This window comes from Felis catus, chromosome D2, assembly GCF_018350175.1.
Source record: "Felis catus isolate Fca126 chromosome D2, F.catus_Fca126_mat1.0, whole genome shotgun sequence".
NCBI classification, from domain to species: Eukaryota; Metazoa; Chordata; class Mammalia; order Carnivora; family Felidae; genus Felis; species Felis catus.
In genome coordinates this window covers 17,115,455-17,257,603 of record NC_058378.1, presented here as the reverse complement: position 1 = coordinate 17,257,603, position 142,149 = coordinate 17,115,455, and the positions used below count along the sequence as shown (strand labels likewise).

General features: G+C 46.5%; 3 protein-coding genes and 1 long non-coding RNA gene across 9 annotated transcripts in view; 3 read left to right on the top strand and 1 right to left on the bottom strand.

The window, feature by feature from the left end:
- The window catches only part of LOC123380757, a 2,390-nt gene extending 1,131 nt beyond the window's left edge, over positions 1-1,259 (top strand). Inside the window, exon 2 of the long non-coding RNA XR_006586911.1 lies at positions 1-1,259. This exon is cut by the window's left edge and continues 221 nt beyond it. This is a non-coding gene — a long non-coding RNA (uncharacterized LOC123380757).
- A 26,841-nt stretch (positions 1,260-28,100) lies between these two features.
- TRIM67 (tripartite motif containing 67) lies at positions 28,101-84,648 on the top strand. Of its 3 annotated transcripts, none has more exons than XM_019813092.3 (11): positions 28,101-30,023; positions 64,115-64,210; positions 65,282-65,404; positions 66,480-66,590; positions 67,936-68,089; positions 70,348-70,493; positions 73,020-73,158; positions 74,495-74,798; positions 77,457-77,619; positions 78,761-80,838; positions 81,151-84,648. In XM_019813092.3, exons 1-10 carry the CDS (start codon positions 28,980-28,982, stop codon positions 78,824-78,826), a joined length of 2,346 nt encoding a protein of 781 aa, XP_019668651.2. In that variant the 5' UTR covers positions 28,101-28,979; the 3' UTR covers positions 78,827-80,838; positions 81,151-84,648. The 3 variants fall into 3 exon arrangements, with proteins under 3 accessions (XP_019668651.2, XP_044895885.1, XP_019668650.2); XM_045039950.1 differs by having other exon boundaries at positions 67,936-68,095; positions 81,221-84,648; XM_019813091.3 differs by having other exon boundaries at positions 67,936-68,095.
- A 2,488-nt stretch (positions 84,649-87,136) lies between these two features.
- On the bottom strand, positions 87,137-102,893 carry CD2H1orf131 (chromosome D2 C1orf131 homolog). The gene is made up of 7 exons (XM_011287221.4): positions 102,761-102,893; positions 100,786-101,132; positions 90,730-90,786; positions 89,943-90,038; positions 89,715-89,801; positions 89,101-89,153; positions 87,137-87,992 (listed from the first exon to the last, which is right to left on the bottom strand). The coding sequence occupies exons 1-7, from the start codon at positions 102,846-102,848 to the stop codon at positions 87,854-87,856; spliced, it is 867 nt and encodes a 288-aa protein (XP_011285523.2). The 5' UTR covers positions 102,849-102,893; the 3' UTR covers positions 87,137-87,853.
- On the top strand, positions 102,307-136,451 carry GNPAT (glyceronephosphate O-acyltransferase). 4 transcript variants are annotated; one of them, XM_019813088.2, is made up of 16 exons: positions 102,307-102,342; positions 111,296-111,478; positions 118,270-118,446; positions 121,045-121,174; positions 122,304-122,431; positions 122,918-122,993; positions 123,253-123,404; positions 123,542-123,672; positions 125,217-125,440; positions 129,190-129,432; positions 130,770-130,849; positions 131,910-132,050; positions 133,140-133,239; positions 133,319-133,412; positions 134,054-134,115; positions 136,153-136,451. In XM_019813088.2, the coding sequence occupies exons 1-16, from the start codon at positions 102,322-102,324 to the stop codon at positions 136,194-136,196; spliced, it is 1,986 nt and encodes a 661-aa protein (XP_019668647.1). In that variant the 5' UTR covers positions 102,307-102,321; the 3' UTR covers positions 136,197-136,451. The 4 variants fall into 4 exon arrangements, with proteins under 4 accessions (XP_019668647.1, XP_011285524.1, XP_019668648.1 ...); XM_011287222.4 differs by lacking the exon at positions 102,307-102,342 and adding an exon at positions 103,067-103,200; XM_019813089.3 differs by lacking the exon at positions 102,307-102,342 and adding an exon at positions 103,875-104,031.
- Positions 136,452-142,149: the final 5,698 nt, after the last annotated feature.

Below are 142,149 nucleotides of genomic sequence, written 5' to 3'. Positions count from 1 at the left end.
TCATGGAATAGGAGGACCACACAGCCGTTGGAAAGAATGGAAGATGGACCATCAGGCAAAAAAGTGTGTCATCTCAGCCTGCACAGCCAAGCAGTGGTTTTCAAGAACTCACCCCAAAATCATTAAGAATCTCAAGATCTTTGGGGTTACCCACCCATTTATCTCTATCCACAACGGGGAGATTCTCAAGAAGTTTGCCAAGGAGATGCTTCTACAATCAAGAACCTTCTGGAAGCTCCCACTCCATGTTAGCCTGCAGCACAGATGAGTGATTCACAGAAGTGGCTGCAAGCTCTCTCAGCTGCCTGTATCCCCAAAACGGTGGTTGGCAGGAACTTGCCCAGACACTGCTGTGAACCCTGGGTCTGCCTACAGATGCTTCCAGACAATAATTATTTCTTCTCTTCTGTCTGCTAAGTCTCATGAGCACCTCTTACTAGAAAACTCTGACCAGAACCCTATGTGGAGGGGGATTCTGGAAAATGCTGTTCTAAGCTTCTCCTGTGTGATATGGAGGAGATGGGGGGAGGGGATGGTGGTAAGCTGAGCGTGGGGGCGTGCACATGTGAGTGTGTGTGCATGTGTACATGCCTGTATGTGCGCATATCCAGTGAGAAAACAGACAGGTCTTGGGAACTGGGGCATGGTCTAGCCATCACTTAATACCAGAAAAAGCAGATTTCCCAGACTTTCCTTTCTTGCCCTTTCCTACATAATCTGACAACAGTTCGTCTCAGCTTGCTTAAGAAAGCTCACCACAACAGATCCAAAGAACTCGTCTGTAGCTAACATTTGATGTTCTCATCTCCTCTGCATTCCCTCCTCCTTCTGCTTGGCCTAGGCCCTTGCTTTAATGTGCGCAGCCATATTCTCTGTGAGAATGACTTAGCTGCACAGGCATGGGAGTCAGGACTATCTAGTCAACCCACTGCTCCAGCCTGGGGGCCCAGCGTTTGACAGAATCGGGAGGGCAGCCAGGCCCAGCCAGTCAAGTCATCCCTGGATGGGAATTGGGGGAGGATTACAAAAGTATCCATGATTACAAAATGTGAGGCCAGGATTCACAAGAGATGTAGACAGCACAGAGACTTGATCATCTCTTTTATATCCCCAGATTCAGCAACCAACATCTGAGGTCAGTTCTTCTAGCATTTTCATTACACATGCCAATAAATCTCTCATTTTATTTAAGTCTATTTGAGTTAAATGTCTCTGTCAAACATCTTAACTAGTAAATAAACGTAACTAAATCTGGTCTAGACTTTTCCTCTGCTCGCATGTTCTTTGTGCCGTTTCCCTGCCCCACCTCTACCTGTTGAAATCCCAATTACCCTTTCCCACCAGGCCAAATGTCACCTTCTTCCAAATGGAGCCTACCCTGTTCTCCTGGTCTTCCCTTACCCCCTACGGTGGGAGGGCCATATTTACTCCACGCTCTCTGTCCTGAGTAAGTTGTTCACACACATTCTCCCCACAGTGTGAATACTGTAACACTACAGTGTTAAGCGTTAAGTTCTAGGGAGCCAGTGTCTTATTCATCTTTGTATTTATCCCTGAACTGAGGGCTTGCATGGTAAATACTAACTAAACAGTTATTGAATTTAAAAAATGTCCCAAACCAACAACCACCGAAACAACCAGCCCCAAAATGGACTTGAGTAGACGTTTCTCCAAAGATGATGCATGAGGGATCAGTAAACACAGGGAAAAATGCCCAACACTATCAGACATTAATTAGGGAAATGCAAACAAAACCATGAGATACCATCTCACACCCATTATCGACAAACCAAACAAACAAACAAGCAAACAAACAAACAAGAAAAACAGAAAATAGTGAGCGTTGGTGAGGATGTGGAGGAAATTTGAACCCTTGTAAATTGCTGGTGGTAATGTAAAAATAGGGCAGCCTCTGTGGAAAAGAGTATGGCAGTTGCTTAAAATTTAAACATAGAGTTATCATATGATCCAGCAATTCCACTCCTAGATATATGCCCCAAAGAATTAAAAGCAGGAACTGAAACAAATATTTGTACATTCGTGTTCATAGGGGCATTAGTCACAACATAGCCAAAAGGTGGAAACAGCCCATGTGTCCACTGACAGATACATAGATAAATGAAACATGGCGTAGCCTTACAATGGAATATCATTCAGCTGTAAGAAGGAAAGAAATTCTGACACAGGCTACAACCATGGAAGAAATTTGAAGACATTATGCTAAGTGGTATAAGCCAGTCATAAAAAGACAAATGCTGAGCGATTCCACTTATGAAGTGTCTACAGTAGTGTTTAGCATGGAGACAATGTAGTATGGTTGCTTCAAGAGTCTGGGAGGAAGGGGGAAGAGGGTGTTGTGCTGAAGACGGACAGAGTTTCAGTCTGGGATGACGAAAAAGATCTGTGCCCAGCTAGCAGTGAAGGTTACGACAGCGGAACGGAATATGGACGTATTTAATGCCGCTGAATTCCACACTTTCAAATGGTTAAAATGGTTAATTTCATGTCATGTGTACCATACCACGATCATGATTGCCTGCAAGGTTGTTTTTTTTTTTTTTCACTTTTCTTTTAATGTTTGTTTATTTTTAGAGAGAGAAAGACAGAGTGTGAGTGGGGGAGGGGCACAGGGAGAGGGAGACATAGAATCCAAAGCAATTGCCTGAAATTTGGGACCAGTTGTTAAACTTAGGGAGCCTTTCGTGGTGCTGACATCTCATCCCATTCCCAACAACCAAATACAGGGCAGATATAATTTTCCCCCTTCTAGAGATGAGGATGCTGAGGTTCTGAAGACTTATGTTGTGTCCAGAGTTATTACATTTTGGATTAGGTCTCCGGACTCTTGAATTCCAGGCTTTTTCTGCTACTACTTTCAGCATTAATTACCTTCTGCTTAGTGCAAAGGGAGTTCCTAAGCCAGAGCCTCACATACATCATTTGCCAGAAGGGCTACTGTGGGTCTGCATGGGCCTCCTAATGTCATGAGGACATTATGTTCACCTCCCTGGAGCAGTGGCTTTGCTACGTGTTCCTGGGGTTGCCAGTGTCATGGACTGAATGTCTGTGCCCCCCTCCCCCCCGCCAAATTTGTATGTTGAAGCTTTAACCCCCAGTGTAGTTGTATTTGGAATTGGAACCTCTAAGGAAGTCGTCAAGGTTAAATGAGGTCAGAAGGGCAGGGCCCTGATCCAATGGAATTTGTATCCTTCATTTTTTTTTTTAATTTTTTTTCAACGTTTTTATTTATTTATTTATTTTGGGGGGACAGAGAGAGACAGAGCATGAACGGGGGAGGGGCAGAGAGAGAGGGAGACACAGAATCGGAAACAGGCTCCAGGCTCTGAGCTGTCAGCCCAGAGCCCAGCACGGGGCTCGAACTCACGGACCGCGAGATCGTGACCTGGCTGAAGTCGGACGCTTAACTGACTGCACCACCCAGGCTCCCGAATTTGTATCCTTCTAAGAAGATAACACCAGAGGCCTTGCTCCCCCACCCTCCCCACTTGAGCACAAAGAAGAGGTCATGTGATCTCACACAGTGAGATAGCAGCCACCTCCAAACCTAGAGAGGAGGCCGCAGATGAACCAACCTTGATCTTGGACTTCCCAGACTCTAGAACAGTGAGAAATTAGTTCTGTTGATTAAGCCCCTCAGTCTGTGTGGGATTTTGTTATAGCTGCCCAGGCTAATACACCAAATCAAGAAAGCAATGTGATCAAATGTGTGTAGCACGTTTGTGTACAGCAATGTGTGTGTAGTATTCCTAGAAAACATACCCAAGAAAACCTCATAGGAAAATGATTTCTAGTGGCCTCCCTCTTGGTAGCCTCCCCCTCAGAGAAAGTGGCTGTACGTGCTGGTTGAGACATCAGTCTCAGGTATTCCAACATCACCGGCTTCTCCAGGAAAAAGGCAGACAATCAAATCCCTGGACCTTGATCTAGGCAGCTCTGCCTCCCACGGTGTGTTCACCTCAGTTCCCTCTGAGGATTTTTAGAATCCCAGCCCATCTTTGGCTGAGAAGCCCGGGACTAAGCAGCTGTCAGCTTGGCTCTCATTCTGGTGGCAGATTTTCTAGTCCAATGGGTACCACTCAACACCCATGCAGTATGAGCAGAATCTGAGCAGCTTGGCTGTCATCTGCACATTCTGGTGCTCCTTGAATGTGGGGTACTCCCTTGAGACACAGACTGGGCCTCATGGGAAGACTACCGATAAAAATAACAAAGAAAACAGTTAGTTTTCTTAAATCATGTCATGGAGAGCTCCAGATGAGGGCTATGTTCACTGTTAAAAGAAAGGAATGAGGGGCGCCTGGGTGGCTCCAACAGTTGAGCGTCCAACTCTTGATTTCAGCTCAGGTCATGATCCCAAGGTCGTGGGATCAAGCCCCACATCAGGCTCTACGCTGAGCATGGAACCTGCTTAGATTTTCTCTCTCTCTCTCTCTCTCTCTCTCTCTCTCTCTCTCTCTCTCTCTCTTTCTCTCTTTCTCTCTGTCTCTTCCTCTGCCCCTCCCCTGCTCACATACACTCTATCCCTCTCTTTCAAAACTAAAAAAAAAATTGTGTGTGTATACACACACACACACACACACACACACACACACACACAATTTAAAAAAAAAAAAAAAGAAAGGAGGGGCACCTGGGTGGCTCAGTTGGTTGAGCCTCCGACTTCAGCTCAGATCATGATCTCGCGGTCCGTGAGTTCAAGCCCCACGTCGGGCTCTGTGCTAACAGCTCAGAGCCTGAAGCCTGTTTCAGATTCTGTGTCTCCTTCTCTCTCTGACCCTCCCCCATTCATGCTCTGTCTCTCTCTGTCTCAAAAATTAAAAATAAAACGTTAAAAAAAAAAGAAAGGAAAGAAATTTAGCACATACTGAACACCTATCATGTGCCAGGGAATGAGGAAAGACTTTCCCACAGAATTCAAAACAACACTGCAAATTACAGGTTACTATCCCAATTCTTTAATTGTGGTAAAATAACACGTAACCATCTTAATCACTTTTCAGCCTATAGCTCTGTGTCATTTAGTACATTAACACTGTTGTGCAACCATCCAGCTAGAACTCTTCTCATCTTCCCAAACTGAAACTCTGCATCCATTAAACACTAACTTCCATTGCCCACTTCCCCCAGACCCTGGCGACAGCTATTCTATTTTTTGCCTCTGTGAATTTGACTTCTCAGGATACCTGAATCACACAGTATTTGTCTTTTAGTGACTGGCTTATTTCGCTTAGCATGAAGTCCTTGAGGTCCATCCATGTGGTAGCCTGTGTCAGAATTCCCTAGTCTTAAAGGCTGAATAATATTCTATTGTGTGTATATATCACGTTTTGTTTATACATTCATCCATGGATGGACTCCAGAGGGTTTAACTTTCTGTTTAATTTTTTGATGTACCACTGCACTGTTTTCCATTGTGGCTATAATATAGTATTTTATATTCCCACCAACAGTACACAAAGGTTCCAATTTCTTCACATCCTTGCCAAAGCTTGTTATTTCCTTATTACCTTTTTTAAAATGGGAGTATGGTGCTATCTCATTATGGTTTTGATTTTCATTTCCCTAATGTCTAATATTGAGCATCTTTGCGTGTGTTTATTGGCCGCTTGTATATTTTCTTTGGAGAAATGTCTGTTTGAGACCTTCACCCGTTCTTGAATAAAATTGTTTTTGTTGTGGAGTTTTAAGAATTCTTTACACATTCTGGCTCAGTCGGTTGAGGTCTGACTTCGGCTCAGGTCATGATCTCACGGTTTGTGAGTTTGAACCCCGTGTCGGGCTCTGTGCTGATGGCTCGGAGCCTGGAGCCTCCTTCAGATTCTATGTCTCCTCCTCTCTCTGTCCCTCCACCACTCACTTTCTGACTCTCTCAAAAATAAATTAGCATTTAAAAAAAGAATTCTTTATACATTCTGGATATTAACCTCTTATCAGATATGTGATATCTGATCATCTCCCATTCCACTGGCTGCGTTTTCACTCCATTAATTTTGTCATTTGATGATGTTTTTAATTTTGGTATAGTTCAACTTATCTATTTTTTTAATTTTGTTTCTTGTGCTTTTAATGTCAGATCAAAAAAAATCATTGTCAAATCCAATATCATGAAGCTTTTCTTCAGTTTTTTCTAAGAGTTTTACAGTTTTAGCCATTAAGTTTAAGTCTTTGATCAATTTTGAGTTAATTCTTATATATGGTATAAGGTAAGGGTCCAACTTCATTCTTTTTGCCTGTAGATATCCAGTTTTCCCAGTATCATTTAATGAAAAGATTGCTTTTTCTGCATTGAATGGTCTTGGCACCCTTGTTGAAGATCCTTTGACCATATTTGCAGGAGTTTCTTTCTGAATGCTTCAGTCTATTGCCTCGCTCATATGTCTGACTTTCTGCCATTACCACACTGTTTTGATTACTATAGCTTTGTAGTGAGTCTTGAAATCAGGAAATGTGACTCCTCCAACTTTGTTCTCTTTCAAGATTATTTTATCTATTTATGGTCCCTTAAGATTCCATACTGATTTTAAGGTGAATTTTTCTATTTCTTCAAAAACTGCCATTAAGCTTTTACTAGGGATGGCATTGAATCTTTGTTCAATGGCTTTGAGTAGTAGACATCTTAACAATAGTATTAAGTCTTCCAATCTATGGATATGGGATGTCTTTTCACTTATTTGTGTCTTCTTTAATTTCTTTCAGCTCCATTCTGTAGTTTTCAGCGCACAAGTCTTTCGCATCTTTGGTTAAGTTAATTCCTAAGTATTTTATTCATTTTGTTACAATTGTATGTAGAATTGTTCTTTTAAACTCCTTTTTGGATTATTCATTGTTAGTGCATAGAAATGGAATTGATTTTTGTGTGTTGATTTTGTATCCTGCAACTTTTCTGTATTCATTTGTTAGTTTAACAGTTTTGTATGTGTCCATGAGTGTGCGTAATCTTTATGGCTTTCTACATATAAGATCATGTCATCCGCAAACAGAGATCATTTTATTTCTTCTTTTCCAGTTTGTATGCTTTTTATTTATTTTTCTTGCCTAATTGCTCTGGCTAGGACTCCCAGTCCTGTTAAATAGAAGTGGTATAAGTGTACATCTTTGTCTTGTTCTTTATCTTGGAGGAAAAGCTTTCAGTCCTTCACTATTGAGTATGATGTTGTCTGTGGGTTTTTCATATATGACTTTTACTATACTGAGGTAAGGTAGTTTCCTTCTATTCCTAGTGTATTGACTGCTTTATCATAAAAGCGTGTTAGATTTTGTCAATTGCTTTTTTTGGCATCCATTGAGACAATGATATGCTTTTTTTCCTCCTTTATTCTGTGAACGTTGTGTTTGACATTGACGGATTTTTATATGTTGGACGATCCCGGCATTCCAAGACTAAATCCCATTTGGTAATGGCGTCTAATTCTTTCCGTGTGTTGTTGAATTTCATTTGTTACTGCTTTGTTGAGAAATGATCCCAATTTTTACAGATGAAGAAATTAAACCCCAAAGATGTGAGATAATTTAAGCCTGTCTGATTCCAGAATCCATGCCATTTTCACTACGCCAGGCTGCCTCTTATTACTCCACAGTGGGGTAGGGAAGGGAAACTGTGGGCTAGCAAATACCAGCTCTGTGACTTTATAAGAAGAAGAAAAATTCAATCATTTCTGAGCCTTAGTTTGTGCATCTATAAAATAGGGATGATGATACCTATTTTCCAGCACTGTTTGCAGTGTTTAGATAAGATAAGGACTGTAACACCCTAAAACATCCTGGGCTTTTAGTTAATGGAAGCATGTACGGCCCTCAGCCACCGAGGTGGACCCTTCCCATCTCAAAATGCAGCTTGTTCCCCAACTTGAGACGGAGGCTTCGTGTGTGGTTTTTTGGCCAAATTACTGATCTCTTCTCTTTACTATAAATATTCCAGAAGGCTTAAAACCTTCAACAAGTCGTCCTGTGACTTTATGTTCTGGCCAACAAGGGGGTTTCCTTTCCCCCGATGACTCATCTACTCCTTTTGGCAGCCTCCCCGCCCCCCCACCCCAATACCTTTGGCCATTGACATTTCAAATATCCTTTTCTTTTGGCTCTTCTTCAGCAGCCTCAACTCATGTCTTAAATTCTTTCCCTTCCTTCTCTTCTTTTTTCGCAAGCTTGGTGAACAGAGCATGGGTAGCGAAGATACCTAGCATTTTTAGGAGCGCTTCCCCCACATTCGTCACAATAATTTCATGCAGATCATTTCTGAGCCCAGCATGCAGACAGGGTGCCTGGGGCTCATAGTGGTGATGAGATTTTTCCAAAACATGCTAATGGGGAAAAGGAACAAGAGATGGCAAATCCAGAAATTTGACCTCTGGCTTTCGGGGCTACACACTCTTCCACTGAACGAGAATTTGTTCATTTCCTTGGAAATGAGAAGCGCAATGCGTGAATCCTGAGAACGACTTCACAGTGCAGCTTGAGAGGGATCTGCATGAGGACCACAGGGGTACACAGAGGAAGGAGCTGTGCGCTGGCCACAGGGAGGAAGTTACAACTTGAACTACAAGGGTTGCAGTGAGAAATGCTATTAAACTGCACTTTATATGCAGGAACATATAGACAACTGAGCTCCAAGAGCCGATGTTTACGATGTTTACGTAGTGTTTTCCACCCAAAGGGCCCAAAGCCCTCACTAAAGCTATAAATACCAGAATCCCTTTATCTTTGAAATACAGCCAGTTCCAGGCCCTGCTTAAATAGCCCGAAGCCCGTACATACAATGCATGTGTGTATGGTGAAAGAGGCCTTTATGAGTTTGCCGCTGCTGGAGGCCACAGAGAAGGGTGAGCAGAATGTTTTGGAATGTCTAGCAAATGACAGAGGTGGATTCTGGAGCCAAACTGCTTGGTGGGTACTGTGGGGCTGAGTTCTAATCTCTGGGGCTGCAGGCTGCCTGGCTGACCCAGCCTCTGTACTTGTCTCTACGGTACCCCTTGCCTGGTTCCTGCTCCAGAGACAACATGGGAGGGTGCCGTTCTCTGGCCCCATGGGAGGTGTGGGCATTCACAGCCCTAGCACTTGCCCTGGCACCCTCCCAAGCCTGAGAGAGGCCCTCCTTCCTCCCAGACTGTGCCCCCACCCCCTCCTTGGATTCAAGAACTAGGCTACTCACATGCCCTGAACAAGCCCCCAGGTCCAGCATTTCATCTAGCTCACTTCCCTTTCCTAATTCATGCATTCATTCCTTAACAAACATTGCTTAGGACCTGTTAAGAGCCGCACCATGTGCCAGGCTCTGAATAGAACTGAATTAGACCGGCATGATCTGTCCTCCAAACCATAGCATCTGGTCAGGGAGCAAACCACAGAAAAGTAAATAAATAGAAAGCAAAATAATTGCAGATTGTGAAACATTCTTTAAAAGGAAAAAAAAAAAAAAAAAGAACCCACACGGGATAAATAGCAGTTTGGTGGAGGGTCTGTGCTCCTTATATGGATAGCTGGAGAAAGCTCTCCAGGAACCAGGCGGGTGTAGGGGAGCCTCCAGTGCTGGGGTGGGAGATAAGATAAGGCTTCCTTGCAGTGCTCTGGGACAGCAAGAAGGAGGCCGGTAAGCAAAGGGTTGGGGGACAGGAGACGAAGTCTGAGCGCGCTGGCTGTGTCCTCCTAATACGTGTGGCCCTAAAGGGAAGTTGAAATATATTGGAAGAGCAGGGGAAGCCATAGAAGGATTTTAAGCAGTGATAAGAGTGATACAGGGTGTGAGTGTGTGAACATGTGTGTGTTTTAATCGCTGCAGCTGCCGAATAAAAGAATGGATTACGGAGGTGAGAACAAAGCGAGAAAGAGGAGTTAGGAAAGTCTGGGATAGTCCAGGGGAACAACAATAGTAGCCTGGACCAGAGGAGTGAGGATGGAATTAGGGGAGAGGGGGCAGCTGATGAGGGACTAACTTCACAAGTAGAGCCAACAGGACTTGGTGGTGAATTGGAAGGTAGAGGAAGGTGAGGAACCCAGGGTGAGTGCTGGGTTTTTTGCTTGAGCACCTGGGTGGTTGATGGTATGACTTTCTAAAATAGAAAAGCCTGGGGACAGGCAAAGCAGTGACTGATGTGGGAAACAAAAGCAGAAGGAAATGGCAGAAAAAAATTAAATTTCCCTATAACCTACAGCGCTTTGACAAATACTTTTTTTTTTTTATTGAATATAATTTATTGTCAAATTGGTTTTGGAAAAAAGACAGTCTGTTTAACAAATGGTGCTGGGAGAACTGGACAGCAACACACAGAGGAATGAAACTAGACCACTTTCTTACACCGTACACAAAAATAAACTCGAAACGGATGAAGGACCTGAATGTGAGACAGGAAACCATTGACAAATACTTGAGGCCGGCAGAGTGTAGCATTTCTCCAGGAACTCCCTACTGTCTCAATGCTAATGCTTTGCTAGAGGGAAGAACAATCTTAGCTTGACCACAACTGGGCCTCCAGTAACCTGGGAGTCTTCTCTAGCATATGAAAGTCCCTTTGGAAACTTCCCCTTGACTTTACCTCCCCCAACTCCATAGCAATATAACCAGTCTCTCTTCATGGTCCCAGGGCAGCTCTTCCGGTTCACGGGTCCCATTCCTGTGACACCTTTTGGCACCAAAGACATCACCAAGAATTCTTTCTTGGCCGTCAGCTCCGAACCGCGCCCCCCCCCCATGACCCCAAAACCCCATCAGTAACTAGGGACAGGGCAGCTTTGAGGGGTTGGTGGGAGGAGGAGATCCAAGTCATTGGTGGCTCTCTTGGATGGTGCCTTTCTATCCCCCCACCCCCACCCCATGCTTCCCTGCCCCCCAGCACACCTGGGCTGATTTGCTCCACCTGGAATGTACTTCCCCCCCCCCCCCGTCCACCCCTGGCAGCCTCTTCTCTCCTTCACCACCCAATGCCCCTTCCAGGGTGAATGGGGGACCTGCTGGTACTTAGATATTTTGGTGTCATCTTCATTTGCTTCTTGTAGTTGTAGTTGACAGACTAAACCAATTTGAGATCTGGCAAGGCAAGATAGAGGAGGAGGGAGAGAAACCAGGGCCAGGGGCGCTGATCCTGTATAGAAAAGACCTCCTAAATTACATCTACCAGCAGAGTACCAAGAGTCCCAACAGGTATGGAAACGTCCCCGCCGTGGAACTGAGGGATATAAATCAGCAATGGAGCGAGGTCAAGGTGCAGCAAGTGTCCTGATGGTTCTGAGTGATGGTCTTACTGAAAGGAGAACACTATTGAGCAGCCACAAGGACAGGGGATGGGGTCCCACCCCCAGGGAAGAGGAAAGAGGGCAGGCAAGGGCTGGGTAGGGAATAAGGTGCAGACATACAGATGAGCCAACCCAGCAGGAGACAGGTATATCATCTCCCATGTCTCCAAAGGGCGCCACACCCCCAGGCCACATGACTGTCAGAAATCTCCATCAGGTGTACCTAAGCTCTCCATTTACTGAGTGTCCACCACTTTCCGGGGTTGTGGCAGACAGCAACAGTGAGGTCCTGCTCACAACCACCTTAGGAGTGCCCTACCAGCAGTCCCAAAATACAGATGTGGACATAGACACAGAGAATTTTCATAGTTTGCCTAAGTGCTCAGAACTGGTAAGTAGTGGAGTCAGGAAGGGTTTTCCAGTGCATCTCATTCCAGAATTCCATCCATTCACCCTTTCCATCATGGCACCTCACCTTGGCTAGCTTACCTCAGGATGGACAGGGCTCATTGTGCAGGCTAATGCATTAGTAGTGACACCTGTAGAGGCCTTAGGAACAGTTGGGCCAGGCAGCAGCAGCAGCAGGAAGCTGACCATTAAACCTGCTTCCCATTCTGGAGTCCCTGGAGTCCTTCATAGTCCTTGTCAGGTTCCTTCCTCTCTGGCCTATGTGTCAATGGCTCTTGGTCCTCCAACAGCTAAATCCCAGATGTTTCTGTAGTTTTATAGCTTAGAAAAGATGCACCAAACACTTCTGAAGGATCGAAGGACAGACCCCACTCCAGAACCCTTCTTTGCGAGGCACGATTCTGTTCTGCCTAGCTCCTTGATACTGTTTCTTGCTTCTGCAGGAGCCTTGTCTTAACATCCAGACCAGTGTTTCTCAACCTTTTCCCCTGAGAGTGCACTTCAAAAATGAGGACATGGGTGTAGATTGTGGGGGTAGGCAGGGGAAGCTTCTCTGGCCTCCTCTGACCCCTGGTACCCTCAGCCCATTGAAGACACTCCATTGAGAAACTCTGCCACCCCTCCCCCAAGACACCTTGATGGGGGCTACCTACAGCTTTGTCTCTATCACCCCTTTATTCATGTTCCTTCTTTTTCTTGTTAGAAACAGAATCCCTGAATGACCCAGCTTTGTTTTCTGACATTTCTGCTCTCAAGTCCATGCAGTGGAAGTTGTGCCTGCCTTCCCTTCCCCTCTATCTCCACTCCTATCATTTCCTTTGAATCGGAGGCCCTTTGATGTTTTATTTATGTAAAATGTCTAGCATGTGTCTGGCACATGGTAGACACTCAAAATATGTTCTCTCAGTCCCCCTCTCTCCTATCCTAACATATGTACCAGGAAAATAACTAGATCATATGGCAACGATATATACCAGATTTTCTGGGGCAGTCCCAAATTTAAATAATTTTATCTTTTCAAAAAGGCAACATGTTAAATGTATAATTACATGAAATTTAATTTTTGAAGAAAGATTTATTCAAGTATGGTGCGGGCAGAATTCTATGATGGCCTCCAGGAATTCTTGCCCTGCATAATCCCCAGGACTGATATAATATGGATTTTACTCTCATACTCAGGATATGTTATATGACACAGTTGATCTTAAAATGGTGAAATTATCCACATTGGCCTGACCTTTTTATATGAGCCCTTGAAAGCAGGGCTGGTCACAGAGTAGGAAGTCAGAGATTCAACATTGTTGGCTTGAACATGTGGAGGGTCATGTGGCCAGGAGTATGGGTGGCCTCTAGGGACCAAGAGCTGACCCAGCTGACAGCCAGCAAGGAAATAGGGACCTCATGCTTATAGTTACAAGGAATGAAATTCTGTCACTAAGAAGAATAGGCTTGGAAGTGGATTCTTCTGCAGAGTGTCCAGACGAGAACTCAGCCTGGCTGATCTCATGTTTTCAGCCTTGGGATGCCCTGAACCGAGAACTCAGCCACAGATTACCAGACTTCTGACTCGCAGAACTGTGAGCCCAATGGGTGTTCTAAGCTGCTAGGATTGTGGTGATTTGCTACTGCAGTAGAAAACCAACACAGATATAACTTATATAAAATAAATTCATCACTTTGAAGTGTTCAGCTCCATGAGTTTTTCTAAAAGTTTATTTATTTTGAGAGAGAGAGAGGGAGAAAGACAGGGAGAGAGAGAGAGTGTGTGTGTGTGTGTGGGGGGGGGGGTGATTTGGGGAGGGGCAGGGAGAAAGAGAGAGAGAGAATCCCAAGCAGGTTCCACACTGTAAATGCAGAGCCCCATGCTGGGCTCTATCTCACAAACCATGAGATCATGACCTGAGCAGAAATCCAGAGCTGGTTACCTAACCGACCAAACCACCCAGGCGCCCCTCAGTGAGTTGTGTTTTTTTTAAGTGTATTTATTTTGAGAGAGAGAGAGAGAGAGAGAGAGAGAGAGAGAGAGAGAGAGAGAGAGCGCGCATTCATGCATGTGCATGAGGACGGGAGGGTCAGAGAGATGGAGAGAGAGAATCTTAAGCAGGCTCCTCATTGTCAGCACAGAACCCCACGTGGGGATCAATCTCACGAACTATGAGATCATGACCTGAGTCAAAATCAAGAATCAGAAGCTTGACAGACTGAGCCACCCAGATACCCCAGGTTTTGACAAATTTATTCAGTCTTAAAACCACCATCATAATCAACATACAGAACATTTCCATCCCTCCAGAATTTCCCTACTCATTTAATTCTCTCCTTCCATCCCCAGTCCCTGAACTACCTGTTTCCTATCATATTTTTGCCTTTCTAGAAGGTCAGGTGAATGAAACACAGAATCTATAACCTTTTGTGTCTGATTTATTTCACTGAACACAATGCTTTTGGGATTCCTCTGCTGTTTCATGCATCTGGGGCTCCTTCTTTATTGTTGAGTAATATTCCATCAGATGTGTGCATCATAATTTATTCACCTGATGGTGCCGGTTTGGATTGTTGTCAGTTGTTGGCAATATTCTTATTTCTTTCAGTAAATATGTAAGTGTGGATTGTATGATATATTTGTATGTAACTTAGGAGAAACTGCCACACTGTTTTCCAAAGTGGAATATTTTCACCAGAAATATATGAGGGTTTCAGTTGTTCCACATGCTCATTGACACTTCGTATTGTCAGACTTAAATTTTAGCCACTCATGTGAGTATGCAGTAATATCTCATGAGATTTTCATCTGTATTTCCCTAACGGCTAATGTTGTTGATCATCTTTTCCTGCGCTTACTTGCCATCTGCGTCTCTCCCCTGGTGAAGAGTCTATGTGCATTGTTCGTCCATTTTTTATTGGAATGCTCTAGATACAAGTCCTCTATCATCAGCCAGATATTTTGCAAACATTTTCTTCCAGTCTGTGACTTGTCTTTTCATTTTCTTGACAGTTTCATTTGAAGAACAGGAATTTTTAGTTTTGATAAAGCCCAATTTATGAATTTTTCTAATGGTTTGTGCTTTTTCTATGCCTAACTAAAGATCACAAAGCTTTTCTTCTAATAGTTTATTACAGTAGCTCTTATATTTTCTATGATCAATTTAAAATCAATTTATTATATATGATTCAAGGTAATTATAAGGGTTTGTTTTCTGCATATGAATATCCGATTGTTCGAGAACCACTTATAAAAGAGTATCCCTTCTCTATTGAATTGCCTTTGTATCTTTGAAAAAAAATCAGTTGACCACACATATGTGAGTCTATTCTGTTCCATTTATCTATATATCTATTTTTAAGCCATACGCATTCTCTCACTGTACTTTTATAGTAAGCTTTTAAGTTATGTAGTGTGAATCTCTCAACTTTGTTCTTTTTTTCAAAATCATTTCGGCTGTTTGAGATCTTTTGCATTTCTGCATACATTTTAGAATCAGCTTGTCAACTTTTTTTTTTTTTTTTCAAATTTTTTTTTTTTAACGTTTATTTATTTTTGGGACAGAGAGAGACAGAGCATGAACGGGGGAGGGGCAGAGAGAGAGGGAGACACAGAACCGGAAACAGGCTCCAGGCTCTGAGCCATCAGCCCAGAGCCTGACGCGGGGCTCGAACCCACAGACCGCGAGATCGTGACCTGAGCTGAAGTCGGACGCCTAACCGACTGCGCCACCCAGGCGCCCCAGCTTGTCAACTTTTATGAAAAAAACCTTCAGGGGTTTTTACTGAGATTGTGTTGAAACTATAAACTAATCTGGGAAGAAATTATATCTTAATAATATTGAGTTTTCTAATCTATGAACATAGTATATCCCTCTCTTATTTAGATCTTCTTTAATTTCTGTCAACAGTGTTATAGTTTTCAGTGTACAGGTCTTGCACATATTTTGCTAAAATTTTTCCTAAATATTTAATTTTTTGATGCTCATATAGTGGTTATTTCAGCTTTTTAATATCCAATCATTCATTGTTAACATATAGAAATATAATTTTTTTATAATATATATATAATATAATTATATAATATAATTATATATTATTTCAGTAGATGCCTTGGAATTTTCTGTCAATGATCATGTCATAAGCAAATAAAAAAATTATAACTATGGGGCACCTGCCTGGCTCAGTTGATTGAGCACCCAACTCTTGGTTTCAGCTCAGGTCATGATCCCAGGGCTGTGGGATTGAGTCCTGCTAAGCGTGGAGCCTGATTGAGATTCTCTCTCTCTCTCTCTCTCTCTCTCTCGCTCTCTCGCTCTCTCGCTCTCTCTCTCTCCCCCTCCCTCTCTCTCTCCCCCTCTGCCTTTTCCCCTCTACCCCCCCCCCAAAAAAAGTTTAACTTTTCCCTTTTCCTAATCTGTAGGCCTTTGATTTCATCTTCCTGGCTTATTGCATTGACTGAGACCACAAGTAAAATATTGAATAGAAGTGGCAAAAAGTATTCCTGGCCTTGTTCTTGAGGTTAAGGGGAAAGCATTCAGTTTTTCACCATTAAGTATGTTGTTAATTCTAGATTTTCCATAGATGTTCTCTGTCAGGTTAAGGAAGTTCCTGCCATTCTTAATTTGCCTAGAATTTTTTATTGTGTGTAAACCTTACCTTTCTTTCTTTTTTCATGCTATTTCTTCATTTATTGAGAGGATCATAGGTTTTTTTTTCTTTTTCGGTATTATTGATGGGTGATTTATATTAATTAATTTTCTAATGCTGAAACAGACTTGCATTCGGGGAAAAGCCCTTCTTGGTCATGAAGCACTTTTTATACATATTCCTTTTATATATGGAAGGATTTGAGTTGTTAAAATTTTGTTAAGGATTTTTGCTACCATGTTCATGAAGGATATTGGTCTGTAGCTTTCTCTTCTTATAAGATCTTTGCCTGTTTTTGGCATCAGGGTAATGCTGGTCTTACAGTATGAGTCGGAAAGTGTTGCCTTCTCTCATATTTTCTGAAAAGGCTTATATAAAATTGCTATTATTTACTCATTTTTTAAAAGTTTATTAAGAGAGAAAGAGAGTACAAGAAGGGGAGGGGCAGAGGGAGTGGGGAGAGAATCTTAAGAGAGCTCCACGGTCAGCTTGGAGCCTGACATAGGGCTCAAACTCAGGATTGTTAGATCACGACCTAAACTGAAATCAAGAGTCAGACGCTTAACCAAATAAGCCACCCAGCTTCCCCTTACTTCTTAATTTTTTGGTAAAATGCCTTACTTTTTTGGTAGAATTCACCAGTGAAGCCATCTGGACCTGGAGTGTTCTTTGTGAGAAGGTTTTCAACTATAAAGTCATTTTACTTATTTGATACAGGACCAATCATTATCTAGCTCTTCTTGAGTAGTTTGTGTCTTTTAAGAAGTTATCCATTTCATTTAAGTTATAAAATTTATTGGCATAAAATTGTTCATGATAACCCCTTTTTTTCTTTCATGACAAGGGATTTACAGTGATGGTGCCTCTCTCATTCCTGATACTGGTAATTTATTTCTTCTCTCTTTTGCAGATTAGTCTTTCCAAGAGCTTATCAATTTTACTGATCTTAAAGAACCAATGTTTGGTTTTTAATTTCCTCTATTATTTTTCAGTATCCCATTTCACTGATTTCTGCTCTGATCATCATTGTTTCCTATCTTCTGCTTACTTTTGTTGTAATTTGCTCTACCATTTCTAGTTTCTTAAGGTGTAAGTTTAGGTTGTTGATTAAGGTGTTTCTTCTTTTCTGATACAGCCATTTGGTGCTGTAAGTTTCTCTCTAGTCATTGCTTTCTCTCTAAGCTGCATCCTATACCTTTGATATGTTGTATTTTTGTTTCCATTCTGTTCAAAATATGAATTTCCCTTTTGATTTTTCTCTGATCCATGGGACTAGAAGTATGTTATTTAGTTTCCAAGTGTTTAAAAATTTTCCAAAGATTGGGGCACCTGACTGGCTCAGTGGGTAGAGTATTCAACTCTTGATCTCACATTTAAAATTTCTCTCTCCTCTACATGGCCTGGAAATTCTATGAAGATAGCAATCATATCTGTCTTCTTTGTTAAGGGTCCCTGATACATAATAGGACACAACTGCCTTCAAATGGATGATGATGTGAAATCAGAAAGTGTGGGTTAAATTTCAGCCCCACCACTTAATGGGCAAGCACACCTGAGCAGTAATGTATTCCATCCTTTACATTTTCTTCTAAAAAGTAGAGTCATCATAATCCTATTTTACAGGGACTTTGTGATGATTAAATTGGGGAATATACACGTCAGGTATGATTCTCATGCCAAACACTTAGGAAAACAAGAAATGTAACTTTTTTATTGTCTTTGTAAGTGAATTCAGTTTCTGTTTCAGCCACCAGTCTGCTGGATGATGGAAATATAATAACAATAATAATAATAGTCTGCCAATTAAGTGTTTTCTTAGTCATGTCCAGGCAAACACTCCCCACTTCTGTCCTCCCTGGGGTTAATGTGAGTTCTGGAGGGCTTTCCACTGTGAGAGCATGCGCCGTTGAAGAGACACTAAGCATCTAGTCTCATGTAACCATCATCTTCACGCACATCGGCATCAGCTGGCATATCCGGTTTCCATCTGGCTTCTAGTTATACGGTAGATTAACTAGTAGATTCTAGTAGATTCTAAATCTAGTAGATTTAATCTACTAGAATTTAAATCTAGAATCTAGTAGATTCTAAAAGGTTGCTTTAGGTTTGCCAGATTTCTGGAGATAGATCTGAGCCATTATAAGTCACACACAAAAAAACATTCTGGTGCTTCTGGAACACTTGTGGGGAGTGCAGGGACCCAGCTGGGCTGCCTTGGCCTGTCTGGACACAATGTGTAGCTATTTCAGCTCTCCTGCCTTTTCACCCATCTGGGCCCTCCATGAAGCTTGAGGCTTCTCAGGCTACTCCCAGAAATTAAAACTGATTCCCTCTGCTTTCAGATCCCCTGATCTACATGAAGTGTTTGCTCTCCCCATCCCTTTCTGCTGGGTCAGTATGGGATCAGGGGTCAGCAACACCCACCTAGTGACATGCCAACACTCAACTCTCCAGCTCTCTTTCTGATTCTGTATCATTTTCTCTGAAGGACACTTTTGTTTGTTTGGTAATTGTTTCTTCCTGAAGCAGGAGAAACTGATTCTAACTGATCTTGCAGTCTTTTAAAAACTATTATTTATGACATAAATTATGTGTGCTGAGTTATTTCAAGCTCAGAACTTTTTCTATACTCCAAATTTGAAAATTACTTTCTTTTTTCTTAAAATATTGTCTTTGCCATGAGTTCAAAACCTTATTTGGAAGTCACAAGCCAAGACTTGACTCTTTTTCTCTCTCTGGTTCTACTATGAACACCATCCCTTTGAGATGGGTATGGAGTTTCAATGAAAGGATCTTGATATAAAGAGAAATCCTTGAAAATAAATTATTAAAAAATATTGAGACTATTTGACTAATACATCAAAATATCATCCAGTTACGTGCACATAAAAGACGTGCAAGTATGAGTTGGTCACAATTTTTTAATTTAGCATTGTTTCGCTAAAAGCTTTCAAATCAATGCTGTTAAACTTTAATCAATGCATAGTGTAAGCACTTAAAAGTCTCTCTTTGCTTCCTTTGTTTAAAAAAAATCACTGTTCTCTATTTTTAGCAAGTTCATTACTTGCTGTTTTCTTTGTTCTGACTGTGATATTAAGCTCCTCTGGAGCAGAGATTGTTTTTCCTAAATACTATACCCATTTCCTGATAGATTGGTTCTGATAGCTCATCTGTCTTTCTTGCTCACACAAGACATGTGGCTCACTTTCCCTACTATCCTCCAATGCAGTCCTATATTTGAGCCCAAATAGTCTACTTTCAGTTCATTTATTACCAATATCCATTGAGAATATAACACAACATATGTTGGGGGTGGGAGGCAGAAAAGTAAAAAAGTATTTATACCTAATATTTGTTGAAGACTACACACTGTCCACTTTTCTTAATGTTATGTTTTCTTATACATGTTACTTCACTAAGCTGTCCCAGCCCAAGGTATATGCTGTTATTATCTCCACTTACAGCTGAAAAGTCCAACTCTGAGGGATTAAGCATCTTGCCAAAATTTTTCCAGCTAGATTCCAACCCATGTAGTCTAGCTCTAAAGTGCACACTTCTAATCTGTATACTGCCTCAGAACCCAGAAGGTTTGTCATATTTCTCTTAAAACCTGAAGAATCCTTAGGTAGAAATAAGTCAAATATGACTGATGTTAAGAAACTACAGTGCTGGGGTGCCTGGGTGGCTCAGTTGGTTTAGCGTCCGACTTTGACTTGGGTCATAACCTCACAGTTTGTGGGTTCAAGTCTCACATCTGGCTCTGTGCTGGCAGCTTGAAGCCCGGAGCCTGTTTCAGATTCTATGCATCCCTCTCTCTCTCTCTGCATCTCCCGAGGTCTCTCTCTCTCTCTCTCTCTCTCTCTCTCAAAAATAAGCAAACAGTTTTAAAAATTAAAAAAAAAAAAAAAGAAACTACAGTCTACCTAAGTTTGTAGTGACTTCCCTGTCATAAAGTAATGCTTTTGGATAGCGAATTGGATAGTGATGTGGTTTTGAGTGGTCTTCAGCACTTTGCCATAAAGAAGATGCCCTGTCTGGTGCCCTATGTGTTTTCTCTCCTTGGTGATATATCTTTACAGGGGAGATGGGTGAAAAGCTATCAGAGTTTGAAAGCACTTCTACACGATATTCCACTTCTTCTCTGATCTCTTTTTTTTTTTTAATTTTTTTTTCATTGTTTATTTATTTTTGGGACAGAGAGAGACAGAGCATGAACGGGGGAGGGGCAGAGAGAGAGGGAGACACAGAATCGGAAACAGGCTCCAGGCTCCGAGCCATCAGCCCAGAGCCTGATGCGGGGCTCGAACTCACGGACCGCGAGATCGTGACCTGGCTGAAGTCGGACGCTTAACCGACTGCGCCACCCAGGCGCCCCTCTGATCTCTTATTCCCACCGATTAGCCAACAGGTTTATAAGCTTTGGGGGTTGGCCCTTTGTTTTAATATAGGAGACTGTTGGACTCAGAGGCACTACCATCCCATTCTAACATCTCATTGATTTCTTGTCTAAGAGAATATTGAGTGGAGAAAATAAGGACATCATGGAGCCATGACTTCTGCTGTGGTCAGTGAGAAGCATGGAGCCCAACAAAGGGAAGTCAATGGCCCATTTGAGTTGGAGATTAGGGTAGGAGCAAAGGGTGAGGTGAAGTTTAAGAGACTGAAAAAGGACAAGCTATGGGTAGAAAACAGCACCTAAGAAGGAAAAGAGCAAAAACGAAGAAAAGTTAAGGCTATTATTCAATAAAAACAGGTTGAGAGCAGAAAAATATCAACATCCAGACACAGTTGACTAAAGTATTCAACTAATCAAGGGTGTTACCTTAATCATTTGAATAAGCAGATGGTCAACCCAATCTTGTCTTTCTGAACTCCTTTCTGAACCCCTATCTTTTCTGAAAGGAAAAGAAGGATATAAAAATATAAAAGCAGAGGGATATTTCATGAAACCTAAAGGTAGGAGTATAGCTCGGTGTCAGAACATGCAAGGTTGTAGGACCCTCAAAGGCCCTCTTTCTTCTCTGTCTCTGCATTTCTCCTTAATTCTTTACTGTTGCTTCTTTTGCTTTTTCTAAGATCACAACAGCTCATTAACTTTGGTGTAGAAGCCCATCCCATCCGGATTCTTTCTCTGGATTCCAATTCTACATTCTAGGAAGAGAAGATTCGAATTGACTCAGTCTGGTCAGATGACCACCATCGGACTAAACAATTGTGCCTAGGTTTGGGATCCAGTTATATTAGCATGGCTGGTGAGAAACTACCATGTAGGCCAGAGCCCATCCTTCAATTTCACCATCTCCCAGGCCAGTCTGTTTTGCTGTAAGGATCAGATTAGATAACATACAGGAAAGAGTGCCATGAAAATGTAAAGTACTATTACAACTTTCGTGGCTGAAATTTGTAACCATAGAGAAATATTTGAAGGCAAATTGCTTTTATGGTAACAGGTATTAGTTTCCATGCACCATAAAGATACTCTGGGTATATAAAGAGCCCTGTAAATTGGAGTCAATTTGTTTCATCTGATATTTTATTCTAGACCTTCTGCTCGCAAAGGATGCAGTGAGAGAAGAACAGGCTTTCCAAGACCGTGTTTCCTGATCTGCAGAGAAGAGTCTCAGCCTTAGAGGGTGAGGTAGTCATTATTTGGTACTCAGAAAGTTAAAATAGAAGGTCGTTAGGCATCGATCAAGGATGTCTGAAGGAGAAAGTGGCTGGGTTTTAAGATTCCTCTATAGAATCTGTCTTCTGGAAGAAAAACCAATTTTGTACCCTGGAGAGGATGTTTTATGTTGCTAGTGGTAATTGTTCCTCATCAACTTTGCCACAAAAAAGCTTTGGTGCACTGTGCATAGAGGGGGGGCGTGGCAGCTTTTTTCTAGTTAAATGCAAACTACTTTAGACCATATGGTTCCTGGGCTGTAGATTTTGATTAAATTTCCTGAATCCTCCTATAGCGTAAAAAATAAGCCAACGAAAACGTAAAAGAAAAATATCATAAGCTTTCATTTAAAAATTTCAGAGATTCTTATGCCTGAGAATACGACATCTATTTTTAGTGGGTAAAGCCTTAAATACCATTCCAATTCATACTTGTAATTTGAAGGACAAAGCAGATTGATTGTTTTACTTGTAACTTGCTGTGTTCATTGGAGTGAATTATTTAACTTATTTGTACTTTTTTGGGAGGAGAGGCAACATTATCCTGCCTCTTGAGTGTTTCTGGGACGCTTTAGCATAAAAAGTATCTGAAGCACAAATAAAAACTCATGGCAGAGTGTTTTTCTCTGCCTTGATGACAGTGCATTGTGGAGTTTAAATTACTAATGTGCTGTTCCAATGTGTCCAAATGCTTCCCTTTTAAAAGAAACAGGGCCATAGAAAACGGAGTGCTTAGTATGACAGTAGAGGGATTTATGTTCATAACCAGGAATTAAATATGGGGCCATCTTTCTGAGATTCATAAGCAGTTTAAAATAGAGATGGAGATGACCAAAGGAAAGAGAAGCAAGTAGAAATAATTAAACACTGAAGACCAAAGTAAGTAAAGGATGTTAAAAGAACATTCACACTGCCAAAAAAACAACAAGAATACATTTTAAAGGTCTTCTTAGTTTCATTCAATGATTCATGAATTGGGCAGCACCCATCTAGCAGATAGAAAGGAGCTCTTTGGAGCTATACAAAAATGAAAGCCTTTTATAGGCAGAAAAGAGCAGGAACAAGGAAGTCATACTAGACAAAAAAATGGGTTGGCTATTACCTAAAAATGACTTTCCTCAGGGGATGACAAGGGTCTTACTAGGCAGACTACCTAACAAGTGTTGATCAGGCAATTCCAGATTCACTGGTTTCAGATTCCATTTCTAGGAGAGCTGAAACTGTAATTAAATCTCAGTTTGTTGATGTGGGGCTTAGCGTGTGACTCTATTTTGAGCCTGTTGTCTTTAACAGCACATGTACACACACACACACACACACACACACACACACACACGCACACACTCATGCTAAAGAACAAAAAGAAAATAACCTATTTGAACCTGAGACTTAAAAGGAGAACATTTCCATGTGGATTTGTTGATACCTTCTACAGAAAAAAATGGTTTCCCCCAGAACTATGCTTTTCAGGGAAGGTTACAGGGATGGATAATATTTTTTTTAATATAATTTGCTATCAAGTGAGCTAACCTACAGCATATACAGTGTGCTGTTGGTTCCAGGAGTACATTCCCGTGATTCATCGCTTACATACAACCCCCAGTGCTCATCCCAGCAAGTGCCCTCCTCAATGCCCATCACCCATTTTCTCTTCTCCCCCACCGCCCAATCAAGCCTCAGTTTGTTCTCTGTATTTAAGAATCTCTTATGGTTTGCTTCCCTCTCCATTTGAAACTATTTTTTCCTCTTCCCTTCCCCCATGGTCTTCTGTTAAGTTTCTCAAATTCCACGTATGAGTGAAAATATATGACATCTGTCTTTCTCTGACTGACTTATTTCACTCAGCATAATTTAGGGATGGATAATCTTGAACACACAGCCAGTTGGTTGGTCCTCAAAGGTGGATACTTAGCAGGATCCAGGCAATGGTGGAAAAAACACAACATAGGGAACAAGACAGACACAATCCCATTCTTGAGGAGCTTCTTGTCTAGAGAAGACAGATACATAAACAAAATGGCAGATGATGATAGTGCTACAGAGGAATAATATAGGGTGCTTCCAGGAACATATGAGAGGCACACCTAACCTGGAGGTAGGGGTAGCCTAGACAGGCAGAGAGAATTGCATATCTAATGCATGTTCAACAGTGCTGAGTGAGAACAGATAACATGGCTTGTCTGCATGTTCTTGAGCTCCCTTCTACGAACCACCAGTTACTCAAAACTCAGAGGGAAGTTGACAGTTGTGGCTTAAAGGAAGATGCTTGAACTTGAAGTCAGACCAGTTCTAGGTCCATCATCTCAAGTTGCAAGACCTTGAGTTTCCTCACTTCAGTTTCCTTGCTTGTAATTGGAAATAATAAAATATTTCCATGATTCTAAGTGATTATAAGATGCACATTAATTTAATAAGAAATTTTCAAGGTAAGGGTAATGAGAGAGAGAAATATCTGTCAATTGTAGGATACTTCCTGATTTTAGCAGCATCAAAATGTAAAGATATGTACATCATAGGGGCACCTGAGGGGCTCAGTCAGTTAAGCATCCAACTTTGGCTCAGGTTATGATCTCATGGTTCATGACTTCGAGCCTGCATTGGGCTCTCTGCTGTCAGTACAGAGCCTGCTTCAGATCCTCTGTCTCCCTCTCTCTCTGCCTCTCCCACCCACTCTCAAAAATAAATCAACATTGAAAAAAATTTTTTTAAGTTGACACTAAAAAAAAGATATGTACATCATAAAGTTTAGGAAATGTGTTGACCTGTACTTCCCAAGGTTGTTTGTGAAGATTAAATGAGATTATATGTGAGAATATACTTTCACATTGTGCTATGCACTGAGTGTGTATCCCCTCAAAATTCATATATTGAAATCCTAACCCCCAATGTGATGGTATCAGAAGGCAGGACCTTTGGGAGGTAGTTTGGTGGTGAGGGTGGAGCCCTCATGAGTGGGATTAGAACCCCTATAAGAAAAGATGTGAGGGGTGCCTGGGTGGCTTAGTCGGTTAAGCATCTGACTTCGGCTCTGGTCATGATATCACAATCTGTGAGTTCGAGCCCACGTCAGGCGCTGTGCCGATAGCTCGGAGCCTGGAGCCTGCTTCGGATTCTGTGTCTCCCTCTCTCTCTCTCGGCCCCTCCCCCACTCGCACTCTGTCTCTCTCAAAAATAAAAACATAAAAAAAAGAAGTGATAGCTTGCTCTCCCCCACTTACATGTAAGGACGCAAAGAGAGAAGGTTGCAGTCTACACATGAGCATGGGAGCTATCACCAGATACCAAATCTGCCCGTGTCTTGATCTTGGACCTCCCAGCCCTACTTGCCTCACCCTCTACATGGCCCGAACTTTTTTTTAAGTTTATTAATTTATTTAGAGAGAGACAGAGATAGCACAAATAGCTAAGAGACAGAGAGAGAGAGGGAGAGAGAGAGAGAATCCCAAGCAGGCTCCAAGCTGCCAGCTATGGAGCCCGACATGGGGCTTGAACTCATGAACCATGAGATCATGACTTGAGCTGGAAACAAGAGTTGGTTGCCCAACCAATAGAGCCACCCAGGTGCCCCAGTGGCCCAGCCTTTGATAATATACTAGTGACTTGAAAAACTGGATAGGGCATTCAATCCTGGGATCAAATTTCTTCATGAGTCATTTTTATGAAATGGGACATATTGTTATTAATAACTAATACACAGAGCCTTTTAGAACCAAAAGGAAATTTAAAGTTCAATGAACCCTATCCTTAAATTTTATAATCGAAGTAGACCGAGGATCAGAGATACTAAAGACTTTTCTACACACCTATGCACATGGCACAGTTGGGGCTGAAAGAGGCCTTTTGATAGATAATTGTTGACAATTATTAGTAATTATGGTTCTATAGAGTGAAGTATTGGAACTGGTTGTATCACATGAGCTCATCTGAAGCAGCTATAGAATACCAATCTCCCAAGTGAGCAATGCCTTAGCAACACACAGTAGAAGGCTAGGCTGATTTAGGTCATGGAATTCAGACGGTGGGGCCTATGGTATACACTCACAGGCGTACATTCCTGATGTATTACATGAGCTTCCTTCCCAAGAGAAACAAATTCATGCTCAACCTGAGTGACAGAGTTATTGAAATGGTGGGTCCTCTGTAGGGTAAGATTTGCATGCCCCTCCAGCAGTCATCCTCACACCACCCCCAACCAGTTTACCTGGGTCTGAAAATAACAAAGTAGATTAGGTCTCAGGGTTATGACTGCTTGGTGGGGGAGGAGGGGCTGCTCACAAAAGAACCATAAGAGGTTATTACTTTCTTTGTAGTCACCAGGAAGCAGGGCTGGGCTGGGCTGGGCTGGACTGAGCAATGACAATGCTAAAATCACCAGAAATGCATCTTCAAGTGCATTCAGTCACAGATCTACCTATGCTCATGCCAACCATCCACGACCTGATACTGTAGCAACTTCCTTGAAGGCTTATCAAAGCGTTGCAGGCAGGATCCAGCTCATTGTGGCTTTATCTACAGAAGGCAGATGAGGACATACTTGTCACCATCTCCCGCCTGGGGAGACTGATACCTGGTTAAATAATCGTTCTAAGCTCCCTGTCGCTGAAGGGAAGTCAAGTCAGGTCTCTTACTTCTGGGGTGCTCTATCTGGCACTAGGTTGGACTGCTCTTCAACCTTAAGACAAACTGGAAGCAGGCTGCTCAATAGTGGACAAAACAGAACTGAAAAGTCCTAGGATTTCAAAGCAGAAGGAGGCTATGCAATTTGCATTTAGGATTACTTCATTTAGCTCGAATACATAATTTGACCCATCTGACAGAGGTGGGATCCGAGACTAGGAAAGCTTAAGCAAGCTGCTCAAGATAGGACGACTGATCAGTTAGTTAAAGGGCCAACAATCCCAAAGTTCCGGGCGGGGCCACAGGGAGTACTGCGGAGAGTGTATCGCCACCCCGCTGCCCCAGCGGTGTACCCGCGAGTAATCCCTGTCCCTAAGGCAGCAAGCCGCAGGGCTGCAGCCTTTTCCTGCTGTGACCCGTCAGCCAGCTCAGCCCCCTCACCCGGTGACCCGCAGGCGCTGAGCCTCCACGCCTTGCTCTGTGGCGCCTATCTTGTCTTTGTTTGGAGTCCTGGAAAATCTGAGACCGGGGGAGGCGTGACTTCACTATTCATATCGCTTTTAAACAAACGATTTCCCAATGTGTGTCTGTTTCAAGGCTGCTGACACTTCCGCAGGCAGAGCCTGCCGCGCGGCGAGCCCTACCTTCTGCCTATCCCCACCCACCAAGCCCTCGGCCTCCCCCCACCGCGCTTCCCTCGGTAGCTGAGAGAGAACAGCGGAGCAGTCGAAACAGCCAGGGCCGCGGGTGGGAGGCTGTTCGCGTAGCTCGTGGCTGGCGTGGAGATCTCCCCATTCATAAAACTACCATCCCTGCTCGCTGAATTCCCGCCGGCCCCGCACCGCCCCACGCGCAGCAGGGTAGGGCTGGGCCCCGGGTGCTCGGTTCCGAGGGCCACGGGGCCTAACGCGGCTCGTTTTCGCGCTTCGCCATGAAGTCCCAATTTACAAATCCCATCTCGTGTCCTCGCTCAGTCTGTATGGACGACTGACAACGACAGCGGATGAGCGCTCTCGGTTGAAAGCAAGAGAGAAAATGGCTTGGGGTTCAATGCATAAATAACACCTCACTCACCCTTTGACTTCAGGCTATCCGACATTTTGTGACTTGCAGTTTTTGCTCTATCCTAGATTTAGGAAGCGCCTGTCAAACTATGCTACCCATTCATTTGTAAACAACTGGCTTTTTAGGTCCCTTTCTACCCTTTTACGGTGGTGGGTGAGAGCGCGGTAGTGGGCAAGAGAGATGATGGCAGGGGCGGGGCGGGGCAGGGCGTTGTACTAATTTAAGATGCAATCTCCATCCAAATAATAGATTGTTATTAACAATGATCCTCTCCGCGAAACCCTTAAAATTGCCCCCTGACTCCCCTAGCAGCAAAAGGCGAGCCCTTATTCGCTGAGCTGACGCCTCCTCGGCTCCCCCCGCCCCCCACTACTCCTGCTCTGGAAATTACAACTCCTCAGCGCGCCGCGCGGGGAGGAGGAGGAGGCGGCGGCGGCGGCGGCGGCGGCGGCAGGAAGGCGGGGAGGGGATTCCCGAGCCAGCCGGGCGCTCGCCCTCCGCCCGCCGGCTGCAGCGTCGCGCGGCCAAGGTCAGAGGCTCCGCCGCAGCAGCAGCAGCAGCAGCAGCAGCAAACCAGATCAGCGGGTCAATCCTTGCCGCGGAGGGGAAAAGCCCCAGGGCGCATTTGGTTCGCACCAGCAGCCACCAGGGAGGGAGGCGAGAGGAGGTCTCCGAGCCTGCTGGGCCCCACCGAGACAGTCGCAGGCGCAGCGACCCGGCACGGCAGGTGGCCGCCTCTCAGTCTGCGCTCCAGGAGCTGGGGCGGCACTTTGAGCTCTGGGCGCTGTCCGTCGCCTCGTGGTGCTGAACCCAGCCCCACGGCCAAGGGGCCTGCTCACCCGCCTTCTCGCCTACTGATCGCTCCGATTGGGGCAGGACAGGGGCAAAAGGGAGCCCCTGGGCAGCTGCCCACTGGAGCCGAGGGGTTGAAACAGGACAGCCAGGAAACGGCAGCCTGGCCGCTGCTCCTGATGTGCATAGGAGACGCGCGCTGCAGCCGGCGGCGGCGCTAGTGCTGATTCATCACCTAGAGCTCCTTACAGGCCATCGCGAGGGCAGCGAACTGACTCTGGACTCTGGCCGCAGGTTGAAGCCGCTGGCGCAGGAGCCCCGCGGGCAGGAGGTGAGGACCCCTTCCCTTCTCTTGCCCCCAGTCGTCCTAGGGCGGTGGCGCCAGGACACAGAGAGGGGCGTGCCCCCCAGGCTGTGAAGTGGTCAATGCCTGTGTAATGCCCTCGCCTGCAGTCTCTCCGGTGCTGACCACGCTTGGTCCCCTCCTCCGCCTGTCTCTGGAGCTTGGGCCGTTCCATCTCCCACCCTGAGCACCTCGGTCTGTTCGCGCCGCGATGGAGGAGGAGCTGAAGTGCCCCGTGTGCGGCTCCCTGTTTCGGGAGCCCATCATCTTGCCCTGTTCCCACAACGTCTGCCTTCCTTGCGCTCGTACCATCGCCGTGCAGACCCCGGACGGTGAGCCGCACCTGCCCCAGCCGCTCCTGCACTCCCGGGGCTCGGGGCTACCCGCCGGCGCTGCCGCGGCACCCCCTCTGGACCACGACGCGGCGGCTGGCCCAGCCTGCAGCGGAGGAGGCGGGAGCGCAGCTGGCGGCCTGGGCGGCGGTGCGGGCGGTGGCGGGGACCACGCGGACAAGCTGAGCTTGTACAGCGAGACAGACAGCGGTTATGGTTCCTACACGCCGAGCCTCAAGTCCCCCAACGGGGTTCGCGTGCTGCCCATGGTGCCCGCGCCGCCAGGCTCCTCGGCCGCCGCGGCCCGGGGTGCCGCCTGCTCTTCGCTGTCCTCGTCCTCTTCAAGCTCCATCACGTGCCCGCAGTGCCACCGCAGCGCTTCCCTGGACCACCGAGGCCTGCGCGGCTTCCAGCGCAACCGGCTGCTCGAGGCCATCGTGCAGCGGTACCAGCAGGGCCGCGGGGCCGCGCAGGGAGCGTCCGCAGCCTCTGCAGTGGCCATCTGCCAGTTGTGTGACCGCACCCCGCCGGAGCCGGCTGCCACGCTATGCGAGCAGTGCGACGTCCTCTACTGCGCTGCTTGCCAGCTCAAATGCCATCCATCCCGGGGACCCTTCGCTAAGCATCGCCTGGTGCAGCCGCCGCCGCCACCCGCGCCGGCGGAGGCAGCCTCAGCATCCCCGGGCGCGGCCCAGGGCGCCCCCAGCGGAGGTGGCGGCTGCAAGAGTCCGGGGGGCGCGGGGGCTGGAGCGGCGGGGGGCAGCGCCGCCCGCAAGTTCCCTACGTGCCCCGAACACGAAATGGAGAACTACAGCATGTACTGCGTGAGCTGCAGAACCCCGGTGTGCTATCTGTGCCTGGAGGAGGGCCGTCATGGCAAGCACGAGGTGAAGCCGCTGGGAGCCATGTGGAAACAGCACAAGGTGAGTGCAGGGTGGGCTGGGCGTGGGAGCACGGGTGCAAAGAGGGTGGGAGGAGAAAGGCTCCTGGTCTCTTCCCTGGAGAGTTGGCAGAGGCAGGGATTACTTTGTTCATTCACTCATTCCCTCATCAGTCATTTGGCAAACACTTAAATGAATCCAAGTACTCTGAATTGGGTGTCGGAATGGGAAAGGCAGGGAAAGAGGACTTACTCAGTGCCCTTCCCCTGAGACTGTATGATTCTACACAAAGGGCACCCATAATGCAGAAACAGGGTTTTTTTCATTCCCAAAGTTGACTAATAAATTACCCTGACGGCCCCTTCGGTTTTATGGCATCCAGGTCCCTCTTCCTCCATGGAAAAAGATTTTTTAAGTACAGATGTTCCCACCTGCTTGCAGGAAATTGCAAGGCAGGGAGGATTCTTTCCGAGCCCTCAGTGAAGGGACACACTATTTCCTACAGAGCAGAACTCCCCTCTGCTACCAGAACAGAAATTTGCCTACTGTTTCAAGGAGTCTCTAGCACTTTCTACCCCCAGAATGCCTCTCAGCCAAGAGGGAAGATATAATTGCTCATGGGCTTTATTTGAGAATTTGGCGGTGTGCCCTCTTAAGAAAGGAGCATCATTTTCCCCCAGAGACTTTCTCTTCCTGGGACTCTGTCACTCATGCTGGTGGGAGTGTGGTGGCCCTGCAGAGCAAGCCACCCTTCCCTCTGCAAGCTGCTGCAAACCTTCTTCCCTTGCTACTGGCCTGGGGGTGCCACCCCTCAAGTGAAAATGGAACAGCCTCTAAGTGCCAGTTCACGGTTGCCAATGTGTCTTCCTGTCTGATACTGGGCAAGAGAATCCTCAAAATCAGGTCATGCCCTTGTTCAGGCCCCCAGGCAAGAGTGGGTTCAACTCTTCTAATGAACATTGACCTTAATTTTCTATCCAAAAGCCAAGCCAAGCAGCTGGACTCAGGGGCACTGAAGGTCAGTGATTCTGGTCTGGCAGAGTTAGAGTCCCTGCTGGATGACCCCAACTACACCTGCACATTTGGACACTTACCATTCAATATCCTCTTTCCAGTAAATTCTCACTCCACAAAGAGGCAGAAGGTCTTAAGGTCCCAACAGAATTATGTATTCTGCTTGAGGAGGAAAGACACAGGAAATTAATCAATTTGCCATGGTTACCTTGTATCATCCAACTGGAAATGGACAGAAAAGGTAGCATACATGAGAGAAGGGACTAACTATTCCTATTATAGATTTATTATAGTCACAATAAGTAACTATTAACTATATAATTTCATCTGCTGCAATGAGTGTGCTATTATTGTAATTTAACATTTTCAAATCAGAAAACTAGAAAAGGAATGTGGAAAACTTTAGAAATGCCCCTTGGAGATGGAAATTTGCAGAAGAGACATCATGTCACAAATAAAACTTTTGCAAAGAGGGTGTGATCAGTTACCAAGACAAGAAGTATAGGTTCACATTCAGATGTCACAAGCTGTTAAATTTTCAGTCTTGAAGGCTAGAACTAATTCTAGGTATTGCCACCCAAATCTTTAGACTTAGTGAAGAGTGGAAACCAACATGAATTGAGATCTTTTTTTTTTAATTAATCTTTAAAAAAAATTTTTAAATTTATTTTAAAAATCTTTTTTTAAAAATTTATTTATTTATTTTGACAGGGAGAAAGAGGGTGTGAGTGGGGGAGGGGCAGAGAGAGAGAGAGATGGAGAGAGAGAGAGAGAGAGAGAGAGAGAGAGAGAGAGAGAATCCCAAGCAGGTTCTGCACTATCCGTGTAGAGCCTAACATGGGCTCAAACCCACAGACCGTGAGATCATGACCTGAATTGACATCAAGAGTCGGATGCTTAACCGATCGAGCCACCCAGGCTCCCCCAGATGAATGTGCAGTCTTAAAAGAGATTAAGACTCTTGCCAGGAAAAGTGAGTTAGATAATGAGCTATGGTTTCCAGAACCTCTTGGTTCTTGCAGAAAAAATCTTTAGTCATCCTTCCGTTGATGTCCACAGCACTTTTATAACATTTCTAACCTCAACCAACAATGCACAGTTATGAGAAAATATGGAAAGCACACGTGAAATTTGCTCAACGGACTGGGAAAGTTATCTATGGAAAACACAACTATGCAGAATCTGGTGTGTCAGATTCACAGCTTCACAAATCCAGAAGGAATGGTGGGAGATACTTTTGTGAAACCCCATTTCCAAGAATGGATAGAAGTTCTCCTGTTCTCTTTCAGCAGGTACTGGTTTTCTAAAGAAAGGAAAATTATTGACTGCTTATGATGAGCAGCTCACTGAAGGGCATGGAATCAAAGGAAAAGATAAATGAGGAAGCACAGGTGGAACATTTGGTCTTGCTTTGTGGTCAGGCATGTAGACCTCCACTGTGAGAGTGGCTTTTTTTTTTAAGTTTATTTATTTATTTGGCGGGGGGGGGGGCAGAGAGAGAGGGAGAGAGAGAGAGACTCTCAGCAGGCTCCACACTGTCAACACAGAGCCCATCGCAGGGCTGGATCCCACATCCATCCTCAAGATCACGAACTGAGCTGATACCAAGAGTTGGGCGCTCAACTGACTAAGCCCTCTGGTAGCTACCTTTGAAAGAGAAACTGGAACACTCAATTTCACAGTCCCACTGGGGCAGTTTAAGTTCTTCAGTAAAACTTAAAGTCTCTGTTTTTGTTATCCAAAAATCCCAGCCGCCATGACAAAGGCTTGCTGCCCTACCAGAACTAGATTTGGGACGGAAACATTTCCCTAACACTCCTGTGACTGCAGAAGCCTTCATTTAAGCCCTGCTCTAATTCCTCCCAAGCATGACCAGAACTTGCCATCTAATTAGTGACTCTTTAGCAAAGAGAAATGTAAGTGACACTGAAATCTATTTTAAAACGAGATTGATTATCACCTTTTGAAAACAGTGTAAAAACTTTAGGTGTTGGCTCAACACATTTTTATGTATTGAAGTATACTTGACATACAATATTCTATTAGCTTCACACGTACAAGTTAGTGATTGGACATTTATATACATTGTGAAAACTGACCACCATAATAGGTCCAATCTCTACCTGTTCCCATAGAAACTTAATACAATGTTATTGACTGTATTCCCCATGCTGTACATTGCATCCCCATGACTTGGTTTTTGTATAACTGAAAGTTTGTGTGTCTTGATCTTCTTCACCCATTCACACCACCCCCCGTTTGAACCCCTTTCCCTCTGGCCACCACCACTCTATTCTCTGTATCTATCAGTGTGGGTGTTGTTTTATTTGTTTGTCTTTTTTTTTTTTTTTAGATTCCACTTATAAGTGAAATCATGTGGTATTTCTCTTTCTCTGACTTATTTCACTTAGCACAATAACCTCAAGGTCCATCCATGTTGTCACAGGTGGCAAGATATTGTTCTTTTTTATGGCTCAGTAATGAGAGAGAGAGAGAGAGAGAGAGAGAGAGAGAGAGAGACCGCCTCTTCTTTATCCATTCATCTATTGATGAATGTTTAGGTTGTTTCCATATCTTGGCTATTGTAGCACTTTTTAGATGATTCTTCCAGAAAAGTATTCATCCTTTGAAAGACACATTGATGTAAAGAAACAATGTGTGGGGAAAGATAGGACAAAGGAAGGGAAGCTTTCTAGGAGAGCTTTTGTCTTTCTGCGTATTGAATATGGAATTCTAATTTTCCTGAAGCCAGAGGAAAAGGATTGTTGAAAGCTGTGTCTCTTCCCTAGACAGACACGTCATGGACTATCAACAAGTCCATCTGTAACTCCTACTGGGTGCCAATGGTCAATGCTAAATTATTATCGGTAGAAGTTGATTCCTGAACTGAGGTATAAAATGCTAGATGAACCCTTCTTTAGAAGTCTTTGAAGATCCCGGGAAAATAAGAGAGTATTAAAACAAAATCTCGTTGAGACCCCAGGATTACTGTTCCTAATGAGTCAGCACTTTACAAGAGCAAAGGAAGGGATGACGAGGCCTAGAAATCTCAGGGAAAACAAGACTTCAGGTTACTCTCATGTCTTGAGGTTCTGCCAGAGGGCACTTGACTTCTCAGCACCCTGTTCCTACCTGATTTTATTTTTATAAAAGGGATAAGGAAAGGCTTTTAGCCTTTAAAGCCTGAGTGTAAAGGCTTCCTCCATTAAAAGAAATAACACATAAATAACAAAGGCAGAACATGTCATTGTAGCTGAACTATAATCATTAGTACACTTATTTGAATATCGGCAGAATTTTATAACACAAGTGATCAATGCTCATTGTTAAGACTTAGAATTACAAATCTACAATTGTAAGAAAAGAAATAGCCCTAAATCCCAATTTGGAGAGAAAAAAAAAATTCTAACGTTTTAGGTTTTCCTTATAGAATTCTATCATACATTTATTTTGTGTCCTTTTTTCATTAATCATACAATATAAATATCTTTTCTGTCAATTAATGTACATTGTTTTTGATACAGCACCCCATTGCTGCATAAAGATTTAGTATTTTACTTCAGCCACACCTTAGTGCTGGACTTTAGGTTGTTTTCAGTCTATGCCTATACTCTTAATTATTTAAATCTATGCCTATGCTCTTAATTATTTCCTTACGTTACATTTCTAAACATGGAGTTACTATGTGAAAACATACCTGGCTTTAAGATATTTGATTAATGTGGGGCGCCTGGGTGGCTCAGTCCGTTGAGTGTCTGACTTCAGCTCAGGTCATGACTGCACAGCTTGTGAGTTCAAGCCCCAAATCAGGCTCTCTGCTGACAGCTCAGAACCTGGAGCCTGCTTCACATTCTGTCTCCCTCTCTCTCTGCCCCTCCCTCACTCATGCTCTGTCTCTCTCAAAAATAAATAAACATTTAAAAAAATGTTATTAAAGAAACCCTATATATAAAAAAAGATATTTGATTAATGTTACCAAATTACCTTTCATAAAGGTTGTACTTATTTTATCCCAAGAGAAAAATTATGTAAATAATAAAAAAGTCATGTAGAGAGGGACCATGGTGGGGCAGGAAAAAGGTGGATTATTTTGTGTCTAGTAATTACTACTTGCTATTTTCATCACATTATTGATAGAATTATTTTTAAAAAGAAGATTACAAATACAGTAAAATCTTGGATTGCGAGTAACTTGTTCTGCGAGTGTTCCGCAAGATGAGCAAACATTTTTAATAAATTTTAACTTGATAAGAGAGCAACATCTTGCAATACGAGTTGTACATGATGCTGAATGTCACATGATCACAACTGAGCCAACGGCTCTTGAAATTCACATTGATATATGAGTGCTTTGGATTACAAGCAGATTTCTGGAACAAATTATGCTTGCAAACCAAGGTTTTACCATATGTAGAATTTTACATTTTTTTTTAAGGTTTATTCATTTTTCAGAGACAGAGAGAGAGCGTGAGCAGGGGAGGGGCAGAGAGAGAGGGAGACACAGAATCCAAAACAGGCTCCAGGCTCTGAGCTGTCAGCACAGAGACCGACGTGAGGCCAAACTCACAGACGGCGAGATCATGACCTGAGCTGAAGTTGGACACTCAACTGACTGAGCCACCCAGGCGCCCCCATATGTAGAATTTTAGATCCCTAACTACTAGTTGGGGATCTGCCTTCTCTCACAACTTGGTTTGATCTGCATGGCTGTTGTCCAAATAGCCCTCTTGATCTTGAAGGCCTATGAAAAGACCAGGCCTTGAGGGCCCACCTACAGCACTTTAGGGTGGGGTTGGGTGGGGAGAAAGAGTTCAGTAGAAAGAAGTGCTTGGCAAAATCCTTTGGGGAGGTCTGAGTTCTATTACTCTATAGCTGATTGCTGCACAAGAGCTGAGCTGCCTGTTCTAAGCCAACTGCTACTGAGTGAAAATGCATCAGTGTCATCAGAGCATGTGGCATGGAAACATGTGCAATCTGAGGGAAAGTCTGATTAAAAAAAAAAAAAAAGGAGCATGCACAAGCAGGGGAGGGGCAGAGAGAGAGGGGAGACACAGAATCTGAAGCAAGCTCCAGGTTCCCAGCTGTCAGCACACAGCCCCTCCCGGGGCTCAAACTCACGAACCATGAGCCAAAGTCAGACACTTAACCAACTGAGGCACCCAGGCACCCCAGAAAGTCTGGATTTTCGAGAAGCTGAATCTTTCACCAACTCTAAAGTTCTGAGAAATGTACTGTAGGCTGGCTTCTGTTCCATGTGCCCTAGGCCGGCTAAGAACCAATGGCTAATCTGTTTAGACTTCTGGAAACATGAGTTCACTCTCATAACTAGAGACCACCACATCCTCTCAAACCACCCTCCATGTTCACATCACCACTGTCTTCAAAGACACCTGGGCTATAGTCCTGCTCTTTTCTTGGATTTAATCCCAAGCAGGTTGGTGATTTCAGAACAATTACTCGAAAGAACCCTTATGTTAACAACCTTTGAAATATATGCTTTCCTCATCACTCCACACATTTGGAAAACAAAAGTGGGTTTCAGAGAAGAAGGCAAAAATCCATAAGCTTGAACTGCTTTCCTTGAAGGCTGTTTATAGAGATAGGAGTACTTAGAATTTAGGAAGACCTTAAAGAATGTGAAAGGACATTGCTAGTGATAAATAGATTTCACACTGTGTGCTATGGTAGTCATTCCATGGCTGAGGTGTTGTATTTTTAGCCTGCACTGGGAGGTATGGGTGGATATTCATGGACTTTAGCTGTGGATGTCAACAACGTGGAATATTCCAGAGGGGAGCTTATCTCTTCCTCTCTGAGGCAGACTAGGGAGAGGGTTGACAAACTGTAGCCCACCGTCTGTTTTTGTGAATAAACTTTTACTGGAACTGAGCCATGCTTGTTGGTTTACATATTGCCCATGGCTGCATTTGGCTACAGTTGCTGTTGGGGAGAGTTGAGTGTCTCCAACAGAGACCTGTGGCTTGCAGAGCCGAAACTATTTACCATCTGGTCCTTTGTGGAAAAAAGCGTGCTGACCTCTAGACAAGGACCTGCGACCACAGTGTGGTCTGCTGAGCAGCAAGCAGCAATGGCAATACCCAGGAGCTTGTTGGAAATGCCACAGTCTTAATGACTCCAGATTTGAATGTTAACAACATCCCGTGTTGATTTGTGTGTACTTCAAAGTTTGAAAAACCCTGATGGGAATGTTTCTGGGCTTCAGGGCACTGGGCCCATCATTCTAACTGTGCAAGTCGTTTGAGAAGTGGGGTGCCCCCTCAAGCCTGAAGCTGATACTCAGTAAGTGGACTCTAGGGAGTCTAAGCAGATTGAACCAGAGAGCCTTACTTAATTACTCTGGCACCAAACAGAATCTTTAGGTTCAGCAAATTCTGGGTGCTGGGAGACATTTCAGTGTTCGAAGAACACCTGGCCCGGAGGGGCAGGAATCTCTGAGGGGTGGAGGCATGTGCAAAGCTGAGCCTTCCTGGGCTCAAGCGTAGGTATCACAGGAGAAGGGAACGCTGGACAAATGCTCTTTGCTGCTTCCCTGGGATTGAACAGAAATGGGTTTACTGTTTGTATCTCTGGATTTCCTTTGGGTTGGTGACTTAGTTGTTCTGTAAAGAAGCAAAGAGAGTCTTTATCCACTCTTTAGCCAGGTTTGAAGGGCCTGCCCAGGGAATGGTGGAGTTTGGAAGTATCAAAACCATGGAACCTAAGGGGCAAGGGAAAATCCAGGCAGAGATGGGGGGAGGGGTATGAATTCACCCTTCCCTGCTTGCAATTTCCTCTTGCAAAGCAAGAGCTGTGCAGGATTTTAAGTTTTTCATTCCTAGAATAGACTGTTTCCAGCAGACGTGGTGAATTCCAGCCTCCTCATTTTGCAGATGAGGAACTTGAGGCCCAGGGGCTTGCTATTGTTGCACAGCAAGTTGTGAAATGATTTCGTAAAAAGATGATCCTTTCAATCTCTTCATTGTACCTTTTGATTAACTACAAAAATGTAACAGAATGCTGTGTATGTATCTGAACAAAAACATGTGTATGGCATCACTGAGAGAGTAATTGTGAATGGAAGAAATATTCTAAAAAGTAGGGACAGAGATTGGGCATGGCCTCTCTTCCATTCAACTGCAATGGGGCAGCATTAAATAAAATGGAAATAAAAGGATGTGGAGGAGACAAAGCATCCTGTTTAGAATAAATAGGATGAAAGAATTTGAGGGCTGGAGGGAATGTAACAGATCACCTAGCACCGCCTCTTTATTTTCCAGGTGGCTATAGAGGGGTTAAGTGGTTTGGAGGCGAGAGTAGGGAATGGTCCAGAAGGGACAGGAACGGTGAGGTGGGGCTAGTGAGCTCAAGAGTGTAGAAGAGGTCAAAGTGACAGAGATAGCAGAATGGAATACTGGCACCTGCCAGAAGACTGGGCCTTGGTCACATGTCATTTGAAAAATCTGTTCGGACAGGACATTGTATTTGTTTGTTTGTTTTTTTTAAGATATATATATTTTTTTCATTTTTTAGAGAGTGAGTGCAAGTGGGGGAGGGTCAGAGGGAGGGAAAGAGAGAGAGAGAGAGAGAGAGAGAGAGTGAGTGAGAGAGAGAAAGAGAGAATTTTAAGCAGGCTTCATGCTCAGTGCAGAGCCCAACTTGGGGCTTGATCCCACAACGCTGGGATCATGACCTGAGCTGAAATCAAGAGTCCGATGTTCAACCAACTGAGCCACCCAGGCACCCCAGACAATACATAGTTGTTGGTTTTTTTATGTTTGTTGTTTATTTATTTATTTATTTATTTATTTGGAGAGAGAGAAAGAGAGAGAGAATGAGAGAGGCAGAGAATCCCAAGAAGGCTCTGTGCTGACAGCACAGAGCCCAACAGGGGGTCTCCATCCCATGAACAGTAAAATCATGACCTGACCTGAAACAAAGAGTCAGATGCTTAACCTACTGAGCCACCCAGGCACCCACAGACAGTACATAGTTTTTAAAAATGAGGTCAAGGCTGTGTTAAGAAATGTAAGCAAATGTTGTCCAATCTCTTAATTCTTATTAATTGTTGGATTCTGGGTGGTAGTAATAAAGGCTGGAAACCAATAAAATATCAGAAATTATCTGATATCCACTAAGATGGAAGTAAAATAATGTGATAAAAAAAAAAAAACTTGGTGGACTTCTTTGGGGGAAAGATGGAAAAAGCAAGACTTGAAAACCGGATGAGATGTGGCCAGCCCTGCCCAGTTCTGAAAGTAGCATATTTCATAGGGAAAACAAGAACCAAGAACCAGAGGTGGAAGGTGCCCAGTGTGTTTGTAGGACAGAAATGGGCCCCTGTGTTTGGAGTATAAGAAAGATGAATAAGTGGCAGAAGCAGAAAGATAGGCAGGGTCTGGAGGACACAGGACCTGGCAGGCCACAGGAAACAGGTTGGATTTTATGGTAAATGAATGCAGTGGGAGACTGCCAGAGACCTTCAAGCTTGGAAGTGATTTTTTTTTTAAATATCATTTTTGACTGCTGTTTGCAAAATGCATAGTAGGGGGGACAAGAATAGAGGCAGGAAGACAAATTGGAGGTGATTGCAGTAGTCTGGGCTACTTTAATTGGGAGAGAGGCAGCAGTGATGGAGAGAAGTTTATATATTCATGTCCCGCTTGGAATTCTCTGAGCTTCTTGGATTGTGGTCTGATGTCTTTTATTATTTTGGGAAAATTCTCTTATATTGTCTCTTTAGATAATTTTTTTGCTCTGCTCTCTCTCTCTTGTCCTTTTTTTAAAAATTCTTTTTACTCTTTATTCATTTTTGAGAGACAAACAGAGTACAAGCAGGGGAGGGGCAGAGAGAGAAGGAGAACACAGAATCCAAAGCAGATTCCAAGCTCCGAGCTGTCAGCACAGAGCCTGACGTGGTGCTTGAACTCATGAGCTGTGAGATCATGACCTGAGCCAAAGTCAAATACCCATCCGACTGAGCCACCCAGGAGCCCCTCTCTTGTCCTTTTGGAATTCCAATAACATATATGTTAGATTCTTTGATATCATCCTACAGTTCTTGGATGCTCTGTTCTTTTTTCTTTAATCATTTTTCTTGTCTCTTTGTCTTATGGTTTCAATAATTTCTATTGACTCTTCTTCAAACTCGCTGATTCTTTCCTAGACCGTGTCCTGTCAACTGATTAGCTTATTTCCAGATTTCCTCTGCATTTTCTTAGTTGTCTTGTCCCTTCTCCAGCAATAGGAAGCTTCAAATAGTCTGGACCCATGACTGTTTTCTGCATATCCCCCAGAAACATAGGGTTTTTCTCTTTCCCTTTCTCCAGCCATAAGAGGTCTTCACCTTATTCAGAGCAATGAGGTAGAAGGACAGGAGTTGCTGTCTGTCCTCAGTGGCTTAGGATTTTGTTCTGGATGGAAGAAGGATCCCAGTGGAGCTTTGTACTTCCCTGTAGTGATTGTCACATTCCTCCTTCAATGCAACTTCCGGGGTGCAGAAGTTTCCCTTTTTTAATCTAATGATCACTTTAGATTATGTAACTAATCAGGTTCCCTTTTCTCTCCAGCTGTCAAAATGTCTAGAGCCAAATATTTGATACATACATAATAGATTTAATTATGTTACGGATTCCAAGCTTTATTTCTGGCTCCATTTATGTCCTCACCCTTCTTTTTCTCTCGTTTAAGTGATGCACTATTGAATTCTATAGCCCCTTGCAAACTGCCTTAAATACCTTTTGAAATAGATTAATAAAGAAGCAAACAGTGGCCTACTTGAATCAAACCAAAAAGAATAAGAAACCTCATTAAGATAGTACCCTACTTCTGAGCAGTGCTCAGTCACTGCTAAAGAAATGCTGCTTGAAAACATTCAGTTCAGGGAACAGGGATCTTCCCAGTCACTGGGACATGTGGCTGCTCCCTTTCAGTCCTATGTAATAAAGAGACTCCAAAATGACTGCCTGCTCTAGACAATAGATCATTCACCCTATTCCACATTCTTCATGGGAACAACACCATATACCATTGGTTTGTTTGGAGGGTGTGATTACTACCTCTCAAATTGGCTTCCTTTCCAAGTATTTGCAGCTTATCACTGATGAATGTGTGTCCTCCTTACAGTCCAATCTAGCAGGGGCCACACCTGTAGCTTTTAGTGAATACGAAGATGCACAAAGGGGCAAGCCAGGGCACATTAAAGTCAAGAAGATCCTGCTGGGAGTAGCAGTGTCAGGAACTGTGAGACATTTGAAATTTTAGCCTATGTACAAGCTCTCGAATCCAGTTACTACAATTTCATGCACGAAGGCAGAAGACATGAGACTCGAGGCAGAGATGAAGAACAATTTATCACTCCCAGCAATAGCAGTAGTCAGAGTATCAATCAGTACATCTGTGCCAATTCCCTGAGCCTCCATTCACCCTGGGTTGTATGCAGAGGGCCAGATCCACCTGCACACATAGTAGGTTGCATCACAAGACAGGAAGCGTGAACTTAGAGAGCCCACATCTTTTATAAAGGGCAGTTATCATGGGGCACTTTGCTCCAGAGAGAAACAGCTCTCTAGTTTCCAAGATTGTTGTCTCTACAAACATTCTTGGAAAGACTGTCCAGAAAAAAAGAGTAATCAGTACTTCATGGTCAGACTTGCAGAAATGTGTGAGACCCACAGAAAAATGTATTCCAACAGGATTAAAAAAAATTTAAATAGTTCCTCGAGTGATTTCCACCTCATGTGCTTCATGGGAAGTTACACAGGCCCCTCTGGTGCCCAAAGCTTCTTTTCAGTTCAGGTACGCAGGCCTCAGAGCCACCTGGGTAAAGCAGGAAGGATTCATGCTGTTATCTGTCACGTTTCTTGCTCCTTTAGGGTTTGCCGGGTGTCATGATGGTGGTGGTGAGGGAATCTGTGTAATGGAGCCCAAATAATGTTATGAGTTAACATTGCACAGTTAAGGTAGCTTTCGTTCCTGAGTCTATTCATGTTTCCTCTAGCATATGAATGACAACAAACATCATTTCATGGCTCTGTATTATCTAATCAAAACATTCCATTGGATAAGCATTTGTTGGGCACCTACTGTAATTCACAGGCTGTGCTGGGGACTGGGGATACACATAAAACAGGCCACAGGAGAGCTCAGCACCAACTGGAGAAGAAGGATCATTTGATAATGCTGTTCTATGTACAATCTTATGTGCATAGAATTAATATTAAACAGTAGAACAGATGGGGTGCCTGGGTGGCTCAGTGGGTTAAGCATCCAGCTCTTGATTTCAGCTCAGGTCATGCATGACCCCACGGTTGGTGAGATCTAGCCCCACATCAGGCTCTGCACTGACAGTGAGGAGCCTCCTTGGGATTCTCGGTCTCCCTCTCTCTGCCCCTCCCTCACCTGTGCTCTCTCGTGCTCTAAGTAAATAAATAATTTTTTTTTAAGTGGAGCAAGTGCCATATTTTAAATGTAAATAAGCCAGTGAGGGAACAGAGAGGAAAAGGCAGTTAATTCTGCCTAGAGTTTCAAATGGGGAGGGGGAAAAGAGTAGTAAGGGGGAGACTGAAGACAAGATGTTTGAGCTAATGTTATGAATGATGAGTGTGAGTTTTATCAGTCAAGAAAGAAAGAAGGAACTTACACGTACAGCAATGTGTGAGGTGTTAAGAAGAATGTTTTATGGTAGAGTAAGCCAGGGCTTAACATATATCCACTTGAAGCAAAGGGACATTGAGAAATATGACGCCATTCCTGATTTAAAAAAAACAAACAAACAAGGGATCCTCAGTTACCTATTTTTTTAGCACCTGAGACTTACTGAAAACATATTGGATCTGGAGTGGTAAAAGAATAATGAGGGTAATTGGATTCCAGCAGCTGCATTTAAGGGGACATCTAGCTTGAGAGGCTAAGAAAGGTTAAACATTAGCTTTATTTCAATTTCAATGGAGAACAGAAATAGCTTGGGCATAATCCTTTAGAAGATTCTTGTAATGTTTCATCATTTCCCCAGGTATTATATTTACCCTGTTTGCCAGTAAAACCTGGTAACAAAAATCTGTGAACATTTCAACTTGCTTTGCTCGGTTAATGGGTTAGGGGAGGGAAGAGAGGAAACAAAAGGAGAAGAAGAAGGAGAAAGAGAAGAAGGAGGAGGAGAAGGAAGAGAAGAAGGAGGAGAAGAAGAAGGAGAATAAGAAGGAGGAGAAGGAGAAAGAGAAGAAGAAGAACAAGAAGAAGAAAGAAGAAGAAAAGAAGGAGAAGGAAAAGAAGAAGGAAGAGGAGGAAGAGAAGAAGAAGTGAGAGAGCTGGATGAGAAAAGAGATTCACAGGACAAAGGAGGTGATAAAAGGGACTGGACCCAAGGGCTGATTAATAGGGTGATTTTGGATTGGTCATTAGATAGACAGGAGGGCTCATCTCTCCACTGAGGCACAAAAGATAAAGAACAACTCCAGAGCACGAGTAACTTGTGCTGAAAGTGCATGGAACCAACCTAAGAATGAACGGGCTCAGAGTAGGGAGTCATACCAGCAGAGACGTCAGGGAGGGCTGTGAGAAATGGGGGAGGTGCAGTTGAGTTTCAGAGAACTGGAAGAATTTGGAGGGGTGAAAAGGAAGGAGGTGTCCCAACAAAAAGGCAAATGGTATTTTCCGTAATTTGACCATGGAAAGAAAACTCTCAATTCTCATCAAACGTGATTGTCACAAAAACAATTCTATTATGGTTACCAGTGACGACAGTTGGCATGATCCTAACGAAGCAGTTTGGGTTACTGGGCCATAAAAAGGTCCCCTCGCCTTTGCTCAGCAAATGTTTTTTTTGTGCATTGGCAAAGTCAGGATTCTGGTCCTGTGGGGTCTGTGGGCCCTACATCCTATCCCAGGCTTGTTTGGTACCACCCACACATGATCTGAATTACTGTCTGCTCTCTGGCCGGTCTTCATGGTCATGGCTGTGCCCAATTTTACTTCTCTGCCAATAAGGTCCTCTCAGAGTCTTTATTACTCCGAGAAGTAGTTTATTACAGAGACGAGTCTTTATCATAACAAGTAATACTCATTGTAATACTCCAGACAGCTTTAAAAATAAAATCCCATCTTGATTAGACTTTCCTTATTTATACGTATCGATGGGGTCTTGCAGCTAACAGAGACTTACCAGGTGTCTGTCCTTATTTAACCAACTTTATACATCACATGCATAAATAACACTGTACTTTGAACATCTTGACAGCAAGAACTGTCTTATTTATCTTTGTATTCACAGTACCCAGCAGAGCGGCTGGCACCCAGTAGGCTATGAGAAACATTTATTTAATAAAGGAATAGTGACAATACCAAAATGTGTTTTAAGAGCAATGCCACAAATGACTATTCCAGTGGAATCCTTATGAATCCATGGTGAATCACGAAACAGAGTGTGATTCAGCCAACGGTACAGAAAATGAGGGGAGGAGGGATTTTGCATTTTTCTGGTCCCCCTATTGAAAAGAGCCATCCACACTTGCTGGCATGGCACTCCCTTCTCTCATTATATGTGGAAGTGGTATCAGAAACAGTGAGCTAATCTCATGGCATGACAGAAGCTAGCTGGAAATGTTGGTGGATTTTTCCTAGATGTTAGCATTGCTACATCGCTTTTGTCATTAAGTTTTAAAATTTTAATTCCAGTGTAATTAATATATAGTGTAATATTAGCTCCATCACTTGCCAGGGAATGACCTTGTACTAAATGAGATAATGCACTTTAAGAAACTAAGGCAGTGCACACGCCGTAGTAGGTGTTCAATAAGGAAAGCCACTATCATCATCATTGTCATGGTATTATTGTCAGGGTCAAGTGTGGTGTGAAAGGGCACTGGGTCCATCTTCCAGCGTTGGTCCTCTGGCGGGACCACTTCACACCATCGTGTAAAATGGATGTCTAGAGAGATCTATCCCAGGATCATCGGGACCGACCTTCTGGTCCTTCGCTGGCTGAAGTCATGGGAAGGATTTGAATTGAAATCAAAAGATCTAGGATCACTTCGGAGCTGTGTCTTTGGGTTAGTGTTTAATGGCTCTCCTGCCTCAGTTTCCCTCCACTTGAAAGACTGGTGTGGGATGAAATGAGATGGAGTAAAGGTCCCTATCATACCTTTGAGGCAATCATTCCTTGCGGTCCTCGACTTCTTTCCTGAAGGTACGAGGAACTTGTCCTGCCTTCCCTTTAACTCAGTACTTGTATTTATGATGTGGAGACTGAGGACGTGTGATATGATCCCATGCAGTGAATACATATGAAAGAATACATGGTTAGATAGATAGGTAAAAGGAGTATACATCATGGCCCCTTGTTAGGGCCGCTGAAACAAATTGTCACAAAGGGTGACTTAAAACCACAATTTATTCTCTCCCAGTACTGGAGGTCAGAAGTCAGAGATCAAGGTGCCAGCAGGGCCATGCCCCCTCTGAAAGCTCTAGGGAAGGATGCAGCCCAGGCCTCTTTCCTACTTCAGTGTGTTTCCTTGGCTTGTGGCCATGAACTCCCAGTTTCACATGGCATTTTCCGTTTGTGTGTGTGTGTGTGTGTGTGTGTGTGTGTGTGTGTGTCAGTATCCAAACTCCCCTCCCTCGCTTTTTAAGTTTATTTACTTATTTTGAAGTGGGGGGGGGGCGCTGCAGAGAGAGAGAAGGAGAGAGAGAATCCCAAACAGGCTCCACACTGTCAGCAAAGAGCCCTATATGGTGCTCGAACTCATGAACCGTTAAGATCATGACCTGAGCCAAAATCACAAGTTGGACGCTTAACCGACTGAGCCACCCAGACCTCCCCAAACTTCCCCTTTTTATAAAGATATCAGTCACATCCGATAAGGGGTTACCCTACTCCACTGTGACTTCATTTTTTTTTTTACTTAACTAATTACATCTACAATGACCCTCAGCCCAAATAAGTCACATTCTGAGATACTGGAGATTAGGACTTCAATATAGGAAGTTTTGTGGGACACAATTCAACCCATGGCACACAATAATATTCATAAATCAACCTGGATGGAGAAATGACACAAAAAAAGAGCTGGCAATCGAGAGACAGAAGTTACAAATCCAAGCAGGTCAAACCAACTGTTTCCTAAAACCCTGTGACAATATTCAGCCACATTGACTGGCTTTGCTCCTGACGTTGCAGAGACCAGACTCACTAAGGGCCGTAGGGGGTTAGACTCCAATTGTGGGTCAGGGGCAATGAAGGTCCTGTGGTAGGGGAGGGACCGAGGGTGTTAGGTGGCAGTGCTGGACATCTGCAGGTGTCTGAAGACTCCGGGCAAAGAGTAGGAGAAGGGATGGAGGGGAAGGTGGCTTCATGGGAGCCTTTTCAGCCTTACCATTTTCCCATGAGTCCTCACGATAATCACCAGGAGTAACTATATTGAAAATATTAACCATCCAGGATTACAGCAAAGAAATATCATCGCTTAACACTGTATGTTAGCTACTCTGAAATTACAATACAGAAATAAAAGTAGCAACAATACATATGTATTATTGCTGCATCAAGACGTTGTTCTCACATTTAAATCCTGCATTAGAAGGTATTTGGGGGAAAGAACATGGGGCTGTTAGTTTTCGTTCTAAAATTGCTTAGTGGTGGAGATTTCAAATGAGATCTTAGTCACGTTATTTTTTTTAAACAGAAATAGCTTTATTGTTTTTTCTGATTGAAAAAGAAGAATAACACTCATTGTTTAAAAAATCCAGAAAATACAAAGATGCGAAGAAAAATGTGAAAAATCACCTGTACCTTTACAACTTACAATGTGTGACACACACACACACATATATAATTACCTTAATAGTGGCTAGATAGATACATACATACACACACACACACACACACACACACACACACACACGGTATATACCGTGTATACACACACACTACTTATTTATATATATAATTTTTTAAATATTTTTTAATGTTTATTTATTTTTGAGACGGAGACAGAGCACGAGTGGGGGAGGGGCAGAGAGAGAGGGAGACACAGAATCTGAAACAGGCTCCGGGCTCTGAGCTGTCAGCACAGAGCCCATGTGGGGCTCAAACCGACGAACTGTGAGATCATGACCTGAGCCAAAGTCGGACGCTTAACCGACTGAGCCACCCAGGCACCCCTATATATATAATTTTTTAATGAGACTTTTTATATGTGTTTTTTGGTGTTATGTTCTTCTTTCTACTGAACAATCTATCACGGAGATTGTTCTATGTCAAAATAGAAATATATTTGCCATTTTAATGGATGCTGAGTATTCAGTTACCTGGATAAAGCACCATTTATCTAATCATTATTCCTGAAAATTTAGATTGTGTATAAATTTTTACCACAAATTTTACAAATGTAGTGGCCATTCATATATATCTTTGCATGTTATTTTTTAGCCTGTTACTTCCTTTAAAATAGAGTCATATACAAATACTGAAACACATTAGGGATGTATTTCTTATTTCTCCCTGAATATATAAAGCCACGATCTTGTCTTTAAGAAGCAATTGTCAGCACTTGTATTTAAGAAGCAATTCCTCCCACTATCTCTGTCTTCCTTTCCTGTCCCCCTCACTCGAATACTTGCCTTGCCTTAAGCTGTTCTGACACCTGTCAGATCCATTGCATTGAAGTCAACAGCATGGAAGGTAGAGGATGGAGGAAGAAGGCAATCATAGAAGGAGGGGTGGATGACCCAAGGGAAGGAAGAAAAAAAAGGCACAGGGTGTGATATGTTTTTCAATTTTAATTGTCACAAGTCAGAAGTAGGTGCTGTAATCCACAACATATAGATTCTATAGAAGAGCGAAGATTTGCCCAAGAGCCCATGGCTAGTAAAGGGACTGACTCTAGACATCATGTTGCTACATTAAAAAGAAATTTTTTAATGTTACTTATTTTTGAGGGGGGTGGCGGTGCAGAGAGAGAGGGAGACACAGAATCTGAAGCAGGCTCCAGGCTCTGAGCTGTCAGCACAGAGCCTGATCCTGGGCTGGAACTCATGAACCACAAGATCATGACCTGAGTTGAAGTCAGACACTAACAGACTGAGCCACCCAGGTGCCCCATCTATATATATATATATATATATATATATATATATATATATATATATATATTTTTTTTTTAAGAACATCCCTTTTTTTTAAGTTTATTTATTTTGAGAGAGAGAGAAAGAGAGACGGAGAAAGAGAGAGAATTAGCAGGGCAGGGGCAGAGTGGATCCAAAGCAGTCTCCATGGTGCCAGTGGAGAGCCTGATGTGCAACTCGAACTCCCAAACTGGGAGATCATGACCAGAGCCAAAGTCGGGATGCTTAACCAACCAAGTCATCCAGGCATCCCATGTTACTACATTTTATTATTTCTTCAAAGCACCTTCTGCCCTCCTTGTGGGATGGTTGTACTTCCTGCCCCATCCGTACAAGGAATGAGAGCAAGAAGTAAATGTTTGCTGTTGGAAGCGTCTGAGTTGTGTGTGGGAGTGTTTGTTACGATGGCTTAACTAGCTTCACACTGTCTGATACAACCACACTCTTTCCACTTCACTATCTTGCCTCTCCCTTCTGAGCCTTGCTCTGTTTCTTGGTCAAAATGTTTCTATCTTTTCGCGGTGCCTGGTTGCTCAGTCAGTTGAGCGTCTGACTCTGGATTTCGGTTCAGGTCATGATCCCAGGGTCATGGGATTGAGCCCCGCATCGGGCTCCTAACTGAGCGTGGATTCTCTCTCTGTCTCACCCTCTGCCCCTCCCCCACTGTCACACACACACTCGCTCTCTCTCTCTTTCTAAAATAAAGAAAAAAATTCTATCTTTTCATTTGATTTCATAATAATGAGGAACCACTTTTTAAATCTAGCACTGTCCTCTACCAGAACCATGTTTAGATTTGTTTTCAGACCTGATTTTTTTTTTAATTTGGGCTTTTTCTCATGAACCCCTGAACGATGAAGGGGTAGATATTCCCTGTCACACATACAACTCCTGGAAGAGGGCATCCTGTCCGGAGGTGACTTTTTTATCACTTTGGTTTTCCTTGAACTTCTTTGAAGTTTGAACTCTGTCCTGAACCTTTTTCTGGATGGTTTCATTTTGCTTAAAATCCATGTATTCTACTATGGTAGAAACATAAATCTAAAACTTCCTGAGCAAGTTTCAAAGTGACAGTTTGAGGGGCGCCTGAGAGGCTCAGTCAGTTAAGCGTCCAACTCTTGGTTTCAGCTCAGGTCATGATATCACGGTTTGTGAGTTTAATCCCAACATCGGGCTCTGTGCTTGTCAGCACAGAGCCTGCTTGGCATTCTCTCTCTCTCCTTTCTCTCTCTCTCTCTCTGTCCCTCCCCCACTCATGCTCTCTCTCTCAAAATAAATAAATAAATAAACTTAAGAAAAAAAATTCAAAGCTAAAATAGAGCTCTAATCCCTGCTTCCAATCCGTGGTTCACGTTACGAAATTCCATGTCTTGTTGTCTAATAAAAAACATAATTCATGGGGCGCCTGGGTGGCGCAGTCGGTTAAGCGTCCGACTTCAGCCAGGTCACAATCTCGTGGTCTGTGAGTTCGAGCCCCGCGTCGGGCTCTGGGCTGATGGCTCAGAGCCTGGAGCCTGCTTCCGATTCTGTGTCTCCCTCTCTCTCTGCCCCTCCCTCATTCATGCTCTGTCTCTCTCTGTCTCAAAAATAATAAATAAATGTTAAAAAAAAAACATAATTCATTTTTTCAACAAATACTTTGTACCCTCGTAGTTCACACAGAGGTGGAGCAAACGGAATTTCCATCCTCTAGGACCACACAGCTTAGCCGAAGAGAAAATAAACGCATGACAACAGTATAATATAATAAGGTGTAGGGTGACACGGGGGCCCAGAAAAGGGGCATCTCCATAGACTCCGGGAGAGTGAAGGAGGGAGGGGACAGGACAACCTGGAGGAGGGACACTTGAGCCGATTTTCGAATGACAACTGCGTGCGTCGGCAAAGCGGAGGACACATCAGGCAGGTGAACAGCAAGGCAAGGGTGCAAAGGTGTGGCGCAGCCCGACAGGTTGTGCTAAGGTGGTTTGTGTCTGGAAGGTGGCCGCAGCCGCTGCCCTTGCCTGTTAACCGCGACAGGAACTGACAAGCCCGAGTCCCAGGGGGGACAGGCAATTTCCAATCATTCTGAGTCTGGTTCCTGCACATGGGCACCCTTGAGTCACTTGGCTCTAATGGACCCCCTTCTCGGAATAAGAAGCAACCGCATGCCCATGGGTATATTTAATGATTAGAAGCTACTTCCTGGTGATATCAGCCAGGAGGCCTGCCTCTTCTTATTTTTGACCTCAGCATGAAGTCCCAGCCAGGAAGTTTGGTTGGGGGCTCTGATATATCAATATTGGCAGCTTCAAGATCCCAGCAGACAGGCCAGACTGCCCCCCAACCCTTGCATGCCTGGGGGCAAGAGCTCATGGAGAACTCCTGAGCTGTCAGCATTTGGAGAGTCGGGAGTCTGAAGCTGAGTCGTGGGTAGGAAGGAAAAGAGGTCTCCCCACCTCCCCATCTCCATAAGGATCAGATTCATCGAATCATGAATCATAACACAGCTATCTGTGTTTGTTTGGCCTCCTTGCCACTAAATTAGTTAGAGTTCTGTGTTGCAAACAAAAGAATTCAATTCTGGGCAACTCGAATCGAAGAGGATTTATTGGAAATATCATCCTTTTTTCCTGAGCACTCGCAGAGTCAGGGGGAGCTTTGAGGGCCAGGATTGAAGGCATAGCAGTGGTGAGCATATGCACAGCATTGCATGGGAGACGCGCTCGGTTCTCAGCTCCTCGCACGTCTGAATGCACTTAATCATGCTAGAAGGTACCTACCGCCATTATCCCCCTTTCCGTGGTTGAGAAAAAGGGGGGCAGGGAGAGATGAAATGATTCACCCGAGGACACAGGAGTATGTGAGCCAGGATTCGAACCCAGCATTCCAGTTCCAAAGGCTTTTCCAAATGCTGAGAAGCAAGCCCAACAGGAATGGTCTAATAGCAGGAATCTGGTCAGGGAGCAATGGAAAAAAAGCTTATTTTTCCAGGTCTGTTTGTCCCTTTGCTGAGTTTTGAATTCTAAGGAGCTGGTATACTAAGGGCCTAGATCAGGGCATGCGTTTGCCCCTTGTAGGGGTGAAGGCGATGATATCAGGGCTGATTCCAGTCCCACGAGACTGTCCCCCATGGGGGAAAAGGCAGTTTCTCAAAGCAGCATAAAGTACTATTATGAACTGGATGGCCAACAGCAGGGAAACTATGGTCCTGGGCGCCTCAGTGGCTCAGTTGGTTAAGCATCTGATTTGATCTCCACTCAGGTCATGATCTCACAGTTCGTGGGCTCGAGCCCCGCATCCAGCTCTACACTGACAGTGTGAAGCCTGCTTGGGATTCTCTCTCTCCCTCTCTCTCTCTGCCCCCTCCCACTCAAAATAAATAAATAAAGTTTAAAAAGAAAAGAAAAGTATGGCCCTGCAATTGCCTGGAGAAGCCCTCTCTGGGGTCTCATTATGCTCAGAACCACCATCAGTGGAATGCCCCTGAACCCAGGGCTTTCTGTGAATGCTCTCACTAATACCCTGCCACAGCCCTATGGGGGCATGTATCATTACCCCATTTCACAGTTAAGGACACAAAGGCTCAGAGAGGGTAAGAAACTTGGTCACATAAAATTAGGGTTTGCATTCAGACCCGGACTCCAAAGTCCGTTTCTAGGAGTCACTGGGTGAACACGAGGCAGGGCATCTGAACTCGTGGCTGGCAGGTGGTAGAGGGTCAGCTTATCGTGCTCTCAGGGCCTGAGTTAGTGTGAAGCTGAACTGGGACCTTGGAAGCACTTCAGTCATCGTCTCCCATCTACCAAAGCCTGAGTGGCTGACTTAGGGAAAATATCCATCTGCAGGAAATTGAGTCAAGCCAGCCAACATGTAGCTACACGGCATCCATTCCTGGCCACACTCCACCGTTGTCTGGATTGGCATAGCCTTTATCTGAAACCTCTCTGCAAGAAAGGAGCCTCCCCTCCCCCCAGACCTCCCTCCATTCCACCCATCTGCTTTGGAGGGATCTAAGGAAAGCAAAGGAAGGAAGTTAGAAAAGCGTCTGGCTCTACGTTTCTCATCTTAAATGGGGAAGAATCTAAAATTGCCCAAAGGAGTGGAGCTCAGGCACCCCCACCAGGGTAGGACCCCTGGAAGGGGCCATGAAGCTGGGATGAGCCAGACGGGGCAGGCCAGGAGGTGAGGCTACCTCAGGAATGGGGCATCAGAGCCCCTAGAAATAGAACAAAGTACAGTCCACAGCTGCTCCCCTGGGAACTAAGGGGAGTTCCCCAAGGGAACTAAGACTTATCCCTGCTTTTCTGTTGCCCCCAGAGTTCCTGGCACGAGATTCAGTCAATTCACTATTCACTAGCGAGCAATTCACAGACACTACTGAGTGCCTGTTCTGTGCAGGCACAGAACTTCTCACTCTGAAAGTCCCAAGCCAGTGAGTGACACCGGCAGGTAGGCAAGGAACTAGATCTCAAGACACACAGTGATAAGGACTATCACTCGGGAAAGCAAAAGGCCAAGGTAGAACAGTGGAGAAGGGGTCCCACAAACTCATGGACTCTTGGAAGGCTTCATGGAAGAGGAGAACTGTGAGTGAGACTTGGGCAAGCAGAGTCCATTATTAGTGGAAGTGACAGCTGGGATAAGGGCTCACAGCTGTGGGGGAGAAGCCAGGGTTGTGGATCTGCTGGAACGTAGGTGCCTGGGTTTCAAGTTAGCCCAGGGAGGGAGAAGGTGCTAATCCTTCCAGCCATATAACGTGTCTTCCTCATCTATGGGAGGCCAACAGATGGTTGTTGATTGAGTAAACCAATGAGTGGATGAAAATCTTGACGGCCTGGTGGAGAAGTTCTGACTTTGTTCTGCATGAGCTGCAGAAGAGAAAACCTTGAACCCCAAGGGTCAGAGGGAGAGATGTTGTGGCAGAGACAGGATTTTTTATAGAAGGAGGAATCCATTTCAAGGTAGGACAGAACAGATCAGGATCAACCCCTGGCTTTATGGTTTAAGCAGGACTTCTGTGAATGTCCTGCTTAGATCCTTTTGCATTTTGCCAAGGCTGCCATAACAGAGTAGCACAAACTGGGGCACCTGGGTGGCTCAGTCAGTTGAGTATCTGACTTTGGCTCAGGTCATGATCTCATGGTCTGTGAGTTTGAGCCCCACATGGGGCTCTCCCCTGTCAGCACAAAGCCTGCTTCAGATCCTCTGTCTCCCTCTCTCCCTCTGCCCCTCCCCTGCTTGAGCTCTCTCTCTCTCTCTCTCTCTCTCTCTCTCTCTCTCTCTCTCTCTCTCTCAAAAAGTAAATAAACAGGGCACCTGGGTGGCTTAGTCGGTTAAGCGTCTGACTTCAGCTCATGTCATGATCTCACAGTTTGTGGGTTCGAGCCCCGCGTCGGCTCTGTGCTGACAGCTCAGAACCTGGAGCCTGCTTCAGATTCTGTGTCTCCCTCTCTCTCTGCCCCTCCCCTGCTCACACTCTGTCTTTCTCCATCTCTCAAAAATAAATAAATGTAAAAAAAATTTTTTTAAGTAAATAAACAACAACAACAAAAAACACCAAAGTACCACAAACTGAGTGACTTGGAATGCCATAAATTTATTCTCTCTCGCAATTCTGGAGGCCAGAAGTCTGAAATCAAGGCAACACAAGGCCACTTGGTTCAAAGGCTCTAGGGGAAGATTGGTTCCAGGCCTCTCTCCCAGCTTCTGATAGTTCCTTGGCCTGTGGCTGCATAACCCAAGTCTTCACATGGTGTCTTCCCTCCACGAGTGTCTGTCTCTGTGCGTGTATATAAGGACCCCAGTCATATTGGGTTAGGGCCCACCCTAACGACGTCATTTGATCTTGAACACCTCTGTAAAGACCGTATCTCCAGATAAGCTCACATTCTGAGGTACTAGGGTTAGGACTCCAACATATCTCTTTGGGAAGACACAATTAAACCCATAAACACATCCCCTTGAAGCTGATCAAGGGTGAGGGCTTGAATTGAGAAGTATCTTGACTGCAGGAAAACGGCAGTCAGCCTCTCCCTGCTCCCTTCCAGATGGAAGCTGGGATAATGAAAAGATATTGCTTTGGCCATCTGGATTGCTTCTATCCCCTGTCAGAGGCCTGCCCGTCTTACTAACATAGTCCCATGGCATCTACGTCTGCCTGATCAGCAAGGTCATGTGTCTTACCAGGCACATGAATCTCGAACAGAAGATAAATCTACGAATGGAAAGCTCAGAGGCCTCCCAGGGGAATGATGAAGCTGGAAGGTCACCACTGTGTTAGTCATTGGGGTCCTAGTTGCTGGGTCCTCCGGCTCTTACACAGCAGAAGAGAACATTTCAGAAGATGCAAGGAAAAGACGTCAGTGGGCTTGGACTCCCCAAGTGGGGAGTAGGATTCTACCCTGGGAGACTGAGGAGGCCACCTGCTTGGGTGGGGGTGGGTATGTCTTAACACTGCTCATGCGTCTCCAACCACAAATTTTAAAAACCAACACATTACTACTAGCAGAGGATGAAAAGGTGGGAGAAATACCCTGGGGCCCATGCAACCCCATTTCACCACCTCCTCCTCTGTGTGAGCGTGCCAGATGCTCTGTGAATATCCAGCTCCTTTTTCAGTGTATCCCTTCTCTAGTGTCTCCCGAGGGGGTGTCACGCTGCAGAGGAGGTGTAGGAAAGGCAGGTCCAGAGGAAGCCAAGTGCCCCAGAAGCACAGGAGGAGGAGGGACTGCAAACTGTCTCTGAGCCAGGCCGTGTGCAGAGGGCTCCTGGTGGTACTTCCCTGTGGAGACTTGCTGGATGTGGGCACTTGATTAGGCTGAGGGACAGGACATGTAGTTTTAGTGACAGCAGAGAGAGCCATTGGGAATGCCCTTTACAGATGAAAAGCAAGTCCTCTTTTCTGTTTGCTCTTCTAGAGTTTAGCTGCCCATGTGCCCCTCCCCCACCTCTCTAGTCTGCCTCTCACACCCTCCTAGTGCGATGATAGTGTGATATTGTGATTTAAAAATAAAATATATATGTGGTCTTCATCCCAGTTCCTGGCACAGAGCTCCTAAAACCCTAGAAATTTCCTAAGTGATGAGAGCAATAAAGGTTTCTTTTACATTAATGAGGTGACTTTTGGGAAGCCCCTAGGTAACCTACAGTTGGCCATGGGACCAGAGGGTTAAGCTGTTCAGCCCCTCCCCACTCTGGCACCCTCTCCACCCCCAACCCAACTTCCAGGGAGGGGAGAGGGGCTAGAGGTTGAATCAATTGCCAGTGTCCAATGACTTAATCCATCATGCCTCTGTAATGAAGCCTCCATCAAAATCCAAAAGGATAGGGTTCAGAGAGCTTCCTGGCTGGTGAATTCATGGACATTTGGGGAGAGTGATGGCTCAGAGAGGACATGGTCACTCTGCACTCTTTCCCCAGGCCTTACCCTATGCATCTCTTCAATCTGACTGATCGTGAGTTATATCCCATTTTAATAAACTAATAATCTAGTAAGTAAAGTGTTTCTCTGAGTTCTGTGAGCTGCTCTAGCAAATTAATCAAACCCCGAGGAGGAGGTCATGGGAACCTCCCATCTATAACCAGTCTGTCAGAAGCCCCACGTCAGGCTCTGTGTTCACAACTCCGGGACTGGAGCCTGGTTCAGATTCTGTGTTTCCCTCTCTTTCTGCCTCTCTCTCTCTCTCTCTCTCTCTCTCTCTCTCTCTCTCTCTCTCAAAAATAAACATTAAAAAAAAAAAGTGTTCATGGAAAAGATAAATTCAGCTGCCAGGTGTAGCAGGCTAAATAATGGCCCCAAGAACATCCCCTTCCCAATCCTCAGACCTGTGAATATGTTACCTGATATGGCAAAAAGTACTTTGTAAGGAGTTTGAGATAAGAAGATGGTCCTGGATTACTCAACTGGGTCCAATGTCATCGTAAGGGTCCCTGTAAGAGGAGGCAGGAGGCCAGAGTTGGTAGTTGAAGACATGAGGACAACAGCAAGAGGCTGGATGATGAAGGAAGAGCCAAATGGGGGTAGTGCCTCTAGACAGTGGTAGAGACAGGGAAACAGATTCTCCTTTAGCCTCCAGAAGGAATGAGCCATGATTTTACCTTGATTTTAGCCCCATAAGACTCACTTTGGACTTCTGGCCTCCAGAACTGTAAGAGAATATAACCAGTGTTGGTGTGGGTCACTAAGTTTATTGTAACGTGTCATAGCAGCAACAGGCAACTAATACAGCCTAAGAACTCACAACCAGGGGATCTGAATGAGTCTGAGAAGTCAAGACAAGGCAGATCCTCTCAGAACATTCTCTTATTTTGCATCAACGCTGTGTGGGGGCATTAAGGGAGGGTGGGGTCTTCGTAGATAACAATTCTTCAGTGTTGACAGGGCCATGGCAGTAGCCTCCATCTAGAGGTTCTGGGGTTGGCAGGTTCATAGAGCAGAGCATTGGATTAGCATCTAGAGCCCCATTCAAACACCATGTCTCTTCCTTACTGGCTTAGTGGCCAGAAACACAGGGAGCCAGTGGGGACAGAGCTGTGATCCTCTAAACTGTTTTGCTTCGGGGGACTCCCCACAAACCTGGCCCATATCCACTGGAAAGAAGCTGTCTGGGTAACCCCTGGTTGCTTAGTTCTTCCGGCAAAGATATTTTGTGCTACTGGGGGGGGTCCCCTTAGCCTGTGACCCACAGTAAACCCAGAAGAAGTCTGCCATTCAGCATTGCTCCCCTCAGAGGAAATACTGGTCTGATCTGTCTCAAAGCAGACTTCTACCTAAGGGCCCTGTCCATGTTGCCCTTTAGTATCAGTCCTTCACACCCCGTGGATCAAAATCTCTATGACTTGGCCCCTTGGGGGTGGGGGCTGAGTCCTGGGAGCCGACTGGGAAGGAAGGGTCTTATGGGTTAGAGGATTCTGGGAGGCTTGGCTGCCACTGCTCATTGTGGGGAGGGTATTCTCATTCCCATCTCAGCACTCTGCGTGGGTCTATCCACTCCTCCCTCCTGGGAACTCCATGTACCCACCTGTCCCTGTGAGCTGTCTCCAAGGACTGGAGTGCTAGGCTTTCCAGTCTCCAGCTCTGTCATTGCATCTGCTTCAATAGTAACGGCAATCAAATCCCACCACTGGCTTTCCGAGCCTCACTTTAGGCTGACAACTAGGACAGTTTTATTCATTTAGTTACTGGGCTCTTGAAGCGTGTGGCTAGCAGGTTGGAGAAGACTGGAAAACAAAGCTGTTGTCTGCCAGCTAGAAAGGAGGGTGCTGCTATGAGACAGGGCTTTTCCAGCTGTCGGCAGTTTGCTCAGGTCTTCAAGCAGGAGCCAGGAGTGGAAGGACATCAGAAGTCCCACCTAGTATGGCTACATTTGGGTGGATCTGTGGTGGCAATTAACTAGAAAGAGTTAACACCCAGAAGTCATGAAAATCATCTCAATCACTAGGGTAGGGTCAGATTGCCAATGCCCAGTACCATATGGGGCTCTGTGCCCTGGAAATGGTGGGTTCAGAGTGGCCACATGGCCATTTTAATTATGCCCAGCAGGTGGGAGAATTGAGTCTTGAATAGCTCAAGGGAGCTAGTCAGACAAAATCCAGAACAAAATCAATTCACTGACACAGATATTTATGCAGCACATTCTAGGTGTAAGGCATCGTGCTGCCCACACAACATGCACGGGGCAAGCTTGCCAGGCACCAGGGGCTGGGACTGGCCAACAGGACAGGAAAGTTAATGCACTTCTCCTGGGCCACCTGTCTCAAAGACAGTGAGATATGTCCTAGAAGCCAGCCCTGTTTGAGGAATTCAAAGGGAACACTCCATTTGCTGAAGGTCGCAAAACTTCAGGAGGAGGTAGCATTTGGGAAGGGTCTTTATGGATGGATGGATGGATGGATGGATGGATGGAAGGATGGATGGATGGATGGAAAGATGGATGGGATGTTAACAGGCAACCACAAGCAAAGCAGAAGTGAGAGAGCTTGTGAGGCAGAGGGAACTGCAGGAGCCCAAGCAAGGAGGAGGGGAGCCCAGGGGTTGCTGAGTCCAGTCTGACGGAAGGGTGGAAACCACATGGGCAGCCCTGGGAGGTAACGCCAGAGAGGGTGACAATGTCCAGAGCCTTGGACATTGAGCTAAGGACTGGACCGTGATTCAGTGGGGAGTGGAGGCCATTGGTGAGAGGGGAAATGACATGGTCAGAGCTGTTTGAGAGACAACAGTCACAAGGTAATTTGGATATGCAGGATTCAGTTTCCTGGCATGACCTTTAAGTGGTGAGCTTCATCATGTAACCACACATTTCCCCCATGAGGGTATATGGGCAGCGTTGAACTCAAAGCCCTGCCTCACTCCCCAGTTGATGGGGGCTAACAGTTCTACTGGGAGCCTTGCCTTTTCTCATTTGGTAGTGGGGTCTCTAGTGCTAAAAGGAAGGATTCAGCAGCTCATGGGAAAATGTTCTCCAAACATTAGTAGCTGGTGTTAAATGAACACAAATAGACACTGTAATAACATGGGTCTCATTCCTCCACCCCCTTCAAGCCTATGGACAATATTTTCCTTGAGAGGGGCGCCTAGGGGGTTCTAGACCTTTTACATTCAAACAGGAATGGCTTTTAGTAAGCTGTATGACCTTGGGCAACTTCACGAAAGAAACATTTCATGAGTGTTTACTGTGTGTAAGGCATACTACCCGTATAATTTGTGCCATCTACCATCAAGGTAATACGCTAATGCATTTGTGCACTCCTTGACTGTCACCTTTTACTAGGGGCTCAGTTTTCTTGTGTATGAAATGAGAGGTTGGACTGAGCCATGTCTAGACCCCTGGTGTCTAGCCAAGGATGTTCGAGAACAAGGACCGAGTTTAAACAGAGGCAGCTTAGGACCTTCTGCACAGAGCCCATGACAAATGGATGAGAATGATCTCTGAGGCCATTTGCAATGAAAATACAATAGATTCCAGTCAGGTAACTTAGATAAATTCACACCCTGGTCTCTTTCAGCCCCTCTAACAAAATACCACAGACCGAGGTAATCAACAACAGATTCATTTTTTACTGTCCTGGAGACTGCAAGTCCAAGATCAAGGTGCTGACTGAGTCACTTCCTGTTAAGACCTCTCTTCCTGCCTTACCAATGGCCAGCCACCCCATCACTGTATCCTCACATGGTCTTTGCATAATGGTAAGACGTCTTTGGAGGGAGGGGTTATTACTATCATCCCCGTCTTGTAGAGGACACTACAGAACAAAGAGGTGGTGTATGGAAGGAAGAAATAAAAATGATACACAGCCGGTGACAGAGCCAGGATTTGAACCACGCTAGCCCAGAGTTCTCATGCCCCATGCATTATAATGCTCTGCACCGCCATCCAGAATATGGAAGACGAAGGCAGAGGACTGCCCTGTGTACCTAGAAGCTGCTCTTGGTGAAGACGGTTTGCTGGGCCAGGCAGGCAGCTGGTTTGACTCAGCTGGGAAATACTTATATTTTCAAGCTGCCTGTCTCCATTCAGAGACTTTACAGGAATGTAATTCCAACCTTAAAAGAATAGGGAGACATAATGGGTACCTGGGTGGCTCAGTTGGTTAAGTGTCTGACTTCGGCTCAGGTCATGATCTCATGGTTGGTGAGTTCCAGCCCCGCATTGGGCTCTCTGCTCTTGGTGCCAAGCCTGCTTTGGACCCTCTGTCTCCCTCTCTCTGCCCCTCCCCCGCCTGCTGTCTCTCATCCTCTCTCTCTCTCTCAAAAATAAATAAACATTAAAAAAAAGAATAGGGAGACATAAAATGCAACTTTTTTGATTCAGGTTAAAATCCATTCAGTCATGAATCACTGTATTGTACACCTGAAACTAATATAACACTGTATGTTAACCATCCTGGAATCAAAGATTTTTTAAAAATCCATTCAGTCATGAAAAAAATTTCACCTTCTGCCTGGATATTTCCTTTCTTTCCAAGAGTTTGGTATAGTCACCATCCAAAGAGACAACACGATCCATTCTTATTTCTCAGACCAGAAAGAGACAATTCTCGGGGCACCTAGATGGCTCAGTCAGTTAAGCATCTGACTCTCCGTTTAGGCTCAGATCATGATCTCATGGTTATGTGAGTTCGAGCCCCCAAGTCGGGCTGACAGTGACAGTGTGGAGCCTCCTTGGGATTCTCTCTCTCCCTCTCTCTCTACCCCTCCCCTGCTCACACTGTCTCTGTCTCTCTCAAAATAAACAAGTAAAACTTTAAAAAATGTTCTTTATAAAATAAATAAATAAAAGAAAAGGACAATTGTCCATGTCCTCTGCTAGCACTCCAAATAGTCCCTGTAGAAAAGAAAAAGCAGGTGTCTTAAGGAAAACTGAAGCGGGAGCCTGGGTGGCTCAGTCGGTTGGGCGTCCGGCTTCGGCTCAGGCCATGATCTCGCAGTTGATGGGTTCGAGCCCCGCATCAGGCTCTGTGCTGACAGCTCAGAGCCTGGAGCCTGCTTTGGATTCTGTGTCTCCCTCTCTCTCTGCCCCTCCCCTGCTCATGTTCTGCCTCTCTCTGTCTCAAAAATAGAATCAAACATTTAAAAAAATTAAAAAAAAAGAAAAACTGAAGCAAAACACAATATGCTGTAAACCCCTAATACATAGCCAACATATAAACCATTTGTCTCTCGAGAAGTGATTTCCACCTTTGCCCCCAGAACCTTTGCTCCTTTTCCACTAGAATGCCCAGGTCCAGCTTCTACAATGCTGTCCCCCCAGCAAGTAGAGGTGACTTGTGGCCATTTCATGCACAGAGCAATGGGGGTCAAGAAAAGTACAAGTTTGTGCTTGTGGGACTTCCATTAATGCCCCCCGGAATTCACACTGCCATCAGGGGCTCTTCCGTGGGGGAAACAGCAGACCAGGGTACAGGAGCCCCCATGTGGATGAGCACGCTGCTAGGCCCTGGGATGGTCTGTGCTTGGACAGCCTCTCTGGGGGTGCATTTAGAGAAGGAGCTGGAAAGATCAGGCAGCTGGTGGGTCTGGAAGCAGTGTCTACCAAGCTGTGAGATTATTCCCCTTTGAGCTGGTATTTGCCTAAGGTCACTTGTGTCCTTCAAAATCACTCTGTTCTTGGGCTCCTTGCCACGTTCCTTGGTCTACTTGCCAAGCAGGAAGCAGGTGGACAGGCCCTGCGGTGGGCTGGGCTGCTGGGAGGCCGGTGCTGGCCGGATGGAGTGGGGAAAGAGCCATGTTGGCTCCAAGTACCAGGAGGAGGGTGAAGGACCCTCACTAATGCCGCCTCTCAGAACTTCTTGCTGGCAAAGGGTGCCCGCAGCAGTGATAGGTCTCCTGGAATCTGTCCCATGTTAGCATGTACCTCCAGTGAAGCAATCAATCTGTTTTGTTTTGTTTTTTATCCAGCCAGTGAGGCTTTTCTGAGCCCCTGCTTTGTGCCGGCATCACTGGCTAGAAATGCAAAGACAAAGTCCCCAGCATCAAGGACTATATAGGTTCATGGAGATGCCTCCCCCCAACTTGGGGAAGGAACTGTTGGAGCCACTGTGGGCCCCATGCTTTGAGAGAGTGTAATAGGGAGGAAGGTGCCACACTTTTCTGGACACTGATAAACTTGCATTTAAAATCCCTATTGTATGGGAATGCAAGCTGGTGCAGCCACTCTGGAAAACAGTATGGAGGTTCCTCAAAAAACTAAAAATAGAACTACCCTACGACCCAGCAATTGCACTACTAGGCATTTATCCACGGGATACAGGTGTGCTATTTCGAAGGGACACATGCACCCCCATGTTTCTAGCAGCACTATCAACAATAGCCAAAGTATGGGAAGAGCCCAAATGTCCATTGACGGATGAATAGATAAAGAAGATGTGGTATATATATACAATGGAGTATTACTCGGCAACCAAAAAGAATGAAATCTTGCCATTTGCAACTACATGGATGGAACTGGAGGGTATTATGCTAAGTGAAATTAGGCAGTCAGAGAAAGACAAAAATCATACGACTTCACTCATGTGAGGACTTTAAGACACAGAACAGATGAACACAAGGGAAGGGACACAAAAATAATATAAAAACAGGGAGGGGGACAAAACAGAAGAGACTCATAAATATGGAGAACAAACTGAGGGTTACTGGAGGGGGTGTGGGAGGGGGGATGGGCTAAACGGGTAAGGGGCACTAAGGAATCTACTCCTGAAATCATTGTTGCCCTCTATGCTAACTAATTTGGATGTAAATTTTAAAAATTAAATTAAAAAAAATAAGTATATCTAGAAAAAATAAATAAGTAAAATCCCGATTGTTGAAGATCCTCTTGGGGCCCATGAACGATCCTGACATCTCAGTCTCTTTGTGGGTGCAGCTTTCTGGGGATGGGCTGAGTTATCCTGGGACCTGTAACCTTCCAAGGCTGTCCACACCAGCAGCCACTGGCCTCATGTGAAGCATTAACTAAATACAATCTAAAATGCACCTCCTCAGTTACATTGGCTACTTTTCAGTGCTCAGCAGCCACACGTGGCTGGTGGCTGCCGAATCAGAGCAGACACGGAACGCTTCTGTCATTCCCATAAGTTCCATTGGCTAGTCTTCGTGCATAGATACTTATAATAGAAAGTGGTACCCCCTGTGTGAGCTGTGGGGGGCGGAGCCTAAACCACCTGGGGTGGGGGTAGGGATGGGGAGGCCAGTGGAGAAACGGGCAGGACAGAGCCCAGACCTCACCCTGACCTCATCTTGAGTGTGGATGCTTCCTGGGTCTGAGGCTCCCTCCTTCTGTCTCCTCATTTTTCCCTGCGTGGTCTTTTCTACTCCATGGCTTCATTTACCATGTTCCCCAGAGACGTTCAACCAGGCTGTGTTGGTACAGTTCAGTGGATCTCAAACTACATCAGATCCCCTGAGAGGGCTTCATAAAAGCCAGGCTCCTGGGCCTTCACTCCCAGTTTCTGATCAGTAGGGCCAAGGGTGGGGCCAGAGAAGTCACATTTCAAAGTCCCAGGTGACAGGTGACCCCGACGCTGCCGGTCTAGGAACCACACTTTGAGAATCATTGGTATGGTCTACAGAATCACCTTCACTGGGGCACATGGGTGGCTCGGTTAAGTGTCCAACTCTGGGCGCAGGTCATGATCTCATGGGTCATGGGATCAAGCCCTGCATTGGGCTCTGTGCTGACATTGTGCAGCCTGCTGGGGATTCCCTCTCTCCCTCTCTCTCTGCCCCTCCCCTGCTTGCATGGATGTGCGCTCTCTCTCTCTCAAAAGAAATAAACTTAAAAAAAAAAAAAGAATTTCATTCACGGATTCACCCATTCCACAAATATTCATGTAGTGCTACCATGTGCCCAGTGCTAGAGGTGAACAAACCAGGCAAGGTCCCTGCTCTAGGGAGCTTACGTGCGGGTGAGGGGAGACCGTCAGTAAACAAACCTGTGTCAGGTGGTGATGAATGTTATAAAGAAGAACAGAGCAGAGCGAGGGGAGAGGGCCATTTCATAGAGTCACCAGGAAAGGCCTCGCTGACCAGGTAACATTGGAACAAAGACCTGAAGCTAGAGGAGGAGGGCGGGCCGGATATGACCCTGGCCTTTCTGGCCCCGTCTTCAGTTTTTTAATTAGCAAAATGTGACTCATGGTCAATATGGCCACAATCAAGGTCATCAGTCTCCAGCAGCTAGGTTCGAAGACCAATTCGATTGCACGTGTATGCATTTTGTTAAAAAGGCCATAGATTCCATCCGGGCTGGCGGTTCCACCTCTGGGTGCCAGCAACTGGTGTCCCCTCCGAGCCCCCTCTGCCCACACTGCTCTCTGCAAGGGGAGGACTCTGGAGGGCTAAGGGGACTGCCACAGGAGGCTGCGTCCCACTTCCAGAGGATGCCTTAGGGCTCCCAGTCCATACGGCTCCAGCACGCGGGATCCGTTCTAGCCCCTCACATACCCACAAGCCTTTCGGGTGCGGTGCAAACTCAGGGCTGTTCACGCCAGATTTGTCTTTTCACCGCTTGGTATCTTTTTAGGCCCAACTGTCACAGGCCTTAAATGGAGTTTCCGATAAGGCAAAAGAAGCAAAGGAGTTTCTGGTTCAGCTGAAGAACATCCTGCAGCAGGTCCAGGTGAGCAGAGCTGCAGCACGAGGAGGGCGGGCGTGTAGCAAGGGAGGGTCCTGTGGCGAGCGTCTTGTGGGGGACGAACACAGGAGGCTTAACTGTCCTGCTGCTCAGCCTCGGACGTTGCAGACATCACCCGCTCAAGCCGCTGACAGTCATGTGGCACCTGATACTGGAAAGGGATCCCACATGCACCCAGTTACGGAGAATCGTAGAACGAGAGCTGGAAAGGGGCCAGCCCTCCGTGCGGCCACGGAGGCCTATGTAATATCTGTGCACGGCGCTTCTGTACCCAGGGAATCGATACATCATTTACCGCACAAATGTGTTTACTGTGGCACATACTGAGCCCAACACAGATCAGTAAGTCTCTGGCTTCAGGAGCTGTCCGCAGGGGAGAGGACACACACGCGTGTGCTCTATACGAATGTGCATGCGTGGAGGGCCCATTCATACAGACCGGACCAAAGGCACCGACTTCTTAATCTTGGAGCAGCCCCCCCACGAATGACTCCATTGTAATGTCATCACCTCTCCAGAGGCCTTGTCTCCAAACACGGTCACATTCTGAGTTCCTGGGTGTGAGAGCTTCACCAGAGGCCGTAGCACGAGGTCCGGATCCCTGCTGATCTCTGAGACCTAGAAGGATTCTTTTTTAAGACTGACCGAGATCCTACAGTCTTCCGAAAGGTTCACCAATATCTCCCCCCCTTGGGTGACCACCTCACCATTCTGACATGTTCTTCTGCAATGTAGACACGCGTGTGCACGCACACACAGGACGGAATTATGCTGTGTGCAACTTGTAGCCCCCCTTTTGTTTTCTTCCCAGTCTCTCATGAGCATTTTCCAAGACGTTAAAAACTCTCAACGGATGAGGTTTGAACGACTACCGGATATTTCACCATACTGGTGTGCCAGGATTCATGGTACCCTCTCCTGATTCGTATTTATGTTGTTTCCAATGTAGTAATGTTACAGATGACTCTGGGGAAAGTTTCTCTGAAATACGTCTTCGCGGCTAGCACTGGCCGGGTTTCAGCATGTCTTCTGTCTAAAGCTCTCTGCTCCCCCCAGGAAAACGGACTGGACTACGAAGCCTGCCTGGTTGCTCAGTGTGATGCGCTGGTCGATGCTTTAACTCGGCAGAAAGCCAAGCTGCTCACCAAGGTCACCAAAGAGAGAGAGCACAAGCTGAAGGTACGTCCCCGGGTGACAACACCCTCGTTTCCCATCGTGGCCTCCACACCGCGAGTGGACTGGAGCACACAGTAGGTACTGGGTCAATATTAGGTGGGTGAGAGAATGAATGAATGAATGAATGAATGAGGCAAGGAAGGGATAAGCCAGCTGCCCCGGACGTGCTCACACTCACGTGACTTTCCCCAAAGCCAGCCATCACCCACACTGTCCCTGCAAAGCCACAGTCAGGTGCGCTGAATCCTGCTGTTCTTAGGTCAGGGGTACCCTTCTCCTATCTTCTCTGAAGTCCTGTTTTCCATCTAAGGGACTCCGCCTGTTCTCAGCTTGCAGAGCAGTAGTGACCAGTGACCATAGTGAGGCCGCCCTCTGTTCGGGTCGCCAGCTCTGTCACCTTCTTCAGGCCCTCTCTAACATCTCACACATTCGATAAGCAGCAATAATAATGCAATATTGTTATGGCATTATTAAATATTAAATATTAAATATTAAATATTAAATATTAAATATTTATTGCGTTGTTAAATATCCACCACGGGAAGGGGACGGTGTCCCCTCACGGGACGCTGGGCTCCTGCTCCGGGCAGGTGCCGTGAACGCTCTGCGTTGACAGAGGACGGCTTCATTGCCTTGACGGCTCAACCGATTTCATAGACATTTCCCAACTGAAGCAGGAAATATTACTTTCAAGGAAAGGAGGAATGCATGTTGGGGATAGCCCATGGTTTCCAAGTGAAGAGGCCGAGCCCATGGAGTTATCCACGACCACCAACGATGAAAAAGTAAGACAGGAGGTGGTCACTGATCACGTGGACAGTTTCAGACCGTGCACTTTCTCTAGTGCCCAGGGTTCAGGCAGAGAGTTTGTTCTGTTGGGCGGTGGGTCCGTTTATTCCCCAAGGAGGAGGGCGCGTGGAGCTCAGGAGCAGAACAGCCAGAGTCTCGAGAGGGTGCAAGGTGCGCAGACCCGCGCTGCAGCGTCTAGGGCTTTCTCTGTGCTAATTCTCCAACTTCCACTGCAGCCTGGCTGCCCCTCCTCTGATGAGATGGTTACTAGGGGTTCTTTTCATCACAGATGGTTTGGGACCAGATCAATCACTGCACACTGAAGCTGCGTCAGTCAACCGGGCTGATGGAGTACTGCCTAGAGGTGATCAAGGAGAACGACCCCTCTGGCTTCCTACAGGTGAGCCTGAGCACTGGGAGGACCCAGGGAGGCTTGGCTTCCTGCCTCCAAATCCACCGCCGCTTCCCAAGCTATTGAGAGTTTTAGGACGGTCCCTACCAGTGGCTTGGAATTGAGTAGATTCTCCCTTGCTCAGAGATTCCAGAAGACCCAGGTTCTCGTCTCGTCTGACTCTCACTAGCTGTGACCCTGATTCTGTGCCCTCGTTAAAAGAGGAGGTCAAGTGTCATAATACCTAGGGCCAACGTGTCGTGCATTTATGCTTTGACTTCCAGAGACCCCAACTCAACATTTTCTCCACAAATGGGAAAGGACAGTCTTTGACAAACAAGCTGGAGGCTTGGAGGAAGTGAGTTAGCAGAATCCACACGGCCCATTACCTCAATGTGCGGAGTGCCACAGGCCTGGACAGATGGCCGCTGCCTGCAGAGCCCATGAAGGCTTGCCAGGGCATCCCTCCAACAGCCAGGCTGACTCAGGGCCACGAGCATCTCTAGAGGACAGGGCAGTGACAGGGGCTCAGCCCTCCATCTATGGGGAAATGATGGCCCCCTTCACTAGTCCCCACGAAGGGTTCACAGGATGGCTCGACAGGGACACGTGTAAGTGTCTGAGTGAGCAGGACTTTCCAGCGGAAGACAGCAGAGCTGGGAGTGCAATGGAGGGACAGTTTGGAGCAACTTGGGGGGAGGGGGAGGACACACTGTGGGGAGCAAGCTTCAAAATTCCGGGGATACAGGAAGCGCTCTCTTCAGACCCTGGGAGGAACTGCTAGTATGTTTCACTTTGCAAAGTACTGGATCTCACAAAAGCAGTATAAGGAAGAATGCTTTTGCGTATTTGCTTCACAAAACGGTTTGGCCTGATATCTTCATATTTTTTAATGTGTATTTATTTTGAGAGAGAGAGAAAGAGAGAGAGGCCAGGGGAGGGGTAGGGAGACAGGAAGTGAGAGAGAATCCCAAGCGGGCTCTGCACTGTCACGCCAGCCTCGATCCTACCAACCATGAGATCATGACCTGAGCTGAAATCAAGGGTCAGACACTCAATCGACTGAGCCACCCGAGCGCCCCACCTGATACCTTTAGATAGCAGGTTCTTCTTTATATTTAAATTATTGCCCTTTTAGAATACGATTTAAACAATACAGTTCATTTTTATTTGCATGGTGGCATGCCAGCAGGGATCATATACTCCCTGCCCTGGCTGGCCTGAGAGAATACGGCTGACACAGCCCCTTCCTGTCCCCAAGCCACAGACACCAAGCCCCTCCTCCTAACCCATCACTTGCTGCATGATTTTCCCTTTGCACATTGAAACCCTAAACTCTGTGCTCCCCTTTAAGATCTCGGATGCTCTGATCAAGCGCGTGCAGGTGTCTCAGGAGCAGTGGGTCAAAGGCGCCCTGGAGCCAAAAGTGTCTGCGGAGTTTGACCTGACCTTGGACAGCGAGCCGCTGCTGCAAGCCATCCACCAGCTGGACTTCATCCAGATGAAATGTAGGGGTGAGCCGTGGTTGGCCCAGTTTTGTCCGTGCCTCTTTTGGAAGGGGCATCCATTCTGAGGGGGGCAGCTTAGTGTCACCAGAAGACGGGTGACACACAGAGTGAGGCAGAGCGGGAGGGGAAGGCCGCCCGAGTCACAGGCCGGGGCCCAAGTCCCAGTTCAGCCTGGGTCACCCTGGGTAGCTGGAGGACCTAGGCCGGGTGGCATCCCAGTCTGAGTCCAAGTTCTCTCCTTTGTAAAAGAGGGTTCTTTGTTTTTTCAGACACTTAGTGAGTGTCCACCCTGTGCCAGGCACTGTTCTAGGTGCAGAACACCGCTTTGAACAAGTCAACACACTCGCTCACAAGACTCAGCTGATATTCCAGAAAAGGAAACAGACAGTACACAGATACATCGTCTCATGGCCAAAAGAGGCTTGTGGGGAAAGCGGGATGTTTTGAGGGGAGAGAGATGCAATATAGGGAAAGAACATTCCAGGGGCGCCTGGGTGGCGCGGTCGGTTAAGCGTCCGACTTCAGCCAGGTCACGATCTCACGGTCTGTGAGTTCGAGCCCCGCATCGGGCTCTGGGCTGATGGCTCAGAGCCTGGAGCCTGTTTCCGATTCTGTGTCTCCCTCTCTCTCTGCCCCTCGCCTGTTCATGCTCTGTCTCTCTCTGTCCCAAAAATAAATAAACGTTGAAAAAAAAAATTTAAAAAGAACATTCCAGGTGGCAGAGGAGTGGCAAATGCAAAGGCCCTGAGGCAGGAATCCATTTTCTGGGTTCCAAGAAGAAGAGCAAGAAGGTCAAAGGTGAGAGCAGAATGAACAAGGTGGAGGAGGCTGGGAGGTGAGCTCAGAGAGCCACGAGGGACACAGGCTAAGGGTCAGATAAAGTTGCGTGGCTTGCACCAGGTTACAAAGTAGCAAGCGATGGCCCGAACCAGTCCTCATCCAAAGGCCGCCTCTCCAGAGGCATCGAGGCCACCTTCAGGAGAGGCAAGGAAGCTGTTTGGTTTTTTTAAACCAGAATATCGAAGGATGGAGTGCTACACCTGCAGAATCTGTGAGCACAGGAAATCCTTACCCGCCAAACGTGTGGCCATTTTTACGCCAAAGATGAAACAGGAGTCTTGCACATCTGCGTGCTCCCTCCCACACTCGGTTTGCACCTCGGGCCAGGTTTGGAAAGGCTGCCTGCCCTAGGTGTGAATGAGACGTGGTGCTGAGGAGCAGGAGGAGCCTGGCAGAGTGTGCAGGGGTGCAGCAGAAGACAGGGGGGCTCGGGAAAGCTGAGGTGCCAAAGGTGGAGGCCTGGAGCCGCTCTGGACGCTGCTCCGGGAGGGATTCACAGAGGGCGTGGGAGAGCCTAGGGATAGAGGGGGACCCCTACCTGTTTGTAAACCGAGGCCCCGGGGGAGTCAGCTACGCTCAGCCAGCCCTGAGACCAAGTCTGTAAGTAAGACAGGGCTACACCCAGCTAAACCATGGGGGGAAATCTGGGAGACACCCCTAATAACGGGAGCCAAATGGAAATCTGGAAGTTTTACAAATCTGATGTTGCAGTTTTCCCTTTAAAAACTGTCAGTGTGGACTGTATTTATTTCTAAAATCTCCGGAGCCGGAACAAGGCTAGAATATAAAAACTTTCTCCGGATCTTGCTGTGACAGAACTTACCATGATAACATTTGATTCAAATCCCTGATTCCGAGGGTTGACCACTGGATACTCTGATTGCCTCTCCTTCCCGGCTCTGGTTCCCTGGGCCTCTAACGTGCTTCCAGCCAAAGGTTAAATGCGTCCTTGAATTCACCCCACCAGCACCTTCCCAGCCTAGTGTCAGCTGCACGCTGGCCCCGCAGTGGCTCCGAGGCACTTGGAACCCGGCTCTGTTGGCAACCCTCACGGGCTCCTTGTGGGTCTGAGACTCAAAACTAGGGGTTCTCAGTGGGTAAGTGGGGCTCCTCCTTGGGGCTCCAGATGCAGAGTCGTGGAGGCACGGGCCATGCCTCTCCCACCTCCCACCCCAGATTCCAGGACAGGCTGGAAGTGCACGGTCACTTGAGATCGCGCTGCCCCCCTCTGCCAGCCTTGAGACTGAGATCCCGGGGCTGAGGTGTGCCTGCGAGAGGCTGGGAGGGACCACAGGGTGGCGCCACCGTTCCTCCTGGGGGCCGGGGGGGCCCTGCGATGGGGGAGGAGAGTCCACACAGGTGTCTGGCATGCTGCCGGGGTCCGTGAGCTGAACCCGCCGTTCCTGTTCCTGTCACAGTGCCGCCCGGCCCCCTGCTGCAGCTGGAGAAGTGTTGCACCCACAACAATAGTGTCACGCTGGCCTGGAGGATGCCGCCCTTCACCCACAGCCCCGTGGACGGCTACATCCTGGAGCTGGATGACGGCGACGGGGGCCAGTTCCGGGTGAGGTCCTGATGCTGGACTGGGGGGTCCTAACACGGAGGCCTCTGGACTGCCCTCGGCTCCATTGCTGCCCCTAGAGGTCGTTGGCCCAAACACAGAGGGCTGGTGGGTCTGGAACCTTGGGAAATGGGGCTTCTCTGCCGGGGAGCTAGGTCTGGGCAGCTGGGGCAGGCAGAGGTGACAGCCACAGAGAAAGTTTAGGATGGCTTTTCTGCGGAGACTGACACAGGTCTGAGGCAGAGGAAGAGCTCGGAAAAGGTATCCCCTGCCCTGATCTACTTCCTGCTTCACCCCACCAGTGCAGTCCCGGCTATTCCTCAGCACCTCCCCAGATATCCCCGCTCTCGCAGGCTCCCCCCCCCCCCGCCACTCCTTCAACGCTCTATCCCTCCTTGCCCCGCCTGGGTCACTGACTGTTCTACCTGGCAAGATGCTCTGTGGGTGAGGACAGCCACTTGGTAAATGGCCGTTGGGTTGAGATGAACTTCTACCTTCGTGTTTCCAGGGATGAAATGTCATGGGGACAAGAGAGGCTCTTAGTGAGCCAGAAAATGGTGTTCTACTCCCCCATCCGGTAGAGACCCCCCAAGCCAGGCCCCCTAAAGAACCCTTCCCTGAGTTTTCACACAGCAAAGTTCAGGTCACTGTCAAGCTGCTTTGTTGACCAGGGTCTTCTTAGAGCTCCCCCTTTTCCATTCCCGAGAAGACTGCATAAAGATGTTCCGGAACAAAGCACTGCAACCACAACAGTTCTGACATCCCTTCTCCTGGGGGGCTGCCCATTGAACAAATCTTGCTGAGGATCAATATTCCTTTCGTTTCTCTCAAAGGGATTTATGCATAGGTCATTTCATTTTCTGTTTGAGACCTACCCAACAAGAACGTAAGCGTTGGGGAAATAATAGCAGCCTTCCCTTGGGAATTACTGGGCCCCGTGTGAATATATGGGCAATTTAGGGGACAGCGGAGTTGAGGAATGGCAGGTCATTCACTGGGTGCAGAACCTCAGTCGTTGTGGCTGTGCAGAAAAGCTAAGGTTGGAAAGAACTCCTGGACTGGAAACCAGGAAAACAGCCCCTGTTTCTGAAACGGGAAGGGAAGACTGTTTCCAGATGTTAAAAGAAGCAGCCACAGGGCTCACATACTGATGGCCCCTTCCCTCCGAGACATAGCCACCAGCAAAAGCTGGATACAAGGGCTAGAATTTATGAGGAACCACCTGTTAAAGTGGGAAGAGTGTCGGCTTTCAGTGCAGGCAGGCCTGGATTTGAACCCTGGCTTCCAAATGGGTTCATCTGGATCCTGGGCAGGTTTCCAACCTTCTCTGAGTCTCCTTCTGTATGAAATACAACAACAACAACAAACCAATAACAACATCCAAGGGTTGTGTGAGGATTAAAATGCCCTACACAATGCCTCGCACCCAGCTGTTATTATTAATGACTTGACATAACAAATGAAGAGTGAACCCCCTAGACAATGAGAGAGGAAAGATGTTTTAGACCAAGTAGAAATGGTGACACAGGACGGGGTGCAGGGCTGTGCATTTGAGGGAGTTAGTAGGACAAAGGTAAGTTTGAAGTGAGTGGGGAACAAAATCAATCCCTACTAACGGATCTTTGGGGTCCCCTGCAGAAATGTCTCACCTCTCAGGAGGCCATGAGCAAAGCCGTTCAGGGGGCAGGGGGGCCAGCGAGGGGAAGATGGCAACCTCAGGGGTGGCGGAAGTTGGGGAGGGGGGCAGAACGCCCCTCTCGATCCAGAAGCGATCCCGGCCCAAACCCACCTGAACCCACCTGTGCTTGGTCACGCCCTTCCTCTGTCCACTTTTTCCCATCATGGGTGATGACCCTTCTTTTTTTTTTTTTAAATTTATTTTGAGAGAGAGAGAGAGAAAGCACAGGTCGGGGAGGGGCAGAGAGAGAGGGAGAGAGAATCCAAGCAGGTGCCTCACTGTCAGCGCAGGCTCCAACGTGGGGCTCAAACCCACAACCTGCGAAATCATGACCTGAGCCGAAGTCAGACGCTTAACCGACGGAGCCACGCAGGCGCCCCTGTGATGACCCTTCTTTTAAAAGTATTGCTTATTTTGTTTATTTAGCTGCTTTAGCTCATGTTCGCTAGCTTAAATTCCCACCAACAACCAAGAAGGAGGTGGGGGTTTCTGCACCTCCACCCCTCCTGGAGGAGTGGGTGTCCCTGGGATCCAGGGTCCTATCTGATCGGCTGGCCTCAGCAGAGGTAGGACATTCTCGGGCAGCTGCCTAGCTGGCTACACACCTGCCATCCCTCCCCGCCTCCCTAAGACCCCGTCACACCCACATTCTCACGGGCAGAGGGGCTGGCCAGCCAGGAATAGAGTTTGTGCCCAACTTGGACACGGTCTATGACCCTGCCTCCAGTCCTCCAAATGTCCCTTGTTCAAGAACTCTGCTGAGGCGCTAGCACTTTGAATGTCAACATGTTGCTAAGAGAAACTTTCCAAATAACGGAGGCACCTCCTGAGCAGTCTTGGCTGTCTTTTAGGAAGTGTATGTGGGCAAGGAGACCCTGTGCACAATCGATGGTCTTCACTTCAACAGTACCTACAATGCCAGGGTCAAGGCTTTCAACTCCTCCGGCGTCGGGCCTTATAGTAAAACTGTAGTCCTGCAGACATCTGACGGTGAGCACTGGGGTGCTGGGAGAGGACCAGATTCAGGCACGGGTGGATGAGCTTCTAAAGGAGGATGGCAGGGGGTGAGGGGTGGGGGGAGACTATCAGCTGTGCAGGGCAGGGGAGTGAAGGGATGGAGGAAATTCGGCAGCAGCGAAATGTATGCGTCTCCTCCCAGCCCTGTCCCTGCCCTTCTCACCACGGCCCCTTGCCTACTTCTCCCTACTCATGAGCCACAAAAAAAAAAAAAAAAAAAGGCCATTTCTTCACCCCATTTGCTGGCGTGGGAAAGGAGACAAGGATGTGAGAGGCTCAGGGAGACCCAGGGACTGAGACTGCATAGGACAGACCTGGAGAAAAGGCCACTTAGTCCTGGGTTTGACCTTCCCCCCAGTGGGAAACTATCCCTCGAACACCTGGCACAAGAGCCCAGATCTGATGGCTCACATACCCAGCTGCGTCCTTTCAGGTTTCAGGCAAGAGGAGCACATCAGCATCAGTGGGATGTTGGTCATCTGTGTCCTTAGCAGAAGAGATGATGTAAATAAAGAACATGTCCCAACAAGAGCCTGCCCTGCTAACCCGAGCATCCCAGGATGGTGTCAATCCTGTTTATTGTCATCGTGTATCCCAGCACATCCTCCGGTCGCCCTGAGGAAAGATGTGACACGCCTGGCTTGTCTCCCCAGGACGCAGGGGAGAGAGGGCAGGGGCAGATGCTGTTGTCAAGGGCACGGCTGGGGACGCTTTTCTGAAGATGACCAGCTTTCTGCCCTTAGGTGCCCTCCGCCCTGCAGAACGGTAGTTCTTGCCCTGAGCACTGTGGTCACGATTCTAGAGTCAGGACCTCACGTCCCGCAGCCTGAGGATATCGGAGAACAGAAGGAGGAATGCGAAACAGGAGGATGGAGCGTGGGGACTTTGGTTATATCACTTCACCGCTCCGGGTCTCGGATCCCACACCCACAAAGTGGGGCAGGGATTACCTCCTTCCTCTTTAACTTACAACGGCGTAGGAAGCGTAACGGAAGGGTGTCAGAAACCAAGACTCCATAGAATGCATTTAGATTTGGGGCTCCGGGGCTCAAATGTCTGCGTTCCTTGGCAAGGCTGGGTTCGTGGGACCGAGAGCTTGGATGAACAGAGATCGGGGAGTGTGTGTGTGTGTGTGTGTTCGTGTGTGTGCGCGTGTGTCCCTGTGTGTGCCTGGGAATCACACAGGGAAGAGCGTGTGTGATGCTGGATGCCAACTTGCTGGTAGATATGGGTGAGTGAGTCTGTCTCCGAGCCCAGGTCGGAGACTGCTAGCGAGTCCCATCCCTGACTCTGCTTCCTTCCTTTCCAGTGGCCTGGTTCACCTTTGACCCCAACTCTGGGCACCGGGACATCATCTTATCCAATGACAACCAGACGGCCACCTGCAGCAGCTATGACGACCGGGTGGTGCTGGGCACAGCCGCGTTCTCCAAGGGCGTGCACTACTGGGAGCTGCACGTGGACCGGTACGACAACCACCCAGACCCCGCCTTCGGGGTGGCCAGGGCCAGCGTGGTCAAGGACATGATGCTGGGCAAGGACGACAAGGCCTGGGCCATGTACGTGGACAACAACCGCAGCTGGTTCATGCACTGCAACTCCCACACCAATAGGTGCGTTGCCAGTGGCGGGGCGGGGGGGCAGTTGGGGAATGAGGCCCCTGTGGGGGACAGCATCCCTTCTGCTAGGCATCAGGAATGTGGGGGAGGCCTTTCAGCCACTTGGGTGTCCCATTTCCAGGGAGAAGTGAGTGTGTGACCAAGGGACAGCATGCAACAGAGACTAGAGTGGCCCCAGGGCATGTGGCTTTACAGGTCACCCGGCCAGCCACACGACCAGGCTCTGCCAGGTTCCTCGGCTGCCACTCCCTTCCCACTTCTGCTCCGTTTCCCTTTAGACACTGTCAGCCAGGGGCACAGCCGGTGTCCTCGAGGCTGTGACCATGTCTCTACAGACGTAGCAGGTGCCATTGCCCTGGCAGTGACCCCCCCCCCACTGCCCAGCCTTGTGTGGGCTTTGACCCAAGACAATGCCCCCAAAAGGGCAGGCCTGGGCGTGGCAGGCACTGTCGGGGTGCTCACTGCCGGGGACTCTGTCAAGGGCCCTGCCAGGGCTGCCTTACTCTGAGGCCGGCCCTGGGAGTGGTGTTACCAGGGCGGACACAGGAAGATGGGCCCTTTGGGGTCGCCCTGGGAAGACGTCCCTGATACCTGGGCTCCTTCAGGGACTTGTGGGCACCTTGATCTCTCTCCTCAGAGAAGGCAGTGGGCCCCCCCCCCATCATAGCTCAGTGCTTACTCTCCTCACCCAGGGATTCCGTGTCCACACCCGGCCTGTGTGTCCAGGGTGGGGGTGGGGGATGGAAAACCTTTTAAGGCCAGCACTGGCCAAGGAGCCCAGAAATAAAGAACGGTAGTCACCTGGAGCTGCCCTCTCCCCGCGCGATCTCCTTCCTGGCCTGCTCAGGGCCATCTCCCCAGGAGGAGCCAACCTCACGGGGCCCAGCTCTAGGCCATGTCAGTGAGCCTGGAGGCTCTCAGTGTTCTGGCCCCAGGAGTCCTGATCTGGGGCAGGGACTTGCCTGAGGGTCCCCAGGGAAGCAGACTGCACCTCTCCCACCTGCCATTTCTCTGGCAGTGACCTCTAGCTCTGGAGGCCTGCGGGAGGGTAGCACCTCGTCCCTCTGTCCCCTCTGCCTGGGCCCTGCAGGCTGACTGGGTGTTGCAGGCTGCCAGGTGCTGCGGGCTGACCCGGCACTGGATCTACCCCCGGCCGCTGTTCCCAAACCACAGAAGAGTGGAGTCCAGCTCCATCTCTACCTGCTTAAACCAAATGGTGCCCAGATACACCGGTGATGGGGGTAATAATGGAGCGTTATTGAGCTTACTTGGTGCCTGAGGCTGTAGGAAGCACCTGACTTCCATGACCTCCCTTAGTCCTCCGAAAAGTACTATTGTGATTGGCATTTTACCCATTAGACCAAGGGCTTAGATGAAACAAGCGTCCCAAGTCACAGGGCTACTTAGCGGCGCTGTCAGGACTCGGCTCAGAGGCCTCCGGTTCGGGTGGGGGGGGGGCCTCGGGGCAAGGGAGCCCGGGTAAGGGGCTGCGGTGGGGAGCCCATGAACCTGGGGAAGCCAGCGCTTGGGTGGGAATCACGTGTTTGCGCCTCACGCCGGTCTCTACCGCCACCCGGCGGTCAGTGTCTGAATAGCACCAGGAGCCCGGTCGTAGCTCCCTTTTCCCACCTGCAGGACCCTGTCCTGGGGTCCTGACACCGCTCCCCAACCCCACCCCACGCCTCCCGCCCTGGGGAAATTTGACCTCCTGGGAAGTGCCTTTCCCCTCAGCGCACCGAGTTTTCCTCACGACTTTCCCGTGCTCTCTGCCAGGCCATCAGCCCCCAGCTAATCAGCAGCTGCCCCATCAGGAAAGGCTAAAAATGGTTTTCTCATCAGAGCCGAGCAGCTGGGGTGGAGGATGAGACCTCAGCCCTCAGCCCTCAGCTAAGGGAAGGGAGTCTGATGGACCCTCTTCTTCCACGGACAGGAAGCGGATCAGCCAGGGAGCCTGGGGAGAGCGTCTGAAGAGATGCTTCTCGCGGGCCGATATGAATTCCCACCACTGCCGAATGTGGGATCACAGACATTTATCAAGAGCTCCACAATTTAGTCTCAAGGCTCCACCGCTGGCGCTCATGGGATGGCAACTCGGGACAGGGGACTTGATTCCAGATTCAGCATCTGTCCCCTGCCACGCATGGCTGTTCAAGAGTCCCTGGGATGTTTCAGAGAGCAGCTGAAGTCGAGTGGGCCTCGAGATCTCCCGAAGGGCTGGCGCTCTGCCTCTTTGTGGATCTCAACGTTCTCGCTGGTTAAAACTATAAAGGGTGCCAAGCTAGTTCTTTCCCTTGGAGGGCAAAGGAGCCTTCCCTACCCAGGCTCCAAGCTCCGGGTGTTCAGGTGGGACCCGCTCATCCACACCCTAACTCCCTGGGTGCCCAGGTCTCAGGGACTCCCAGGAAACCAGGGACTGAACAAGCCGATCCCTCCGGGGTAAGGAAACTTACACGAAGGGTAAGGTCTTCCTGTGTGGCCCTTAACTGGAGAGTGCGTTTCAAGGCAAGTCTCACAGCCCAGAAGAACAGCTCCCTGCACCTCCATGAGGGCTGTGTGTTTTAGGTGAGGATATTCCTAGCATTTTCTGAACCACCACCTACATCCTAGGCTAGATGTGGTGGTGATGGGACTTCCTGGGGCTTCTCTTCCCAGGACGGAAGGCGGTGTGTGCAAGGGGGCCACTGTCGGCGTGCTCCTGGACCTGAATAAGCACACGCTGACCTTCTTCATCAACGGGCAGCAGCAGGGCCCCACAGCCTTCAGCCATGTGGATGGGGTGTTCATGCCAGCCCTCAGCCTCAACCGCAACGTGCAGGTACCATTTACCCTTCCGGGCGGGAGCCCCTCTGGCTGTTCCTCTCGGGGTGCTGGGGCCTCCGAAGTGCACTTGGACGATGTGGACTATAAAGAAGCTGACTGCTGCCCGCCCGGGCAGAGAGCCACCTACCAGCTCCCCTTGGACATTCCCCGGGGACGGTCCTCTGTGGCATGATCAGTTCGTACTTGTTTGCTTGAGATAAGTGGAGGCGCTAAGCTGCCAGCTTGTGGAGCCACAGTGGGAGGGAGGGGGGAAAAGGGAATGGAGGGGGAGGCAGGTGGGGCTTCCATTTTCTGGGACGGGTGCGATGGAGGCATTCGTTAAGCCATCAGGAGGAAGTCAGTGCCCCCTGCCCAGCTTGAGCAGATGGCCAGGTATGCGCTGGGGCCTTTCAGGTATGGCTTTCCCCAGAGAGGAGAAGCACAGGGGGGCTGGGAGAGACCAGTCCCAGGGGCTTTGAGTCTCCTTCTGCCCCCTCTCACCCCTCCCTGCCCCCTCTGGCTCCCACCTGAAGCAGGCAGGAATGTTGTGCTTTTAGATCTCAGGGCTGGAGCCAGTCCTGGGGGGCTGGCAAGGGCTCGGGAGGCCCCAAGTGGACAGAGACAAAATGGGAGCTCAGTGAGGGGGCGAGGGTGGGAGAGAAATGTGGGGGCACTACCCTTAGCTTCTAGCAGAGCCCTCCTCCCTCTGGGAGTCCTGGCTGTGAATACTGACAGGCCTACATCAATCACTGATTGATTGATTTGTACCTGCACTCACTCACGAAAGGGCTTTGAGGCAGCCTGAAATATAACAGATGTAAGAAAGGAACGAAGGCCATGGGAAGAACGCAGAAACAAATATACAACCATGAGAACCGTTCACCTGCTGCAATGGAGCATCAGCCTTGCCGGGGCTCCTGGGACAAGGTGGGAAACCCAGGCCCAGACCGGCTCCTCAGGATGAACTCAGGGATATTACGTTAGTGAGACTGGGCGACAATAAACAGCATGCCCCGCAGTACAGAGAGGCCCTCAGGCTGCTGCCTGTGGCGACCCCAGCGAACAGGGGGCCTCGCACGCGGCCGCTGGGCTGTCTGCGCACTCAGGATTCTCGTAGTGGCCTCCCCCATCCTCACTGACTGGGTCGTCTTTTCCAGGTCACCCTGCACACAGGATTGGAAGTACCAACAAACCTGGGGCGGCCAAAGCTATCGGGCAACTAGCCTCCCGGCCCCAGCTGTTCACCGGCGTCTGGGAAAAGCCCCACCATCCCTCGCTGAGGTCGAAGGACCCGCGAGGGCAGGACGATCGCCTTGAGGGGTGCAGCCCAGCAGCCGCTCAGTATCTTAGAGACGTGTTTTCTTTGGGGGGTGAGAATAGGTCTGCAGGCCACGCTTGTTGAGGCAGCTGGTTAATAAGCGGCCACTGGTCGGTGGTGAAGCTGCGTGTGTGTTTCTCTCATTCCTCCTGGACATTACGAATGCTCACGGAGAAGGAACTTTCTCGAGGGAGGGAGAAGGCATCGGGGGCTTATGATTATGTTTCCTGCCATCTGTTTTCAAAGCTTGTCTTTTTTGCTGGTGGGGGGGAAAGAGGAGGGCCGACTTTGAGACTGGCATCCTGAGAGCAGAGGCAGGAAGGCACTTCTGGAGCCCCACTCCCCAAGTGTTGATTGACCCTTTGCTGGGACACCTCTCTGTCCCGAGGCTGCAGGTTCTCATCTCCTCCAGGAAAGGTTCTCCTTTTTGCTTTTTTGGTCCTGGAGTCTCCACAACATTATGCCCTTGCAGACCTAATCCAAGGTCGATAGAAAGGGGCATTAATCTTGACCTTCGCCATTCCCACTGACCTTCACCATTCCCACTGAACTATTGAGAACCTTTAAAATGGTTTCTTTTGGTCCTTCATTAATCATCTCTCTCTCTCTCTCTCTCTCTCTCTCTCTGTCACACACACACACACACACACGTCTGCTAAAATGCATTCAGTCAGTTCTTAGTCCTTAAACACAAAAGAAAACAATGGAATTGGAGTGACCACATGAAGCGTGTCTGCTGGCCGGCAGCTGTTTTCTGGAACTGCAAGCTTGTCTGAGTTGCTCTCTTCCAGGCTTTGGTCCTCCCAGGGGGACCCTGGGGAAGCCTCTTAGAATCTGCCTACCTTTTCTTCCAGACCCACCCTACTGTCATCATGAAAGTAGGAGATGACCCCCCATGGCAGTGGTGCCTCTGCCTTGGGATGCGCAGGTCCTCTAATGAAGGCAGGAAATAGCAATATCAGCATGTCCCTTACACCCCAGACTCCCGGGGTGAGCCTGGCTGTGCCAGAGGCCCAGGCCGAGCCCCCTAGCAGGGCGCCCTCATGGGCCCAGGAGGTCCCCATTGAGTCATTTGCATCTCTCAGAAACAGAGCTCGCTTTCGGGGGTCTGAGCCCGGAGCCCGCCGCGGTCCTGTCCCCAGAGCACCTTCCTGTCCCCTCCTGCTCTTCCTCTTTGTCACCTGCCACCTCCATTTCCATCTGGTGGCGAACCTTTCTCCTTTTTAAAAAGAATATATTTTATCAAGCATTTTATTTTTGAGGTTGAGGAGTACCTTGTCCATTTGCTGGATTGGATTTTTATAAAACTTAGCCCATAAACCGGCAGCAACTGTGTTTACTCGGTTCTACCTGCTTGTGTAGACACTGCCCTTGTTTTCTGAGCGGCCAAGGCCAACGCTGTGTAGATCCTGCCCCCCTAGCAGCAGATCCTACAATCCTACCTCAGAGCCCGCGCACCCTCGGACCTCGAGGCTGCCTTGTCCCCGCCGTGTGGGCAGACGTGGCCGGCTAGGCCACCTGCCCGGCGTCTTCAGGAGCTGCTTGGTGCTGTTTCGGCCTCCGAGCTCGGGTCCTGGCAACCACCTGCGTGTGGAGCTGAGGTCTTGCCTCTTGGTTCCCCGCCAGCGGCGTGGTTTCTCAGGCACCCGGAGGTCTTCCTCGTCCTGTCCCGGACCCCTGCCAGAGCCCCGAGGGGGATGCAGGCTCCTGCCTGTCCTCCTGCCTGCACCTGCCTCTCCGTTTCACTCCTTAGCCATAGCTCCGGGTGGACTCAGCTTGGAAGCTGGGGAAGCTTCCTGAAGATTGGAGGACACAGAGGAGCCACGGCCTTGCTGGGGCTGATGAAGCATGGCCGGCAGATCCAGATGCATCGGCTTTGGGAAAAGACTGGCCAGCGTGCCGGGAGTGACACCAGGAGTGAGTGTGGCTGGGGAAGGTGGCAGTGGCTTCCTGCGGCGGGGGCTGGATGAAAGGCTGGGGAGCTTCCAGAATCCCTGAAGCTGGGCTCCCCAGGCGGCCCTGGCTCTGCCTCTCTGGAAAGGAGCTGCTGCAGTTCAGCTGGACTTGGTGACACCCTCGGGAAAGCCAGCACCGGGGTCAGAGGGAAATGTGGAACAGGGAGAAGCAGCGGTCCCAAAATGGCGGTGGGGGGGGGGAGGGAGGGTCTCTTTAGGAAGAAAAAGGTAATTTTTCAGAGGGAAGCCGCCAGAACTTGCCGCCTCCCTGCAGGGGTCAGCAGCTCCAGGAGGCCCCGTGAGTGTCCCCAGCAGGCACCTTTCCGGCTTTGCTCCTCCTCCAGGAACCCAGCAGCACCGTGTCAGGCTGTCCTGAAGCCACCTCTCCTGTCCTCAGCACAAAACACCTTTCAGGGACAAGAACGAACCCAGGAGAGAAGGCAGGTCTGTGCCACACTTGTTTTCGAGGGATCGGCCAAACAAAGAAGGAATCATCAACGGCTGTGGCCTGACTTACATCACCCTCCCAGGAAGCCCCTGGGATTCGGAGCAGAGGCTACAGGTCGTGAATTTCTCATTGGCCGTCGAATTCCTGTCCCCTTACAATGTGGTGGCATTTTTGTACTTAGAATTGTATCAAAATGATGCTTTTGTTGGGCTGGCTGAGGAATCACTTGGTGTTTGTCTATCAAGCAGTTTCAGTGAGAAGAGAATTCAAAGTAACTTAAATGTCAGGTCCCAATTCATTGTAAATAATGCCTCCTTGACGTAGTTCCGCGGTTCGTGCTCTGCTCGTGAGCAAGTTTGCTCAAAGCATATGCCTTTCCTTTTAGAATGAATCCCTTTTAAGCGTCCACTAGCGACTCACCGCAAAGCACCCTAGCTCCTAATTCAAAGCAAAAGCTAAAACATTGCACACAGCCCTCTCTGCCCCGTCGGGGAAAATAATGATTCTAATCAAAGTGGACATCAGTAATCCTGACCCACAAAGTAACTGGCATAAAAACTATGTATACAGTTTTATATATAGCTCTGGGCTGAATCTTCAGCCCTCCGTGAACTCTGTGGTTGTGACAGCGCCCTCGGGCGCCTCGTGGCCCACCGAGAGTGAGGAGGGTCATGCTTTCCAGAGTGAGCCTGGGCAGAACCGGAGTTCACCAGGGACGCTGGGAACAGGTTCGTGCTTCTTGCTCTTGGTGTCCGGGAAAGCCCAGCCTTGCGGTGCCCGTGCCCTCTGCCTACAGATTCTCAGGAAAGGATCACAACGCAGGTTCTACGTGTCCTTCTTCCGGGAACATTTGCATTTTAGCCTTAATTCTGGTTGCAAGTGAAAGGCTCGGTCCCCTGTGAAGGCATGTTTCAGCACAGACGAGCAGACAGTTGTCCTGTGGCCACCCACATGGGGAGGATAGGGAGGGTAGGTAACACTCCGAGGTGGGGGGGGGGGGGCTCAGCACGGGAGTGCCAGAAAACACTCTCACAAGGCCCATGGCTGATGCCAGGGTTCCTCAACCTCCGCACCCCCCGGGGTGGGGGGGGTGGGGTTCTCTTATTGTGGGCTGGCCATGGCCTCCCCACACTAGATGCCGGTAGCACCCCCCCAAGTGAGGGGTGATGACCCAAAGCGTCTACAGACATTGCCAGATGTCCCCTAGGGGACACCCTGGGTTGAGAACCACTAGCGGTTTGTCATGTGTCCATGCGTCGATATGCAGGGTGATGCTGGGGTATCCACTTCAGAGTTACCCGGAAAGCCTGTATCACAATGTATGGACCTTCCCACCCAAGACCAGGATTGTCCTTCCATAGGCCTACAGTGCTCTGCCAGCCGGGGCAGGTAGGGGGAAATGGAGGTGAGCCACCAACAGAGGCCAAACTGTCAGGTCTCACTTTGTATTTACTGAAGATGCCCCCACCCGCACCCCCCCAACTCCTAGAAGACACCCCCCATTCCTAGAAGGCAAAACTTATTACCAAATGTTTCCTTGGCCGCTTTTGCCTGGAGGCAACAGGAACTTAATGGATTTGTGGCCTATTATCTGGTTTTAAAAATCTAATCAGATCTCATTAGAAGATATTTAGGGTCTCTGCTGATTCTGGGAAATCTCTACTTCTGTTTTGCAAGTAAGCCAGTAAGCTGTTTTCAAGGATCACTTTCCTTGGCAGGTTCCTCCTTAAAGAGAAAGGGATCCTGGTGGCTTTCGCTTTAAATGGACTGTACGATAGGTAAGAGTAGGTGTGGGGTAGGATGTGTGGCTCAGGCACCGCATTCAGCCCTCAGACACTCGTGTCTTTGAACCTGGCTTTGATAATGGTTCACACGTCTTAAATCTTTCTGTGTCTCGGTATCCCCACCGAGGGAATGCTTTTGAAAGAAAAGAATATAGTCTCTCATCTATTGAGTCTAGGCTAATGGTCCCCTTCAAAGAATCAAGCCTGTGTGGTGACCTTCCAGAATGTTCTCCGACCACAAGACAGTGTCTTCCATCCCAGCCTCTTGTGACCAGGAGCATGTATGTATTAACACTGCTGCCTGGCCTTGAGGAGGGAAAATTGACATTTGAAATAGGCTTCACATGACCATGCAAAGCAACACCCCAGACGTTCCCATTCCCAGCAAGGCCTGTTTTAACGGTACTTTGGTGCAACGTGCTGTAAGCGGGCCACATGTCAGCATTGTCATTGTTAGTCCCAAAGGCATCTGTGTGCAGAAGCCCCCATAAAACGTAGAAAGAGGTTGACCTGCCTCTCTGTCTCCTCGGTCACCTTAAGTTCTAACATCTGAGGCGTCCCCCAACCCATCCTGTGTCTCCATTGTTTCCGAAGATCTCGGCAGGGGAGCGGCTTTGAGAACCAATGTCTAAGAGTAAGGCGGGAGGCACCTGACCCCGCGGCTGGGAGTCTGCATGGCCCTGGGACTCCACTCGCACTACCTGTTGGGGAGGGGGGTGGGGGGTGGTTCCCAGCTTTCCTTGTGAACGACGTTGGCTTCAGGCAGGAGTTGGGAGTCGAGACCCCACAGGGGAGTCTTGTCTGGAGGGCGCGGGCTGCCCAACCTAGTCCTGGGGAAGACCCCCGCAAGGTGGGCACCACTCACCAGGCCAGGCCCTCAGGCAGCCTCTGAGGAGACTCCAAACACAGACTTCAGATCCGGAAAAGCGGCCTCCAGTGGCTGTGGAAGCAGGAACACGGCGAGGGCCTGCAGACCTTTCCAGCTCGTCCCGCGCCCGGTGGCTGGGCGTCCCCAGCCTGACTTCCTCAGCACCAAGAGGAAGCGCGGAGTGAGCCAAGCAGAAGACGTTAAATGCATGATGTAGACGTGCTGCTTTCCCACTAACTTTGTCGTATTCAGCATGAGTGATTTGTTTAACGTTGGCAAAGGAATTTAAAAAGTAACAAGCTCTGTGTCCTTGTTTTGGCTGTCCACAGTTCTTGCATTTCCCTGCCTTCCTTTACCCCCGCCACCCCCCCCCCCCACCATCGCATCCACTTTGTGTAACAGTTGTCCGTATACGGTGGCAGCTCTCGGTCCCGTTGGTGTTCGTGTTCCACTGGAAACACGGGGGGAGGGGGGGAGGGGGGGGAAAGCAACTTTTTTCTAATTTTTGTATCGGTATCCACGAGCGTTTGTATTTTTTGAATTGCAAACACTGTGTTTTCTGGTCTTTGGGGGGTTGGTTAACTTTGTGTATTGCCTTCTGGAAAACCTGAGTTTTATCACAGTCTTGAGCAGATTTGAAATAAATTCTTTGGACACTGCCAACAACCGAAAGCCAGGGCCCGGTCTGGATTACTGCCCAGAAGCACAGCGCGCCTCTTGCCACGCGGGCCCTGGGTGGCGGCGGGCGGCTGGGACAGGGGAGGCGGAAGGGAGGCCACCCTGTCTCTCCCCCGCAGGGCCTGCGCCTGTGAGATGCCATAGGGCTGTGCTGCGTGTGCCCACGAGATCTTGAAGCGGTTCCATGGCTCTGAGTAAGGTGCATCTCAGACAAGGGGGGCTTTATGAATTCATTCTCGCAAGAGGGGACAGGGCTAGACATTGGTAACAATTAGCACATGGTTAAGGTACATTCGTGAATAAAACATTGGTCAGGGGTTACAAGAAACTGAGATTTGGGGGAGACCTCCTAATAACCTATGAGCATCAGGGAGACCAACTGGCCCCTTCAACCACACCGTCTGAGCCCAGGTGTGTCCGACCTGAAACCTCTTAGCCTTCCTCAAACTGTGGTCCTCACAAACACCCATCTCAACACGCCTCCCCCAGCAGCCCCTTCGGCCCAGCCTCACTGCCTGGTTAGCTGCTGGATCCCTGAATGGCTTACCTGAGGAGGGACGGTTGCAGACTCCAAGATGAGACAGCAGGGCATTTATGAGCAAGGGCTCTGCGGATCAACCCCCTTGGGAGTGAAGGAAGCAGGGCCGGCCAAGGGAGACATCGGGTTGGGACGCAGACCCAGCAAAGGCCTCTGCCGCTCTGGGTTGGGAGAGGGGCATTGGGTTCAATACTCCCGTCTCGATCCAGCACGGACGTGGGCCACCCCGGGAAGGAGGTGAGGTGATCCCTGAAGAGGGCCAACGGCTGAAGGTTGTGCCTTCAGTGCTCAGAACAGTAAGTTCTTCTACCTGAAAAAGGATCTGAGGGAGACATCCGGGCATCAATCCCCCGCGCCACAGGTCTTTACTGCTCCTTCAGAATTCCAGTGAGGGAAGCTTAGCCGAGGAAGGCCAGGGATGCTGGAGCTGGTCTTGGAGCTGCAAGGGACACTCGTGGTCAGCCTCCTCTCCTATTCATTCTAGACTCCCTTCACTCTCACCTAGTGCCTCTGCTAATCATGGTTGGGACCCTCATCCATGGGGGCCTGAGCCTCAGGTCACCAGGCCCTTCGCACCCAGGGTTGCTGCATTTGTCTACTTACCATCAAAATCAGGTCAAAGGACTATGAAGAGATGCCTGAGTCCCACCTGGGTGCAGAATTTTCCCTGCCCCACCGGGTGACGGCAGCCTCGTCTCCTCTCGATGGTCAAGGGTAGGTCACCCCTGCGAGGTGGTGGCTCTTCTTGCTTGGACAACTTTGGTTCAGCGGGACATGTGCTGTGTTGTTTCTTCCTTTGGGAAGCAGGGTCTCCAGGTGTCCGGGGCCGAGAGTTGTAGGGACGGGAACCTCCAGGTCCCTAAGTGGGTCACTGGGAATAACAGTAGGCAGGGCGTCGTGTGGAACGATGGCTGAGCCACCAGACATGTCGGGGACTGAAAGACAGCCCTGCAAAGGGGAAATGGCAGTGTGACGACAGTAAGGAAACACGTACCCACAGCACAGAAGCCGTCTGTTCCCTCTGTGGCTGTTGGCAGAATCTTAGTCATAACCGTCTTTCTTTGGATGACTGGTTTTCATGGTGGCTTCTCTCTGCTATCTTGCTAGAGGAAACTTCCTTCGATGGGGAAATAAAAAGTGTGATCTTAAGCCTGCTCTCTAGCCCTTAAAGTACAGGTTTTTCTTAGTCCCTAAATATCTGAGGATTCCTGGAGCGCCCAGTGGTAACAAGACCACTCTTTAAGTATTTATTCAGTAAATTAAAAGGTGAAAGCAAAGCGAGGTGAGTCATTTAAACTCAGAACTTGCATGCTTCTCCCGAGTGGACTAGTCTGCAGTTCTGGTCCAGAGTCTGGCTAAGCGTTCAGCTGTCTGAGCTGCGAGGCCGGTGGAGGCGGGGGTGGGGTGGGGCGGCCTCCGACCCTGGGCTGCCTGTAGAGAAGGGGAACCAAACTGTCCCAGTCGCTGCTCTGATAGGTCACCTCTAGGTCTTCAGATATTTCCTGGTGCTTTGTCAGGCTTAGGATCCTCTACACCTTTAAAAAAAATCACTCTCTGGGGGCCTGGGTGGCCCAGTTGGTTGGGCGTCTGACTTTGGCTCAGGTTCACGGTTCACGAATTCGAGCCCCACATCAGGCTTTGTGCTGACAGCTCTCCCAAAAACAAACATTAAAAAAAATTTTTTTTTAAAAACCTCACTCTTAAAAACTGCCAAAGTAGGTATTCTGCCAAGCACTGCCTTTCAAAATAAACTTGGAAAACAGAATGCTGATTCCACTCTTACTTCAACTCAGGGCTTTTGTGGAGCTCCTCACTTGGCAATGGCCTTGGGAGTCCACCTTGGAGCCACATAAAAACGTCAGCCATTTTTACCCCTTTGTTTTGACCAAAATGTTACCGTGTGATAAGATTTTTTGTCATAAAGAAAAACAATGCCAAAAGTGATTACTATCATTGAAGACTCTTTGTTTTTAATGGGTCACAAGCTTTGAGAAGTTCCAGACGCTTTCAGTAAGTGCAATATAATTTAAAAAATATGTTTAGCCATCCACGGTGATTATTCTGGAGAGGACATTAGCTTACATGTAGGTGTGGTTAAAATCGTCTGCTGTGTTACCTGTCACAGTCACATATACCACAAAAGCTGTGTTCTGTTTACATAACTTCTTACAGAGATTTCACGCACGTGGTAGGCTAAAAATCAAAACTGCTTTTCCCACAAAAACAACTGACAAATTATCACACGTGGTTCTTTCATGACAAAGTAACAGGACACCATTTTTAGAAAATTAAAAAAGGCAACTTAAAGCTAATTATCAGCATTTACAAATCAGTAAATCATGAAGTTTATGAAAAACCATTACATGCAGAGGTACAAAACACCAGTCAGAACCAATCTAGCATAAATCTCGCTGGACTGGATTAAACGTCCTTTTCAACAGGCTGGCTATAATTATACTCACAGTGCGATTGGCCCTTCCCACCGTACGCTTATCACCATAAAACACACACACCTCACCGGTACAAATTTTATTATTTCTACTTGACGTTTTCCCCTAAAATAGAAAAGCAGTCTCTAAAATATGAAATAAATTAAGAATAATCTAGAAGTCTCATAGGGGTCCAGTTCCAGTACAGAGTTCCTCTATGTCACGAAGTACTTCACTTAGCCACTCGGGAGGAATTTATTTTCTTGATGTCAACCTGGCTCAGAATCAGTGTCCCATTTTTGAATTTTCCAACCTGTCCAATCCGTCCACTTGACAAAATGCTGGGAGCTGATTTCTTCTTTTTGGCTCTCCTGCAGTTAAAAATCAGGGAAGGGTACTGAAGTTAAGCTTACGAGGAAGGGCTATCGCACCGCCAGCCAGGTGGCCGGGGCCCCGCCCCTACAAACTCCGGGTGTCCCCCTGTGCGTCCCCCCCACTGCCCCGCCCCAACAACTGCGGGCCTTCACGTGGCCCCAGAAACATGCCGGCTCCTTCCTGCCTCAGGGCCTCTGCATTGGTTTCTTCTCTGTGGAATGTTCTCTACAGATCTTTCCAGGCTGCCCCCTCCTCTTCACTCAGTTCTCAACTCAGATGTCACCCCCCTAGAATGACATCCCGGCCCATCCCCGGTGATTTTCTCCCCCGATGCTTTAGCGCCACCTCTTCATAGAACCTGCCGGGGCCTGACATCCCCTCGCTAACCTGTTCGTATGTTTTGGTGTGTTTCCCTCACTACAGTGTAAGCTCCTCAAAGACAGGGAAACTGCCAGTGTGACGATGCCTATATTCCCGACACCCAAGACACCCATATGCCTGGCACGCAGGGGACCTTCAACGGACAGACATGTATGGTCAGAACCAACGACCGCTTGACGGCACGTGCAAGCTCACTAGGAGTCCAAGGAAAAGGCCAAGACAAAAGAAGTTGATTTTGAACCAGTAATTCAAGGAGGGAGAAAAGGCATTTTTGAACAAAAGCTAAGAAACAAAAGTAGAGCAACAACATCAATGTCCCGTTACTCAGACCGTGGCGCCCTGCCTACCTGGTAGGTCAAGGAAATGGCAGTACAGACCCAGGCCGTGCTGTCTTATCAGCAGGCTCTTGGGGGGGGGGGGGGGACACAAGTCTTTTGTTGGAAACGTCAATCTCAGCTTCTCCACCAGTCACTTGAGGTGTCTGGTCTTTGGAAATGGGAGACCGGAGAAAATTCCCAGTTTGGTTCTGAGGTAGCTATTCGATCTTGGGCCATGTCCTACACCTGGTCTTCCCCTCACGGGACTCACTGAGAATCCACGAGGGACTGTGAAGCACTCTAACGGGCTAGAAACAACGCGTAAACTCCAGGTGCTATCTTCACAACTGATCCAGTATGCTTATCCAGATCATTCCACCCCAGTAGCTGATGATGTGTCACTCACCTGTCTTCCTGCCCTTTCCTCTTCTTTTTCTTGAAAATATCTGTGTCCTGGGCCTGATTTCAGAATTTAAGATAATATATGTGTCAATAACGGATAATGGAGATTCAAAAAAAAAGACGAGGTTTGTGGTCAAAAGCCAGTAAGCTATCATTTAATATTTTTTTTCAAGTAGGTGTATGAACACAAACTTAGTTTCTTCCTAAAACTCTTTCAGAGTGTGAAAGGTCATTCCAGAAAAGACTGACAGTAGAAACATCGAATCTTCCATTTTAGATGAAAGGGAGTGAGTGTAACCTCTGGTTCCTCTGAGGTTTTTCATGGGTCTTCGTGTTCTACACCATGTAAAATGCAATACAGGAGAAAGAGCAAGGCAGCTTATGTTATCCGAGTGGGAGTTTGCTATTTCAGAACAAACCTTTCATGTAAATATGCCAGGTTACCTGGCTGGTATTACGGAATAAGGCGGACCTGAACAAGTGGAGAAAATGATCCTCTAACTCCAGATTTTACTGTTGTCTACACTGCTTTCCAAGCAGCCGGTCCAGCATTCCACTGTGGCCAAATGCAGCCACCTTTCTGTTCTAGCTTAGGAACGAAAAGGCTATTACTCCTACCATTCTCTTTTCTTCTTCTTTTGCTGCCTTTTTTTCTTTGATTTGCTCCTGCAAGACCTTGTAATTCACATAACTATTTTTGGGAGGCTGAAATGAAAGGAAAAAAAAAAAAAGATACCATTTTTTATTTTGCAAAGACCTCCCAGTGACCCATGCCCTGACTTGCCCTGGGCTCTTCCCCCACTTTTGTATCCTGTCTGATGCTGGAAGACGGAAGCAGCCCCCCACCTGAGCACCCAGCATTATGGCACGTTCCCGTTCCAGGACTCTTTCCTTTCCTTTTCCGTAACCCGTGATCCCGAACCGGTGCACTTCCAAGCGAGCCTGTGGGCACAAAGCAGAATCAGACCCAGGTGCGTTCCAAAGACTCCAGACAGGAGATACATCCCGGGGAGTAACACACGTCAGACACAACGTGCTGTCGCAAGAACTCTGTGGAGGGTGGTTTGCGCAGCCTTGTGGAGGTCTCCGTTCTCCCACGTTTAATTTTGGACAGGTGAAGCAAAGACTTCTCTCCACACAAATTAGCAACAGAATTCGGATTAAACGCAGAGATGCTCTCTGAGTTTCCACTTGAAGGTACCCCTCCAAACACACTCACAAGGAGAAACCATTCCTCATGGAGGTTTCAAATGCAGATCTGGGTTTGCTCATTTGTTTAAAGACACTGCAGAGGAAGAGGAAAAAGTCACCAATGCCCACTCTTAGCAGCTCAATCCCTTCCTCCTCTCTTCTTTTTCATGCATTTTTAAAAACCGAGTTTTGACTACAAAATACACACGCCTGGCTTTTCATACTTACCACTGCATTACTGGCATTGTGGTCACAAGCCCTCGGGTTTTAACTGACAGCCTAATAATCACCAAGAGAAGGTAGTGTGATTTGCTTAGCCATTTACTCAACCACTGGACATGTAAGCATATTCTTGTGTGTGTGTGTGTGCGTGTGCGTGTGTGTGTGTGTGTGTGTGTGTGTGTTATAAAGCTGAAAAGATTAACAATTTCAAAACACATACCTTCTCTAAGTTAAATTCTTGTCTATCCACATCGTTCCCAAGGATATTAGTTTTGGTCTGAAAAGAAAGAGAATTCTTATTAAGATCATCTGTTACTGTATCATTAGAGTATTTGTCACCAACAGAGTAGTCATGTTTTTTTGTTTTTCAGCTTATTTATTTTGAGAGAGAGTGCACATATGCGTGTGCATGAGCGGGGGAGAGGCAGAGAGAGAGGGAGAGAGAGAATCCCAAGCAGGCTCCAATGCAGGGCCTGAACCCTCAAACCAGTAGATCATGATGTGAGCGGAGATCAACAGCCAGACGCTGAACCTACTGAGCCACCCAGGCACCCCCAGGGTAGCCATGTTTTAAAAAGCCCAGAAACTGGCCCAGATGTCTACATACCGAACAATAACACAAGCATGTTGCACAAAAGCCTAATTACCAGTTAATGGAAGAAAAAAAAAACTTTTGAAGTCTCAAAGCTTAAGAAAGGATGAGAAATTTCTTTTAAATTTTTTTTAACATTTATTCTTGAGAATGAGCGAGACAGAGCACGAGAGAGGGAGAAGCAGAGAGAGAGGGAGACACAGAATCCAAAGCAGGCTCAAGGCTCTGAGCTGTCAACACAGAGCCCGACATAGGGCTCGAACTCACAAACCATGAGGCCATGACCTGAGCCGAAGTCGGATGCTTAACCAACTGAGCCAACCAGGTACCCCAGGATGAGAAATTTTTTTTAAATACAAAAATAAAAAAAAGTGATGAGAGAGACTAATGTCTGTCTCTCATAAACCACATGTACAAGATTCTGTTTGGTGCGGGGTTTAAAAAAGGGTGGGTGTTTGAGGGATTCTGGAGGGTAATATTATATTTGAATAATTCTTTCTCTTCTTTCTTCTTCCCATCCAGCCATTAGAATGATGGCTAACAAAACTCTCTTGACTTGAGTATTTCTTTCAGGAACATCAGATTTCTAGAATGGCTTATACTTCCCAACAGAAAATGATGATACTGCAAAAGCCTGCAAAGCATGTGACTCTTTACATCGATGTATCTACTAGCTACGGTTACTGACCCACAGAATTGACCAGAAGCTTGAGATTTGAAGGAAATACACTGTCACATCTGGTTAACAAGAGCGGTCGCTACTCAACTCCAGCCACCAGATCTGGACCAACGGGAAGCAGCCTCTAAAAAAGAAAAGGCACCCTTCTCCCTCACAGGACAGTGGTGAAGAGGGATGGATGGCCGGCTGCTCTGCTCCCAGGATGGGACCTCCCGCTGCTCCTGCTCAGCAGGTGGGGGTGGGGGGAGGGTCAGGGCTGGGTTGGCTCAGTGCCCTACCCCACACCATGCTGGGAAGTGCCAGAAACACTGCAATCTACAGGTCTTCTGGACTCTCCTTCTGCAAAGGGGAGCTGTATTTCAGCTCAGCCTGTCCCCCCGACCCCTGCTGTGTTTGGGCTGTGTGGTCAGTCAGTGACTGTTTCCACAGGGGACAGCCTCTGTCTCCACGAGGCCATGTACTGACCTCACAGAGGGGTTCTTACAATGAAAGTGGATGAAGCGTGCAATGGTAGATGTTAGCGACGTCCAATAAACAGGAAGACGTGGCCAATGCTGCGAAGTCACAAGACTCCTGGGGGGCACCACAACACTGCTCACCTGCTGTCACGCCGCACACGGACTCTTGCAGGCCCATGTGCTGATGGTGACAGACAGAACAGGGCACCACCAAGGATGCTCTAAGCATGCGGCCTCGTTCTGTGCTCTCAGTCCCAATAAATGCACCTTCCGCGTTAGTTTATCAAGATTCCTGACTTTTACTACACTTACGATTTTCTTCGATCGTGTATTGCACAGACTCAAGTGCCTTAATTAAGACCACGGGCACGTGGAGGACGCCAGGCACCTCCATTCATTTATCCCAGAAAGTCTTACTTCCTGTTCCATGACTGGAAAAAGTCTACGTCTACCTTGAAGGTAAAAACTCTTCTCCACTGGTACGCGCGTCTAATCTACTCAATATGATGAACACTAATACCACTTTTGGAAAACAAATGGCTTAAGTCTTAATGACTTCAGGATCATCCAGATCCTCAAATACAAATTATATGTTAAAAAGAAACACCATAGGGGTGCCCTGGTGGCTCAGTCAGTTGAGTGTCCGACTCCTGTCTCAGGTCATGATCCCAGGGTTGTGGGATCAAGCCCCACGTCGGGCTCTGTGCTGATCATGGAGCCGGCTTGGGATTCTGCCTTCCTCTGTCCCTTCCCGCACCCCACCTCCGTCACGCTGCCCCTCTAACCCACTTGTGCTCGAAGATAAAATTTAGAAAGAAAAAAGGAAACCTGTATGCTGGTCACAGATCTCCAAAATCCCATGAAACATTTACCTCCATTTCTAAGTATTGAAGTAGTTCTTTCTCTTTCTTCTTCTGTCCCAACCATCCAATCAAGTAATGGCTAAACTCTTTCAAGTTGAAAATTTCTTTCAGGAACATCAGATTTCCAGCAATATTGGAGATGTCACAGATGCCCCTGACTGACTATTACTAGAAGATCAGCAAGAGGAAGGAAGCACTGTAATAAAATTCCTAGCCACCTGTGCTACAGTCACCGCAGGGCTGAAACCCCTGGGTCTGGGGGAGAAATTGGCCCCCAAAGGACAGGGGCATGGCTTCTGATGTCCCTGCTTCCCCCAACGCCAGCCCACAGATTACCCAGTCCTTGCATGCAGGTGTCTGTTTATCTTGGCCGTGGGGACACCTGGGCCGAGGGGCTGTGGAGACCTGAGTGGCAGGCCTGGCCTCACACAGATCATCTTGCCATTCCCAAGCCCTGTATCAACATGTCACTAGAAACTCCTCAGCTTTGTAGCCGTCGATGTATTTGAGAAAAGGTCTGGATTCTAGATCCTTGTTTATTTATCTTTTCATTTTTATTAAAAAAAAATTTTTTTTAATGTTTATTTTTGAGAGAGAAAGAGCACGAGCGGGGGACGGGCACAGAGAGAGAGGGAGACCGAGAATCCAAAGCGGGCTCCGCGTCGACAGCACAGAGCCTGATACAGCGCTTGAACCCACGAACCGTGAGATCACGACCCGAGCAGAAGTCGGACACTTAATTGACTGAGTCATCCAGGCGCCCCTCTAGATCCTTGTTTACAATAAAAATAAACATTTGGAAAATAATTCTTAGCTAATTATTTTGTGATGCTGAATCCATAGGCATGACCCCCCCCCCCAACCATTACCTAACTTTTATTCACAGCTTTAAAGCCACTTCAGTACCTTATTCATAACGTATTGCCTGGTAGAGAAACAATCGGTGGTTTTCCCTGTTTTCTTGCCCCTCGGACCCACTGCAGTAGGAGGCACAGCACCTGCAGACAATACCGGGTCCTCTTCTGCTTCTAGGCTTTGCTGCCTACCTGAAGCTAGACGGGGCCACGTGACCTTCTGTGGCCAAAGAAGTGTGAGCAGAAAGGAAGTGTGCCCCTTGCACATGGAGCCTCTCTCTACCAGTCATCTGTTGACTCCCCTTCTTCACCAAAGCAACTAAGAACCTTCCAGATGGTGGAGCCCCTATTAGCCCCGGCCCCTAGCTGAGGACGGTGTAGGGCAGAGCAGTCTGTCCTTAGGGGATATAAAAATAATTAATTTTTGCCTTCGAACCACTAAGATGGCGGGACTATGTTATTAAACCACAGCCTAATCTAACTTGACCGGCAAAGCCTTACTGTCCCACACACAGGAAAGAGAAATGTCTGCAGATTTTGAGAGCTTGCGTGTTAGGCTACGAAGAAAGAAAGCTGTGGAAAGAAGAAACCGTTTGGGAGAAACGCACGGGGACGATGGATAAAGGCCCGCAGCCCCCTAGGCTCAGTGAACTCATCCACGGGTTGACTTGCTGACCACAAGTACTTTCTCCTGCACTGGTTAGATTCTTCTATTCTATCAGCTACACTGTCCAACCTTTGTCCAATTAGAGAGTAGCTGGGGAAATAAACAGTCTCGTTTTAAAAAGCAAGCAGTTCTGGGGCACCTGGATGGCTTAGTCAGTTAGGTGTCCAACTCTCCGTCTCGGCTCAGGTCTTGATCTCATGGTCGTGAGTTCAAGCCCTGCACTGGGCTCCGTGCTGGGCATGGAGCCTCCTTAAAAATATAAATAAAAACTATAAATACAAAGTATGTATCTACATAACTGTATTTATAAAAATATAATAACATATATGTAATTTAAATGCAAGCAGTTCCAAGAGCATCAGGAAATGTACTCTGATCTTCTTGAGGAGATGTTTCTTCAACTACATTACTCTTACACCTATCTGACACTGGATCTCGCAAAGAACAGGGGTTTGGAACAAAGTAAGAACCTGGGGAAATAACTTGGGGACAGGTCTTTCTATCTAGTGAAGATGCTGGGAAGCAGTGCACTTGTGTTACTCAAAGGACAAAGAGCCTAACCTGACCTGTATTCTCTCTTTCTGGCGTAGTGGTGAGGCACACAGCTCTCACACAGCCAGAAACCCCGGGGTCCGAACCTGAGCTCTGGTATTTACTTCACATCCATAATCCTTTGTGTGGAATCCTTAGAAAATTAAGTAGTTTTCACATTTTAGAAAGGTAATACCGTGACTATACTGAATATCATACCTCATTTCCAGTGGGGGCCGAGACAGCAACCCATAATCCATTAAGCACGTTCACATTTCTGCAGCAGTATCTATGAATATTCATGCCAAATGCAACAAACAGAAATAATTCCTAAGCCTCATCTGAGTTCAGTTCAGGTTTTGCTGTCAAATAAATCTATCTGCATCAAACTTTGAAACGAAACATTAACTGTGACTTCCAAAGCTCCGGGGTTCTGGGATTGCAGGTATGGGGCGGCTGACTGTTTAAACGCAGGCATGCACCCTCACCTCTCCAGGCATCAATTTCCTCTGTAACTTGAAGACAGGGCGCATGAATTGTGAGGATTCCACGAGATAACGAATTAGGGAACAGAAATCATCACTCGTGGAACGCAGTAAGCACCAGCGCATCTTGGTAATTAGGAGTGATTGGCTACCTGCTCAGGAACAGTCTACATGCACCTGGGTCCAGGCCCCAGGAGCCAAGAGCCCCTTCTGATCTAGAGTCCACCGTCCTATTATTTCTATTGTCTTTCTTACCCCTTTTCTATGGAGGCCACAAAGGAGGCTAAGGTTCAGGGCAGGGGCCGATGTTAAGGGTGGAAAAAACACTGGTGAGACATCCCTGTGAGCCAAACAACACTTGCGTCATTTCCAGCCACACCCGATGCTTTCATTTCTCAAGACCCTTCCTCGTAGGCAGCCTTGCACCCGTTCAAGAATGGTTCACGCACTCATTCCTCATATTCCGTCAGGCCACCCATCCTGACCCAGCAGCACTGCGGTCAACTCCTGATTCAGCTCCTGCAGGCCTCTGCTACCGCTTCCCTGTAATCTAGTTACCACACAGAGGCCTGAGTGATGTTTAAAAGGTTAAGTCAGATCACCTCATGCCCTTAAAACTCTCTGCTGGCTTTCCACATACTTTAAACTGAACTCCAAAGGTCTTACCATTGCTTACGAGACCCGGCAGGGGCTGGCCTTGGCCTATTCCTCCACCGCAGCTCATACCATTCTCCTCTCTGTCCTCCTCCACTAGGCTTCCAGCTTCCAGAACACATTAGGCCTTCTCACGCATCCAGACGCTGGCAATGCTGTGTACTCTCCACCCGCGTTAGTCTCCCGGCTCCTTTCTCCGACAGACCTCAGCAGAGCTTTGTCACCTTCTCCTGAGACTTCCACCGACTCTACCGAAAGGAGGTTCTGCCTGCTACTCTCAAGACCCTATTTCTTTTCCTTCAGAAGGTTTATAACCTTTTAATTATATTATTAATTTACCTGGAGTTTGGTTGACCCCACCAGTAGAGAGTACACTCCATGAGGGCAGAGGACTCTCTCTCATTCACCATTGGATCTTCTGGGTCTGACAAATAGTTGGCACCCAAATTATTTGTGGAATAAGTAAGTACACAGGTGATCTTTTACCTACTGTTTCCTGATAGACTACTTCTATAGTCACTCTACTGTAAAAAGGATAGGATTAGGAAGTTCATCTGTAGGTTAGACACCTGGGATGGGTAAAATGTTACATAAATGGTGGCCAAGTTCCCAGATGAACCCATTAAAGGGGGTGATGTCAGCGGGGAGGGTTTCCCCCCACAGCCGACAAGCAATCCTCCCACACCAGCTATAATCCAACTCTATCTGGAGACAGCACCACACTGCACAGACTAAGGGCTCAGTCCTATAAGACTGTCCCTCGCTTCATATGCTGCAAGCCCAGGTTGTTACCTGTACTTAGGACTGGCTACCCACAGGTTACAAGTCCCCACAACTCCTTCCTTGGGTTGGATGAATTTGCTAGAGCAGCTCACAGAACTCAGGAAACCTAACTGACTAGATTGCTGATATATTACAGAAGGATACAAGTCAGGAACAGCCAGATGGGGGAGACGCACAGGGTACAGCGGGTGGGACAGGACACGGCACGTCCATGTCCTCTCTGAGCGTGTCACTCGCTAAGCACCTACAAGTGTTCACCAACCCATAAGCTTTCCAAACTCTTTTGCGTTTATAGGGGCTTCACTACCTAAGTATGATGGACTAAATCGCTGGCCATTGGCAATAACTCCAACCTCCAGCCCTTTATCTCTCCTCAGAGGTCAGAGAGACAAGATTGAAAGTTCCAAACCTCTTGCCATGGGGTGGGTTCACCTGGCAGTCTGTCCCATCTTTACAGCCTTTCCAACTTACTCATTACAAAAGATACCTTTACTGCTCTTATCACCTAGGAAAGTCCAAGGGTTATAAGGGTTTTGTGCCTAAAACAGGGGACAAAGAAAACATAAATAGATATATACAGATACAGATATAGATATATGCATACACACATACAGACACCAAGTATATGTATATATATTTTTTCTTATAAATCACCATACCACACCATTGAAAAACCGTTTCAATACACAATGCAGTTTAATCACAGTATTTATGGCACAAGCCTAAGTTCTAGGGAAAGACGGTCACTTCCTGGGTTTAGGCAGGGCCAGCCGGGTTATCTAACTGGTTAGTACCTCTCAAATATTCTCCAAAGACGATCAGCTGACTCCATGCAGGCTATCATTATTATACTTCTTTGCTGATTCCATGTCTGTTTGAACTGTCCTACAATGACCTGTAAGCTTTCAGAGAGCAAGGGCCACAACTATCTTTTACTATGTTGTACAAACTCTTAGCATGGCATCACATATCCCAATTACTCCCAGCCGACTGACTATTCCTTACCTGGCATTCCCTTGATCCAGGATATGCCATTAATAAGCAGTGTTGTATTCATTTGTATTTATTTACATGTTGCAATGCCAACAGGCTGAAGTCTTTTTACAGGCATATGTGTTTTTATTGTGTTCATATCCCGTCTCCTTAGCCAGACACATTCACATTTTCAAAAGAATCAATTTTAGGGGCTCTTGGGTGGCTCAGTTGGTTAAGCGTTCGACTTCAGCTCAGGTCACGATCTCGCGGTTCTTGAGTTTGAGCCCTGCATCGCTCAGAGCCGGGAGCTTGTTCAGATTTTGTGTCTCCCTCTCTCTCTCTGCCCCTCCCCCACTTGCACGCTCACACACTCTCTCCTACTCTCTCTCAAAATTAAACATAAAAAAAATTCTAAGGATCAATTTTAAAAAGGAGGAAAGGGCAGAACGGCCAAGGGCAACTGAGAAGTTTCATTAGGGTCAGGAAGTCCAAAATGTCCAATGAGCTGAGATTCCTGAGAAAAGCCAACTACAATGAAAAAGGGATCAATTGGAATTGTAAGAAAATGAATCTAACAGCCTGCTGCAGATGATCTATTATTAAGAGACAGAGAAATGCATTCATTCAATGCTAACCTTTTTGTCCTTTCCACTAGAAAACTTTCCATTCTAGAGAGAACACAAGCAGGTGTAGGAGGAAACAGAAGACCGAGGACCTGAGGAAATGAGGGAGGGTACTCAGATGGTTTGCTAAACTCCCCAAATGCAGAATTATATATAATGCAAAGCACTGTTTCCCAACCTTTCTCACTGCACGGCACACACAGAAAATACTAACATTTGTATGGCACACTAGGGGACACTATGATAATATCAATCTCTTGTGAGTTTCCCTGGCTGATCAGCTTGGGAGTTCCTGCTGGCTGAAGGACCAAGGGAATCCGTTTCCTAGTCCACCTCTAACAGTGCCCAGTGCCCCAGCATTTGGAGTATGAGTTGGGAACTGACCGGGAATCCTAAAATAAAGGTAGATTATTACAAAAAGCACTATTAATCTTTGAGGAAGAGATCCTGATGAGGATCACTTCACTTGACATGAAGTGCTACCTGAATTCTAGGAAAGATTATACAGATGGTTTTTAAATCGTAAAAAAGATGTGGTAAGCACTGGACACCAACCAGCACATGCACACACGTGTTCACTGAGAACCATGCAAGCCTGACTGTCTTTGCAGTGGGTTGAGTTGTGGTCTCCAAAGAGACATGTTCTAATCCCCCAGAATCAATGAATGGATCTTACTGGGGGAAAAGGGTCTTTGTAGTGTAATTAAGGATCTCATGACAAGACCCATTCTAGATTTCGGGTGGGCCCTAAATCCAATGACAGCTGTCCTTTGAAGAGACAGGCAGAGGGAGATTTAAGACTCAGACATATAGAGAAGAAGGCCATGTGTAGACACAGGCAGAGGTTAGGGTGACGCAGCCACAGGCCAACGAACACTTAGAGCCGCCAGCAGCTGAAAGAAGCAAGGAAGGATTCTCTTTCAGAGCGGAAGATGCCTAGCCAGCCAACACCTTGATTCTGGCCTTCTGGTCTCTAGAACTGTGAGAGAATGAATTTCTGCCCAGCAGCCCTAGAAACTAATACAATCCCCTTTTCCGTTTACGATAGACAGAAGTTTATAGGACATGAAGAATGCAACAGAAATAGAGTCCCTGGAGTTCTGCAATGAATTTGACCAAACCATAATGATATCCTTGTGGGCAAAGCTGGATAAGCAACCATACCTCTCTCCTGGACTGAATTTTGAGTGAGACTTCCAAACTCAGTCTGAGATTACCGCTCAGTGAAATCAAACTGCTTTCCGTGAGAAGGGGAGTTCCTTGAGAGGGAGCAGTTTTGTCTATTTTGTTCAATGCTGGAACCCAGTGCCTACAACAGCAGCCAGAAATAGTGCCCGAATGACTCCGTTTTCTCAGAGCACAGTTAAGCAGAAGCCCCAGGCGCATGAAAGAGTCAACTCGGCAGGCTTGCGTTGGAATATTGTCTGATAAGAGTGTTTTTACATCCCCGAGCCCCTGAGTCAAGGCTGCCCGGATAGTTTACACTAGCCATGGGATTTATGGTGAACACATCCTTTTTCCTGGGGGTCTAAGAGCTTCAGTAACTAAGGTCAGTCTGGATATCTGCACAACCAACCCCCAATAAAAACCCTGGACACCCAGGCTGGAGTGAACTTCCCTGGTCGGCAACACTTCCGACCTGCTGTCACGAATCACTGCGGGTGGAAATTAAACGCATCCCACGCAACTCCACTGGGTAGGGACCTCTGGACACCTGCACCCGGTTTCCTTCAGACTTGGCCACATGCACCTTTTCCCTTCGCTAGTTTTCCTCTGTATCCTTTTGCTGTAATAATTTGTGACCGTGACGATGACTATAGCCAAGTCCTGAGTCCTGTGAATGCTTTTAGCCAATCCTCAAGCCTGAGGGTTGTTCTGGGGACCTCTGACATGGTCTGTAAAAGTACTGATCTAGGTGCGCCTGGCTGGCTCAGTCGGAAAAGCATGCGACTCTTGATCTCGAGGTCAGGAGTTCGAGCTCCATGGAGGGGAGGGGAGGGTAGAGATTACTTAAATAAATAAAAAATTTTAACAAAGAAACAAAAAGATATTTCTCTACAACTGCAATATCAGGGTTTCCAACGCATACACTGAAACTAACCAACTCATTACCTGTGTGTTCTCATCTTGATCCGGCTTCCCTTTCCTTTTTTTATTTCTGCTGTGAAATTCTATCACTTGTACTCGCTCCCTGCTGTTCCTCAGTGTTGAGGGAGATGCCGTAGCACTAGGGGCGTCTGGTCCTGAAGGAGAGCTGGTGGGGGTCACAGCAGGAACACCCTGCAGCTCTTCCCTGAGTTCCTTGAAGAAGCTGGAGACTCTCTTCCTTCGGCCTCTCATGGGAGAACCAGGTACAGGAGCTGGGTCTGCTGCCAAGGTCACTGGAGTCCCTACATCTCTCCTCTTGTTTTCTCTCTTCTTTCTGATCCTTTTCTCTTCTGCCTCATCTTCTGTCTCCCCTGTTTGTTCAAACACAGAGTGGAAAGATAAATATTTTTGGTTCTATCGAATGAGATGAAGGCACTTGTACATACGCCACAGCTATCAACACCCAGAAATACAAAGAAAAAAAAAAAATTTCTTTTCCTTCAGATAGGGATGTATTTGCACAATTCATAGAATCCCAAAATGCGTGGGGCGCCTGGGTGGTTCAGTTGGTTAGGCGTCTGCCTTTGGCGCAGGTCATGATCTCGCAGTTCATGGTGAGTGTGGGCCCCACATCCAGAGCCTGCTTCAGACCCCCTGCCTCTCTCTCTCTCTGTCTCAAAATTCAATAAACATTAAAAAAGAAAAGAATCCAAAATGCAACATCTTTTCCTAGGTAACTGACTGTATCCATGCCTTTGACCCTTGCAGCATAATAAATTCTCACCTTGTTCCGTAATAAAAGTGACATCAAGGCAATAATCCCAGGAACTGGTAATCCCAATTGGCTCACGTTTTGTGCTGAAAATGTCTGCCACTGCAGCTGGTGTTTTGTTTTATTTGGTTTTTTAACACTTTCTAGGGGTATAGGTAAGTATCACAGTCTTCCTATCGTCCAGAGTAGAAGTCCATACAAATACAGGGACTGTACATACGAGGGAGTGTGAGGATTGGAACCCAGGCTCTGCAAATTACTAGCTAGGTGAGCTTTGGGAAACATTTTAACCTCTAGTGCTGGTTTCTCCATTTGTAATAATGGGATTAAGGACAGGATCAAGTTCACTGGGTTGTGAAAATTAAATGAGTAAATACGTGAAAAATATGGAGTGCATGGGAAATTCTCTATACTTTTAGCTATTGTGTTTACTGTTTAAATAAACTGATCATTTTGAGCAATGGCTCCAAACTAAAATAGCTTTTGAAACATCACCTTACAAATTTAAGAAATGCTTGCTCCTTAAGGGCGTTAACGCCTAACAATCATCTCTGTTGCATGAACAAGGGATGTCGCCTTCCCTGGAGAAAGTTCTTCAGTATGTGGAACTGTCTTCCTACTAAAGTGCCTGGCGGTTGCCAATCCCAATGACCTTTCTGTATTTCCTTTTCCCCAGTCAAGATAAAAGGAGACCACAGGCTGGCCAACTTAACGAAGAAAAGCCTGCAGCAAAAAAGCTTCCCGTGAAAACGTTCTCTGAAGTCCGTGGGCGAGGAACACACTGAAGGATGGGGCACCAACGTCACAAGGTGGTACCAGGGCACCAGGATCACCGAGTTTGGGGGAGAATGTGGGGTGGGCAGTGGGCTTCCCAGAGGGCCGAGAAATGTGAAAGGGTGGGCTATTCCGAGAACCCTTTAAAGCTGACAGCCTTGGTGCTCATGACGGGTAACTAAGTGGTGCCCACACTCAGGGGCGACGTGGGAGGCTGTATTCGTAAAGAGTAACAACAGACGCTGAAGGTGGGGGCGGGGGGGGGTAGACAGGGGGAACTCGGATGCAGGTGTGTGCTGAACCCATCCTGGGAACCAGGTCGGCAAAGGGAGGGGTGCTCCACGTGCAAGAACCTTTAGCCTTGAACGCCGAAGGCGACCCAGCTCGGAAGGCACAGCAGACACCTCGGCTGCAAGTCCGCTCTCCACGTGGGCTCCGAGGCCCCTCACTCACCGAAGTCGTAGAGGTTCCGGAGCAGGGCATCCAGAAGTGTCTGAGAACCCGGAGGCGCGGGGGCCTCCGATCCCCGCTCCTGGGCCATCGCGGGGTCTGCCACCGCCGTGCGGCCCAGAGCCCGCCCGGACGCCCACACTTCCGAGTTCTGACGCGCTGCGCGCGCGCGCGTGCGTCGCAGGTCCCGGCGCGGCTTCCGTCCTGGTTAAGATGGCGGCGCCCGGGGTCCTGAAGAGCGGCCGCAGAGGGTGCCGCCGCCCTAGGCGAGGTCGGGCCGCCCTGCGCGGAAGAACCGCCCCCAGCAGCATCACTACGACCGCTTAGCAAAGAATTTCAGGCCCCGCCCGGACGGCAGCCGCATCATGGATTCTTCCAGTTCATCTAACTCTAGCTTCTCCGTCGGCTCCGCCAGTCCCGGCGCTGTCGTGCTCCTCTACTCGGTAGGCGCCCCGGGGAACGAGGCCCGGGGCGGGGCCGCAAGAGAGGACCCTACCCTCCCGGTCCCGGCCTCCTACGGGCCAGGACCCCTGGCCCAAAAGAGTGGGTGCCGGGGTCGCCGAGGAGGGGTGAGGTGGTTGACTTGGTTTCCAAGGCAACGGTGTATCGCTGTGTGTGTGAATGTGTGTAAGCTTTTAGAAGTTTCTATGGGCGACGGTTCCTCTGGTTCCTTTCCACTCGTTCCTTCTCTTTGCCTCCACCAGGCGGGGGGCCTTCAGAGAGCCCCTGACGCAGGAATGAGGCGTGAGAAAGGGATCTCTCTGCCTCCAGCGAGGGGCTGCCTGTAGGTGGAACCGGAGAAACCTGCGATTCTGACCTGGCCTGATATATCAGCGTGTGGCTCCCCACCCTTTGGCTGCCGTGATGTTCCTGGGAGAAAAGTATTTGGCTCGTATGGGGACACAGAGTTTGTGATAAGACTTAAAAGTTTTTCAAATACAAAGATTGGGAACTTCTGGAAAATTTTACTGCGTTTTTTGTCTTCCATCCGTACGTTTTGCGGAAGGAAGCTAATGCCGCCCGGTCTCTCCCAACTTGCCTTCTAACCCCCAACCCTCTCTCTCTCTCCCGATTTTAACTGATCTTTTTTGCCAACAGAATGTCGGTCGCTCACCATTTATATGAAGAAATTAGGAGGTGAACGCTTTGTAGTTCTCAGGATTGCACAATTCTGGGGCAGCTGATTTTTTTTTTTAACCACGAAATTAATTTTTACGTACTTTACAAGGCAATGAAAGAATGCATTTTAAAAAGCATGTTACTATGTCATGGAGGTTAGTGCCAATTTCTGTCTTAAATATAATGTTAATGTGTGTAGGAAGGTCGTAACAGGGAAAAGACAAAACAATGAGATAAACCAAAAACTCAGTTTCGAAAGAGAAGGTAGATACAGGGCTACCTTCAAATTGGGACACCAGCATTCTTTGGAACATGGGGAAACTTCTCCCTCCATGTGGAGAGCTCTGGGCTTATAATTGCTGTCAACTGCCCACTTCTGGGAGAGTTATTACTTTAACCTCCCTAGTTGTTGACCTCACCCCACAGCTCTGTGGGGGAACTATTTTGACCTCATTTTGTGACTCTGCTGTTCCAGACCAGGCATACAGGGAACCGGGTTGCTGTGTAGATCCTGACTCACCATAGGTAGCTTTTTCAACCCTAAACTGGCTTGTGAATTGACTGCAATTTTGCACATGCATATAAAGGAAAGAGTTGGGTTTTTTTTTTTTTTTTTTACTTCCCCATTTACTGCTGGTTCTTTAATGATAACACTTTGGTCGGCTTTTTCACATGAAAAATTAAGGCGATTGTACGTGAGCTTTTTCTACCTCTGAAGCTGGACAGAAGCCCTCACTATTCTTGTAACTGCGTAGGCTTTCCTCTTAGGATAACCTGAACTTTTTCTTACTATTTCAGGCTGTCCTTATTTCCTCAGCCACACTGTTCTTGTGCAATACTCTAATGTGAGAGTAGTACTTAGAGATATGTAAGATACTCCTGATTGCAACAAACATTACAGCACTGGTTACTTACAGCGTCCTAGTCATTATTTTCAACACCCAGAATATGGACGTTAAAGACCCAGCCTTTGCCTCCATGGACTTGAAGTTATGAAAATAAACAATTGCAATTACAATTAAGTGAGGTAAGGGCAAAGGTCAAGTCATCCACAGCACGTTGTGGCAGGAATGAGAAGGAGCACCTGACCTGTTTGGGGACTCAGAGGAGACTTTTAAGAGAAGGCGACATGTGAGCTGAGTTTTTGAGGTGTGAATGGGAGATGAAGGAGAGGAAGACACCCATGGTAGGCACCCATGTAAGAAAGCCACTCCCTTGCATGTTTGGGAGAACCTAGTAGTTAGGCAAGGGTAGAATAAAGGAGACGTGGGAAACAAAACTAAGGAAGTGGGCAGAAGATAGTTCCTAGAGGGATTTTATATATCAGATTTACGCACCCTTAAGAATAAAAGCTTTCTAAGAGAACCTTTAAGGATGATCAGATTTGTATTTTTGGAAGTCTAAGGAGACTGGGTTTCTGGAGTGGTTATTTGTGTGGATAACCTTCACTTAAGTAGAGACGGTAGAAGGAGAATCTGATAGGAGAAGGAATCTGACGCCCTAAGCCTGGGGAGCAACCAAACATGATTGCCGTCATCCAGAGAAGTCATAAAAGCCTGAGGCGATGGCAGTGAGCCTAGGGAGAAGGGTAAATTGGTTAGTTTGAGTTGGTTAGGATAGTTGAATGCGGTGGCTGAAGAAAAGGAGGTTTCTGTGATTTGGCAACTGGGCGGACGCTGCCGATAGGAAATCTGGGGAGAGGAACAGGTTGTGTCAGTTTCAGATGTGTTCAGTTCCAGATGCGAGTGGTAGAATGAATGATGTTTAAGTCGTGGATTACTACGTTATGGACCCCATACCTCACAGGTGTTTGGGAGACATCCAGACAGAGTTAGAAACATGGTACCAGAGGAAAGGAGGCAGGTCTAGCCTAAAGATACGGATTTGTCAGGCATCAGCAAGCAAATTGTAGCTGAAGCCGTAGGTCTGCTTGAAACCTTTTCGTGAGAGCACGGAATGAAAAGAAGACTGGGGATAGATACTTCCTGGTGTACCCAGAACCCAAACTATGGCTTCCTGCTAAAGTCTGAAGGAAAAATCTGGACTCCTTACAATGTCCTGCAAGACTACACCATTGCTACCTCTCTGATTCTACTAATGTTGCTCACTGGGCTTTAGCTACACTGGCCTTTGTTTCTCTGACAGTAAGCAGGCTCTCCCCTCAAGCGTGCTTACAGTTCCCTCTGTGTGGCATGCTGTTTTCCCAGAAATTTGCATCGCTTCCCCTGTCCCATTTGAGGTCCCAGTTCAAATATCACCTCCCAGAGAGGCCTCAACCCAAGCATTCAATCTAAAGTAGCTCTCCAGTCCTTCCTTGTTAGTTACTATATTTTATTTTCTTTATGTTCCCTTTTCCAATGTCGTGTTAACATTAGTCTTGTACTGACTCTCAAAGCTGTGTGTTAATGTCTTATGACGTTTGTAGAGCCCATTGTTGACATACAACCGTTATGAAAAATTAAAGATTGACTTTTGTAAATTTACAGTTAAATAAATTCTGTTAAAAACGAAAGTAATAAATACCCCAAGCTCAGCACTTCCTAATTATTTTACTAAATTTTACTGTTACCCACGCTTTTGAGGTTATTTATGTCCATCAGACTGTAAGGTAGAGATGCTACGTAAGAGTGGCTACTGCACATCCCTCCCCAGCTCTCCGCCCACGGAAGTCATGTTGGTAGCTTGAAATCTGCCAGGGCTCTCCCATGGTTAAACATTCACCAGCGTGCCACTGGGAGTATGCCTAAGTGAACTTATTTGTTGCCTCTCTTTCCGTAAGGCAGCGTAAGCTCCTTTCCTACATGTTCTCTGTCTGCCTTGTTCATATTTTCTTCTCAGCCTGTAGAACAGCGCCTGGCATGTTGTGGGCTCTCCCTAACTATCTGTTGAATGAATGGATCCTCCAGAGCAGTTGAAAGGGAGGTACAAGGAGAAGCTTGTTTAGCTACAAATAAGAAGGGGCTGCTGTAAAAATTAAGATAGAAAAACAATGGGGGGAACTAACTGAAATCTTACTTGGGCTCCTCTTTGTATCGTGCCCCTAGATGGGTAGCTGTGCAAATACATTTATCTTATGGTACTTCTCCATCATGTGTAGGGAAGGCCAACAAATGAGTAGTTAACACTCAACCCTAGCTGCATGTAGGAATCACTTGGAGTACTTTTAAAAATAATTCTGATGCCCAGGTACCATTCACAGACTAAATTAATCATGAATCTCTAGGGGGTCCTGGGCATCAGTATATTTTTTAAGTGCCCAGGTTATTTTCATGTGCAGCCTGGGTTAAAAAAATCACTGGATTAGCCATTGGGTCAGCACCAGATTGGGAGCACTTTGAGCTTTAGCCTGTGAATATTGGGGAGCCAACAGCAGCAGGGCTCAGGAAGTGTCTTCATTCAGTAATTTATTTTTTCATTCTACAATGAGTTCCTACTAGGAACTGGGAATACAAAAACATATAAGACGCACTACCTACGCAGACAAGAAGTTTACAGTCTTGCAGGGGAGATACCAATCTGGGTTTAATGAAGTATTTTAGATGCTGTCATGAAAGGCTCAGTTAAGAGTCAAAGGAGAAGATGGTCAGTTCAGTCTAGGTTGAGGGGGGAGAGTCAGGAAATGGTACACAGAGGTAAACAGAGGCTGAGGTTGATGGCTAAGTGTTTTCAGGTAAACAGCGCAGAAGGGTCTCCCTCCTCCATCTCTCTCCCTGTCTCTATATATGTACACTTATTTATAATTATTTTGTATATTCATATGTAATATAAAAATGTTTATAAACATAAATGCCTTACGTGTGTGTGTGTGTGTGTGTGTGTACAGAGAGAGAGAGAAGATCTTTGTCTCCCTAGCTGATTCCAATCCTTTTCTCTTCCCACTCCCAGGACCACTAAGTGGGAAGTCTCTAAATCCCCTTTCATCACTAAAATTATATAATCTATAATGACAGTTTGTTACATTGTACCAAGTCTGAGTCTATACATAAACTGTATATTCTTTTACTGATGAGAAATGGGAGATTTGAGAAGGTTCTTGAACCTTACAAGCAAGAGTATGTTACAAGGACAGAGTTTTACAGTAGAATCCCAGCATTAGAAGATTTTTCCCTCATCTATTCTTTATACTTTATATATGTGGGCATAACAATGTTCGTGTTTGCATATTTCACGTTTCACATGCTACCCTTTTGATGTTGAAACTCCTCTTAAGTGCTCTTTTGTTTGTATTCTCATCATGCCTAGTCATGTTCTCAGTTTAACATTCTCTATTTTTTTCTGTTACTTCAACATGTAGTCATTCAGTTGTGCTCTATTCCAAACACACCTGGATGTTGGGAAATACAAAGAGGACATGTGTTTTGTCTTCAGGATACTTGCATTTTGGGGTGACGACACGCAAACGATTGCAGTATTGTGGGTACATTCCATCATAGGTGGAGGTACTGGGTAAAGACGTTCTGATGGGGAAGGCAGAGTAAGTCCCTCTGAGCAACTCAAGGAGAGTTTTCTCATAAGAGTGATGCCTGAGCAAGGATGACAGAGGAACAAAAAGGCCTTCCAGACACAGAGATGAGCATGTGCAAAGGCCCAGAAGCATGTCAACAATGAACTGTGTTGGGGAAATGCAAATCATTTGCTATTGAGTAGACCTTAGCATGGTGGCCAATGAGTCTGGAGAGGGGGGGACAGACGAGCTCATAGGGGTGCTTGTATGACATCAGAAATGGTTTAGGTCTTACTCTAAAGGAGGTGGCGAGTCACTTAAGTATTTTAAGCAGGGAACAACTGGGTCAGAATTGTGTTTTGAAAAGAGCACATGGCAGCATGGAGGGTACAGTCAAAGGGTCAAGGAGACCAGTGAGGAGGCTGCTGTGATAAAGCGCACAGACTGGACCTGTGGTTGAGGAGTAGATGTGCTATGTTCTTAAAGGCCACCTTAACAGGATCAGATGGATTGCACACAAGGGTGAGGGAGGAGGGGTCTAGAATAATGCAAAGGGATGTAGATGGCATGGTGGTTGTTGGATTTCTGGTGTAAAACTCCAGAAAATAAGCAGGTTGTAGGATTGTGCAGAGGAGAAATGAGTTCAGTTTTAGAAAGGCCAAATATCGGGGCGCTTGGGTGGCTCAATCAGTTAAGCATCCGACTGGGACTCAGGTCATGATCTTACAGTTTGGGGGTTCAAACCCTGTGTCAGACTGTGCTGACAGCTCAGAGCCTGGAGCCTGCTTTGGAGTCTAAGTCTCCCTCTCTCTCTGCCCCTCCCCTGCTCATGATCTGTCTCTCTCTGTCTCTTAAAAATAAATAAACCTTAGGAGGGCCAAATGTGAAGTGTTTGCAACTAAATGTGTACATCAGGAGCTTCCATGGGAGAAGAGAACCAAGCAGGAGGTTCGACCACATGTACAATTAGTATCTAAAGCCAGATGAGCAGTACAGTGGGTTGAGACAGGACAGTTGGATATGTTAACATTAAGGGAAATGGGAGGAAAGAAGAAACATTTTCATTTTGGTTGAAATTTTCCCCCAAGGTTGAGAAATCACTGGATTAGAGAAATGAGGTGGATCTTCTGCTGTGACAAGAGTCATGAATTAAAAACCAAAGTAAAGGGGCGCCTGGGTGGCTCAGTCAGTTGAGCGACCGACTTTGGCTCAGGTCATGATCTCAAGGTTTGTGAGCTCAAGCCCTGTGTCGGGCTCTGTGCTGACAGCTCAGAGCCTGGAGCCTGCCTTAGATCCTGTGTCTCCCTCTCTCTCTGCCCCTCCCCCACTCGTGCTCGCTCTCTCTCTCTCTCTCTCTCTCTCTCTCTCTCTCTCCCTCTCAAAAATGAATAAATGTCAAAAAAAAAAATAGGAAAATTTCAGGATGGTTGGAGGTGGGGAAAGGAGGGAGCCCTTAAGAATGGTGTCAGGCCATAGGGAGGTCTAGGAAGATGAAGACTAGAAGGAGGTCAGGGTTTAATGATTAAATTAGAAATAATAATGTGTGTTGTATTTTTTAATAGCAACGAATAGAAAATAATTAAAAGTTCCATTAGTAAAAATAATATGGTGGAAGAAACTGAAAGGACAAGGAAGTTTATACAGGAAGTGAAAAACTCAAGTGACAAATCAAAATGTATGTGTGTCAGGTGGGAATGTGTGTATATGCCCAGAAAAAAAGCATTCACTAGAATGGTCCCTGGGTCATTGGACAACAGGTGATTTAAATTTTCTTCTTTGAGCTTTACTGTAACTTCCAGATTTATTTATTTATTTATTTTTGGCTTTAAAACATTTTATTAAGGGCACCTGCGTGGCTCAGTCAGTTGAGTGTCTCTTGATTTTGGCTCAGGTCATGATCCCAGGGTCATGGGATCAAGCACTGCATCAGGCTCTTTGCTGAGCATGGAGCCTGCTTGGGATACATGCTCGCTCACTCTCTCGCTCGCTCTCTCTCTCCCTCTCCCCCTCCCCCCCTTCCCCTTCTGCCCCTCCCCCACTTGTACACGTGCTCACATACACATGCTCTCTCAAAACTAATTTAAAAATTTTTTAATTCCCTGGTCAAAACAATTCTTAAAAAAAATAATAATAATAATAATACATTTTACTAGAATCTGAATTGCTATTTAAGTGCCCTAGAATCTCTAAGCATTTTTTTCTCCCCAGTAAGTTGACTGCTGCTCACACAGGTTAATGCAGGAAAGATAAATAGAAGTTCCTAGGATCTGCCCAACCCCGGATAGAGGACACCCTTTGTGTCAGCAACACGCATGGTAGCCAGGGAGAAGGCAGGTGGCTCTTTGCGTCTCATCACAGCCTGTAGACGGAAGTGGCAGGAGCCATGACCTGGGCATCCCTGCCGCCCCAACAGCACTTCTCCAAGAGGGTAAAGTTCAAACTTCAGCCCTTCAGTCACCAGAGGAAAAAAGTATTTGAAGAAGTTGGAGGACATATGGGGTGCCTTAAGTGGATTGGCACCCATGTAGTTTGATTTGACATAATTTTGAATTTCTATTGTGTGCTTTGATTTAATTGTGAATCCTAAGGAGAAGAGGCAGGCAAAACATATTTATCAATGTGATTGATAAAATTGACCAGATAAAATTGATTATAAAATTGGTCAGATTATTCTAGAGCTTAATCTCTCATCTTTACTATCTTTGTTGACTTTTCCAAAAGGGTACTGGCTTTACAAAGATAGCAAACAGACATAATAAAATATTGTGATAATTCAGTATCAATTTATTGACCCCTGTCATTATATTTCCTTTTTTTTAGTATAGGAGAACCTTTTATCAGTGCACTCTGCTCTTGTTCATGTGTCCTTGAATAAAAATGTTGGCAAAGATGAAACCTTACCAGTGTAGTCCCTAATCTACCCTAATTTATTTTACAGTATGTGCGTTACTTTCTTTCATTTTCCTTACCCACAGAAGGAGCTCAAAAAATGGGATGAATTTGAAGATATTTTAGAGGAGAGGAGGCATGTCAGTGACTTGAAGTTTGCAATGAAATGCTACACACCTCTTGTCTATAAGGGGATTACTCCTTGCAAGCCAAGTGATATTAAATACAGTGTTCTCAATTCTGAAGAGGTTCATTATGTCATTAAACAGGTAAGTGATTCCCTCTTCAACCACAGCCAACAAGGAACAACATAGGTTTGAACTGTGCAGGTCCACTTAGAGTGGATTTTTTTTTTTTTTAATAAATACAGTACAGTACTGTAAATGTATTTTCCTTATGATTTTTTTCTTATGATTTTCTTAAAAATATATTCTCTAGCTTATTGTGAGAATATAGTATATAATACATATAACATGGAAGATACGTGTAAATCAACTGTTCATGTTATCGGTAAAGCTTCCAGTCAATAGTAGGCTATTAGTTAAGATTTTGGGGAGTCAAAAGTTACGCATGGATTTTCAACCGCATAGGGGGTTGGCACCCAGCCCCCACGTTGTCCAAGGGTCAACTCCAGTCTGATAGGGAATGACAACAGTTGTATAATCCATTGAATTGACAATGAAATCTGATATGCTGACAGGAGCCCAGTATACAGGGGCGCTAATTACTTATAAGGCAAATAATTTGTGTAGGGAGTTGGGAAAGCGATTTTTTTTTTTTTGTCCATAGACTGATGAATGGATAAAGAAGATGTGGTCTATATGCGTGTGTGTGTACACACACACACACACACACACACACACACACACACACAATGGAATACTACTCGGTGATGAAAAAGAATGAAATCTTGCCATTTGCAACAATATGGATGGAACTAGAGGGTATTGTGCTAAGTGAAGTAAGTCACTTAGAGAAAGACAAATATCTCATGATTTCACATATCTGTGGAATTTGAGAAACTCAACAGATGAGCATAGGGGAAGGGAAGGAAAAGTAAGATAAAAACAGGGAGGCAAACTGTAGGAGACTCATAAATACAGAGAACAAACTGAGCGTTGCTGGAGGGGAGGTGGGTGGGGGGATGGGTTAAATGGGTGATGGGCATTAAGGAGGGTACTTTTCAGGATGAGCACTGGGTGTCCTATGTAAGAGATGAATCACTGGGTTCTACTGAAGACAAGACTACACTGTATGTTAACTTACTTGAATTTAAATTAAAAAAAAAAAAAGAAAATCGATTTTTTTTTTAATGATGCTTACCTAAAAGATGATTAGGGGTTGTCCAGGTGAAGTGGGTGAAGAAATGTTCCTAGCAGAGCAGATAACATTTTCCCCGTGGTTTTCAAATTTCACTGCACATTAAAGTTGCTGGAGAAGCTTTCAGGAATCCCTGTGCATAGATCTCACCCCCATATGAATTGAATCAGAACGTCAGAGGGAGGGAACCAGACATTCTAGTAGTAGTTTTTAGAGAAGCCCAGTCAACTCCAAAGTATAGCAAAGTTTGGGAACCACCGGCTTATTTTAAAGACTAGAGAGCATGTGTACTCAGTACTAGAAGCAGGTCCAACCAGACCGAAGAGGGCACAGAAGGAGTAGTGGTAAGAATTGGAACTGGAGAGGGAAGCAGCGGCCACATGGTGAAGGGTTTTATAAACCATCCAGAGGAATTCGATTTTATCCTACATACAGTGCAAAGTCATTGAAAGGTTTCAGGTTGGACTGTGGCCTGATCGGTTTATGTTTTAGAAGCACCGTTCTGCTCCAGACGGAGAGGGGAAGTCTGGTTATGATGCTTTTGCAATACTCCCTTTGTGGGATCACACTTGCCTAGACCAGTAAGTGGTCGTAGAAACGAGTTGGACAGATTTAAGAGGTGGAGTAGACCTTATTGAATGAAGGGAAGGGCAAGAAAGACTTAGAAATGAGAGCACCATTCATTGCGATAGGGAGCCGAGGAGAAGGAATGGACTGGGGAGAAACACTAAGTTCTGTCGTGGACGTGTGATTTGAAGGCAGCAGGATAGAGGCATTCAGTGGGCAGGGCTACAGCTTCCTGGCGGCAGGCCCTCCCTGTTCTGTTGCCCAAGTGCTCTTGTGCCTTGAGGTGAACCTGGAGAGATCTTTGCTTCATTGACTTTTAAGCGGAATTTAGTCAGCTGTATGGCCTCAGAAAAGCTCTTGATCTCTGCTGTTTTCTTCTGATTTGGATGTATGACCTGTGCTCTTAATCCTTTTGTTTTCATCTCTCTGTCATGATCTGTCTTGAAGAAACAATTAGTCTTCTCTGGTTGGTCCTATTCCATCAGCGGCATGAAGTTTCCTCGTCAATTAGAAGCCAAAGACAGTGGTTCTCAATACCGGCTCTTTGACAGAACTTTTACAAAAAGTTAACTGTTATTATCCACCAGTATATACACTCCATGAAGGCAAAAATTTTATCTCCCTTAATGACTTTTTTTTTTTTTTTTTGCTGTATTCCTAGTGCCTAGCACATAGTACACATTCAGTAAATATTTCTTGAATGAATGAATAAAAAAATATGCTTTGGTCCTGTCCACAGAGATTCTGATTTAATGACTCTGGAATAGGACCCAGGCATCTCTTTCTTCTTCTTCTTCTTCTTTTTCATATTCTTTTTAAAAGCTTCCCAAGTAGGAGTGCCTAGGTGGCTCAATTGGTTAAGCATCCGACTTCAGCTCAGGTCATAATCTCACGGCTTATGAGTTTCAGCCCCGTGTCAGGCTCTGTGCTGACAGCTCAGAGCCTGGAGCTTGCTTCAGATTCTGTGTCTACATCTCTCTGCCCCTCCCCCGCTCATGGTCGGTCTCTCTGTCAATAAACAAACATTTAAAAAGTTAATAAAAGCTCCCCAGGGGCGCCTGGGTGGCGCAGTCGGTTAAGCGTCCGACTTCAGCCAGGTCACGATCTCGAGGTCCGTGAGTTCGAGCCCCGCGTCGGGCTCTGGGCTGATGGCTCAGAGCCTGGAGCCTGTTTCCGATTCTGTGTCTCCCTCTCTCTCTGCCCCTCCCCCGTTCATGCTCTGTCTCGCTCTGTCCCAAAAATAAATAAAAAACGTTGAAAGCTCCCCAAATAATTCTAGTGCATAGCCAGATCAAGCGTGAGTGACCCAAGCCAGTGTTTCTCAAACTTGGCTGTGCTACTGAGAAAAAAATCCCATAATGTAGGTAGATTGGAATTGTTATAACTCAAGATTATGTAACCCAACTGGGCTCTCTGTAATTCTTGTTACTCAGGAATTCTTTGTTTCCCCAGTGAAGTCTCTTCCATTCTCCAAAATGACAGTGTCAGTGTCCGTCCCATTCTTTCTGAGCCTCCCATCTCCCCGCCTTACCCTCAACATGAGATTTTTCTTCTTGCTTCACAAAAAAATGTAAACCATTATATGACCACTCTCAACTTCCTGTGATCAAGCTACTAATTGACCTGCATCTGATACCCATAATTCTCCTCTTCCTTCCTGTTCAGAGGGGACAGGGAGCCCTTTCTCCTGTTGGGAGTTCAGTCCCTCCCCTACTCCTTTGCTCTGAACTTCACTTGCTCCCTCCTCCTCCGGGACTTTGTTTGCTCGATTGTCCTCCCAAATGTCTTTAACTTTTTACTGTTCTTTACTGCTTTACATCCTCACTGAACATGCTTAATTGTCTTCCAGCTTAAATCAGCCTTTGAGCACATCTGTTCCCCCTTATGACTCAGCACTTCCTTTCCCTGTTGTGTTCTACTCTTAGAAGCAGCTGGCTGTTTTCTGTACTTTCTCACCCTTTGTGTATACGCAGCTCCAGCTCACTGGAATCTGGTTTCCAACCCGCTGTAATTAATCTCTCCAGGATTGCAAATAATGACTTCCTTCCTTATGGCTAAAATCAACCTTGTTGAAATCCTTCGCAGTCTTTGGCACACTCTCCCTCTTTTTTTTTTTAGAAGTTTTTAGGTTCTCTCTACACCCAGCATGGGACCCAAACTCACAGCCCCGAGATCAAGAATCCCGTGATCCGGGGCGCCTGGGAGGCTCAGTCAGTTAGGCGTTCAACTCTTGATTTCGGCTCAGGTCATGATCTCATGGTTCGTGAGATGGAGCCCCACATCAGGCTGTGCGCTGACAGTGCAGAACCTGCTTGGGATTCTTTCCCCCCCTCTCTCGCTGCTCCACTCACACTGGCTCACTCACTCTCTCAAAAATAAATAAACTAAAAAAAAAAACAAAAAACACATGCACCACTAACTGAGTCAGCCAGGCATCCCCCCTCCCACCAAATCTTCTTGATTTCCTCCGTTGATGTGCTTCTTTTCCTTCGCTTGTGTCTTTAAATGCTGCTGTTCCTCAACTTCTTGTTCTAACTCACTCTGAGCAGTTTTATTTATTGCCAGAATTATAAGTATTTTTCTTATACTTATGTTGTTATGTTAGTAATATGTTATAAACAACAGTATGTAATAAATAATAATTACTATCTGTTGCTTCAGACCAGATCTCTTTTGAGACACATATTTTGATGTCTATTGGAATACCTACTTGGAAAATCCAAAAACCTCTCAAATTCAGGATGTCTGAATCAAACTCTCTTACCCTCCCACCCCTACCGCTGTACCACGCACACCCCCCGCCCCCTGTTTTCTGTACTCCAAGAACAACCCTGCTGTGTGCCTGCTGCTCAAACTGCAAATCTGGATGCCGTCTTCAGCTTCCTGCTTTCCCTTCATCCTAGTCAGTCACTAGGAGCGGCTCCTGTGCTCCCCTTGATAGCTCTTGTCTGTTTCTTTCCATCTCTGCTGCCGCTTCTCCAACTCAGGCTGTCTTTGGCTCACGGGAATGCAAGAGCTGCCATCAAAGTGCTTTTAGCCGAGGAAAGATGAGATTACTGCTGCATCGAAGGGACCACTCAGGTTTGTGGTGCGGAGAGCAGACTGAAGAGGGACAGCACCCGGACAAGGACTTACAGAGCTATTGCTCATCTTTTAATCTCATCTGAGGTTTCCAGGAAGAGGGTGCTGGAAGGACAGACATACCTGTTGAGCAAATGAGAAGCCCAGGTGCACAGAATAAGGGATCGGGTCATTCTCTGCTTCCGTGCTTTTGTCCAGCTTTGGAGAAGGCATTCCTTCTGAATCGACCAGCCTGCTCCCCTGAATGCCTCATGTGTGTAATTCTTTCAGAACCCCGGGGGTCATGTCCTTCCTACTCTTCAAGCCTTCTCTACCGGCCCAGCTGGCATAAGCACTTCCTGGCTGGGGGAGGGCCCTCTCGGCCACGTCTCTCTTTCCCTTCTCGGCTCAGCTCCTCAAAGGTATAGTCTGTCCTTCCCCATTCACGCCCCACTTTTAGCAGGCCATGCACCTCATCCGGTAAAGGTCACTGTGGATCTCCAAGGGACCCGATCCCAGGGGCCGTTTTAGTCTTTGCTGTATCTTAACTGTGTCAGTTTTTGTTGGGCAGTCTCCTGCAGGACCTCTCTTGACGTTTATGGTGCAACCCGGTGTAGTTCTCTGAATATCTCCCTTCTTAATCTCTTTACAGGTTCTTCCATCCACCAGGCAAGTGTTTCTCAAGGTCAAACCCTCAGGCTCCTTTATCCCTGCAGCCTCCCTGATCCATTTTGTCCAGTGTCTTCATTTCCATTTTCACCTGTAGTCTGGTGATGTCCAGACAGGATCTCTAGCCTTGGCTAGATTATCAGGGTTCAGACTTTTATCTCTGACTGTCCTGTTCCCTGAAGGTCATCTAATTTGTATGTCTCACAAACCCCTCAGAATCAGTATCCCCGCCTTCTCAACCCCTGCACCACACTGCCTTCTACCCTTGGTCTGTCTCCCCCATCTCAGGACCGCCCCACCATCCATTCTGTTGCCCATAAGAACTGAGCATCTCTCTGCCCTTCGCCTTCTCTTCAGCACCTTTTATTACCTTTGTTTGGGCCTTTTCTGTCTCTGGCCTCAACTATTTTGATAGTTCTTCAAATGGACTCCCTTTCCTAGGCTTGTTTCCTGAAATCCATCCTTACCACTAATCCACTGATTCCTCTGTTTCCCTGAAAAAGATAAAATATGGAGCTAGGTAGAGGATAATTATCCATTTGTGAAGGTACCAAATGCCACTGAACTGTTGATTTTGAAATGGCTAATTTTATGCTATATTAATTTCACCTCATTGTTTTTTAAAAAAACATGTAATTTAGGAAGCTGGGACTCCAGCATTCTACCGTCTGATCTTCTGGACCTCATCCTAAAGCAGAACATTCTCCTCTGCAAAGGATAATTATTATTTATCACATGGACTCCACACTTGTTTCCAACATGCTTGTTTAGGGGGAAGTAAAAAGAGTCAGATTAGGATTCCTTAAGGACAGAAACAGACTTGTTCATCTCCAGGCCTAGCACACGCCCATATTCGTTCTCTTTACAAGAAGATGTGGTGTGCCATATGAATAAAGAGAGTTCCATTGTGAGGTCATTGATTTCACTAGTTACCCTTTGATACTTGGGAGAGTTTTGTCCCAGTGACCTCTATATCTGAATAGTTTAAACGGTTATTGTGACGTAATCTGGCATTTTTACCTTATATATTACTCTGTAATAGCATTGAGCAAGCAGATGGAGTGCTGCAACATTCTAGAGAAAGAAATTGCTAAATATGTATTCTAGGACACTAATACACGGGCAACAACTTATTTTAGAGAATTTGGTTGTAAGCTTATTAACAAATCAAATGAAAGGTGAGAGGTTTTCTTTAGTCTAAAATACTATCCTTGAAAGACGATTCTCTTTGAATTTCTAGTCTGTGAGGTTATCTAAATAGGATCATTCATCTACTGTGGTTATATTGGAAAATAAATTATGTCAATTTAAATGAAAAAGAGAGCGTAGCATTTTTGAGCTATATAGTATTGGTCCATTTGGAACCAGTCATACTGGCTTGAGGGAATACCGTTCTGGCTTCTTTCCTTCAGAAACGTCTCCCTGCTTTTCCTTTTCCTTCTAGCTTTCCAAGGAATCCCTTCAATCCGTCGATGTCCTCCGAGAGGAAGTTTGTGAGATCTTGGATGAAATGAGCCACAAACTGCGTCTGGGAGCCATCCGTTTTTTTGCCTTTGCGCTGAGCAAAATATTTAAACAGATTTTCTCAAAAGTGTGTGTAAATGAAGAAGGTATTCAGAAAGTGAGTATTGCTGGTTAAAAAACAACCTCTTCTTCTACCTCTCATGATACAATCAACGCAGAGACATCTCACTCTGCACCAAATGAGCAGGCCCTTGGCATCGGGCATCCAGGCTGGCCGGAAGAGGCTCTGCCTCTCTGGAGGGTGATGTTTGTCACTTTCAGATCTTCAGACTTGAGATTAAGTTACTTAGGTAATACTTACAGGCTAACCTAATGTCAGATGTCCATAAAGTTACAGAAGTAATGCCGAGAATTTCTGTACGTGGTTCACCTGGATTCCCCTCCAACATTTCCTTCATCCTTTTCCTCAGTTCTCCGGTGTGTTTTTCCCATAAGCGGTTAGGATACTCCCATCTGGCGCAATTATCAAAATAAGCAAACTGACATTTAACGCTAGAATACAGACCTCATTCGTAGTCCACCAGTCACCCCGGTTATGTCTTGTACAGCAAAAGAAAATCCTCTATCACGCGTCACATTCAGCTTCCTTATCTCTGTAGACCCTTTTAAGTTAGAACAATAACTCGGCCTTTGTTTGTGTTTCATATTAGTTTTGGAAACAAAACCCAAAAAACAAAACCAGACCCGTTGTTTTATAGCTTGCCTTGATTTGGATTCGAGTGATGTTTTCTCAGTGGGAAAACATTGTGTCCTTCTCAGTGCAGCAGGTCAGGAACACAGTGATGTGCACTTTCAGCATTTGGTCAAGGTGGTATTTCCCTTTGTAATGAGTAAGTATCTTGTGGAGAGATGCTTCAAGAGGGGTCCGCCTTACTTCCTCCATTAGTTTTTACATTGACTGATGATTTTTGCCTGAACCAGTTATTACTCTAATGATTGCCAAATGGTGATTTTTCTAATTCCATCACTGTTGTTAACAGCCTGCTTCCCTCTGAAAGGAAGAGCTTTTCCTATTTTTATTCATTTGTTTTTTAATATCATTTTTCCTCTTACCAAGAAGCTCTCACCTTCATTGACCTGCCTGTACATGTCTTTTAAGGTTTTGTTTTATTCAGTCATTTACTTTCAAGTATTTCTTCTTTTTTTCCTCCTCTATTTTCTAGATTGCTGACTTACTCTCTGGATCTCTGTCAAAGAATGTTTGATAAAGCCACCCAGAGAGGGGCACCTGGGTGGCTCAGTTGGTTGAGTACCCACTTCGGTTCAGGTCATGATCTCACAGTTGGTGGGTTCGAGCCCTGTGTCAGGCAGTCTCTGTGCTGACAGCTCGGAGCCTGGAGCCTGCTTTGGATTCTGTGTCTACCTCAGTTTTTGCCCCTCCCCTGCTCGTGGTCTGTCTCTCTCTGTCTCTCAAAAATAAATAAACCTTAAAAAAAAAAAAAAAAAAAAACCATCCAGAGAATCTTGACTGGTGTTGACTGGCCATGTCTTCTTTTTTTTTTTTTTTTTTAATTTTTTAACATGTATTTATTTTTGAGAGACAGAGAGAGACAGAACGTGAGCAGGAGAGGGGCAGAGAGAGAGGGAGACACAGAATCCGAAGCAGCCTCGAGGCTGAGCTGTCAGCACAGGGCCCGATGTGGGGCTCGAACTCACAAACCGTGAGATCGTGACCTGAGCCAAAGTCAGATGCTTAACCGACTGAGCCACCCAGGCGCCCCTGGCCATGTCTTCTTAACTGATCACACATTACCTTGCCTTGGCCAATTATAGTTAGATTAAAAAAGAAAAGAAAAGAAAAGCAGGTAACACACTGATACGGTGAATGTATTTGAGGTGTCTTGACAGCCTACAAAATATATCTGGAGGCTCAAATTCCTTCTAACTGCAGGGCTCCCATTCTTCCTGCAGCCAGTCCAGTGTATAGAGAAATACCGTACCTCTCATTTATCCTGCTAATTCAGGTTTGTTTTCACTAATCTACCCGAGAGAAGCTTTGTTCCCTCTTATTACACACAATCAGTCTAGCACAGTGGGTAACAGCTGACCTTTTTTTTTTTTTAAGTTTATTTTTTGAGAGAGCGCGCACCCGTGTGAGTGGGGTAGGAGCAGAGAGGGGGGCGGAGGGAGAATCCCAAGCAGGCTCTACGCTGTCAGCACGGAGCCCAATGCAGGGCTCATTCTCCCCAAAGGAGAGCTCATGACCTGAGCTGAAATCAAGCGTCAGACACTCAACCAGCCAAGCCTCCCAGGTGCCCTGACAGCTAGCTGACTTTTTAATTCAGACTGATTTCAGTTGCATCCCCAGCCTGGCCATCGATCAGATGCACGACCATGTCGCAAATGAGGAACCTAATGCTTAGGCCTTCTTTACAAATATGTGGAATTAAACAATGCGTGTAAAATGCTTCATATGTGAAATGCTTAATGTGGTGCCCCGCTGATATGTTAGTGTTTATCACTATTATTATTTTCTATGCAATTTACATTTTTAATGTTCTTGCATCATGTGTGCTTATTTCTGTAAAACTCTGAAATGTAGTAGGGGATTCTGTATGTAGCAGGGGAGGCAGAAAGACCTTGTTATCCTTAGTGTTCCCTCTGTACGTATACACATTCTTCCTGTTCTGATGTGGCATGTGCTTTTAATAATATGAAAACTGAAATGATTCAAAAGGGAACATTTGTTTTAAAGCTACAGCGAGCTATCCAGGAGCACCCAGTTGTTCTGCTGCCCAGTCATCGAAGTTACATTGACTTCCTGATGTTGTCTTTTCTCTTATACAACTATGATTTACCTGTACCAGTCATAGCGGCAGGAATGGGTACGTATTGTTTCCTCCATTTTTTATTTTAATTACAAAAATAAAAAATACTCACCAAAGCGATTTTAATAGTTCCTGAGGTGTTTGAAGATGATGGTGAAAATACCCTGTCCCTTCTTCCGTTTCAATTTTACATATTTTTATATGAGTGTTTTTACTTCTGTAGGACTGATTCCCAAAAGCAGGATTGCTAAAGCAAATAATTGTTTATCACCTCCCTTTTGAGGTAGCCAGGAAAGTTGGGATTCAAGAATACACCTTGGTTAATAAATGCAGTAAACAGTAAGGTAAAAACAGCCAGGGACTTAAGTACTTTAAAAGCATTTTCATCTGTACAGACATGTGAGGGGGTTATTTGAAAAGTAAGGAAAATGGAAAGAAGGAGGGTTTTTAAACTGATGATAGAACTCTTCCTCTCATCCGGGACTTGGTGGATTTATTCTGTGCCACTCAGAGAAAGCTGGGTAAAAAAAGAAAGGTGGATAACAAAAAGAAAAAGAAAGTCGCTCTGGACATCTGTCCAGCATGGACCACATGTGCTGGTCTGTCGTCCAGGTCGGCAGCAGTGCTAACTGAAGACCTCGGCATGATGACATCATTGAGCTGGCCACTTGCCCACTGAGGCCACGGTCTCTGGTGGGTCTGGCCGTAAACGCCAAGGCGCCCGGTGGCCCTCGAGGTAGCCTCCCAGCTGGCCTGCCCACACGGCCCCTCCTCTCCCATCAGACTGTTAGAGGTCCTTAACGGATGTTCATGTCAGGAAGTGTAATTATTTTTTTTTTTTTAATGTTTATTTTTCGAGAGAGAGAGAGAAAGAGAGAGACAGAGCTCAAGAGGGGAAGGGCCAGAGAGAGAAGGAGACACAGAATCCAAAGCAGGCTCCAGGCTCTGAGCTGTCAGCAGAGCCTGATGTGGGGCTCGAACTCATGAACCGCGAGATCATGACCTGAGCCGAAGTCAGTTGCTTAACCGACTGAGCCACCCAGGTGCCCCGGAAAGTGTAATTATTAATATCACAGGGGTGTTTTCCACACACGAAATCTTTCTTCATAGAATGTGAGTTGAGGTATTTATGGAAAGTTCCAAGACCTGCAAAAAAAGGTGATCCCCTTCTGTATTTATTTCCTAGACTTCCTCGGAATGAAAATGGTCAGTGAGCTGCTGCGGATGTCGGGTGCCTTTTTCATGCGACGCACCTTTGGTGGCAATAAACTTTACTGGGCCGTGTTCTCTGAATACGTGAAAACCATGCTACGGGTAAATGCAGATAATTCCTGAGTACTTTCAAGCTGTATTTCCTTTTCACTTGAGCTTGCTGGAGGAGCTTAAATTCTTCCTTCCCGAACGCTCAGCCACCCGTCCCGCTGCAGGAACGCACATGACCTCCGCAGCCTGTGTGACCTGCAGCCCTCTCGCCCGTGCTTTGCCCCTGCGCCCTGCGCGTGCACAGTGTTGGTTCCAAAGGCTGGATGTGGGGGGTCGGGAGCCTGGGGGAAGGAATCAAAAGAAGGGCACCTGTTGGGATGAGCATTGGGTGGTTGTATGGAGGCAATCTGACGATAAATTATATTTAATAATTATGTTTAATAATTATATTTTTAAATTATATTTAATAATATGTATTACATATATATATAATATATAAATAAATGGTTTGGGTATGGGGGAAAAAGCATTTCTCACTCTGAGACTAGGCAATGGGTTTTGTGTTTTGTTTTGTTTGTTTCTGTTTTCTCTTTAAAGAATGGTTATGCTCCTGTTGAATTTTTCCTCGAAGGGACAAGAAGTCGCTCTGCCAAGACACTGACTCCAAAATTTGGTAGGTCCTTTAGAGATTGAAGGAAGAATACAAATCCAGAAGATGTGGTGTGGTCACAGCTACTGGATACAGCTTGGCACTTTTTTTTTTTTTTTTTTTGGCAAGATATTCTTTCTTTTTTAAGCCTAACTGTCTAAGTTGTAACTGTTTCTATTTATGGGCTTAGTATCTATTGTGCATTTCAGGGTCTTCCTGTTTGTGTCCCCTTGTTTGCTCTACTTTTCAATACATCTGGAAAACCCTTTCTCCCTGTTTACAGGTCTTCTGAATATTGTGATGGAACCATTTTTTAAAAGAGAAGTTTTTGATACGTACCTTGTTCCAATTAGCATCAGTTACGACAAGATATTGGAAGAAACTCTTTATGCGTATGAGCTCCTGGGGGTGCCTAAGCCAAAGGAGTCCACAACTGTGCGTAAATTTAGGACAACCAAACTTTTATTTGAATTTGATTTTACTTGAATTCAGAGAAAATGCTCATTTATACACCAACTCCTTTCTGAACTTACTCCTGTTTATCCCCATTTCCCCTGTCGTGACGCCACTAGGGATTGTTGAAAGCCAGGAAGATTCTCTCTGAAAATTTTGGAAATATCCACGTGTACTTCGGAGACCCTGTGTCACTTCGATCTCTGGCAGCTGGAAGGATGAGTCGGAGCCCGTATAACTTGATTCCAAGGTGCAAGACCTGTGTTTTCATAACCGACATGGAGATTAGGATGAAAATCTGGAAGGGTAGTTGTGATTCTTGAGTTGACCCCTTCTAGGACTGCAACTTAGTTATCCGAGATGACGTATCAGAGGAGCAGAAAGCTTCAATTAAAGAATTACATTTGCAGGATACATGTGTCAAATAGGCAAGGTCAGTGCTCATTCTCAGGGGAGCCAGTGCCCTACCGCCTACGCTACACCACAGTGTGCAGTGCGCCGCCCATACTGCGTGTGTGGGAATCGTTGAGCACTATTGGTAGGTCGGCCAAAGTGTGGTTAATCCTAGAAAGGATTATGTGGTCAGAATGAATGGCGGTGAGTCCCAGTCCTCAAGAAGGTTATAGTTTTGGGGCGCCCGTGTGGCTCAGTTGGTAGAGCACGCTACTCTGGATTTTGGCTCAGATCGTGGTCCCTGGGCCGTGGGATCAAGCCCCACCGTCGGGCTCTGCGCTGAGCGTGGAGCCTGCTTGGCATTCTCTCTCTGTCCTTCCTCCTTCCCCTCTGCCCCTCTCCCTCACTCTCGCATGCTCTCTCGCTCTCTCTCTCTCTCTCTCTCTCTCTCTCTCAAGTAATTTTTTAAAAACAGGTTATTGTTTTATGGGCACAGAAATGTATTAGGTTCTTTCAGGATGCAGGTGCAGATACACCTTTGGATTTTCTTAATTTAGAGAAATACACATGGGGAAGTAAGGGAGACAGAAACCACCTGCTCAGACAGGCTTCACACGACCACATCATCATTCATCATTCATCCATAGCGCCAGTGGTTCCGCGGCAGCTGGAGTGCCTCACTGGCAGCCTCACCGGCGATCAAGCAGATGGTAGCTTTATGCTGCCACAGGCTCCACGCTATGGATCTCGGATACGTAGGACGGGGTGCCCTCACTGGCTCCAGCTTTCCCGTTAAGCCACCTTACGGTGTGGACACTCTCAGGTCCTGTGCCTGTCCCTGCTTCAGCCTGTTCTGTATCGGTTCCTGATATTGGATGCCAAGGTTGGTGATCCATGCCTGAAGAATCTGTCAGGCGAGGATCGTGAGCTGCTCAGCAGAGCAGCGTAGCAGTCAGGCAAGCTGTGTGGCCCATCCAGGGCAGGTACGAGCAGTTACCACGTAAGCTGGTGTGTTCTGTGAGAGAGGTGTTCAAAGGGCAGCGAGCGAATTCCGAGAGGGCAGAGTAGTTCAGGCCACTGGGGGAGGCATCAGGTTTCACAGAGGAAGTGATACATCCTAGTTATAAAACAACAGAAGTTGTTTTGCCTGGAACCAGGAAGAATAGGACTGTGTCCCCCTGAGTGTATTTTATCACCTCTCAAGAGCATACCGTAGAGACAGAGGGACAGATGACACCACAGTGAAAGTATATTCTTGCACTGTGACCTGAGAGAATTCGGTTGGCAGAAAGAATGAGAAGCCTTCTAAAGGCTCTGGCCTTCTCCCGTTCCCCTCCCTCACCATTCACATCAGTGTGGGTAGCAAAACTGTAATTTGTTGTTCCCTGTTCTTCTTTATAGGTATATCCCTCAGAAACAGTCAGAGGACATGCATGCCTTTGTCACTGAAGTTGCCTATAAAATGCAGCTTCTGCAAATTCAAAACCTGGTTCTGAGCCCGTGGGCCCTCATGGCTGCTGTTCTGCTTCAGAACCAGCCTTCCATGGACTTTGACGCTCTGGTGGAGAAGACTTTATGGCTGAAAAGCTTAACCCAGGCCTTCGGGGGGTTTCTCACCTGGCCCGGTACGTATGTGAGATGTATGTGAGGAGCGTGCTTGCTTTTTGTTTCTTAATTTGGAAAAGCTGTCACTTAGACATGAAACACCTACACAGGACACCGAGCAAAGCTTTGCTCAGAGAGAAAGAAAACTTTTTTTTGAAGTTTATTTATTTATTTTGAGAGCGAGAGAGAGCAAGCAGGGGAGGGGCAGAGAGGGGGAGAGAGAGAAAATCTCAAGCCAGCTCCACAGGCTCAGCACAGAGCCCTATGAGGGACTTGAACTCACAAACTGTGAGATCATGACCTGAGCCGAATCAAGAGTCGATGCTTAACTGACTGAGCCACCCAGGCGCCCCAGACAGAAAGAAAACATCATTTGTTTTTATCACTGGGGGACACTGAATACAGTATGTTGATTATTTGAGAACAATTGCTTACGTGTCACTCCTTACTATGAGACTCTGGGTATGTCAATTAAAATGCTGCCTCCTTGGCACCTAGCAGGGTGGAGAGTGGATGAATCTTCTTTCCTCCGCATATTCCTCCCTCCGTACCCACTTCTTGTTATTTTTATTTTTTCAAAGTTTTTTGTTGTTTTTTTTTTTACTAAAATACAGTTAGCGTCACGTGTTTTGTTTCAGGTGTGCAGCCTTGATTGGACAGTTCTACGCATTACTCACTGCTCACCGTCGTCAGTGTAATACACCCACCTCGTTTTAAACCACATTAGATTTGCAGCCCATTCGCTTCACCCCATCAAAAGGACCAAAGGGCCAGTCTCGTGGACCTTTATACGATTCTCGGAAAATGACAACTTTGTAAAGCCCTCATTGGCGTTATAAATACTTCGCCGGGAGTTTGGGACGTGTGTGCCAAGTGTTAGCTTTAGCTGTTTGCAATCTCTTTGAGTCAAAATTGCAGAGACCACAGTTGGAAATGTAATCCGTTCATAGCTCCCCACTGGTCACTCATTAAACCTCTTGAGTGCCTGGTGGGTGCTGGGAACTACCCAGAGGCTGGAGAGAACAAGGCGCAACCCCTGTGTGGGACGTCCTCCTGGCGTGTGGAAGGCAGGGGCGGGGCATCTAGTGAAGCGGGGCCAGCGAAACACACACAAAGAACTTTGAATGGACCGCAGAGCGTTGCTGAGACCCCTGGGTAGGGAAGGGCCACGCTCGGGGAAGGTTTCATAGAAATGACTTTTGAACCGATCTTGATGGAAAAGCAGGAGCCATTCTGGAAGACGAGCGGGCAAGGGATTGCTAACGTAGGGATTGGGAAACGTGAAATGGTGCAATAGCACCGAATCACGGTGATGCTGGCCTGCAGGTGGGTGGGTGAGCTTACAGTGTTGGCTCTGGGAGACGGATGATGGAAGGTAAAGATGTGGACACAGGCTGGATTAGCTGGGCCTGCTGCCTGGGGGATCTGGACTGGAAGCTGTAGTTTACGGGACTCAATCGCAGATTTTTTTTTAAGTTTATTTATTTTTTTATGTTTATTTATTTTGGAGAGAGAGAGCATGGGAAAGGGGCAGAGAGGGAGACAGAGGATCGGAAGCAAGCTCTGTGCTGACAGCAGAGAGCCGAATGCGGGGCTCAAGCTCACGAACCGTGAGATAGCACCTGAGCCGAAATCGGACACTTAACTGACTAAGCTACCTGGTCGCCCCTTAATTTATTTTTGAGAGAGAGAGAGAGAGAGAGAGAGAATCCCAAGCAGACTCCATGCTGTCAGCACAGAGCGCGATGTAGGGCTTGAACCCACGAACCGTGAGATCACGACCTGAGCTGAAATCAAGAGCTGGGCACTTAACCAACTGAGCCACCCAGGCACCCCACAGTCGAGGATTTTAAGCAGGGAAACATGACTGCAAACAACTGTAGAAAACAACCAGTGTCCGTTTTCAAGCTGGGCCACACAAATGGGAAGGGAAGGAGCCTGAACAAGGCAATGGCAGAGCTGAGGTGGGGCTCTGAGGTGTTTAGGCAGAACTGCCAGCAGAAGTGGCCATCGCCTTGAATAGTGGTCACCAGTAGGGAAACAAAGTGAGTCAGACACATGTTCCCATGGGCGGCAAAGGACACGTTGAGTGTGATTCAGGTAGAAAATCATGAGAAAAGCGTAGGTAAAGTGCTGACTCCTACTTGGCCCAGGAGCATGTGAAAACCTAGGCACCTGTCTTTCCAAGCGTTTTTGTTTTCTCAAGATGGAAGAAGAAGTAGGCCAGTCTGTAGCTAAGAGTATCTATTCAGCAACTAAAATAATTTAAGTTATTATAGAGTGAGAGTCTGTTGGTATCTAAGTAACAGTAATAGAGTGATTAAATATGATTTCTGATTCAGAATGTGGTATATCCGTTCAGTTCCTTTTTTCTTCCTTACTCCACTTACCACGTATTCCTAAGCATTCTCCTATCAAGAGGTCTTCATGATACATGTATCATTATGCCATGTCATATTATATCGTGTATATAACATTACCATATGTCATTACCTTGAGCAAGCGGAGACAAGACATGTGCATCTAGAGCAATGTGATCGAGTCCAGAAGGAAACCCCACACCCCTTAGTTGTCTCTTCCACAAAGCATTAGCAGACTTTGCCCAGCTTGACCAGTGTGCCTGGCTACATACCCGGCAACCAGCTCTTTGGCTCAGGAAAACAGTAAAATGATTTCCCTTGCCAAGAATGTTGGTTAAATATCACCATCTCTTCCTTATGCTTCTGTAATACTAACTTCTTGGCCTTCTCTAGGCCAGCATAGTGTCAGGTGGTAAGTTACCAGCATCTGTTAGGGGCTCAGTTCTTTACTTTTCTCCGATGTGAAAAAACCAGAAAACCTCCTCAGTGTCCACCTGTGCCCAGGGAAGCCTGGTGCTAGGGGAGTGCCTCTGGGATTACCCTTTGTTCACCAGCAAAGTTGCAAAGCAATATTCTTGCCGTCTTGGAATTAATTGGTCTAAGCAAGGGGTGTGTGTGTGTGTGTGTGTGTGTGTGTGTGTGTGTGTGTGTAGTATGTTTTCATCATGAGCCTTCTTATCTTAGTATTTTGTGAATTCACATGCATGTGATTTTCTTATCCTGTAACTTGCTATTACAAAACTCTAGATACCCTTGGTTCCTGAGGAAGTGTTGGTTTTTAGACTGGGAATTGGTATGCATTTCAGAGTGGCTGACAATTTAGGGGTAGATAAGAAAGTGCATTAAATGTCCTCAGAGTTTATACTGCTTTTAGAAAATACCCTTGGGGCGCCTGGGTGGCCCAGTCAGTTAAGCGTCCGACTTCGGCTCAGGTCACGATCTCACTGTCTGTGGGTTCGGGCCCCACGTCGGGCTCTGTGCTGACTGCTCAGAGCCTGGATCCTGTTTCGGATTCTGTATTTCCCTCTCTCTGACCCTCCCCCGTTCATGCTCTGTCTCTCTCAAAAATAAGTAAATGTTAAAAAAAAAAATTTTTTTTTTAAAAGAAAATACGCTTCATAGGGGTACCTGGCTGGCTCAGTGGGAACAGCATGTGACACTTGATCTCAGGATTGTGAGTTTGAGCCCCACGTTGGGCATAGAGATTACTTAAAAAAGAAAGAGAGAAAGAAATAGGTATCTTTCACATAGGGTATCATTACTTCAGTTGGTAGAGCCTAAAACCAGAACCTGGCGCTTGAAAGTAAATCTGTCAGGTCCCTAGCGTTGATGCATACACTGGCCTAAGACTCCCATCAGGGAACCCATCCCATTTCTTTGCTGTCTGAACGCATTGTGTTTGTGTGTAGATAATGAAGCTGCTGAAGAAGTTATCCAGTCCAACCTTCTTCTGCATTCCAACATTGCCAGCCTTGTCAAAGACCAGGTGGTTCTGAACGTGGACTCCGGAGACTCAGAAGTGGTCCATGGGCTTCTCTTCCAGCATATCACTCTCCTCATGTGCTCAGCTTACAGGAACCAGTTGCTCAACATTTTTGTCCGCCCTTCCTTAGTAGCCATGGCACTGCACATGACACCCGGGTTGCGGAAAGGTAACTTTCGGGAATGTGGTCTTGAACTTTAGAAGAGATCTGGGCGTTCAGCTCCGTATATAGGGAGCAGCATTTGAAGCCTAATCACGCTCAGCCACATGTGTGCGTCCCAGACACCATCAAAGAAGGGGCCCTGTGTACTCGGAAGAGTACACTTGTTCCCTAAATACATGGCCATCCACTTAACATTTGGGAGTTGAAAGGGGCCTAAGAAATCATCTAACCTGAACCTCTCCATTTATAAGTAAGGGAAGTGAGGCCTGGAAAGGTACCTAATCACCTAAGGAAGGTTCTGGGACTAGAGCACGGCTGTCCTTGTCCTGGTCAGCATGGGCACAACAATCCAGCAGCGCAGGAGTGCTTACTAGATACCCAGTAGCGTCCCAGTGGCGATGAGGAGTGTAAACAATGAATAAAACCGTTTTTGTCCACCGAAACCTGTAGTCGAGGTCAGGGGTTTTCTACCCAGGCTATGCTGGAATTACTAAGGGCGAGCCCCGTTCTGATTCAGTGGGTCTAGAGTGTGGCCCACACATTGCTTTGCTTGTTTTTGTTTTTCAAAGCTCCAAAGATAGAATAATTGGTGCCAACCATAGACCTTTAGCATTGGAATGAACCTCACAGGTCCTGTGTCCATGTCCTCATTTTGTGGATGGGGAAATGGCCCTGGAGAGAAGTCAGACAATTTAGTTCAAGACCCAGGAAGCTCAAATCTTGATCTGGGGTTTCTTACATTGAAATTCATTCACAACCAAGGATCACATGCATGGTCTTCTAGAGTGTTGGGGACACCCTGAAATTGGAGGCAACATTTCCTGTCCATGCGTCTGTATATTCTTCTAATGAGAAGTTCATAGCATGTGTCAGAAAAATGAAGAAGGCTCTGTGGTTGATGGGCGAGGTAGACCTACGTGTCTGAAGAATCCGTGTTTTCTGCTGTGTGCTGGTGTCTTCTAGTGCTAAAGATACAGTAAAGACAGCAGGAAATATGAATAGAGAAGGGACTGAAGTAAGTCATTGCTTTCCTTCTCTACTAAGGAACCATGGGCAGGGGAAAGTGAAGGACCCTAGCGTCTAAGAAATGTGGCATCTTGTTCGTCACCAAACTGACTGGTTTGAGGCCTAGTTGTGATTAAGATTCAATATTGAAACTGCTAAACTATAGTTTGTTCTGTACGTAAAATTTGGATTGGTTATAGCTTCCTTTGGGGGCCCTAATTCTTGTCCCTGCCTTTGAATAACATGCCTTTGAAGCAGTGCATTTGGGAAAGTCAAGGACTTCTTGGTACTCCCTTCAAAAGCAATGTTGTAATTTGATGTAATTAATTTATTTCCAGAGGATGTCTACAGTTGCTTTCGCTTCCTGGTCAGTGTTTTTTCAGATGAGTTCATCTTCCTTCCAGGAAACACAGTCAAGGTAAATCCTTACAGCCGAAGAGCCCAACTGTGTTTGCAGTGTGAGTTCTGGAAATGGTAGGCTTGCATCCACGAGTGTGACCTCCCTTTCTCCAAGGCTTCATTTGGCAGAATTAAAGAGACACTTGGACACTCACAGCTCAGCAAGCTCTGTTTTGGTTCTTGGTCAAGTTTAATCAGTAATGTAGGGCTTATTCGGTGAGAAGAGAGTCTTTCTTTCAACCTTCAGTGCAGCCACTGTAAATAAATCAACACCATTTTGTTAAAAATTTACCAACCAGCAGGGGCACCTGGGTGGTTTGGTTCATTAAGCGTCCAACTCTTGGTTTAGGCTCAGGTGATGATCTTGCGGTTTCGTGAGTTTGAACCCTGTGTTGGGCTCCGTGCTGGCAAGCATGGAGCCTGCTTGGAATTCTATGTCTCCTTTCTCTCTGCCCCTCCCCCACTCACTCTGTCTGGCTCTCTGGCTCTCTCTCTCTCTCAAAATAAATAAATAAACTTAAAACAAAATTTACCGACTGCCACACATTTTCCCATTAACAACTTGTTGGAATGTGTCGGGCCTCTTGCTTTGAGATTGGCGAGCAGTAGTGTTACCCAGTGGTATAGACAGCTCATGAGGAATCGGGCTCCCAGATTCCCGGTAGTTTGCTGGCCCACTGGCGGCGGGCGGTGTACCAGGATGGCAAGTAGTTAGGTTTCTGTACTCTGTGCCAGGGAGCACAAGTTTTCCTCAGTTGAAAATGAGGGCAGCAGATTTTGAGCATAAGCATAACCCCACATATTTTGAGGACCTGCTATATGTCCTTCCTGTTGGAATGTAAGAAGTGTGGCCATGCAGAGTGAGAAAATCCATTCCCCGAGTCGTGATTTCTAAGGCTTATGAATCTTCTGTGTGTTTGCTGTTTGAGGTTCCGCATTTTGCGTGTTAGCACACATGCTTCTCTGGCTGCTAACAACCAGAACCTTCTGGAAGGGTTGTGGAATTAACTGGTGTTCTCTCAGTGTCCCCGTTAACCTAAATTAGTGGATGCACTCTGTCTTCTCCTCTTCCTTCCCAGGACTTTGAAGAAGGCTGTTACCTGCTCTGTAAAAGTGAGACAATACAAGTGACAACAAGGGACATCCTAGTTACCCCGAAAGGAAATCCTGTCTTAGAATTTTTAATAGGCCTCTTTAAACCTTTTGTGGAGTCTTATCAGGTATGTAACTCTTAGGAAGTTCTGCTTCATCCTCCCGTATCCGGTATAACTAAGATCCCCCCAGCCTGTACTTCCTTCTGGTCCCAAGGGCAAGTGTCTCCCCCAGGTGAATGGTGGAACAGTAGGGAGATTGATCAATAGGGTGAAAGATTCACCTCTCAGGTGATTCACCCTCTCAGACCCCAGAGGGTAGCAGCTTTATGATGCCACATAACTACACTTACACCCAAGCACTGTCATGCTGTATCTTAACAGCTGTTTCCGTAGCACGTAGCAAGGTGTTTGATACATCATAGGCGCGCAGTAAATGCAAGATTTGAATGATACAGAAAGTCATTTCTATCAGAATTTCTATACAGAAATTATTTCTATCACTAAAGGCTGATGTTGGAAGGGAAAGGAAAGGTTGGGGTGCAAGTATCAGAAAGAGTGTGTCAGAGCTCTAGGAGTGCTTTGAGAGGGGGGAGGGTCTGTATGCCCAGCAGGAACTGTGCCAGGACTCAAAGGGAGAAGGGGAGTTTGCAGTGGAAGCTCTCAAGGGACTGTACATATTTGCAAGAAGAGGGCTCTGTTTCTGAGCTCTGTGCACCGGTTAGAGGCGCCCGGGACTGACCTCCTGGCAGAGTGGCTCTGTGGCCTATGAAATAGTTCTTGTACAAAGTCTGGCACTTAGTAGATAAATGATAAATGCTCCTTCTATCCCAAAGCACCTTTCTGTGCTAGAAGCCATCAGCATTTGGGGCCTATTAGGTGTTTTTGGAGAAAAAACAGTTGCAAAACTTTCGGTCCTCTCTTCCTAAGCAGTGTAAGGTCTGTTAAGCTGATGGTGATTCACTTAATTTGCAACCCATCAAAGTGAGAAATTGTATTTTAATAAATGTCAATACTATTTCAAACTCTTTTTTCTAACTATAAGCAGTGATACGAGCTCAAGAGGGACCCAAGAATTCTGTGGCTTTTCTGTGCCCAAACCTTGGAGGGCATTTATTCTGCTCTTACATAAAGTATCTTTCTGTGACGAGGGGCACTATCACGTTACTGGCTGTCCTATTGTATTTGGCTGCGTTTTTCTCTTTCTGTTAAAACCAGATAATTTGCAAATACCTCTTGCACGAAGAAGAAGACTACTTCACTGAGAAACAGTACTTGGATGGAGTTAGAAAATTCACCAGTGAGCTTCTTGATCAAGGTCAGTCACACCCCTGTGGGTGGTGATTTCCTGTGGTTGAAAACAAGAAGTGGTCCACTCACTTCTTTCTCTGTCCCAGGTGCCTCGCAGTGTTACGACGTATTGTCTTCCGATGTACAGAAAAATGCCTTAGCAGCTTTTGTGAGGCTAGGTGTGGTAGAGAAGAAGAAAGTGTAAGTACTGCCTGGGACCGCATGGGTGCTGAAGGGGCGGCGACGGCTAATGACAATTGAGCCCCGAATCCAGACAAAATCGTAGAAATAGATGATCTGTAAACATTATACCGTACCTCCCTCACCCATCTGCTGATGGGTCACGTCAGTATGAGTTACTGTGCAAATTTTATGTGGATATGAACAAAAATGATACTGAAGCAAAAAAAGTGTTTTAGGCCAGCAGTTTGGCTTTGACCTAATATTGAAATTTATAGATTAATTATAAGAAAGATTTTGGGGGAGCACAGTAGAGTGTGTGTGCATGTATACACTTGTATATGCCCACGTGCAACACCTAAATACATACGTGTATGTGCAGATCGTTAGATGTTTCCTCTTCTGAGTGAATGAAGGTAAGAGCGGTCAAGCTTACGGACGGCTGGCTGGCTCAGTCGGTGGAACATTCAACTTTTGATCTCAGGATCGTGAGTTCGAGCCCCACACTGGGTGTACAGATTACTACTAAAAAATAAAATAAACTTGAAAACAAAAGAAAAGTAGTCTTACTGTATAAATAATGAACATCGACTGTATAAATAATGAACATTCCCCCCACCCAAGTTTATGCGATAAGAATTTTTTGCATTTTCTTCCCCTAGAAATAGTCACAGTGTATTTAATGTGAATGAACCTGCCACGACAAAATTAGAAGAAATGCTTGGTAAGTACAGTTTAGTGACATATGTGGTTTCACATTGTATTTATCACCATACAGTAAAACAAGAAAGTATACTGTGGCACCAGAGACTTCATCAAAATGAACAACAGTAGAGTTTTAATATAAAGAGAACTATATTACCTAGGTTTTTCCAAAGGGAAGTGAGGACAAAGTGCAGAGAACACACAGCAAGCATAAAATGGGCAGTCTCCTCACAACATAACAACTATCAGCTTCTAGGGACGCCTGGCTGGCTCAGTAGGTGGAGCGTGCAATTCTTGATCTCAGAGTTTGAGTTTGAGCCCCACACTAGGTGTAGAGATTACTTGAAAACAAAACCTTAAAAAGAAATTATATGGGGCGGCTGAGTGGCTCGGTTAATTGTCCAACTCTTGATCTCAGCTCAGATCTTAATCTCAGGGCTCATGAGTTCAAGCCCCACATGGAGCCTACTTAAAATTTTTTTCATTAAATTAAAAAATTATCGGCCTCAGGGACACCTGGGTGACTCAGTTGAGCGTCCAACTTCAGCTCAGGTCATTATCTCCTGGTTCATGAGTTCAAGCCCCGCATTGGGCTCGCTGCTGTGTACATAGAGCCCACTTTGGATCCTCTGTCTCCCTCTCTATGTCCCTCCCCTGCTCATGCTCTCTCTCTCTAAAATAAATACACATTAGGGGCGCCTGGGTGGCGCAGTCGGTTAAGCGTCCGACTTCAGCCAGGTCACGATCTCGCGGTCCGGGAGTTCGAGCCCCGCGTCAGGCTCTGGGCTGATGGCTCAGAGCCTGGAGCCTGTTTCCGATTCTGTGTCTCCCTCTCTCTCTGCCCCTCCCCCGTTCATGCTCTGTCTCTCTCTGTCCCAAAAATAAATAAAAAAAAACGCTGAAAAAAAAAATTTTAAATAAATACACATTAAAAAAAAATTATCAGCTTCTAGCATAATTAATCAGGGTCTGAGATCTGGACCCTTCACATCCAGTCTTATCGGACATGGAGAAAATACCTCTCATCTGAGTCCTTGGATTCATTTTCTCCCTGTCTACTCTTGGATCCCTTCTTTCCCCGGTAAAGGGTTGGGGTCAGTGTTCACAGCATATAGACTTTCTGAACTCAGAATTGGGGCCGATAGCACCTCCTTGGGAGAATAATCCAGCCTTACTCTTCTCCAGATGCCGTTGGCTTATCAACAAATAATCCAGTCCAGAAAGGCAGGGTCATTTGTTTATGGTATGCAAAGAGAGTTGAGAGTATGGATATAAGCAAAGAGATCTAAAGGTCAGAGGAGATAGCAAACATTTCTCATAGGAATGATGGGATAGTTTTAGAAGGGGACAGTGTTAGCATCTAAAAAAAAAATACTTGTCTGCTGATTATATTGAATAAGCACTACATCGTTAAGTGGATATTCTCACAAGTAGCAGTTTTGTACCCCTACATGAAATTCAGTACATTTGCCAAACCTACATGAAAGAGCTTTAGGCAGATGTCTGCCAGGATGAAGGGAAAACCAGGACGGGGCGTGTGGCTGACAGAGAAGGGTTGAAGAGAAAGGGCAGACGGACAAGGAATGGTTGACATAAATAGCGAAGGTGGAAATGCTAGTTTCTTGCTGAAGAAAATATGAATGATGAAATCCCAGTCTTCTGTCATATTATCTCTGCAATCTCAGAACATGCAACCTTTGAGTTTGGTAAGGTGCGTATAACCAAAACAAACCCTAAATAAAACCCTCATTCAGTGAGGATGACAGAATGGATTTCTTAATCATGGATGGCAAATGTAACGTGGGTGTGGATGTACTGGAACGTAGGAGGCTGGAAGTTCAGAAAGCAGACTGGGTTCTAATCCTGGCTCTGGGCCTGGCCAGTGGGGCGGGGGTGGGAGTAGAGCAGGGGAGGGGCTGCTGCTTCCCCTGCGGACAGGCAGGTGTCTCCATCGGGGCTTTGTCAGCCTGTGAAACCACACAGGTGTCAGGCTTAAACAGCTGTATGGGGATGGGCAAACTCAAGGTCATTTCATGAGCTGGTTTTTTTTCCTTAGGTTGTAAGATACCCCTAGGAAAGCCGGCAACTGCAAAACTTTAATAATTGCCAAACAGTTATGCGAAACGTGGTCACATAATTGCTGTCATCTGAGGACTCTTATTCCAGCAAGCAGTGATGTGAAGGAAGAGAGTCATCTGCTCGTGCTTCACGAGACGTGAGAGCCATGGGCTCGGCAGAGAGGAAGAGATAGCCGGTGTAAGCAATCAGTGTAACTCTCTCCACCGTGACGGTTCAAAAGGCATCTGTGTCCGACTCTGTGTGTGTTTTAAAATAAAACAGTCTTTTGGAAACATGTTTGGAAAAACAAAGCCCAGCTCCTATTTCACTAACTTGTTACATGTATTATACATTTACACCGACTTGTTGAATTGCAGTGTGACATCAGCACGAAAGGCAGTGGCTGTCGGAAGTGGCACACCTATATTTCCTGTGGCTTCCTTCACCTCACGTGGCGTCAAACAAGTACCAGTTTGACGGAGGTGTGTGATAAATCAGCCAGCTTACATGAAAGCTTGCCGCCCGGGGGCCTTAAGCAATAAAGCTGCATTGGAGAAAGTATGTGCAACAAAGAGACGTTATGTGATTGATCATAAATAGGCTTAAGAATCCAGGAGAAGAAGAGTTCGAAATAAGATGGGTGACACCAAAAACTGTGACAGCCAGCCACCACTGGGAGTGGCATTTAAGCTAAGAATTAAGATGAGTGGCAGCCCTCCAAGTGTGGGATTGGGGGACAGAGCGGGGACAGAGGAGCAGAGTGTGCTGAGAGAAGGGTGATCACAGTGTTCTGGGGTTAGTTCTGGAGAACCCGAAAGGCCAACGTGGCTGAAACCACAGTCGTGGGCAGCGGAATTAAAAAGAAAGGCAGGTGTATTAGTCTGCTTAGGCTGCCATAACGAAATACCAGATTGAGTGGTTTAAACAGCAGAAATTCGTTTTCTGACACTTCTGGAGGCTGAAAGTCCCAAGATCAAGGTGCCAACAAGGTAGGTTTCATTCCAAGGCCTCTCTTCTGGGCTTGTCAGAGGCCACCATGTTGCCATGAGCGCACACGGTGGTCCTGCCCTCGTTATTCTGTGTAGCCCCAATGACTTCCCAAAGGCTCCCTCTCCACAGTCACGTTTGGGAGAGTTTGGGCTTCAGCATCAGAATTCAGGGCTCACAATTCAGTCCACAGCAGCAGGGTTAACACATGGGGACTGAGGGACTCTCGTAAGACATTTGAACTGGAACGTAAGTGCCATGGAAAATGTTGGAAGGTTTCGGCATGTGGTGCCAGGACTTGCTGTATCCAGATTCCTGGAATGTGCATTTGTTTTGCAGAGGCCAGGCGGTTTCTGCTGCGCGTGCAGATTGTGGAGGGCTGCTGTGCTGGTCCACACGTTGGTGGCAGAGGGGCCCTCTGTGTGGCTCTGCTTGTATGGAAAGCCAGAGATTTATGTGTGTTGACAACAAGAAGTCAATTAAACAGTGTTCCTGGCAAAGGATTTCATGGCATGCCAGCTAGACGGGGACACAAAGCTGACCATCCAGGGAGAGAGAGTGAGTTCAAAGCAGCTGGCAACCTAGGACCCTGGCCAATTCCTCCCGAGTAGATGTGCCTTCAAAAGAGTCCCCATACAGCCGATTTTGGTGGTTTGGTTTTCGCCATGACAGTCGTGCTATGCATATAAATGTTGAAAACTGAGTAAGACGACTTGTTTACATTTAACACGTTTCAGGTCTGGGGGCAAAGCCTGGGGTTCTGGGCACAGGTGGCTACGGACTTGTCTCCTGGCCAGCTCTGACATCTGAGCCAGCAAGTAAGCAGATAAAGAGAGGGGCAGGAAGAGGGGCGGGGGTGGCCAAAACCAAATGAGGCTTTGCAGCAGAGGCTCTGCTCCCCTAAAACCCCCTGGGATCACCCAGGCAAACCTAAAGTTTTGGGGAATAGCATGCTCCCTATGCTTACGTACTTTCAAAGCATGCTACCTACCCCACGTGTGCTCCTTTACACACACGTGGTTTCAGACCACACTGCTGTGCCTACGCCCTTCCACTCCATCCCATCTATAAATCCTGAAGCTGCCACTGCTTTGAAGTGGGTAGAAAGGCCCCTGGCATGTGGCTTTCCAAGTCTGCTATCCCAACACAATGTTGCAGCTGAGAATGCAGGGTCTGGAACCCAACCGGGTTTGAAATCCAACGCTGCCATCTGCTAGCCCTGTGTTCTTGTAGGATTTACTTATACTCAAAGCCTCAGCTTCCTTATCCATCAACTAGGGATGATGATCCCTCTTGGGCTGTGAGAAACGGGAATGCCGGGGGGCTCAGTCAGTGGAGCATGGGACTCTTGATCTCGGGGTCATGAGTTCAAGCCCCATGTTGGGTGCAGAGCTTACTTCAAAAAGCGAAAAGAAATTTCTAAAAGTTCTAAGGAACTTACCAAACTCAACCCCCAAAAAACAATCCAGTGAAGAAATGGACAAAAGACATGAATAGACACTTTTCCAAAGAAGACATCCAGATGGCTAACAGACACATGAAAAAATGCTCAACATCACTCATCATCCGGGAAATACAAATCAAAACCACAATGAGATACCACCTCACACCCGTCAGAATGCTAACAACTCAGGCAACAACAGGTGTTGGCGAGGATGCAGAGAGAGAGGATCTCTTTTGCACTGCTGGTGGGAATGCAAACCGGTGCGGCCACTCTGGAAAACAGTATGGAAACTGTATTAAAAAACAGAACTACCCTGTGACCCAGCAATTGCAGTGCTAGGAATTTACCCAAAGGATACAGGAGTGCTGTTTCAAAAGGGCACATACACCCCAATGTTTATAGCAGCGCTATCGACAATAGCCAAAGTATGGAAAGAGCCCAAATGTCCATTAGCTGGTGAATAGATAACGAAGATGTGGTATATATATACAATGGAGTATTACTTGGCAACCAAAAAGAATGAAATCTTGCCATTTGCAACTACATGGATGGAACTGGAGAGTATTATGCTAAGTGAAATAAGTCAGAGAAAGACAAATATCATATGACTTCACTCCTATGTGGAATTTAGATACAAAATGGATGAACATAAGGAAAGGGAGGCAAAAATAATATAAAAACAGGGAGGGAGACAAAACATAAGAGACTCTTAGATATAGAGAACAAACAGGGTTGCTGGAGGGGTTGTGGGTGGGGAAATGGGCTAAGTGGGTAAGGGGCACTAAGGAAGACACTTGTTGGGATGAGCACTGAGTGTTATAAGTAGGGGATGAATCACTGGAACTTCCTCCTGAAATCATTATTGCACTATATGCCAACTAACTTGGATGTAAATTAAAATTTTTTTTAAAAAAGAAATAGAAATGCCGGTAGCATATTTGAAACAGTCTTTGGCAATAAGTGTAATCTTATTACACTTCTACTTATCTTTATCTTATCTATCTACTTATTATCTTCTACTACTACTGACAGGGACAAACCCTAGTTGGCTTCTCAAAGAAGATGAGATTGGATGCTTTCAGGTGGTTTCTGTGGCTGCAGATGCTTGTGCCTCAGCCCAGCTGCTCAGCCCAACAGCATCATGCTGTGCGCTGCCCCAGTACCTCATCCACAGACACCTGTCATGTTCCAAGTTCAGCTGAGCGGTGCTGGAAATCACAACTTTTCCCTACATCTCTTCTTCCATTAATAGAATGGGAACATTCAAGGTAGGGTAGAAAGTAGATTTTGATGTCTTGTTTGACTTTGTTCACTCCTTTTCTTTCTTTCTTCCTTCCTTCCTTCCTTCCTTCCTTCCTTCCTTCCTTCCTTCCTTCCTTCCTTCCTTCCTTCCTTCCTCTTTCTTTCTTTCTTTCTTTCTTTCTTTCTTTCTTTCTTTCTTTCTTTCTTTCTTTCTTTCTTTCTTTCTTTCTTTCTTTTCTTTCTACCAACTGTGACAGAAGCACAAATCTCCCATCGACAAATTCAAACATCTAGGCAGCTGAGTGGCTCAGTCGGTTGAGCATCGATTTAATTTCAACTCAGGTCGTGATCTCACGGTCCGTAGGATCGAGCTCTGCTTCAGGCTCTGCACTGACAGCATGGAACCTGGTTGGGATTCTCTCTCTCTCCACATTTCCCCACCATGCACGCACATGTGCACTCTCTCATAATAATAAATAGACTTAAAAAAATAGATTCAAGCATCATTTTTTTCTAGAGCCGTCTCTGGACCTGCTGCACAGCTGTCAACCTGGGATTTCCCTTCACTGTTCTCTTGACAATTCCCTTCACTTTTCTGTGTTGGATTCCCCTCTTTGGGGTCCCATTTATTCCTTTTTGTTTATCAATTCTAGTGAAGCCTATCTTCCAGCTGTAGGAGGGATTAATGTTGTAGACATCACCTTGTCTTTTTTTCCACCCACAGTTGTCTGACAATTTAGCTGGGTATAGAAATTCTAGTTTAGAAATAATTTTCCACGAAAATTTTGAAAAGCATATTTCTCCATTTTCTTCTAGTTTCTAAAGTTATTTTTCTCTGAAGTCAAAAGAACATTCTGATTCCTGAATACAAACTATTTGCCTTCTCAGGAAGTTTTTAGGATCTGTTTTTTATACTTTCTGAAATTTCAGGTGATGTGCTTTGTTGTGTTTTGTGTTTTGTTTTGTTTTTGTGGCTTAGACAAATTTATGATCTTACAGTTGCCAAGGTCAGAAATCTGAAAGGAGTCTTGCTAGGATAAAATCAAGGTGTCCCCTTGATCCAGAGGCTCTAGTAGGAGAATCAGTATCCTTGCCTCTCCCAGCTCCTAGAGGCTCCCTTCATTCCTTGGCTTGGGGCTTCTTCAAATCCAGCAATGTCAGGTGGAGGCCTCATTCTACATCCTCTTGTTTTTTCTCTTCCATATTCCTCTTCCACTTTTTTTTTTTTAATTGAGATATAACTGACATTACAGTATATTAGTTTCAGGTGTACAAGGTAATGATTTGATATCTGTATTACAAAATGATCACAATTAAGTTCAGCTAATATCTGTCACCATACATAGTTCTAAAAGCTTTTTTTCTTGTGATGAGAACTTTCAAGATCAAATCTATCTACTTTCAAATATGCAATACAGTATTAACTAAAGTCACTATGCTGTGCATTACATCTTCCTGACTTGCTCATTTCATAACTGGAAATTTATACCTATAGACTGCTTTCACCTATTTCACGCATCTCCAAACCCCTTTCAGAGAACCACCAATCTCTTCTCTGTATCCATGAACTAACTGATTTTTGTTGTTGTTGTTTTTGGGAGGGGTGGTTTCTTCGATTCTACCTATAAGTGAAATCATACAGTATTTGTATTTATCTGTCTGCCTTATTTTATTTAGCATAATGCCCTCAACTTCTATCCATGTGGTTGCAAATGGCAAAGTTTTCTTCTTTTTCATGGCTGAATAATATTTCATGTGCATGAACCAAACCTTTTTATCCATTCATTCATGAATGGACACTTCGGTTGCTTCCATGTCTTGGCTGTTGTAAACAATGCTGCAGTGAAATGGGGGTGCAGGTATCTTTTCATTTCTTTTGGGTAAATTCCCATAAGTGGAATTACTGGGTAATATGGTAATTCTATTTTTAATATCTTGAGGAACCCCCATACTGTTTTCCACAGCGGCTGCACCAATTTACATCCCTACCAATGGTGCACGAAGATTCCCTTTTCTCTACATCCTCACCAAAACTTATTTCTTGTCTTTTTGAAGACACCTAACCTTCTTAGCCATTCTAACAGGTGTGAGGTGATATCTCAGTGTGATTTTAATTTGCGTCTCCCTGAGGATGAGTGAGACTGAGCACCTTTTCGTGTACTTGTTGGCCATCTGGACGTCCTCTTTGGAAAAATATCTGTTCAGAGCCTCTGCCCATTTTTTAATTGGATTGTTTTTTGGCTACGGAGTTGTATGAGTTCTTTACATATTTTGGATACTAACTCCTTATCAGATGTGTGATTTGCAAATCTTTTCTCCTGT

What these genes read in the sequence shown, in the direction of transcription:
- TRIM67 (XM_045039950.1), top strand. Translation starts at nt 28,980, where the DNA reads ATGGAGGAGGAGCTGAAGTGCCCCGTGTGCGGCTCCCTGTTTCGGGAG. An exon ending in ACCCCTCTGGCTTCCTACAG is followed by an intron (nt 66,591 to 67,935) that starts GTGAGCCTGAGC and finishes CTCCCCTTTAAG; the next exon opens with ATCTCGGATGCTCTGATCAA. An exon ending in AGTCCTGCAGACATCTGACG is followed by an intron (nt 73,159 to 74,494) that starts GTGAGCACTGGG and finishes CTTCCTTTCCAG; the next exon opens with TGGCCTGGTTCACCTTTGAC.
- CD2H1orf131 (XM_011287221.4), bottom strand. Translation starts at nt 102,848, where the DNA reads ATGGCCCAGGAGCGGGGATCGGAGGCCCCCGCGCCTCCGGGTTCTCAG. An exon ending in AAGAATTTAACTTAGAGAAG is followed by an intron (nt 90,039 to 90,729) that starts GTATGTGTTTTG and finishes TTGTGCCCACAG; the next exon opens with GCTCGCTTGGAAGTGCACCG. An exon ending in CCATAATGCTGGGTGCTCAG is followed by an intron (nt 89,802 to 89,942) that starts GTGGGGGGCTGC and finishes CTTTCATTTCAG; the next exon opens with CCTCCCAAAAATAGTTATGT.
- GNPAT (XM_011287222.4), top strand. Translation starts at nt 103,123, where the DNA reads ATGGATTCTTCCAGTTCATCTAACTCTAGCTTCTCCGTCGGCTCCGCC. An exon ending in CTGTCGTGCTCCTCTACTCG is followed by an intron (nt 103,201 to 111,295) that starts GTAGGCGCCCCG and finishes CCTTACCCACAG; the next exon opens with AAGGAGCTCAAAAAATGGGA. An exon ending in GTGGTAGAGAAGAAGAAAGT is followed by an intron (nt 133,413 to 134,053) that starts GTAAGTACTGCC and finishes TTCTTCCCCTAG; the next exon opens with AAATAGTCACAGTGTATTTA.